At 37.4% G+C, this 137053-nt stretch overlaps 4 protein-coding genes across 6 annotated transcripts in view; all 4 read left to right on the forward strand.

Annotated features, from left to right (window-relative positions):
* Positions 1-7002, forward strand: part of LOC121460913 (UDP-glucuronosyltransferase 2B17-like) — a 19503-nt gene extending 12501 nt beyond the window's left edge. The window contains exons 5-6 of one of the 3 annotated variants that reach the window (XM_041671595.1): positions 368-587; positions 6722-7002. In XM_041671595.1, the coding sequence (XP_041527529.1) occupies positions 368-587; positions 6722-7001 (500 nt within the window). In that variant the 3' untranslated portion in view covers position 7002. The remainder of the gene's footprint in view (positions 1-367; positions 588-6721) is intronic. The other 2 variants (XM_041671596.1, XM_041671597.1) reach the window with 2 other exon arrangements.
* Positions 7003-29321: 22319 nt separating this feature from the next.
* On the forward strand, positions 29322-48705 carry LOC121460722 (UDP-glucuronosyltransferase 2B17-like). The gene is made up of 6 exons (XM_041671206.1): positions 29322-30059; positions 31499-31647; positions 33453-33584; positions 39797-39884; positions 40360-40579; positions 48425-48705. Exons 1-6 carry the CDS (start codon positions 29336-29338, stop codon positions 48702-48704), a joined length of 1593 nt encoding a protein of 530 aa, XP_041527140.1. The 5' UTR covers positions 29322-29335; the 3' UTR covers position 48705.
* A 16460-nt stretch (positions 48706-65165) lies between these two features.
* Positions 65166-86993, forward strand: LOC121460723 (UDP-glucuronosyltransferase 2B17-like). The gene is made up of 6 exons (XM_041671207.1): positions 65166-65898; positions 67371-67519; positions 68872-69003; positions 80424-80511; positions 80983-81202; positions 85201-86993. Exons 1-6 carry the CDS (start codon positions 65175-65177, stop codon positions 85478-85480), a joined length of 1593 nt encoding a protein of 530 aa, XP_041527141.1. The 5' UTR covers positions 65166-65174; the 3' UTR covers positions 85481-86993.
* Positions 86994-100716: 13723 nt separating this feature from the next.
* On the forward strand, positions 100717-109900 carry LOC121460764 (UDP-glucuronosyltransferase 2B7-like). Its single transcript, XM_041671310.1, has 6 exons — positions 100717-101458; positions 102294-102442; positions 103246-103377; positions 105356-105443; positions 107477-107696; positions 109455-109900. Exons 1-6 carry the CDS (start codon positions 100735-100737, stop codon positions 109729-109731), a joined length of 1590 nt encoding a protein of 529 aa, XP_041527244.1. The 5' UTR covers positions 100717-100734; the 3' UTR covers positions 109732-109900.
* The last annotated feature ends 27153 nt before the right edge of the window (positions 109901-137053 follow it).

Here is a 137053-nt window from a genome sequence, read left to right on the forward strand (position 1 = left end):
GGTCTTTTTTAATACTCATTTTCTCTTAACTACCATGCACCACATATGCTCAACTGGGAATCAGAATTTCATAGTTCAACTCTCAAGTCCAAGCAATTCTCCAAAATATCTCTCTGTAAATTTAGTTTCTTCTCACTCTGAGAGAAGAAAACATTTTACCAAGGTTATGAGTTTTAAAATCTTCACATAGGTTTACTTAAGATGAAAAGTGAGGGGAAACAGAAGTTGTGTGGTAAACTAAATTAATAAAGTGAATTAACTAAAATTAATCTTCATGTAGAAAATCTTTCAGTTCCTGATAGTGCACATTTCTCATTTCATGTCTAAGACTGCTAATTAATGTCAACCTGAATTCATGTTATTCTAGGTCATCCAAAAACCAAAGCCTTTGTAACTCATGGTGGAGCCAATGGAATCTATGAGGCGATCCATTTTGGAATCCCTATGATTGGCATTCCTTTGTTTGCAGAGCAGTATGATAATATTGCCTACATGGTAGCCAAAGGAGCAGCTACTTCATTAGATTTCAGAACAATGACAAGGACGGATTTTCTCAATGCACTGGAGGCTGTGATAGATAATCCTTTGTGAGTACAAACTATAAAAAAAAATGTTTTTATTTATTTATCATTAATCATGATTCTTACTGAAGGCCAAAGGTGCAGGAATTATCCTGAAAGCAAAAATATTGGAAAGAAGAGAGACAAATTAGGGAATAATTCAGTGTCATAGGTTTTTCCCTTTTTTGTTATTACTTTTTATTTCCATGTTGTGCCATATATATCTTTCCTATGTAAATCATACTGCTCCTAAATGTGTAATTCTTCTACTTATTCCTCTAAACAGCTTGTCATTTGGCACCAGCTTTGGACAATTTTTATTTTTAATTCTTTTAGTAAAGTAATTGGTCAGAGTTTTAAGGATAGTATAAATCTTTAATAGCCAATAAGTGAAGTGAAATGAAATGTTGGAGCAGAGAGCCATTTATTTGTTCCTTGCTGCCCAGACCCAAAATAATCACACATACACTATATTGATCAAATCACTGCTTGGCTCATTAGGTCTAGCTTCTAATTGTCTAACTCTTAAATATTAATTTTACCCATTTCTGTTAATCTGTATATCACCATATGGCAGTGGCTTACAGGCAAAGTTTCAGCACATCTGTCACCAGCAGCAGCTCCATGGCATCTCTCTGACTCTGACTTCCTCCTCCCATGCTATATGCCAAGCCAGTTCTTTATTCATTAACCAATAAAAGCAACACACAGACAGAGGACCTCCTACACCATTTCCCCTTTTCTGTTTAAACTAAAAGGAAGGCTTTAACATAGTAAATTACATTTAATAAAACAGTTATGAAGCACGAATTACAGCTACAATATTTATATCTTTTATCATAACTAAGTAAAACTATAAGTATACATTCTTCAATTCTATCAAAGACTCTAGAAGGATATGACATTACCTAAGTAAACAGGAGGCATACTGTAAGCAGCTTCTAAAACTGTAGAATTGAAAAAGACATCTCACTGCATGGACAGTCACCCAAAGTTCTTCTGTATTGTAGGGGCATCCATCTTCAGCCTACAGTCCAATAGTATCCAGCAGACTTTTTGATGAAGCAGGAAATCTTAAAGACACTTCTGCATATATTGGCTGTTTTCCAGTCACTTTCTTCTGTGTCCTACAGAATGTCTGGCAGACTCTTTCATTTCCAGGAACCCCCAAAAAAACATTTTGCCTTTAGACAAGTTCAGCAGTCATTTCTCTGTGGGTCCTGCATGTCCAGTTTATGCAGATACGCAAGAGCAGTTTATTGCCCAAATGGCTAACAAACACCAGAAGGAGCCTCTTCAATGCCCATCTTCTTCGTGAAGTAGATTGTGCTGCCAGGTGCAGAAGTGTCTCATTGTCATGAAAAGTCCTATTTTCTTAAAAAATTTAAATGACATATTCTGCAGGTCTCTGAAAGATTTTAAGAATACCTAAATGAAATATCTCTCTATATATCTATAAAACCTAACATGATTACAAGCTTGACTATTATAGATGACTGTCTATTAACCTATATTTCTTAGTTATAAATTACATTTTTAAATGAACTACATAATCACAATACCTTAATCATGACCAGAAAAATACATATAAGATTGACCTTAGATTTGCATCAATTAACCTAGAGCCATACAAATGCAAGTCTCTATAACATATCCCCCTTTAAATATAAAGAGATATTTATAAATAATATTTAGAAATATTGGTGTTGTTTTCTCCAAACTGCTTCTTGCTGTTTATTGGTAAAAGTAATCTTTTGAGGGGTGTTCAAGGCAACCTTTCAGGGGATCTTGGCCTATCAACCAGTCTGGAAGCAATCCACAGGTTCTCAACCTCTGTGGAAACAAGAGAAGAACCCTTTTCCAAAGCAACATATCCTTAGACCGAAATTTGGAAGTCAAGATACCTTTATAATCTACATGCTAGTTTAGCTTAGCAGTCCATACAATAAAATGTCTCCTTGTACTTAGCTCCTTCACAGTCAAAAAATTCAAAGAAATAAATAGTATACATAATCCAAACTCTGTGAATTTTCCATTGTCTTTATGTGGCTTATTTTTCTTTACTTTTTATATTCTATGACTGTCTTACTCTGTCTCTTTAAAGACTTTTTTTTTAAATATTTTTTTATTGAGAAAAGGAGAAAAAAAAAACAAGTTTCCACCTCCTCCCAGCCTCCCATTTCCCTCCCCCTCCTCCCACCCTACACCCCCTCCTCCCACCCTTCTCTCCCTCCCCCCACTCCTTTCCCCCTCCCTCTCCAGTCCAAAGAGCAGTCAGGGTTTTCTGCCCTGTGGTAAGACGTAGGACCTCCCCCCTCCGTCCATATCTAGGAAGGTGAACATCCAAACTGGCTAGGCTCCCACAAAGCCATCACATTACATAGGATCAAACACCCGTGCCATTGTCATTTGCGTCTCATCAGCCCTCATTGTTCGCCATGTTCAGAGAGTCCAGTTTTATCCCATGCTTTTTCAGTCACAGTCCAGCTGGCCTTGGTGAACTCCCAATAGATCAGCTCCACTGTCTCAGTGGGTGGGTGCACCCCTCGTGGTCCCGACTTCTTTGCTCATGTTCTCCCTCCTTCTGCTCCTCATTGGGACCTTGGGAGCTCAGTCCAGTGCTCTAGTGTGGGTCTCTGTCTCTATCTCCATCCATCGCCAGTTGAAGGTTCTATGATGATATGCAAGATATTCGTCAGTATTGCTCTAGGATAGGGTCATTTCAGGTTCCCTATCCTCAACTGCCCAAGGAACTAACTGGGGACCTCGGCCTGGGCACCTGGGAGCCCCTCTAAGGTCATGCTCAACTTCCTTAGCAATCAGGGAAATGCAAATGAAAACAACTTTGAGATATCATCTTACACCTGTCAGAATGGCTAAAGTCAAAAACACCAACGATAACCTTTGCTGGAGAGGCTGTGGAGGAAGGGGTACCCTCATCCATTGCTGGTGGGAGTGCAATCTTGTGCAACCACTATGGAAGTCAGTGTTTCGGTTTCTCAGGAAATTCGGGATCAACTTACCCCTGGACCCAGCAATACCACTCTTGGGAATATACCCAAGAGATGCCCTATCATATGACAAAAGCATTTGTTCAACTATGTTCATAGCAGTATTATTTGTAATAGCCAGAACCTGGAAAGACTTTGTTTTTTATATGATTTACTTATTTTACAACTCTCTATACTCTTTTCTTTCTCTCTCCCAAGGCTATGTACGTTTATCCAACTCTGTGTCTCACTTAGAGATCTTTTATTTCTGAATCTGTCCTATTGTGTATCTGTAATTCTTTACTGTCCAGGAGTGCTTCTTAAAACTTTATCTGTGCCATTTTTATGGTATACATGGTACTATCTGCTTTCTTGGCACAGTCCAACATGGCAGAGCTGTTTGCTGCCTCTGAGAGCCATGCCCAAAGCCTCATTCGCAGGCATACAGCTAGTCAATGCCACCATTAATCAAACTGCAGCAGTCTGTTTACAGACCCCATCCAAATACTTTGTCTCCTGAGAGAGCCAGAGGTGACACTGGCAGCAAGGCCTGAAAGCTGGCATTTCAAAGTGGTCGCAACTGAATCAGAAAAACCTCTCTTTAGGGAGCTGCAGCAAACTGCCAGCAAACAACAAGAAGCTGTGTTAAACTCTGTATTTTTGATTCTAGAATTCCTTTTCAAGCTTTCTCAGCTTTTACGTGGATTTTAGTCTACAATATTGGCAACAATTTGTTGGAAGGGAGAGCCACTTGTTGGTTCCTGGCTGTCCAGACCCAAAATAATCAAACCGAAACTGTATTAATTAAATCACTGCTTGGCCCATTAGCTCTAACTTCTTATTTGCTAATTCTTACATATTAATTAAACCCATTTCTATTTTCTTTATATCATCATATTGCAATGGATTACAAGTAAAGTTTCAGCACATCTGTCTTCAGTGGCAACTCCATGGCATCTCTCTGACTCCCCCTTCCTTCTCCCATCATACAATCTAGCTTTCCCCACCTAATTATGTTCTTCCCTGCCATAGGCTCAATAGATTTATTCATTAAACAATAAAAACAACACATAGACTGAAGGACTTCCCAAGCCATTTCCACCTTTCCCTAGCTAGACGTGATGGGAAATTTGCCGGTAAGCCACTGCCATGTGGTGATATACAGATTATTAGAAATGGGTTAAATTAATATGTAAATGTTTTCCAATGAGAAGCTAGAGCTAATGGGCCAAGCAGTGATTTAATTAATACAGTTTTTTGTGATTATTTCAGGTCTAAGCTAGCTGGGTGGCCAGGAACAAACATGCGGCCCTCCTTGCAAGAATGAAATGTTAGATGTGGTACCAGATATAGTATACCTAGAAGCCATAGGAAAATATTAAAACAGAGAAGTTGAAAGTTATAAAAGAGATAGGTATCATTTATGAAAGTTGTAACTTTCTACATCAAAATAGCATAGATATTAACATAAAAGTAAGGGAATGGTTAGATATTTAAATATGCAACCTATCTTAGGATAAATTTAAAAAATGAAAACCTATTACTGTAAAGCAAATTAACATGTTGATAATTATTTTTCTTTGATTGAAAAACTCCATTTGGAGTTTTCATGTTAGCATGGCTTACTGGTATCATCCTTATTCAAAACTTTTGGAAGAAGCTACTTGTTTGTTTCCAGTCACTCAGCCACAAAATAACAAATCAGAAACTATATTAATTACAACACTAGTTGGCCTATTTGCATATGCATATTTCTTGCTAGCTCTTATATCTTAAATCAACCCATTTGTATTAATCTATGTATCACCACGTGGTTTTGGCCTACCAATAGGTGTCTGTAATTTGTCTCTTCAGGGGGAGGCATGACTTCTCTTCTTTCTCCCAGAAGTCAGTTTAGTTTTCCCTGCCTAGCTCTGTTAAGCCCTGTCTTGGGCCCAAGTCACTTCTTCATATGCCAATCTTATTTACAGAATGCTCTGATAATACTGCTTAATTATTTTTAATATTTACACAAAAAGATCCACAAGAAGATCTTGTTTAGGTACCTATGTTGTTGAGACTTCATGAGTGTAGTTTATCAAAGAAACAACTTTACAGCAGTACCCTCTGGCTTTTAAAGTCTTTTAGTCCTCTCTACTGTTTTATACCACAAAAGCTAGTTTTCGGGTAAAGGGATGTCAAGTCATTTCTAGCTGAAGGATCTCTGAGCTCTGCTTCTGAATTGAATGCTCATTGAGCAGTAGAAACTTACTTTCCACCTTTGGAGAATAAGCAACATCAAAGGCTCAATGTTTAGGGAGTTTCTTTGACAGACCTGGCCAACCTCTTAAAAAATTAGGCTTGAAAGATGGCTCTGTGGATAAGCAAAGGTCTACCCTAACAGAGGATCAAAGTTCTGTTCCCAACACTTACATCAGTTGGTAACTCTAACTCGAGTAGATCTCATAACACACATACACACACACACACACACACACAAACATAACACACAGTTTACATACTTTACACACATACTCTCTCACGCACATATTTAAAAGTAATATCAAAAATTTACTGTGATTATACTTTACAATAAGAATAATGAAAGTAATAATATTCTTCCTATTAATTTTATCAAATATTTGATAACCTTAATTAGAAAAACATAAAACCATTGAGAAAGCAGCTATTACAGCTAATTAATAAAAACCAGGACACATTTGCAATTAAAACCACTAATCATTGATAGCTGTACCATAAAAATGTCATTTCAATCTTTATCAACTTTACACAGATATGCACCACCATGAGGACTTGAGAGCAATTTACCTTCTAATTATAAATGCTGACACTATTACAAATTTTGCACACAAAATTTACTAATAATTGCTTATGGGTAACTGAAGCTTTATATGCTCAAATAATATCTCATTTTGATTTATTTTGTATTTAAGACTTAGCAGTCTTTAAATTCTACTTTAGTAATAACTTGATCTTTATTATTATTGTGACATGCTTAATCTTGTATGCTCAAGGAACTCAGACATGCTCCTGAAGATCTTCCTAGTCATGAACATGAAACAAAATATATTTTCATTCTATAGTGTGATTATCTTTAATGTTTACACAAGAATTTACATATGCATATTTTTCATTTCTTATGTAAGTTGATGTCTGTTTTCCTTCTTTCAGCTATAAAGAGAATGCTATGTGGTTGTCAACCATTCATCATGACCAGCCCATGAAACCCCTGGACAGATCCATCTTCTGGATTGAGTTTGTCATGCGCCACAAAGGGGCCAAGCACCTGAGGCCACTTGCACACAACCTCACCTGGTACCAGTATCACTCTCTGGATGTGATTGGATTCCTACTGGCCTGTGTGGCAGCCATAGCTTTCCTTGTCATAAAATCCTTCTTATTCATTTATCAAATGTTTGTAAAGATGGGAAATAAAATGAAGAGAGAGTAGAGTTCATTGAGAATGCACATGAACTACATTTCAGCATCGTTCTAGTTTATGAACAACCTTCTGAGCATTCATTGATTACTCTATCAAGGCATAACTTCATTAGACCGGAAGGAGAAAATAATGTAATTATATTATAATTTTACAAAATGAATGACATAATAAAAAAGGCTGAGCAAATGATAAGGAATAATCAAGTAAGCAGAGTTCCTCCATGGTATCAGCTTCAGTTCTGCCTCCTGAGTCCTGCCTTGAACTTCTTGTCTATTATCCTTCAGCAATGAAAAGAAAGCTATTGGATTAAATAAACCCTCTTCTGTATCAAACAAAAATGAAAATTTAAATACTAAGGAGAGGCCTTGGCATGATTCAGGGCATGCAGCATTATGATGAGCAAATATGTGGTGGAGAGGTGAGACAGAAAGGGGAGTGGGAGCAGTTTGTTCTCTGTGAAGACAGGTGAGACTGTAGACGTGAAGACAGCAAGGAACGGCCTGATGTGAGAGGCCTGAACTGCTATTGGAGGCCATGGTGTTATCTAAACCTGTGGTTCTGGAGAGGGCCATGACTCTTCTGTAGCATGGTTCTGTGACAACGTCCATGCAATGTGGACCTCCTTGGTCTGGGCTCCCATTTGAAGCCATGACGTTGTCAGAGTATGGTGCTGAGCTGATCCAGCCATCACAGAGTAGCACCAACAGTGATACAAGTGCAAAAGAAGATTGCCCTGTCCCTTGCCTTGGCATTGTGGGGGAGAGAGATGGCCCCAATGGTGTGGGCATGGGAGAACTAAACCCACCAATTGCTGGCCACAGGACTAGGGTGAGCTAGCCCTGCAACTTACCTGAGCAGCTAGGAAGAACTGGCCCTAAACGAAGGTGTGAATGATGATGGCGTCGTTAGTGTGGGAAAGCTGATCCTTACCCCTCATCGTGTTTCTTGCCATTGTCAGACAGTTGGCCCTGGTGACATGGGTGAGGAACAGCTAATCCTGATTGTGTGGATATGGAAAAGCCAACCTCACCCCTCCCCTGGGCATCATGGGGGAGCTAGCATTGGTGACTATCTCAGCTATCACTCAGCCCAGATCCCGGTTTTTGAGTTGGCCTACCCAACACCTACCCCATCTATGAGTTACTGGAGTTCATGGGGCAGGTCCTGCAGAACCAAAGTTGCAGGATCTCATGACACAGTGCAGCCACAGGATAGCCCAGAGGAGTCTCAGAGAGGATCCAGCATCAGTAGTGTAGCAGAGCCCAGAGGTCTTGAACCAGTCCGATGACTCATTGCAGCGAACATTCACAAGTAAAGCTGTTTGTTTAAAGAGTACACCGTGTGACACACCGTGAGACACTGCACATTCTACCATGAGACTATTTTGTAATTTTAATTTTCTATTGTCTTTTGGGGAGAGAAGTAACAAGGGTGGAAGGCCGATCTCAAAGGCCTGAGAAATGAGTGTGGCTGCGGTGTATGATATGAAATTCAAAGAATCAATAAAACATTGTGGGAAAAATTTAAACAAGGAAATAACCCTTACGCTGTTATGAAATAATAGTGTCAAAAATTTTTTAAAAAGCATGAATCTTATCCTCAAAGCCCTTTTTGTATTCATTTGAGTTGTGAATACAGCTGGGTGTTGTGAAATTACATGTGTATGAGGGAGTTAGTTCAACAATTAACTCAGAAAACAATAACTGACAAAATTCATACATCTTATCATAATATCCTACTGATGAATGCTTCAGAACAGGAAAAACAATGTTAAGAAGACTTGAAGAAAAAAAAATGATATTGTATTGTAAATGATGGGAAAATATGTAAATGTAGTCTTTTTGTCTTCTTTTATTTGTTAATTTTACTTTAATATTTTGTTTGCTTTTATTATTATTTTTCATTTATTTTCCATACACACCACAGTTTCCTCCACTCCATTCACCTCCATCCTGTCTTCTATCTGTGCCTCCTCCATTTTGAAAGGGGGAGGTCCCGCATGGGAGTCAGCATAGCATGGCCTATAAAGTTGAGACAGAACCAGGATCCTTCCCCTCCATCAAAGCTGGGCAACAAAGGAACAGGTTCCAAGGAGCTAAATCATGCGTCAGTGATAGGTCCTGGTCCCACTACTAGGAACTCCACAAACAGACCAAACTTTACAACTGTCACCTACATGCAGAGGGCCTAGGTTTGTCCCATGCAGGCTCCATACCTGTTGGTCCAGAGTCATGAGCTCCTACTAGCTCAGGTCTGCCGTTATGTGGGTTCCCCATAATGATCTTGATCCTGCTGTTTCCTATGAAAATGCTGAATGAGACAAAGAAAGTTCTATATTTTATTAATTTGGAAATACACTCTTTGGCAAAAAAATGTTTCTCCTGTTAGCATTTTTTTCAAAGATTAAAGTTTAGGGTTAAGTTTGAATGTTGTTCTCTAAATTGTGCTTTGCTCTGTTGTGGTTTCTGTCCTCCCACCAGGTCCCCTGTAACATGGAGGGGCCAGGCCTGCTTGTTTTTAAGGTTTTTGTCCCGCCCAGTACCCCACAACTGTTTAGCCCCAAAGAAAAATCACACATAGGTCTCCATAAATTATAAGCTGATTGGCCCATTAGCTCTAACCTCTCACTGGCTAACTTTCACATCTTGATTATCCCACTTTTCTGATCTGTTAGCCATGTGGCTCAGTGCCTTTGTTGCGGGAGCTCCTTCCACTCCTTCAGCCAATTGCCACTGAGATACCAGTCCATTGGGGTGTAGTCTCTCTCCCTTTAAAAAAGCGGCCACTTCCCTCTCCTCTCTCTCTGGCTTCCGGCTCCACTTCCAGGGACTAGGCTCCTTACCTGATTGTGCAGAGGGCTGTTGTCTGGGACGGTGATCTGTAAATTTTCCCCTTTAAATAAATAACCATTCTATTAATCATAATTCCAAACTGGTGTGGGATTGTTTGTGACTTATGCCTTCATACCTTTTTTCAGAGGGGCAGATCACATCCTGCTGCTTTGGTGCTTTGGGCAGGGTTGGGAGGAATCAACTTCCTCCTACCCAGAATTCTCCTGTTCTCATTACATCATTTCTACTTCCTGTCTGGTTTTCCCACCTATATTTCCTGCCTGGCCAATCAGTATTTATTTAAAACATGATTGACAGAATACAGACAATTCCCCCTTTTTTTAAAAAAAAAAAAAAAGGAAAATATCCATAGTCCATTTTTTGGGAATGTGGGCATGGTATTTCAGGCTACTTCCAGCTGGTTGGGAGTGCTGATAATCTTATGGGGACCTAAAGAAAATTTAGAGTTCTGATCAAATCCTGACTGAAGTATCCTATGAGTCTTGATCATCTCAGGCAGCAGTCTTGAACCTGTTCTAGATGAAGAACTCAAACATCTGGGCCATTTATTCCTGCCGGAGATTTCTCAAGTGTCTACCTTGATCAAAGATAATATTAACTCTGAATAAATCTAGAGCCTCTAGTTTTCTGTGGAAACAAAAGTAAAATCTCTTCTCCAAAGTAAAATACCTTTTGACTTCAATTTTGAAGTCAAGGTAATTTCAAAATACCTATCTAGGATTAATTTTGCAACATTTATAAGCAAATATCTTTTAACAGCTGTTGCTCCTTGTTCAGCATTCAACAATTTAAAGAGAACATAATAGCATACGGTATCAAGATTCTCTGTGTGTTTTTCATCTTTATATGACTTTATTTTAAATTCTATTTCTTTTATTTTTACTTTAACTTTTGGCTTTTTGAAAGAGATTCTCTGTATATCTTTGTCCTGAATTCCCTCTGTAAACCAGGCTATCCTTGATCTCACAGAGATCCTTCTGTCTCTGCCTCCTAGGCAAACCTACCTGTGTGTGCCACCAAAACTGGCTACTCTCTTTCTTTTTTTTTTTTTACCTCTGAGAACTTTAACCTTTAGTCTGTATATATTTTTAACACACTCTAAACCATTTAGAAGTTTTCTTTCTCTCTGAATCTCTCTTTACTGTATATCTCTCTCTTTCTGACCACATGGGTCTTTAATTTGCTAAGGAATATGGAGAAGTTTTTTGCCACAATTCTATGGCCTTTCAAGGTCCTTGCCAGGAAGCAAGCTACAACAGTGTATCCATCAGGACTGCCTGCTTGAAAGAGTCAGTTTTCCCTGGCAGCAAGGCCCAGAAAGCCAGCATTTTAAAACAGTGCAGCTTTTTTCCTGATATGGCTGAAAACTGAAATGTTTTACTCTAGTCTTTCCCAAGCTTTCTCAGGCTTTCTGTGGATGCAGTTATCCATGTGGGCAACACTCTGTAACATGAAGATGCCTGCTTGTTTGTTGGGGTTTCTGTCTCGCCCCGTACCCCACAACTGTTTAGCCCCAAAGAAAAATCACACATAGGTCTCCATAAATTATAAGCTGATTGGCCCATGAGCTCCAGCCTCTCACTAACTAACTCTCACATCTTGATTAACCCATTTTTCTGATCTATGTTAGCCATGTGGCTCAGTACCTTTTTCAGTGAGGAAGATCACATCCTGCTGCTTTGGTGATCTAGGCAGGAGTTGGAGGAATCAGCTTCCTCCTTCCCAAAATTCTCCTGTTCTCATTGCATCATTTCTACTTCCTGTCTGCTTTCCTGCCTATACTTCCTAGCTGGCCAATCACCGTTTAAATAAAACATGATTATTTTTTATATTATAATATATGTATATGTAATTATTTATATTATAATACAGACAATTCTCCCACACCAATTACCCTTACAAAATATGTATGGCAGGAGTATCTCTGTTCCTTGGAACTACAACATTCTTTGTGTTCACTGACATTGGGTGCCATTCAAACAAATAAGATATCAAAGTTCAGATATCATATTAGCCTTTAAAAGTAGGTCAGATGTGAAACATTCTCTAAATTTCTTGTACAAAACAACATATTCCATTTCTTTTTAATTTAGTATTACTCAAGTTCTCAGAACACAATCAGATTCTTCACAAGAATAGAACATAAAGGCCACTAACACAGACCCTGATAAAATCATTATTATCTACCAAAATTCCATGAACGTAGCCTTGACTCTTTACACTTTGTTTTTTCAATTTCTGGTCTTTTGGACTCCAATCTAAATGTCCTACAGAATTTGCTAACAGAATTCTAGATTCTTCCATTTTCATATGTCCAGATTTTTCAATATTTCTTAAAAAAAATCATTAGACAAAGACCTATGTACCTTAAAGCAAAGCTTTTAAGGTAATGAGCTCATTTATCATCATTAATTTCCTGTATTGGCTACTATTCTCATTATCATAACCAAATAGCCTACAAAAAGTCAACTTCGAAGACGAAGTGTTTACTTGTACAGGCATTTCCAAAGAATATTCACATTTTAGTTTCACAATATAAAAGGAATAACTAGCTGTTAAGGCTCTTATCACTATGAACATTTTTATGGATTTAATGACATGCTGGGCACCAAAAGCTCAAAATATGCTCCAACAAAAACCATTCCTCCTATAACTTCCTTTTTTGTCAGATTAACCTAATGATGACACAAGTAAGTAATGAGTGGATCTTATTTTTAAATAATAGAGACTTCTCAATATTGCCTTTACTGTGTTTAGGTACCTGTATGACCATCATTCTATGGGAGTGTTTTAGAGGTGTCTGCATAGCATATTCAGCTGTGATAAGTATTGACATTGGTGAATGTTTCTCTTTCTCTGTCCTACGATGAATGGGTTGTGCACTTATATTGTAAGCTACTATTCAACTTTCTAACACTACTAGTCTTCTCAAGGCATAATCAGTTCTGGATATGTGAGAATTGTCATTTTCTACAGGTTATATAGCATGGGATCACCATGCTGAGTCCAGGAAGTTTTATTCATGAATGTAATATAATAGATAGGATGCCAAGCTGAAAGCTTATGGGATTGCAGGACCACATCAAGAGCCTGATTTAGAACATATGTCAGTATCCAAGGGCTGCATAGGTACATTCATAGGAGTTGACACTCTCGGGAATGGCAGATATACTGCTTCCAGGAGTGAATGTTATATATATATATATATATATATATATATATATATATATATATATTCATTTAAATATATAGTCATTTAAATATGTATGTATATATATATATATATATATATATATACAATCATTTAAAACTTCTCCATGTCTTTGTGAGACTCTGAGATTCTGATAACAAGCTAATCAATTAGCAAAACATATTAGTTAGATGTATAGAAGAATATACAAGTCAGCTAATTGCCTTTTGAGAGCCTTGGTTGAGAATGACCCAAACACAAGAAAACAAATATTTATGTGGTCAAGAAAGCTACACTTCTTTAAGTTTCCAAAAGGTGCCATTACCAGCTGTCAAAGAATTTACCAGTGAGCCTGCAGGGGGACATTTGCATTCTAAGTATAATGATTTACTGAAACTAGTAATTATCTTATAGTTGAAGAAACTGCAAATTCCTCTAGCTCAATGATAATGAGAATTTTAACACATTCTTAGGTAGTGTCCTGAGGAGACATGTACCATACATAGTATGAAAGTAAATGTATACATTTTGGAAAGAGGATGAAGATAATGTAAACCTAAGATGTAAAGATCTTCAACAATATTCTAACTTAAGCAGGAAACAATTCCTCAGTATTGTGAAGGTTTGGCTTCCATGACATTTACAGAAAAACTCAACATTGCCCTGCTTTCTGTCTATGAGCTAATATGCTCCTCACTTGGTCTCTCAGAGTTTTGTAGCTTAGAGTATAAAAGAGGTAGTTTCCTCTTGACACGAAGGTCTTTCTTTAATTGTTGTCATCACACACACATGTATACTGAAAAATAAATAACACAATGTTCGAGTCTATTGAGTGTGGCTCACATACACACATTTGTGGGGCAGATCTCTTGGAAATGGATAACAAGTTTGGGACTCATCCTTTGAGAAGTCAGATCATGTTTTTTCTGTCTTATGCCAGACTACGGGAGACCACTAATGTTTCATTGGGGAACAGGGGTCAGAGTATCATAGTTGCTTGCCAGAATAACTATAACTATATGTATATAATATTATATACTATATATAATATATGCACATGAAAAACTAATTATTATATTCACTTGCTTATGAAAAACTAGATTTAAATTACCCAATAATTATGCCATAATATCTGTTATGAAATGTACATCACAGTTTTAAGATATTTGTAAAGAGTAAGTTCTCTTTGATGACATATAATATTATATCGAAAGAATTTGTGGGTTTTAAATCACTAACAACTACATAAGAATAAAATATTTTTCATTTGTTTTTAATTTGTGTGATGTATGTGTGTGCATATAAACTACTATGAGTGCATGTGGGGAAAGGGATATCATGGCTTATGTATGAACGTTAGAGCCACATTCTATGAGTCTGTTTTTCCTTGCAGCATGTGGATTACAGGAATCAAATTAAGGTCATCAGGCTTCGTTACAGGAATCCTTCCAACCGAACCATCTCACTGATCCCTGAAATAGTTTAAAATGGCTACCAATACCCAACACTGATTTTGAAAGTTAATCATTTAGACTACACCCAGTGATTTTCCATGATCAGAGGCTGATTCCATACATGTATAGTTTTTACCCATTTTATAGAGTACTTGAAGAATTCCTCAATTTCAGTTAAAAGAAAAGGAAAAAAGGCGATACAAACAATTTGCACCACTGCAATGATCATAATTGGTTATAGCAACTGTTGTTATTATATTTCACAAACCAGAATTTAACCTAAGTTATGTATTACGAAGTTTGTCTTATTCTGTTTTAAAATTCTGAATTTAGTCTGGAAAGGCTGCTCAGTAGGAAAAAGATTAGACTAAAGGCCTATAACTTTAGTTTCATTCATGGTAATAAACACAAATGGTGGAAGGGGAATATTTCTGAAGATTGTTTCTTGTCTTCTGTCCTTTTTATAGTTAATGTTGCATACACACACACACACACACAAACAATAAAAATAAATGTTAAAATTCTCATTCTCATCTTATCAAAGGCTCTTGTGATTTTCTTCATCAAAAAAATCAAAACCTTGTGAAATGAATTAAGTGTCTTAGCAGTATTTGTATATGAATACTACATAGATTTGTATCTTAACTATATATACTAAGTAAAAACCAATCTGTGTATAATCAATATGCATCATAGTTTTTTTTTAATTTTTTTTATTGCGAAAAGAAGAAAAAAAAACATAAACAAAAAAACAAGTTTCCACCTCCTCCCAGCCTCCCATTTCCCTTCCCCTCCTCCCACCCTTCTCCACCTCCTCCCACCCTTCTCCCCCTCCCCCCACTCCTCTCTCCCCCCCTCCTTCTCCAGTCCACAGAGCAGTCCGGGTTCCCTGCCCTGTGGTAAGTCCTAGGTCCTCCCCCCTCCATCCATATCTAGGAAGGTGAACATCCAAACTGGCTAGGCTCCCACAAAGCCAGCACATTAAGTAGGATCAAAACCCCCTGCCATTGTCCTTGGTGTCTCATCAGCCCTCATTGTTCGCCATGTTCAGAGAGTCCGGTTTTATCCCATGCTTTTTCAGTCACAGTCCAGCTGGCCTTGGTGAGCTCCCCGTAGATCAGCTCCACTGTCTCAGTGGGTGGATGCACGCCTCGTGGTCCCGAATTCTTTGCTCATGTTCTCCCTCCTTCTGCTCCTCATTGGGACCTTGGGAGCTCAGTCCAGTGCTCCTGTGTGGGTCTCTGTCTCTATCTCTATCCATCACCAGATGAAGATTCTATGATGATATGCAAGATATTCGTCAGTATTGCTCTAGGATAGGGTCATTTCAGGTTCCCAATCCTCAGCTGCCCAAGGAACTAACTGGGAACCTCATCTTGGGCACTAGGGAGCCCCTCTAGGGTCAGGTCTCTTGCCCACTCTAAACTGGCTCCCTTAACTAAGAATTGTGGTTCCGTGCTCCCCTATCCACCTTTCCTTTATTCCAATTCTCCTGTTTCCCAGGTCCCCCCTCCTTCCCTTCTACCTTTTCTCTCCCCATCTCCCTTTACCCCCATCCCACCCCATCCCCAAGATCCCATTTTCTCCCCGGAAATTTGGTCTACTTCCCTTAGCCAAGAGGACAACTATATGTTTTTCCTTGGGTTCACCTTCTTACTTAGCTTCTTTAGGTTCACCTCTTGTAGACTCCGTGGTCCTTATTTATGGCTAGAAACCAATTATGAGTGAGTACATCACATATTCATCTTTTTGGGTCTGGGACACCTCACTCAGGATAGTGTTTTCTATTTCCATCGATTTGCATGCAAAATTCGAGAAGTCATTGTTTTTTACCGCAGCGTAGTACTCTAGCGTGTATATATTCCATACTTTCTTCATCCATTCTTCCATTGAAGGGCATCTAGGTTGTTTCCAGGTTCTGGCTATTACAAATAATACTGCTATGAACATAGTTGAACAAATGCTTTTGTCATTTGATAAAGCATCTCTTGGGTATATTCCCAAGAGTGGTATTGCTGGGTCCAGGGGTAAGTTGATCCCGAATTTCCTGAGAAACCGAAACACTGACTTCCACAGTGGTTGCACAAGATTGCATTCCCACCAGCAATGGATGAGGGTACCCGTTCCTCCACAGCCTCTCCAGCAAAGGTTATCCTTGGTGTTTTTGAGTTTAGCCATTCTGACAGGTGTAAGATGATATCTCAAAGTTGTTTTGATTTGCATTTCCCTGATTGCTAAGGAAGTTGAACACGACCTTAAGTGTCTTTTGGCCATTTGAACTTCTTCTGTTGAGAATTCTCTGTTCAGTTCAGTGCCCCATTTTTTAATTGGGTTAATTAGCATTTTAAAGTCTAGTTTCTTGAGTTCTCTATATATTTTGGAGATCAGACCTTTGTCTGTTGTGGGGTTGGTGAAAATCTTCTCCCAGTCAGTAGGTTGCCTTTGTGTCTTAGTGACCATGTCCTTTTCTTTACAGAAGCTTCTCAGTTTAAGTAGGTCCCATTTATTCAATGTTGCCCTTAATGTCTGTGCTTCTGGGGTTATACATAGGAAGCGATCTCCTGTGCCCATCTGTTGTAGGGTATTTCCCACTTTCTCTTCTATCAGGTTCAGTGTGTTCGGGCTGATATTGAGGTCTTTAATCCATTTGGACTTGAGTTTTGTGCACGGTGAGAGATATGGGTCTATTTTCATTCTTCTACAGGTTGACATCCAGTTGTGCCAGCACCATTTGTTGAAGATGCTTTCTTTCTTCCATTGTATACTTTTAGCTCCTTTATCGAAAATGAGGTGTTCATAGGTTTGTGGGATAAAATCCGGGTCTTCTATACGATTCCATTCGTTGACTTCTCTGTTTTTATGCCAGTACCACACTGTTTTCATTACTGTAGCTCTGTAATAGAGTTTGAAGTCAGGGATGGTAATGCCTCCAGAAGATCCTTTATTGTATAGGATTGTTTTGGCTATCCTGGGTTTTTGGTTTTTCCATATAAAGTTGATTATTGTCTTCTCCAGATCTGTGAAGAATTTTGATGGGATCTTGAAGGGGATTGCATTGAATCTATAAATTGCCTTAGGTAGAATTGCCATTTTTACTATGTTGATCCTCCCAATCCAAGAGCAAGGGAGGTCCATCCATTTTTTGGTATCCTCTTCAATTTCTTTCTTCAATGCCTTAAAGTTCTTGTCAAATAGATCTTTCACTTCTTTGGTTAGATTTACCCCAAGATATTTTATGCTGTTTGTGGCTATCGTGAATGGTGAAGCTTCTCTGATTTCCCTCTCTGCTTCCCTATCCTTTGTGTATAAGAGGGCGACTGATTTTTTGGAGTTGATCTTGTATCCTGCCACATTACTAAAGCTGTTTATCAGCTGTATAAGTTCTTTGGTGGAGTTTTGGGGGTCGCTTATGTACACTATCATATCATCTGCAAATAACGAAAGTTTAACTTCTTCCTTTCCAATTCAAATCCCCTTGATCCCATTATGTTCTCTTATTGCTATTGCTAGAACTTCAAGCACTATATTGAAGAGGTATGGCGAGAGTGGACAGCCTTGCCATGTTCCTGAGTTAAGTGGGATGGCTTTGAGTTTCTCTCCGTTTAATTTGATGTTAGCTGTCGGCTTGCTGTATATAGCTTTTATTATATTTAGGTATGACCCTTGTATCCCTAATCTCTCCAAGACTTTTAACATAAATGGATGTTGAATTTTGTCAAATGCTTTTTCAGCATCTAATGAAATGATCATATGGTTTTTTTCTTTCTGTTTATTTATATGCTGGATTACATTGATAGATTTTCGTATGTTGAACCAGCCCTGCATCTGAGGAATGAAGCCTACTTGATCATAATGGATAATTTTTCGGATGTGTTCTTGGATTCGATTTGCCAGTATTTTGTTGAGGATTTTTGCGTCGATATTCATGAGTGAGATTGGCCTGTAGTTCTCTTTCCTGGTTGAGTCTTTGAGTGGTTTTGGTATCAGAGTAATTGTGGCTTCATAAAAGGAATTTGGTAATGACCCTTCTGTTTCTATATTGTGGAATACATTAAGGAGTATAGGTATTAGGTCTTCTTGGAAGTTCTGGTAGAATTCTGCATTGAAACCATCTGGTCCTGGGCTTTTTTTGGTAGGGAGGTTTTTGATAACAGCTTCTAATTCTTCGCGACTTACAGGTCTGTTTAGATTGTTCACCTGGTCCTGGTTTAGTTTTGGTAGATGGTATTTGTCTAAAAAAGCGTCCATTTCTTTTACATTTTCCAGTTTTGTGGCATACAGGCTTTTGTAGTAAGATCTAATGACTCTCTGAATTTCCTCTGTGTCTGTGGTTATGTCCCCCTTTTCATTTCTGATCTTATTAATTTGCAAATTCTCTCTCTGTCGTTTGATTAGTTTGGATAGGGGTTTATCAATCTTGTTGATTTTCTCCAGGAACCAGCTTTTTGTTTCATTGATTCTTTGGATTGTTTTCTGTGTTTCTATTTTGTTGATTTCAGCCCTCAATTTGATTATTTCCAGTCTTCTACTCCTCCTAGGTGAGTCTGCTTCTTTTTTTTCTAGAGCTTTCAAGTGGGCTGTTAAGTCTCCAGTATGTGCTTTCTCTGTTTTCTTTAGGTGGGCACTTAGTGCTATGAACTTTCCTCTCAGGACTGCTTTCATAGTGTCCCATAAGTTCGAGTATGTTGTTTCTTTATTTTCATTGAATTCAAGGAAGACTTTAATTTCTTTCTTTATTTCTTCCTTAATCAAGGTATGGTTCAGTAGTTGACTGTTCAGTTTCCATGAGTTTGTAGGCTTTCTGGGGGTAGCATTGTTGTTGAATTCTAACTTTAATCCATGGTGATCTGATAAGACACAGGTGGTTACTAATATTTTTTTGTAACTGTGTAAGTTAGCTTTGTTACCAAGTATATGGTCAATTTTCGAGAAGGTTCCATGAGCTGCAGAGAAGAAGGTATATTCTTTCCTCTTTGGGTGGAATAATCTATAGATGTCTGTTAAGTCCATTTGCTTCATTACCTCCATTAATTCTCTAATTTCTCTGTTAGGTTTCTGTCTGATTGACCTGTCCATTGGTGAGAGAGGAGTGTTGAAGTCTCCTACTATTAGTGTGTGCGGTTTGATGTCTGCCTTGAGTTTTAGTAATGTTTCTTTTACGTACGTGGGTGCTTTTATATTAGGGGCATAGATATTCAGGATTGAGACTTCTTCCTGATGAATTGTTCCTGTTATGAGTATAAAATGTCCCTCTCCATCTCTTCTGATTGATTTAAGTTTGAAGTCAACTTTGTTAGAAATTAGTAAGGCCACACCTGCTTGTTTCTTAGGTCCATTTGCTTGATAAGCCTTTTCCCAGCCCTTTACTCTGAGTAGGTGCCTGTCTTTGTGGTTGAGGTGTGTTTCTTGTAGACAGCAGAATGTTGGATCCTGTTTTCTTATCCAATCTCTTAGCCTGTGCCTTTTTATAGGTGAGTAATCCCATTGATATTAAGTGATATTAATGACCAGTGGTAGTTAACTCCGGTCACTTTTTTAGTAGTAGGGTTTGTGTGTTTTCCTTCTTTGATTTGCGCTGGTGAAGAGTCTCTAGATGTCTGAGTTATTGTGGTCATTGTTGGACTCCTTGGTTAGTGATTTTCCTTCTATTATTTTCTGTAAGGCTGGATTTGTGGCTACGTATTGTTTAAATTTGTTTTTATCCTGGAAAATTTTGTTTTCTCCATTTATAGTGAATGAAAGTTTGGCTGGATATAGTAGTCTGGGCTTGCATCCGTGGTCTCTTAGTTTTTGGAGAACATCTATCCAGGACCTTCTGGCTTTCATGGTTTCCATAGAGAAGTCAGGTGTAAGTCTGATAGGTTTACCTTTATAAGTAACTTGGCCTTTTTACCTTTGCGGCTCTTAATATTCTTTCTTTATTCTGTATATTTTGTGTTTTGATTATTATATGGCGAGGGGATGTTTTCTTTTGATCCAGCCTATTTGGTGTTCTGTATGCTTCTTGAACCTTCATAGGTACATCTGTCTTCAGGTTGGGAAAGTTTTCTTCTATAATTTTATTAAGTATATTTTCTGGACCGTTGAGCTGCACTTCTTCTCCTTCTTCTACTCCAATTATTCTTAGGTTTGGTCTTTTTATTGTGTCCCATATTTCCTGAATGTTTTGTGATGAGAGTTTGTTGGACTTGCTGTTTTCTTTGATCAGAGTGTTTATTTTCTCTATGTTATCCTCAGAATCTGAGATTCTTTCTTCTATCTCTTGTATTCTGCTGGTTATACTTGATTCTGTAGTCTCTATTCGTTTACCTAGATTTTCCATGTCCAGCCGGCCCTCTGTTTGTGTTTTCTTCTTTGCCTCCATTTCAGTTTTCAAGTCATGAACTGTTTCCTTTATCTGCTTGATTGTTTTTCCTTGGTTTCCTAGGGTATCATTCACTGATTTACTCAATTCCTCGAACTTCCTATTATACTTCTCATCCATTTCCATAAGGGCGTTTTTTATATGCTGTTTAAGGGTGTCAATCACTTTCATGAAGTCAGTTTTTTCTACTTCTTCTTGATTAAGGTGTTCATGTCCTCCTGTTGTGGGGTCACTGGCTTCTGGTGGTTTCGTGTTGTTTTTTAGATTGTTGGGAGAATTCCTGCATTGGCGTCTGCCCATCTCTTCCTCCCAATACTCCCTTTTGGATCTTCTTTTACAGGATCAGGTCTTCTTGCCCTCTGATGTACCTTCCCAGTGATGTCACTCCCCAGAGATGTTTCTCCACAATGATGTTTCACTCGGTGCCCAGATCGAAACTCCGTGCTGCTTGGTTAGCTCGCGAACAAAGGGCCCACCCTGCTCGCTGCGGGCAGGCTATGGGAACAAAGGAGCTACCGGCCACCCCTTTGTCCTCCCGGTTCGGTCCCAGCGTCCTAGCAGGCTGGGCAGGGAGGCGCTATGCCCCAAAGGAGGGAGAGAGGGAGGGAGACAGGGGGTGTGGGGATCTGGATGTAAGCTGAATGGGATAGAAATAGAGAGGCGGTTTGGGCAGTATAGCCCCTGTGGGATGGCCTGGAAGTGTGGGTGGGCTGAGGTATGTTCCCAGCTGCCGCAGCACTCACTCACCACAATGATGTTTCACTCGGTGCCCAGATCGAAACTCCGCGCTGCCTGGTTAGCTCGCGAACAAAGGGCCCACCCCGCTTGCTGCAGGCAGGCTATGGGAACAAAGGAGCTACCGGCCACCCCTTTGTCCTCCCGGTTCGGTCCCAGCGTCCTAGCAGGCTGGGCAGGGAGGCGCTATGTCCCAAAGGAGGGAGAGAGGGAGGGAGACAGGGGGTGTGGGGATCTGGATGTAAGCACAATGATGTTTCACTCGGTGCCCAGATCGAAACTCCTCACTGCCTTGTTAGCTCGCGAACAAAGGGCCCACCCCGCTCGCTGCAGGCAGGCTATGGGAACAAAGGAGCTACCGGCCACCCCTATGTCCTCCCAGTTCAGATTCGGTCCCAGCGTCCTAGCAGGCTGGGCAGGGAGGCGCTATGCCCCAAAGGAGGGAGAGAGGGAGGGAGACAGGGGGTGTGGGGATCTGGATGTAAGCTGAATGGGATAGAAATAGGCGGTTTGGGCAGTATAGCCCCTGTGGGATGGCCTGGAAGTGTGAGTGGGCTGAGGTATGTTCCCAGCTGCCGCAGCACTCACTCACCACAATGATGTTTCACTCGGTGCCCAGATTGAAACTCCGCGCTGCCTGGTTAGCTCGCGAACAAAGGGCCCACCCCGCTCGCTGCGGGCAGGCTATGGGAACTGCATCATAGTTTTATAGACAATAAAAATACCCTCTACAATATAACTTCAGAAAATAATTATATAAATTGCTTATTTAAATATTACCTTTTAATTGCCTTACCAGACTAAAACCCTACATCAACAAGAGTGAAAGATTTACCAGGTGACTTATATACTTATATGTCACAGTAATAGATTGTTATATAATACTCTATTTATGTTAAGTGACCAATCATAGGAAGTCTAGATGGAAATGAAGAAATGGGAAAATCCCATTTTCTATAGGTTAAGAAATAAATGTAAATGAGGATTACAACATCCTGATCCTCTCTTCATATGTACATAATTCAATTTAAATTTTTTCAGAACATAATACTTGGAATATGTGTTGCTCAAAGATACGAATATACACAGTGCTGATACCCATGAGTACAAGGTGATTATGACAACAATGATTATCATCTCTGTGCTTGGTCAGTGGTGCTTATCTCTCCAATAATGCTTCATTTTTTTTCTCCTAAATTAGTAGTGATTTGAACAGCATTTTATTTGTTATTGATATTCAATAATAAAACAATTTCTGTATCCACAGGAAAAGGAAGAGTTTACACAGAACTCTGGGGAAGATGGTGTTGTAGTGTTTTCTTTGGGGTCAATGATCAATAACAAAACACAATAAAGGGTCAACACAATTGCATCAGCCTTTGCACACAAGGTAAAATGAGGTCCCCATGGGAGGCAATTATCTACTTATTTTACTAAACTCTGGAAAGGGTGACACTGGAAGGTCCCTTTATGTAAAATCAAGTATTATGATTGCCCTTAGTCAGTTTAGAAATTCTCAGTGGTCACTTAAACTTTTTTTTTTTGAGCCTTATTTGAATCTAGACATTCAGGGAAAAATGAAAGTTTATTTAAAAACTTTGAAAACAGATATTGAAAAAATGTCTGTAGTATAGCATTAATAGATTTCCAGGCCTGCAGTAGCATCAAGACTTCCCACGTTTCCCTCCCCTCTTTATGAGACTGCTGAACTAGGATTGCTTAGTTACCACTCAGAAGACTTCTCAGAGAACGGGAGAAAACAGTTCACCATCTCAGTCCTTTTGCACCATGTTCATTGAGAAAAAAAAAAAAAAAAAAGGAAGAATCGGCCACTCTAGGATCTGCCAAACCTAAAACAGGACAATGTAAACGAGAAGGTGGAATGGTCCCTGTCCTTATGGTGAACCACACACAGTCAAACATTGTCTATGGCACTTTGTCTCTAACCCAGAAGAGTAAAGTGTGTTTCATTTTGGAAGAAAAGGGAACTAAGAGATAATCCAGTAAAAACAGGACTGATATCAGAAAAGGTCCAGTTGACTCTCTTCATAGGGCATATGAAGATAATTTACTACATCTGAACTTTAATCTGGAGTACATAGAAACTATATTTTAGTTTTCTATCCCATGAAATCTCCCTGTAATAATTCATGCTGGTTTTCCCTGAGATCCTGAAGAAAAGTTTAAATTTATTGTGGCAAACAGATATTGAACATGTAGGTGAAGCTCGCATTTACAAGGGTGTTTTAGGATTTCAAAATGAGCACCATTTTGTGTGATCTGCCCGTGGAACTGCTTGGCATTTCACAAAGTGCATTAACCCTGAAGGGCTTTGCCATCTATCATATGGGTCAGATGCAGCACTATTAGGATTTTGAATGAATTCTACAGCTACTGGCACTTATGAGCAGCACAGCAGGTTCCTTTCCTGCATGAAAGGAATATCCCGTCTCAGTGACAATGCTATGATTTGTGTGAAGAATGGTCTGTACTTCTTGTGATTCCTTAGTAAAACCGGTGCTTCAATCAAAGATGAGTAATATTAGAATTAATTTGTATTGGTTAAAATAAATTATGTCAGACACTCCCTGTGGTTGCTATATCCATGGTGGAAGCAACACCTTCTCAACAGGTGAAAGCAAGCCTGGGGAATTTTATGCACAGTGGTAACTCTCTGCCAGGAACTAAGTTACTAGTAGTTAGTGGACAGCATAAACACACACTCAGTGAGATTATGGCTAGGATAGCATAGACAAAAACTCCGTTCTCTGATTATCCAAGGTGGTACCTTTCCCAAAGAACTTGTAAAGGCAAAAAAATTGTAAATATATGGAATATTTGCCAAAAATAAGTAATGAATAACAAAAAAACATGTATCAAAACCTATTAAAAAAACAGGACAAAGGAATATAAGTAGGGAACTATGGTTATTTTAAATTGGCATGAAATTAAGCATGGAAAATATTAAATACACAAGAAGTTTAATCATTCTTCCTTGCAGATTACTTATGAACATATAAAATTTTCTTAAATATATTCATGTTTCATTAACTCGTGTTTGCACATAACTGCACAAAAGAAATCACAATGACATTCGACCTGATTAAATATAAAGAAAGTCATAGGTGGTGTTGCCATACTCTGCCTTATGCTTTGATAGTTCTTATTGTCTAATGTCTCTTTAACTGGTTTCCACACGGGGGATTCAAATGGCATTTATCTATGCACGGTCTAATTTGTACAATACTAGATTTTAAGTTTTGAAATCTGATACAAATTATTGTCTAACCTCTAACAGGTGTTTTAGAGATTTAAGGATATGAAACCAGCTACTTTAGGTCCCAATACCAGGGTCCTCCAAAAGGACCTTCTGGGTAAGACACTGGGAAACTGAAGGATGAGTAACAATCTAAGAGTGATAGGAAGCCAACTATTTCGTTTTAGATAAGTCAAAAATAAAGCCAATTTTTAAATATTTTTTTGCTTGAAGGAGAATGAAATATGAGCTGGCATTGTAATTTTGTATTCCAGGAACAAAGTGTGCATTGTAAAAGTGTCTGCCTATTATGGGAAGCATTGTGTTCTTACCTCGATTTTTAGAGATTCAATTTTATACCTGTTCCCTTTTCTAAAGCAGAAGTTTTTAAAAACCACTAAGAAACATTAATGATCAATGACATATTGTCCATTACAAAAAGTTCACACTGTTTATCATACAACAATACAGCATCTTGTTGTTTTTTCACAACCGGGTTTCTCTGTAACTTTGGAGACAGTCCTGGAAGTAGCTCTTATAGACCAGGCTGGCCCCAAACTCACAAATATCTGCCTGCCTCTGCCTCCCAACTGCTGGAATTATAGGTATGTGCCACCACCTCCCATCAACAATACAGCACTATAATTGTATTCCTGGATCAATACAGCACTCTGATTGTCACGGTTGTCTTAGCACAACACTCTGGTTGTCCTGGTTGTCCTAAATGCCATAAAAAGACTTGTGTCAGACTTAGTACATGTGTTATTTATCATTTTCCTTTGTGAAATACTTCATTTTTGAGGAAACCATATGAAGGCATTATATTTTCATCATTTACAGGCTCCTTTCTTCTTCCTTCACCTCCTGCTTTGCCCTCTACCATATATATCACATTCCCAGTGACTCCAATTTTTGTTGCTTATTAAATACACATGTTTAGGGCTGACAATGGAGGATTGGATAATAGATCAGAAAGGTCTTCCTGGGGAAACCCGGCACTCCCATTGTGATAGCCATTGATTGTTCCCAGTTTTCCCGATAGGAAGAGGACTTTGTAAAATTTTCCCATCTATGATGACAGGACAATGGTGCTGTCATTACACTGGTCTTACTTAGGCAATCATATTGGTGAGATTTCATGGAGGCAAGATCCCTATAAAATATATAAAGCACCATTGTCCATCAAGCATGCTGGTCCCCTGGCTCTTATGCTCTTCTGATATATTTTCCAAAATGTATGCATAGCCTTTGATTTAGAAGTTGTGCTGCTCTAAGTGTACTTATTGGCTTTGGGCATCCAATGATCATTTATTCTCGTTCTTTTGGACAAGCTGTGGATCTTTGCAATATTCTCCACTTGCTGCAATAAAACATTTTGATGAGTTGTGAGAGCTACAGTTACCTGTGATTATAAGCTAGTAAATAATTTAGAAATTATCCTTGTTTTCGAAAACAGCAGTAGGAGGCGCTACTTCTGGGGTCTGTGATTTCTCCAGTCATGGGCAGCTGACTCACTTTACAGTACGACACATGAATTTCTTACCACTCAGTTGGCCTCAAATCCAATTAGACTTAGATTTATCTTGATTACACCTAAGATAAAAGTGTCACAATTTTGCTATTATGGATATCTTACCATGCCAGTCATTGTTATAAGCCATAGGTCTGACAGTTAATAGGAATATTGATTACATTTCTCCCTAGAGATTTTGTGTAAACTCTTCCAATACTATGAAAGTCCTCAGAGAGGAAGATTCCAGATCAATTGGTTCTGAATTGCTCCAGGCCCTAATCTGAAATGTATAATGTCTTCAGACATCTTATCTTCAAGTTCTGGGAAGCAATCAAGAAAAATGATTAGAGTCTATATTGTTTGAGAAGAGTTAATGGCACCACACCCACAGCAAACCAACAACTAAAAGTGAAGTTTTCCATTCCTGCACTTAATATTTTGATAACAGTCTAGGATTCCTGAGGCTAACAACATTACTACATTTGCGAAAACCTCTTCCAACTTACTGGACCCATGAGTATGCATGAGTATGCATGTACTAATAAACAAGCCTATATGACAGTGTTTCTATACTGATTTCTCGAGTGACTTTTGTTCCATTTGTTATTTTGGAAAGAGGGTAATGAATAAAAAGAAGCAAGAAAGAAATGGATGGCACTATCTTTAACTTGATAATTAAAACAAACATATGGTATTCTTAGATATTCAGTTTCTTCCATCCACAATGTACTCTATGTGTTCAATTAAAAACCCCTTCTCATTGTTCCAACGTCATCACATGCCACATCTGTCATTCATCCACCACTCAAATAATTCTCCTGTAAATCCTAGCATCACCTTTAAATGAAAACAGAAGGTGCAGCTCTCTCAGTTACACTACTTTGGTCTTGGATGATTATTCCTGGGAGGCTTTAAAACAATTTAAATAATTCAATTTAATATTTAATATTAAAAATACCCTGATGCTTTGATCACTTGATTACAGATTTGTACCTATATTTAAAATCTCTAATTAGTATGTTTTCTGTTGTTCTTCTGATCCTAGGTCATCCAAAAACTAAAATCACATGTCAGTTTCCAGAATCTGCATGTGCAATCTTACAGCTATTGATGACCTCAGGAATTGTGGTCATACTGCATCCTTGAAAGGAAGGAATGTAGATGCACGTACTTATCTACTTTTTAGAGCCTTTGTGGACTAGATTCTGATAACAAGCTATTCAACTACTTCTGTGGCTTATGAAAGGCCTGTGGACAATTAAGATGAACCAACTGACTGCCTTAGCAGATAATATCACTCAGCTTACTCTGTCAATTCTGAGTCTAACAACTCAATTGCTAGTCTTCTATTTTCCTAGGGACATGTGTAGGAGGAGGCTCTTGTCTATCTGTTTCCCAGGGCTCTGGTCAGTAGAGTTTGTTAGGTGCACTACCAAGCTATTTAAAAAATTAAATGCATGTGAATATGTTTATCAACATTCTTTAAAATTTTTCCTTAAATCATATCAAAAAATATTTATAAGCTGTCCAAGTACTTATATTGGCTTCTTTGTTGTGAAGAAAATTCTGACTAACCTCTCGCTAACCAATGTTCTTTTTTTTTATTGAGAAAAGGAAAAAAAAAAACAAGTTTCCACATCCTCCCAGCCTCCCATTTCCCTCCCCCTCCTCCCACCCTACTCCCCCTCCCCCTCCCCCTACTCCTCTCCCCATCCCTTTCCAGTCCAAAGAGCAGTCAGGGTCCCCTACCCTGTGGAAAGTCCAAGGTCCTCCCCCCTCCGTCCATATCTAGGAAGGTGAACATCCAAACTGGCTAGGCTCCCACAAAGCCAGCACATTAAGTAGGATCAAAACCCCGTGCCATTGTCCTTGGCTTCTCAGCAGCCCTCATTGTTCGCCATGTTCAGACAGTCCGGTTTTATCCCATGCTTTTTCAGTCACAGTCCAGCTGGCCTTGGTGAGCTCCCAATAGATCAGCCCCACTGTCTCAGTGGGTGGGTGCACCCCTCGTGGTCCCGACTTCGTTGCTCATGTTCTCCCTCCTTCTGCTCCTCATTGGGACCTTGGGAGCTCAGTCTGGTGCTCCAGTGTGGGTCTCTGTCTCTATCTCCATCCATCACCAGATGAAGGTTCCATGGTGATATGCAAGATATTCGTCAGTATTGCTATAGGATAGGGTCGTTTCAGGTTCCCTATCCTCAGCTGTCCAAGGAACTAACTGGGGACATCGCCTTGGGCTCCTGGGAGCCACACTAGGGTCAAGTCTCTTGCCAACCCTAAGGTGGCTCCCTTAACTAAGAATTGTGTTTCCGTGCTCCCCTATCCAACCTTCCTTTATCCCAATCATCCTTTTTCCCCAAGTCCCCCCAATCCTCTCCTTCTCCCTTTTCTATCCCCATCTCCCCTTACTCCCATTCCAACCCACCCCCAAGTTCCCAATTTTCTTCCCGGCAATTTTGTCTACTTCCCATAGCCAAGAGAATAACTATATGTTTTTCCTTGGGTTCACCTTCTTACTTAGCCTCTTTAGGTTCACCAATTGTAGACTCCGTGATCCTTATTTATGGCTAGAAAGCAATTATGAGTGAGTACATCCCATGTTCATCTTTTTGGGTCTGGCTTACCTCACTCAGGATAGTGTTTTCTATTTCCATCCATTTGCATGCAAAATTTGAAAAGTCATTGTTTTTTACCGCAGTACTTTCAAATATCTTAGAAACAGAACAGTTATGCAAACAGGTCATGGACTCTTGAGTTTGCTTTATTACAAAACATTTGTCATTAAACATTGACATGCAAATAAGAATATTTAATATTTGCTTTTACTATCTCTATTAGATCAGAAGTTCAGAGTGGTCATTTAGTGCATCTGCCTTGATCAACTCCGGTTATATTTTAACTCTAGGCCTTTTCTTGTTAGATATAAGGATAAGCGATGACACGGGACACCCTGTGAACAGAAGACGTTGATGTCCCAAGATGACTGTGAAGTGGATGTCTGTTCTGCTGCTCCTGCAGATGAGTTGCTACTTAAGATCTGGGAGCTGTGGAAAGGTGTTGGTATGGCCAATGGAATACAGTCACTGGATGAATCTGAAAACAATACTGGATGAACTTGTACAGAGGGGTCATGAAGTAACAGTTCTGAGACCTTCAGCTTCCATCTTTCTTGATCCCCAAAAATCACCTGGTCTGAAGTTTGAGAGTTTTTCTACATCTATCAGTAAAGATGATCTGGACAAGGTTTTCACAATGCTTGTGGATGTGTGGACTTATGAGATACCAAGAGATTTGTGTTTATCCTTCTCTCCTCTGGTACAAAATGTGCTTAATGAATACTCTGATAGCTATCTGAGTCTTTGCAGAGACACCGTTTCAAACAAACAACTTATGACAAAACTACAGGGATCCAAGTTTGATGTCCTTTTCTCGGATGCCATTGCTCCCTGTGGGGAGTTGATAGCTGAACTTCTCCAGATCCCTTTTCTGTACAGTCTTCGCTTCTCTCCTGGCTATACAATGGAAAAGTACAGTGGGAAATTTCTAGTCCCTCCCTCTTATGTACCTATAATTATGTCGGGACTAGGTGGTCAAATGACATTCATGGAGAGGGTAAAAAATATGATGTGTGTGTTTTATTTTGACTTTTGGTTTGAGACATTTAACGAGAAGAAATGGAGTCAGTTTTACAGTGAAACATTGGGTAAGTTATGTTTCTTCTCAGTAGCTCAATAACCTTAATTTCACAAGTATTTAAACCTATAGTCATGTACAAGAACTGCAAAATGCAGCTGCATTTTATAGGTGATCAAATGTAATATGATATTAGCTAACAAACTCACTATAAAGGCTCATATTATTGATGAAAGAGAAGCAGATACCAGACCTGATAGAGGATATTCTGCTGAGATACAGAGCCACAAAGAGAAGCAAGTCAACTTTTTAAAGTGGTTCTTTACTCATTTTGCTGTAATTTTTAATCTATTCTAATAAGTCACTAGATAGTTAACCAAATCATAATTAATGTATATTAAGAAATGAAATGTTTTACAGTTTCAATATGTATAGAACATTGAAGAAATTATTTTCTCTTGCATAGGCAACTATCTTTATTTAAAACGAAACTTTGGGGTCTGAAAACAAAACCAAAAGGTTAAGGGATTGTTTTCTGTTCATTTTGAGTATCTGAGTTCTACTCCTAGCACCCAACCAGGTCCAGTGTTTCAAAACTGCCTGTATGTTCCACTTCAGAGGAACTGCTGCCCTTTTATGGTATCTGCCGATTACTGAATAAATTTAGTATATATTCAATAAAAAATATAAATTTTAAAATATTTTCCTGTATTTCCTAAAGAATTTCTTTACTCTTGAAAGATACTATGTTAGTTCACAGGCTTAAAAGTGGAACTGGGGTTTCTACCAACACCATACATTTTTATTGTGTACTTTCCCAACATCCATGTTTAAACACTATGGAAGCAAGAATACTCACAGATAAGGTCTGTATTTTTTGAAGTCCTGTTTCTTATTCCTCTTAAAAAATATTTCATAGGTAAAATTGGCCAAAATTTCTGTTCTCATAATTTCTGAAAATATTGTGATAGTTTTTGTAACATAAGTATTATTAAATGTCTTAATATGAAACAACAGTAGAAGCACTAACCAGAAATTCAACCATTCATAAACTTAAAGCCTCTTTAGCAAAACAAGGAAGAAGGACTAGCTACAAACTGCAAGGTCCCAGGGGATGCCTGGCTATGGTACATGGAGTGATGTGACTTTTAGACCTAGAATGTGTGTTTATATTTGCACTGTTCCTTTTAAAGATGTAGAGAGGAGTAAAATGTGTGCTCTTTAAATAGTGGCCAAGTGGGTATTACAATAACTATTTCAAGTTAATGTAGAAACATTAGTTAATTTTTTCAGTAGCTTAAAAAAAAACCCAATCTGGCATTTATGTGTATTATATGATAAACAAATCATTACACTGAAAATTATGTTACATATCAATAAACACTGATTTTTAATTGCACATGTTCCATATCAAGCATATATTCTTCCATCATTTAAGGAAATATATTTTATATTCAAATGACAATCATTCAACTATTCTCCTTTTCACTTGCTCATTTCTCCTTCTAGGAAGGCCCACAACCTTAACTAAGACAATAGGCAAAGCAGAAATGTGGCTCATTAGATCCTACTGGGACTTGGAGTTTCCTCGGCCAACCTTACCAAATGTTGACTATGTAGGAGGTCTCCATTGCAAACCTGCTAAACCATTGCCGAAGGTAAACACATTCTTTTTTATCTGATTTTTTTATTTTTATATCTATTCTTTTTTATTTGATTTTCTTTCTGGTGAACATGATTCTACAGCTTTCATCAGATTTTTCTACCAGGGATAGAGATATAGGAAGTTGACTTAAGCATCCTGCTAAGTAGGAGGTCAGTAAACTTAAGATAGAATGTGATAGACCTGGGAAATATTCTTATCAGTGAATTAAATTATGTCAGTTAATGTACTTAGGTGGTTAGCAATTGGGTAAAGTCCTCACCAAGCAATTATGAGGATATATGTTTGAATCACAACACGCAGGTAAAAAGCTGGTTGTCCCAGCACAGTACAATGGCATTAGCACTGAGGTTGTAGAAACAGGTTGATACTGGGAGCTTGCAGGCCAGTAGTCTGCTAAAAAAAAAAAAATGGTAGGATTTGTGTTCCATGTGAGACAGTCTCAAAACCTATATTGAAGACTGGTGGAAGAAGACATCAAAATTTAATTTTTGGCATCTATGTGCTGAACAGAGGCCAGGAATCTCCCCAGGAACCTGACACACACACATACCTATCCACACATATAAACACACACACGGGCAGAGATACATAAGTACACATAAATATATACGGAAACACACACACATATACACACACACATACATGTATAAAGAAGTATGTACAATCAAACATATGCAAACAAGCACACACACATATAAACACATGACAAAAGACAGAGAAATTAAGTTATTTAAATTCATCAATCATAAACTGCTCATGACCAAAAGTTATGAATAACATATATCCTAAGGAATTGTTTGATATCTGAACAAACAGAACAGACATAGTTTCTCTCCAACCAGTAAATTTTGGATGGTAACTTTGAAGATACCCTATTCATACACAATATCAGAAAATTATTATATACTATATGTTTATCATGATGGAGGAAGATCATTTGCCTATGTGTTACTTTCATTGGTTAATAAAGAAACTGCCTTGGCTTTTGATAGGACAGCAGCTTAGATAGGCAGAGTAGACAGAACACAATGCTGTGAGAAAGAAGTCAGTGATGCAGCCACCATGGAGCCAGCTGCCAGGTCAGACATGCTGAATCTTTCCCGTTAAGCCACTACCTCGTTGTGCTACACAGATTATTAGAAATGGGTTAATCAAGATGTGAGAATTAGCCAATAAGAGGCTGAAACTAATGGGCCAGGCAGTGTTTAAAAGAATAAAGTCTCCGTGTAAATATTCTGGGGATATACTAGCCGTGCCGGAGTCGGGAGAGACAAAAAGCAGGAATACCCGAAACACCTTCTACATTATCAAGCAGTTATGATTGTTTTACAAAGAATCAAAACATTTTATTGATCATAGTAAGAAGTTTGTGAAAAATACCTCAATGTACATACTATAACATAAATATTATTTCATCAAACACTAGTTAATAATATTAAATCAGCCATTATAGGAGAAAAAGAAAATAGCAAGGGAAAAAATAACAACCATTTCTGTAAGCAGAAACTATGTAAATGTAGCAAAAATTTTTGAATGCTTATAGAATATGCTTACTCTCCTGAGTTTTAGTTTTACCAGGGGAAAATATTTAGAATATCTGTTGGACAGTGTGTGAGTATAGTTTGGGTGGATGACTGTGAAGTTCAAAATCTTTGATACTGTCATGTTGGTCTTCTGTATGTTTTAACACCACTATACTAAATATTCCTAGAAACACTTCAATTTTTATTCTCTTAGTTCTTTCATAAGTGATTATTCTACAACTGTATTTTGTCATGAAGTAAATTCTCTTCACAGGAAATGGAAGACTTTGTCCAGTCCTCTGGAGAGCATGGTGTTGTGGTGTTTTCTCTGGGGTCAATGGTCAGCAACATGTCAGAAGACAAAGCCAATGCAATCGCATGGGCCCTTGCCCAGATTCCACAAAAGGTGAGGGAAAGCAGTTCATGGGAGGTGACTATATACTAACTCTGTGAACGTCCTTGAAAGGTATGATTATAGAAATGATGGCATGGAAGGTAAAGTTTTAAGAAAGCTTTAATTTCCCTTAGCCAAACAGATATTCACAACAGATGCTTCAATGTTGCGGAAGGTGTTTTTGACTGAGAGTGACTTGGATATAAACACAGTGATCAATGTGGGAACATTCTGAAATGCTGGCATGATGATTTCATTGCTTTCAGGTCTATGTAGACATAGCCAAATTCTTCAGAGTCACTTGTTCTATTTGTTGATTACTTAAAGTCCCTGCATACATTAGATTTTCAGGGGTGAGTTAATTTGTATTTAGTATTTCTATCAGAATAATAGTAAGCAAGTGTTGAAAAAGCTTGAAATGCAGCATGACTCTGCATCCTAATTTTGAAGTAGGCCTCTTCAGTTCTCAGTTGAAAGGGCCATTTAAAGGAGGGGAGCCTGGGCTCACCAACTGTCAATCAAAGTACATGTTTGGCTAATTGAAAGAAAATGCAATAAAAGAAAAAAAATTATTTTTGGGTTGGCCTACCAGTATTTTTCGGAGAAATCTCTAAGGAAAACGTAGAGACAGGTGCTTCCCTCACAGTGATGTCTGCATCATAAAAGATGCTCTCCACTCTGCTCTTAATCAGTCAGAATGAAAGTCCTAACACACACAAGGAAGAAGTAGGGAGCTTGTGTCTATGACACTACACAATATACAAATGACTATTTTAATTTAAAATCAAATATTATAATTCTTCCGTTACCATTCAGGGCATGTTAACCAGGAGGGTCCCACAGGTACGGACTGAAGATGAAGGGAAAACCAGGCAGCCAGGTCAACTTTGCCATATTAAATAAGCATCTTAGCAATTTGTCCAAAGTTTGAACCTAACAAATCTAAGCCCACCCAAGTGAAGGCCTTCCTCACAGGGTCTAAATCATTTGCTGCATAGTATTAACACATAATAGGGGATTTTGTCATGTCTTGGGTTAATGCAATCCATTAATATCAAAACTGAGATCATTTATGATTGAATGAAGAAACGGAAAACAAAATGTATCTTATTGTGGGGATGAATAAGTATAGTAAAAACTATTTTTTACAAATAAAAAACTAGTGAAGGCCAACAATAGCTGTCTTTAGTTAAACCATGCTGTAAAGCTCCCATTGGCCACATGGTGGCATTAATATTTCAAAAATCAATCAACCATCTTCATTTAGCATATTATTTTTAAATACAAAACCAGGAGAATTCCAGGGAGAAATGGGGGACTCTATGTGCCTTTTTTCACTGCTCTCTTATGATCTTGTGAAGATCCTGTATCTTTTCCTAGTGATTTTTATATAATTTTGACTCCTATGAAATACTAAGTCATACTTATGACACATTATACTTGGGAATATGGGCCCATTAATCTCAGGCATCTGTTTTCCTAGTCTTTTTCATTTTTGACAACCCAAACTTTCATTAGAATTTTGATTGTGGAGAACGGGTATCATTAGTTGTGTGAATAGAGAGCTCTGCATGAGTCTGTTGGAGAAAGCCTCTTTACCAAAATTAATCAGAATACGAGTAACACAGTGCTGGAGTATTTCCATTATGTCTTGTAATTTTGTAGCATTCTGTTTAGTCTTTTAGAACTCATAGTTCCCAACCCTATTAGGGTTGAATTTACCCCCCATAACAAGCCATCCAGGTGGCCATTATTCTATGGTTATAATAGAAATATCAGTCTCATCAGTCTCATCATAAGTAAATAATACTGTAAACATTTTTCCCTTTACTTTTAAGTCTAATGATGGCTTATCATTTTCCTTTAGTAAGGTTCTTAAATCTACATAGTCTTACTTGTCCTGAGTCCTTGCTCACATAGCATGTTCCTTTGTGAAAGACTATATAGAAAACAGTAATAATTGCAATTTTCCTTCTGCTTAAACGACCAATTAGTAGGCACTGTATTCGTGACTGCAGTTTCCCCTGTTAAATCTTCATCAGTGATTTCTGTGTGAACTATGATTGCATTATGGATAAACTACTGCAACCCAATAGAAGTCTAACTCTTTGAGGAAGTATAAGTCCCCAATATTCTGTGTGTTACCTTAAAGGACGTTGAAGAAAGGAAACGGCACTACTTAATGGCAAGGACTACCAATAGCAGCAATTTCTTGAATGACATCTTGAAATGAAAGACTAGTTTGATTATAATCTGAAGTCTGGCATCAATGTTGTCATTTTTCCTTAAAAGCCTCTAATTTTGTGGGTCCCATAGGGGACCTCTAAACATATTTTCCTACTATTAGCTGGTATTGTTTTGTTTCCAGGCAATGTATTCCCATCATTATCAAATTTGGTTCAACATTTCTTAACCCAATGTTTTCCTTACTTGCATATAACCTGGAACTCATTGAATCTGAACATACAAATTTAGGGGAAATTTACTTTGCTTCTTCAAGTGGCCACTTTACTAACATCTATTTTTTTAATGCATAGAATTTTATACCAGCTAATTTTGCTCTTTGTTTGTAGATCCCTACATTCTGAAGTTAATTAACTTCGGAAAATCCAGAACATTTTCTATTTTTCTTTGAGGCATGATTAATCCTTGGCAATCTTTATCAACATTTTCAAAAGCTAAGTGTTTTAATAATAATGTCTTTTTCTTGATTTTCCAAAGCATCTTTAAGTTTCTCTATGAAATCAGCCATAAGGCACAGAGGGACTTTGTATTTTTACTACTTTCCTAGACCTGAAGTCATATTCCATATCAGCTAAATCCAGGAAGCCATAGCTACATCTCTTATGTGGGAGAGTGCCGATATCTCAGTGGGGACCTCGAATTCCGTGCACCGAGCCCCTGTGTCTGCGATCTGTGCGCTATTACCCACTTTGCAAGCTTCGGGCAAGGAAGCTGGAGGTTAAAATACACAAACCCACACAGACAGAGAGACAGAGACATGGGTCATCCTTGAATTCCCCAAGAATGCCCTCTTTATCGTGTTCAGGGGTAGATTATATAGAGATAGCCCTGCCTCAGCCAAACCCACCAGAAACCATTCTCCTCCCATCAGGAACTCCTGAAGGCCTCGTGCTCAGGGCAGCTGCCGGCACTCAGATCAGAAATTCAGGATCTGAGGTCTCACTACTCCCAAAAGGAGAGAGCTGTCAAAAGCATATTAAGCAGTTGATACCAATCTACCACTCTCTGTCAGCATTTCATATGTGATATTTGGGATTACCCCAGTCCTAGCACTATAATAATTTAGGGGCTTTCTCTGCAAACCACACTTGCTACTGAAGAAGTTTGAAAGGGCTAAAAACCATTTTAGCAAATATATAAAAGTCATACAGCAACCATTGTGCATTATTTTTCCAACCAAAAGATTCATAACTACATGGAGCAGTAGATCCAGAGAAAGCACAAGCCTTCTTAAAATATTCCATTTTATCCATGTCTAACCCATGCTAAACACTTCTATTTTGTTGAAATTCCAGTGAAACACAAAACTGAGCTCATGAGGCCAGGGAGGAATTGTTAAATTAATTCCTTTTTCTTTCATGCCCTACCTTGTCTAGCTTTTTTATGAGCTCTCTGAAATCCTAGTCAATAATTAAAAAGAATGCAAGATTATGTTGATTATCAGATTCCTTACCTTGTGCTTCAGGGGTGCCTTTAGGCACTACAGGAAACATTTTTTAAGGAAACTCCAAAAATTGAGCTGAGGGAGCCATCACCTGCATAATTAACAGTGGTGCTGTATTTCCTTTGATTTTACCTACACTGGGAAATTTTCCTAGATTTTCTTTCTTTCCTAATTTTAAGTTATTGTCATCCAGTTTATATTCATGCTTGGAATTAGTCATTTCTTTCTCATGATGAATAACCTCCTTATCTTCATTTAGTATTTTATAATAGTTTAAATCAATTCCTAGGCGACTCAAATTAAATGGGGATTTATTCCCCTTACTTATATGCCTTTCCAATATTCATTCAAACTCTGCCAGATACTTATTCATCCAAAGCACTTTCTCCTGGAAACTTGGGGTAATAATCATAAGCAACAGTTAACTCTAATCAGAGAATCAGACAATGTACAGTCTGAGGGTTAAAAGGGTCATATGAGCAAAATCACATGAGATGAAGTTATTTACGGTCAGTACTACAAGCCATGTGTGACAAAAAAAAAAAAAGTTTTTCCAAAGAGTCTTACTTAGGTTTTCATTGCTCTGAAGAGACATCATGATCATGACATCTGTAATAAAAAATACACTTAAATATTGTAGGTCATTTAACCATTATCATCATGAAAGGAATTATGGTTACCATGCAGGCAAATACGATGCTGGAGCTGAACATGCTACATCTTGCAAAAAAAAAGAAAGTCCAAGGTTTGATTTTAACAAACAGAAGCCTGAGGAGAGCCTCCCTCACAGGCTCTAAAACCTTTTCTGCATTGAATAGACACATAATAGGGAATTATGTCATGCTTTGAAATGAATAAATTACAGATATCAGAGTTAAGCTTCTTATGATTGAATGAAGGCAGAGGAAAACCAAAATGTACCTATTATCAGAATGTATATGTATAGTATAAAAGCAATCTTTTAAATGCAAATCTATTAAAGGGCAATCTTTAACATTATCTATCTCTAGATAAATCAGACTGTAAAGCTCCCATTGGCCACATGGTGGCAATTACATTTCACAAGTCATTCAATCATATCTATTTGCCTGATTATTTTTTAATTATAAAACCAGGAGAATTTCAGGGAGAAAACGAGGTCTCTATGTGCCTATTCTTCACTGTTCTCTGTCAACCTTGTGAAGAGCCCATATCTTTTCTTCAGAAACAGACCAGACAGGGTCACTAGATTTTATATAATTTTGACTCTTATGAAAAACCCAACTCATGTTTATATTCTTGTCCACATGGGAATACAGGTTCCATAATGCCTTATAACTCTCCCTAGTCCTTTCATTTTCAAAACTCAAAATTTGTTATTTGCAATTCTGATTGTAAATTTGACTGAAAGTCACACTGAGTTAAGCGTGGGGCAAAGAAACCTCAATGCCCATCCCACAGTGACATACTTTCTCCAGCAAGGCCACACCTCCTGATATTGCCACTCTCTTAGGGGGCCGTTTTCTATCAAAAAACAACAGAAATGCACAAAGGGCAGTTTAAACTTTATCTGGATGACAATAGCAAGCGGTAGTGGTTAACCTGAAATAGACCCACTCATATCTGTTATACCTGGAAGGAGGGTGAAACACACTTATCAAAACAATCTAGCATTTTGAAGAAACAGATGTCTTGTTTTCTTAGAGTTCTTCTTAAGCACTCAGAATTCTGCGCATGTGACTTCATTCCTGGATCATGTTCCAAAACTACACTATGCGAAATTATTCCCTGGATGGGCCAGATGATTCCATATTTCTATTGGTCAACACAATGGCATTGTTTTGAAGAACTTCAGACAAGAGAGAATTTTTGATCAGGAATATTTGTCACGAATAAGTAATAAAAGATTAAAAACTTGACATTCAATGAAAATAACATAGAATGGGTGAATAAAAGTAAACCCCCAAAAGCATTTAAAATATAATAGTGTTAAGAGTAGACTATTAGAACTGTTAAAATGTATTCATATAAATAATGAGTTACTAATAATGTACCACACTTCTCTGAAATTGAATTATATCACTGTAGGAGGATAGTAAATATTTTGTGCATCACTAGCTATCTCATTTGTCTAAACATCTCTGATTAGAAAAATGATGATTATGTTCATCTTGCCTGAATGTAAAAAAAGCACAGACTCTGCTGGCACAATCTTCTCAGTATGTCTAGAGGTCTCAAAATTTACCCTTTCTGATGTCTTCATCCCTCTTAAGCGAGGTATTTACCTATGTTATATTTAAACATATAAAGATCTATTTTTAACAGTTTCTATTTTTGAAATTATAATACATTTACATCATTTCTCCCTTTTTGTTATTCCTCTAAACCCTCTCATATCCATTCTCCAAGCTCTCTTTCAAATTCATAATATCATTTTTTGAATGCTGTTACATACACACATGCACATTATATATATTTATATTCCTAAATATAATTTATCTAGTCTTTATATTGCTAAATTTGGTTCCAGCAATAAAGATGATCTAATCTTTAACAGGTTCTTTGGAGATTTGAGGGCAAAACACCAGACACCTTAGGATCCAATACCAGAGTTTACAAATGGCTCCCCCAGAATGACCTTCTAGGTAAGACTCTCAGAACAAAACTCTCCTGGTTGACTTCAAAATCCTTCATATTATACTTGGTGAATGTATTATTTATTCAAGATAACAAGTTCTGGTATGCAGTTAGTTGTTTTTAATACTCAATTTCTCTTAACTACCATATACCTCATGTGTTCAACTGGAAATTAGAACTTCATATTTCAACTCTCAAGTCCAAAGCAATTCTGCAAAATATCTCTCTGGAAATTTAGTTTCTTTTCACTCTGAGAGAAAAAAACATTTCACCAAGGTTATGAGTATTAGAATCTTCACATAGGTATTCATGGGATGAGAAGTGAGGGGAAACAGACGTGATGTGATAAACTAAATTAATAAAGTGAATTAAGTAAAATTAATTTTTATGTAGAAAATCTCCATTCAGTTCCTGATAGTGCACATTCCTCATTTCATGTCTAAGACTGCTAATTAATGTCAACCTGAATTCATGTTATTCTAGGTCATCCAAAAACCAAAGCCTTTGTAACTCATGGTGGAGCCAATGGAATCTATGAGGCGATCCATTTTGGAATCCCTATGATTGGCATTCCTTTGTTTGGAGAGCAGCATGATAACATTGCCTACATAGTAGCCAAAGGAGCAGCTGTTTCATTAGATTTCAGAACAATGACAAGGTCAGATATACTCAGTGCCCTGGAGGCCGTCATAGATAATCCTTTGTGAGTATAATCTTTTAAAATATATATGTTGTTATTTGTTTATCATTAATTATGATTCTTACTGAAGGCCAAAAAATAATGGTAAAATTATTATCCTAATAATTTTGAAATAAAATATTAAATTAAATAAATTATCCTAAAGGCAAAAATAATGGAAGGTACAAATTAGGGTCTGATTTAGTGTCATAAGTTTTTTTCCTCTTTTTGTTATTACTCTTTATTTCCATGTTGTGCTTTATATTTCTTTTCTATGTAAATCATACTTTTCCTAAATGTGTAATTCTTCAACTTAATCCTCCAAACAGCTTGTTCCACAGACATATGCTACCTGCTTTGGACGATTTTTATTTTCAATTCTTTTAGTAAAGTAATTGGTCAGAGTTTAAGGATAGTATAAAACTTAAATAGCCAATAAGTGAAGTGAAAGGGAATGTTGGATAGAATAGCCATTTATTTGTTCTTTACCACCCAGACCAGAAATAATCACACAGAAACTATATTAATTAAATCACTTCTTGGCCCATTGTCTCTAGCATTTTATTGGCTAACTCTAACATCTTAATTTAACCCATTTCTATTAATCTGTGTATCACAACTCAGTAGTGGCTTACAGGCAAAGTTTTAGCACATCTGTCTCCAGAGTCAACTCCATGCCATTTCTCTGACTCTGCCTTCTTCCTCCCATGCTATAGGCCAAGCCAGTTCTTTAGTCATTAACCAATAAAAGCAACACACAGACATAAGGACCTCCAACACCATTTTCCATTTTCTGTTTAAACAAAAAGGAAAGTCTTAACATAGTAAATTACATTTAATACACTAGTTATCAAGAAAAAATTATAGTGGTGTAGGAGGTCCTTGTGTTTCTGTGTTGCTTTCATTGGTTAATCAATAAAGAAACTTCTTGGGCTAATAGGGCAGATCTTAGGTAGGCAGAGAAGACAACTGAATGTTGGGAAGAAGGGCAAAGTGGCAGATGTCATGATTTCCTGCCTGAGATGAATGCTGGTTAGAATCTTCCTAGTAAGCCACAGTCACGTGGAAACACACAGATTAATAGAAATGGGTTAAATTAAGATGTATGAATTAGCCAATTAGAAATTAGAGCTAATGGGCCAATCATTAATTTGATGAATACAGTGTCCCTGTGATTATTTCAGGTGTAAGCTAGCTGGGTGACCGAGACAGAAAAAAGTGACCCCGTCTCTAAATATTTCCCCTTTTCTGTTTAAAAAAAAAAAGGGAAGGCTTTAACATAGTAAAATTACATTCAATAAAACAGTTCTCAAGTAAGAATTATAGTTACAATTTTTATATCTACTTTATCTTTTATCATAACTAAGGAAAACTATAAGGATAAATTCTTCAGCTCCATCAAAGACTCCAGAAGGATATGACATTATATAAGTAATCAGGAGGCGCTATGTAAGCAATTTCTAAAACTGTAGAATTGAAAGGGACATCTCATTGCCTGGATAGTCACCCAAGGTTCTTCTGTATTGTTGGGGCATCTTCGGCCTACAGGCCCATAATATCCAGCAGACTTTTTCATGAAGCAGGAAATCTTAAACATACTCCTGCCTATATTGTCAGTTTGCCAGTAACGTTCTTCTGTGTCCTGTAGAATGTCTAAGAGACTCTTTCATGAAGCAGGAACGTTGAAGAACCATCTCACGTTTAGTCAAGGTCATCAGTCATTTCTCTGCAGGTCCTATATGTCTGTTTATATGGCCATGAAGAGCAGTTTCTTGCCCAAATGACTGACACACTTCATAAGGAACCTCTTTGATGCCCATGTTCCTCTTGAAGTAGTGTGTGCTGCCAGGTGTAGATGTGTCTCATTGTCATGAAAAGTCCTTATTTTTTAAAAACATTTAAATGCCATATTATACATGTCTCTGAAAGATTTGAAGAATACCTAAATGAAATTATATATATATATATATATACATATATATATATATATAAACCTAACATGACTATAAACTTGACTATTATAGATGACTATCAAGTAACTTATATTTCTTACTCATACATTACATTTTTTAATGAACAACAATCACAATGCCTTAATCAAGAGCAGAAATATACACATAATGCAATTGACCTTAGCTTTGAATCAATAAAACAAGATCCATACCAATGCAAATCTCTATTAATTATCCCCCTTTAAATATAGAGAGACATTTATAGATAATATTTAGAAATTTGAGTGTAGTTTTTTCCCAAACTGCTTCCTACTGTTTATTGGACTAAATAATTTTTGACGGGTGTTCAAGGAAACCTTTTATGGGGTCTTGGTCCATCAACCACACTAGTCTGGAAGTAATCCACAGGTTATCAGCCTCTGTGGAAACAAGAGAAGAACCCCTTTTCCAAAGCAACACATCCTTAAACGCAAATTTGGAAGTCATGGTACCTTTATAATATACATAGCAGCTTATACAATGAAATGTCTCTCTGTACTTAGCTCTTTATAGTAAAAAAAAAATTCAAAGAAAACACAATAATATACATAATCCAGACTCTGTGAATTTTCCATTATCATTACGTGTCTTATTTTTTCTTTACTCCTTTTATTCTATGATTGTCTATACTCTGTCTCTTTAAAGACTTTGTTTTTTTATATGATTTCCTTATTTTACAACTTTCTATAATCTTTTCTTTTTCTCTCCCAAGGCTACATGCATTTATTGAACACTGTGACCCATTTCGATATCTTTTATTTCTGAATCTGTCCTTTTTTTGTATCTATAATTCTTTACTGTCCAGGAGTGCTTCTTAAATTGCTAAGCACTTCTTATAACTTAAATTGTGCAATTACTATGGTATATATGGTAATACCTACTTCTATGTCCAGGCTAAAACTCAAGCTGCACAATTACTATGATGTATATGGAACTTCCTATTTGCTTGGCACAGTCCAGCATGGCAGAGCTTTTTTGCTGCTTCTAAGAGCCAAACCCACAGACCCATTGTCAGGCATACAGCCAGTCCATGCTGACATTAAGCAAGTTGCAGCAGTCTTTTCACAAACACCATCCAAATGTTCTATCTCCCAAAAGAGCCAGACGTCGTACTGGAAGTAAGGCCAGAAAGCTGGCATTTCAAAATGTTCGCAAATGAATCAGAAAAACCTCTCTTAAGGGAGCTGCAGCACACTGTCAGCAAACAGCATCAAGCTGTGTTAAACTCTGCATTTTTGTGTCTAGAATTCCTTTTCAAGCTTTCTCACATTTTACCTAGATTTTAGTCCACCGCATTGACACCAATTTGCTGAAAAGGAGAGCTTTTTGTTGGTTCCCAGCCATTTATACCAGAAATAATCACACAAAAAGTGTATTAATTAAATCACTTCTTGGCCCATTAACTCTAGCTTCTTATTGATCACTCTTAGTTATTAATTTAACCCATTTCTCTTGACCTATATATTACCACGAGGTCGTGGCCTACCAACAAAGTTTCAGCATGTCTATTTCCAGGGGTTCATGGCATCTCTCTGACTCTGCCTTCCTTCTCCCATCATATAGCCTACCTTTCCCTACCTCATTATTTTTTCCCTGCTATAGGCACAAAAGATTTATACATTAACCAATAAATGCAACACATAGACAGAAGGAACTCCCACACAATTTCCCCTTTTCCAGATATAGACATGCTGGAACATTGCTGGTAAGCCTCTGCCACGTGGTGATATAAAGATTAATAGAAATAGGTTAAATTAATATGTAAGAGTTATCCAATAAGAAGCTAGAGATAATGGGCCCAGCAGTGATTTAATTAATGCAGTTTCTATATGATAATTTCAGGTCTAAGCTAGCTGGGTGACAAGGTAACAACAAGCAGCCCTCCTTGCAACACTGAAATGCTAGAGGTGGTACCAGATATCATACACCTAGAAGCCATAGGAAAATATTACAAAAGAGAATTTGAATGTTATAAAAGAGATAGGTAACTTTTATAAAAGTTGTAACTTCACAGTGTCTGTGCTTACTGAAGAGTGGAGGGTATTTATCAGATACTCTTACTTTCTGCAGAGACCAGCAGAAGATGTGGATTAACTGATGTTATGGTATTTTTGAAAACAGATTGTCAAATTGAGTGTCTCAGGATGGCTTACTGAGGAATGTTTGTGTACAAACACACACACAGAGACACACAGAGACAGAGAGAGAGAAAGAGAGACAGAGAGAAAGAGAGACAGACAGAGAGAGAGACAGAGAGAAACTCCAGGGACAGTAGAAATAACTGGCACACATTTGCAATTCAGGCTTGAGGTTTTTCGTCAACTGAAGAAAATTAAGAGAAAATAAAAGGCTTATTCAGAGTTCTTTCCCTAGAAAGAATCTTCCCTTTTGCTGAATAGAACAACCATTTTCCTTCAAATACAATGTGCATGGTTTCATTTCTTTTAAAAATACTTATTTATGTTTATTTCATGTTTACAGGTGCTTGCCTACACTATGTATTCAGATCAAACATGTACACATTGTTCCCAACAAGAACACAGAGGGTCTCAGATGCCCTGGAACTTGACTTACATATGGCTGTTAACCACCATATGGGTGCTGGGTATAAAACCTGGGTCCTCTGCAAGAGCAGCAAGTGCTCTTAGTCCCTGAGCCCTCTCTCCAGCACTTACATGATTTTCTTGATGACTATATCATACAGTTTTAGTAATTTACACTATTCCCACTTCCTAAACAAGACACGAAACAAAAATCAAGGAAGTTTAAGGATGCTTCTATGGTAGGATATACATTGCTGAAGAGACACTTCATACTTATAAGTATGTTTGACTTTGTTATTCCTATTTCTAGAAAAATTTCAAGGCAAAGGAAAAAGAACAAGAATATAGATAAAATCAGATCTCTAATTCTTAAAACACAAAGTCAAATTATTTTTACCATTACATTTTCTAGTTCTTTTGATAAAAATCATGGTGTCTAAAGTCATTTTAAATGTCAGTAATGTATATAAAATAGTCGCACATTGTTGGTGTTAATGAATCTATAACTTCATATCTACCAAATAAATACTTTTTGAAAAAAATACTTCAAAAAGCAAAAAAAAAAGGTTGTAACTTTCTACATTGAAATAGCATAGATATTGACATAAAAGTAAGTGTATGGTTAGATATTAAAATATGAAACCTGTCTTTGGATAAATTTAAATAATGAAAACTTATTATTATGAAGCAAATTAACATGCTGATAATTATTTTTCTTTGATTAAAAAATTCATTTGGAAACTCTCTCCAAAAAGAGATTTTTGGAAGAATATTTCTTTCCAACTTTCAGCATTACTTCAGTACCTATAAAAAATTTGTGTGGAGATAGGACCAGAGCGAAATCTACCTCTTTTCATGTTAGCATGGCTACTGGTGTCATCCTTATTCAGATTTTTTGGAAGAAGCTGCTTGTTTGTTCCCAGTCACTCAGACTCAAAATAACCAATCAGAAACTATATTAATTACAACACTTCTTTCTCTATTAGCTTATGCATATTTTTTGTTATTCTTGTAACTTAAATTAACACATTTCTGTTAATCTGTGTATTGCCATGTGGTTATTGCCTACCAGTAAACGCTTGCTAACTATCTCCTCCAGGGGCTGCATAACTTCTCTCTTACTCCACCTTCTTTCTCCCAGAATTCAGCTTAGTTTTACCTGCCTGGCTCTGTTCAGTCCTGTCTTGGACACAAGTCACTTCTTTATTAAGCGATCTTATTCACACAAATTACTGTGATAATACTATGTAATTATATTTAATGTTTACACAAAAAGATCCACATAAAATACTTCTTTGGGGACTTATTTGGTTGAGAACAACTATAGATGTTCTACTTATTCTGATTTTGTTAGAGTAATATGTTTTTGAGAATGACTATAGATGTCATACTTATTCAGATTTTGTTAGGGACCTATGTTTTTGAGAATGAGTTTAGGTTTCATACTTATTCTGATTTTGTTAGGGACCTATGTTTTTGAGAATGAGTTTAGGTTTCATACTTATTCTGATTTTGTTACGGACGTATGTTGTTAAAGATGATTATAGGTGTCATCATTATTCAGATCTTGTTTAGGTACTCATGGTGTTGAGACTTCATGAGTGTAGTTTCAAAGAAACAACTTCACAGCAGTTCCCTCTGGCTTTTAAAATCTTTCAATCCTCTCTACTGTTTTATACCACAAAAGCTAGTTTTCGGGTAGAGGGATGTCAAGTCAGCTACAGCAGAGAGGTCTCTGGGCTCTGCTTCCGAATTGAATGCTCATTCAGCAATAGAAACTTACCTTCCACCTTTGCAACATCAATAGGCTCTATGTTTAGGGAGTTTCTTTGAAAGACTTGGCCAACCTCTTAAAAAGGATTTTTGTGTTTGGCATTGAGGTTAGTGTAAGGGGCTCTTTGACTCTTCGATTGAGCACCATCAGTCCAGAAGAGGAAAAGATCATTAAAATTATATATGTATATTTATACATTAAATTGTATGTGTTATGGGAGATTTGATTAAATTATTAATAGTAAAATTCTTCATGGCTTTTTCTAAAAATTTTATTGCTATTTATTACTGTCAGCCCTTCTTTTGCATTAACCTTTCTCACCCTTTTCTCAAGAGCTTCCACTGTTCACATTTCATAACCAGATAAGTTACAAATTAAATTTTAAATAAATATAACATGCATACTACGAAATGATGATTATTTAATGAGAATAAATACATAATTCTCTCATTTTGCTTTATAAATAAAAAGACAGTAAGTTACCATTATTACAATTGCTACTTTTTTAAACTGACATCAGAGTTATGACTTGTCTTTATAACCCTTCTCCTTTATATGCTCATCAATAATTATTTCAGCATTATAATCGAGTACACCTTGTGTTCGATCTTCAGTGTGAAATTTTTACAACTCATACTTCTAAAATTACAATGCTAACAGAAAATGAATATCAATAATAAGAGCAAATATTAGGCTTGAAATACGGCTCTATAGATAAGCAAAGGTCTACCCTAGCAGAGGACCAGAGTTCTGTTCCCAACACTTACATCAATTGGTTACAAACAACTGTAACTCTAACTCCAGCAGATCTCATAGCACACAAACACACACACACACACAAACATATACACACACAGTTTACACACTTTACACACATACTCCCTCACACACATATTTAAAAGTAATAGCAAAAATTTATTGTGATTATACTTTACAATAAAAATTATAAAAGTAATAAAAAAATTCAATAGAGTAACAGAGAAGAAAATTATTTTTCATATTAATTTTATGAAATATTTGATGACCTTAATTAGAAAAATGTAAAAACAATGAGAAGAAGCTATTAGAGTTAATTAATAAGAACAAGGACACATTAGTTATTAAAACCACTAATCATTGATATATGTACCATAAAAATCTCTTTTCAATCTTTATCAAATTTACGTAGATATGCACCACTATGAGGACTCAAGTGATTTGCCTTCTACTTATACATCCTGACATTAGTAAACATTTTGCACACAAAATTTGCTAATAATTGCTTATCGGTAACTGAAGCTTTATATACTCAAATAATATCTCATTTTGATTTATTTTGTATTTAATACTTAGCTATCTCTAAACTCTACTTTAGGAATATTTGATCTTTATTATTTTTTTAAATGCTTAATCTGGCATGCTCAAGGAACTCAGACATGTCCCTGAAGCTCTTCCTTGTCATGCACATGAAACAAAATATATTTTCATTCTGTATGGTGTGACTAACTTTAATGTTTACACAAAAGTTTACACATGTGCATTTTTTATTTCTGTAAGTTAATGTCTGTTTTCCTTCTGCCAGCTATAAAAAGAATGCAATGTGGTTATCAACCATTCATCATGACCAGCCCATGAAACCGCTGGACAGAGTCATCTTCTGGATTGAGTTTGTCATGCGCCACAAAGGGGCCAAGCACCTGAGGCCACTTGCACACAACCTCACCTGGTTCCAGTACCACTCTCTGGATGTGATTGGATTCCTACTGGCCTGTGTGGCAGCCATAGCTTTCCTTGCCATAAAATCCTTCTTATTCATTTATCGAAAGTTTGTAACAACGGGAAATAAAATGAAGAGAGAGTAGAGCTCATTGAGAAGGCACATGAACTCCATTTCAGCATTGTTCTAGATTATGAACGGCCTTCTGAACATTCACTGATCACTCTATCAAGGCATATCTTCATTAGAGGGGAAGGGAGAAATAATGCAATTATATTATAATCTCACAAAATAAAAGACATAATGAAAAAAAGCTGAGCAAATGATAAGGAACAACCTAGTAAGCATATTTCCTCTATAGTATCTGTTTCAGTCCTGCATCCTGAGTTTTTCCTTGAACCTCTGACCTATATTTCCTCAAGAATGGACAGGGAGCTATGGCATGAAATAAACCCTCTTCTTTATCAAACAAAAGCAAACAAAAATGAAAATTTAAAAACTAAGGGGTGGCCTCGCCATTATTCAGGGCATGCAGCATTATGATAAGCATATATGTGGTGGAGAGCTGAGACAGAAAGGGAAGTGGGAGCAGTTTGTTTTCTGTGAAGAGAGGTGGGACTGTAGACATGTAGACATTTCTGAACTTAGAAGCCTTAGAAAAGATATCAGTAGTAGCATATGAACCTAAGCTAGGATGTCATGAGAGGCTATTGCATAAAGTTATTAAGGTGAAGCCTTAGTTGGAATGCAGATACCAGGCAATTGGAGATGCCAAGACCATGGAACATTCTCTGCTAATATCTACATGTAAAGAGTATAGTACAGACAGCATAAAGGTCCTTATGTACTTTGTACCTAATCTCTCCACCCTTCCAGGCCATGCATGTTGTGACAGAATCTAACTCTGGAAGTTTACCAGATCTTCTCTCAATGCACCACCTATATAACCCAAGTTCTCCATCCAGTGCCCTGAACTTGTCTAGACAGCACTGTTTACCATACTCTCAGTCTCCAGGCTTTACCCAAGACCCACATCATCTTTCTTCCACACACAATTGCCACATCCAATCCTCTAGCCCCATCTGGGTCTGCACATCCTGTTTTGGGGTACAGCTTGGTGAGTCTGTCTGACCCTTCCCTCCAAGTTCCCTCTTAAACCATCAGACCTATCTCTAAACTCCAAATATTGATCACAAGACAGAAAATACACAGCACCCATCCTTCCATGTCCACTGGACTTCATTCCATGTAAGCTATACCCAATGCTCATGCCCACTCCACAATGTACATACTGTAGACTGTCTCAGACTCTGTGGCCACATTAGACATAGAACTCACAAAAGAAGTCCCTAGGCAACAAACCTGCCACTCCTTCAGAAATATAAAAATGTTCTCCAGTGAGAATTACATAAATAGCATACAGAATTTAAAATAACCATCTTAAAATTCATCCAATAATTCAAGGAGTGGAACAGAGACCAAAGAAACATCTGAATGAATGTAAAGAAAATGAAATTAAATAGAAGAAACATCTGATTATAACTAAGAAATCACAAACATAAAACTGATAGAAATGATGAAGATAACCACGAATTTGAAAGCATAATTAAAGAAAGAGATAGAAAAATTAAAAGGAACCCAAGCTGAAACGAAGAAGAAACTGAAAATCTCAAGAAGCCAACTAGAAAATTCAAAGGAAAAAAATCTGACAAGTATAATGAGTCAGGCAACAACAGATGAAATATCTGGACTTAAATATAAATTAGAGGTCTTAGGCAGAGAACAGTAAAGTTTGAAATCAAAGAAAAGGAACGTGAAAGTTAAGTGGCAAACCAGGAAAAGACAAATCTTTTGAATTATGGGAATAATTGAGGAAGAAGAATCCCAAATCAATGGCATAGATCATATCTTCAACAAGAAAATTTCCCCTCAGAAAAGGTGCACCCATATAGACAGAAGAAGCACATACAACACAAAACATATAATATCAAGAAAAAACCTCCCACAGCATTATCACAATAAAACACGAAGTATGTAAGTATACAAAAGAAACAAAGGGTATTAAAAGCTGCAAGAAGAAAACACACACACACACAAGTCATTCTAATAAAAAGAACAATTAACAAAGGAAACATTACTATCTTAGACACACATTCACCAAATTCTGGTGCCAATTTCATTAAAAATATACACTGGATTTAATGAAATAGATTAACATCAAGACATTAATAATAGCTGATTTAAGTCATCAGCTTTCTCCAAAAGACTGGTTATCTGTACCAAAATTAAGCAGAAGAAACATCAGAAGAAACTGACATCATACATTATTTGGGATTCAGAGACATCTGAAGAATACTCCCGAAACACAAAAAAATTCAAATGAGCATCCCATGGAAACTACTCTAAGAAAGACAACACACTTAAACACAAAATAAATATTCATTAATTCAGAAAGATTAAAATAACTCTTTGTATCTTTTCTGAGGGTGAGAGAGAGAAAGAAAGAGAGAGAAATGGAGAGAGTAAAATAATAGTAAGGATGTGTTTACCTAAAGATACACATAGTACATATAAGTCTGCATATGCATATACATGTACATTTTTATGTAATTTTCCTACCTAGATTTCAAAAATTCCTGCAAGAACCCTAGACTGGGGAAAAAAAACTGTCATAAATTGCATGAGAAGTCACATTTGGAGTTGTTGCTTAGGGTTGTCAAAAGACTCTCAAAACATTAAAGATTGTTGCTATTGATTTTGGTTGCTCCCCAGAGGTGGAAAATAAGTTCTTATTGCAGAAGACACCTTGCACTTAAGACAAAGGATCCATAGCAGCTGAGCTCAATCTGACCTGAAAGACTTCCCTTAAGACTAGCTTTCCTGCTAGCAGTAGATACCTTGCAAGGTATAGAGAAGACACCATTGGTCCTACCCAGCTATGATGACTGTGAATTATAACAATAGCCAGCCTGGCATAATAGACCTAAGAGTATGACTGTGGCTCCCTATTCTGGTGGTAACAAAAAGCTTGATAATTGAATTTAAGACCCACTTAACTGGAGGAAAATTATGCCCAGTACTGAAAATCTGGCTAACTTATCTGGAGCTGGTGATATTATTGATCTTCCAGGAAAACTTACAATGAACTTTGCTAAACCAGCATAATTTCCAGCTATATTATAAATATTAATTCTTATACCTACAGATAAGAGCAGTGTTCACCATCATAAAAAGGAAACTGAATCTCTATGTACAACAGATGGAGCCTATATAGAAAATGACAACCAATCAAATACAGAGCACACATTATTGTCTGGTGCCCTTCTCCAACTTACATATCTATAACACAGCACCTATTATTAAGGCAAAGGAACAACATAGAAAGGGGTAGAAAAATTTTAAGAGTCAGAGAAACAGGAAGTCTTGTGCGAGATTCTCTCTTCCAGAAATGTCAGTGAAGTCACATGCATGAAGTCTCATCAACATGGCTGCCTAAACATGACCTGAATATGAAATAGACTAATAGACATACTAACACAAAAGGGAGAAAGTGAATATGGTCCTAATCCTAGACAAAAAACTGGAGACAACTAAGAAATACTCTAGAGTAGGAGAAATAGTTTTTCCTAAGGAACAGTCCCCATATTGTTTATCAAATTCCAGGTGGGATGGACTGAAATAAAATACATACAACAAACATTGTATGGAATTAGTAGGTTGTATTTATATATTTAGGTAAATATATATATATACACATATATAATGTCTTTGTTTCTTTTTGTGTATTGTGTGCGTGTTTCTGCTTGCATGTGTGCATGTGCGTGTGTATGTGTATGTGTGTGTGTGTGTGTGTGTGTGTGTGTGTGTGTGTGAGAGAGAGAGAGAGAGAGAGAGAGAGAGAGAGAGAGAGAGCAAGGAAAGGCTACAGAGAAGAAGTTGAAGGGAAGAAAAAGAGGAAAGCATTTTCATTTCAAAACTTTAAAATTAGAAGGTAGCAGTGCTATTGCACATGGTTTATATGTTGCAGATGACCAAATAAAAGTGAAGAGACTACCCAATCTCTTTGAAGCCCATATGATTACATCACAAGCCAAATTGCAAGACATGGTACCACAGAAGATGGTGTTTTCCTTGCTAAGTGGAAATCCTGCTCAGGCCCAATAATTTCATGCTGTACTCCAAGTTCTATGCTTGAATTGGAAGTATTTATCATGAGGCATTGATTGACAGAATTTTGTAACCTGGCTTTGATTTTATACAAGCTTACAGAAAAAAATGATCACTTTTAGTATAAGACATTTTGAACTTTGGTCTTTTAAACATGGTGCGACTGTTAACTGTGGCAAATTTTCAAAGTCTGAATGAATGCATTTTAGTTGATGACCCAATGGCATCAAAGAGGAAACTCTTTTCTTGGAAATGACATGCTAGAGTTTCAAGGTAGTGGGAAAAAGATTCACATACAATAGAAAATATTGACTGTCATTTGACAGGATCTAAAATAGCTTAGTAGTCAAGCTTACAAACACTTTCTAGATTAGGATAATTGAGGTAGGAATACTGTTGCTTTGGCTTTGTTGTTTGTTAAAAGTCATTTTCTTCTTTCTGTTCACCAGATAAATCTTGCACTGGCTTACTGCAGGCAGTTGCAGCTGCTGAGAGGTAATGATTACATAGGCTGAGTTAGGGCCAGAGGCAATTTTAAAGCCTTCCTCCCTAGGTATATGGTCACAGTATTTGGATTTTCTCTTCTATGATATTACTTCAACCACAGAAATGGTTGGATAAATCCACTGTCTTGAGCTGAACATTCAGGTGCCACTTATTCTCAGCATGTTGAACACACATGCTTCATTTACAGTTGTTCATTGCAAAGAGGTCCTTCTCTGATTAAGGCTGACAGCAACATTTGTCCATATATCTAAACACTGAGTCCAGAAATCTGTCAGTGTTTTCTATGAGAAATAGAATATGAGGAAGGGTAAAATTTTTCTTCTCTGTAGAACATGATATATGCTAAAAGAAAAAATGGGCTTCAGAACATAAAGTAGGACCAAAACCCAGTGCCATTGTCCTTGGCTTCTCAGCAGCCCTCACTGTCCACCATATTCAGAGAGTCCGTTTTTATCCCATGCTTTTTCAGTCACAGTCCAGCTGGCCTTGGTGAGCTCCCAATGGCTTTGTGGGAGCCTAGCCAGTTTGGATGTTCACCTTCCTAGACCAGGATGGAGGGGGGAGGACTTTGGACTTTCCACAGGGCAGGGAACCCTGACTGCTCTTCAGACTGGAAAGGGAGGGGGAGAGGAGTGGGGGAACAGGGAGAGGAGTGGGAGGAAGGGGAGTGTAATGGGAGGCTGGGAGGAGGCAGAAATTTTTTTCAATAAAAAAAAATGGGCTTCATTCCTTTGTAGTAAGATCTTTAGTAGACTGTCAGATTACAAAATATATTCACAAATTAAGGTATACAATATATATCAAAGAAATAATACTAATGTCAATTGTTTATTATCTGACTGAATTTCTGTATGTGTGCATAATCCTAGCTTCATTTTCTGACCTAAAGGGTTGATACGAGCTGCCACACAGGATAGATGGGTTCTCTTATACACTATTTCAAGAAGCTCAATTAGGTCTTGAAGATTATTATGGAGGGATCGGGAAAACAGAAATTCAAGAGAAGGTCCAAAGTTGAATAATCTTCAGCAAGAGCTTTAAAACTGGCAGACAGTTGAGTATCAGAAAACAATTGGGGCTCTTCAGTGAGATGATTCAGTCCCACCAGGCAAAGGGATGTATCTACTCCTCAATGTTTATGAGAAGGAGTTTTTGTGCTAATAGATTTATTAATATGTGACCTGTACAGTATGGAAGAGTCAGAGGAGAGGGACACTTAACAGAGGCTACGTGGCACAGTTTGCTCTTTGGGTAGTACATTGGGAATGGTTATAATGAGGCCTATAGAACATAAATATAATGAGGCTTCTATGGAAACTCCTTCAACCAATGGATTTGGCTATTTTATTTTAATCTGCAATGCAGGTTGTCTTGGATCTGAGCAATGAGGAGAACAATGTGGATCACTATCCTGTTTTAATCCTTCTTGGTTTAGGTCTTCATGTGATTATGTACCCTCACATGTCCGTTTCAAATGACACTCTAATTCAGAGTAAAGAAACAATTTAAACTTTAACTGACTGCAATAGGGTCTCTCAACAATATTAAGAATTCCTTTTAATGCAGGGCAGTGGTCGTGCATGACTTAAATGTCAGCAATCGGGAGGCAGAGGTAATCAGATCTCTGTACATTCGCAGCCAGCTTGGTCTACAGAACAAGTTCCAGGCCAGACTCCAAAGATACTCAGGAAACACTTGCCTCAAAAAAAAAAGGACATAGTTCATCTTTTCCACTTTTCATATCAAGTAAAATTTCTACTATACAGCATATTCCAAGTTATTTGCAACGCTTCATTCATCATTTTGTGACTTTAGAAGCAAAAAATAGAACTGAAAGTAGTTTCCTTTTCAAATTAGCCCAGTACATAGTTGATATAGTCAAGAAAAACAGAATTTTAAAGTCAGATGTCTACATAGCTAGAGGAACTGGAGAAGATGGGTTGAAGAGAAGTTTCAAAGATGAACCATCCTTCAGGCAAAAAACTTTATTAACAATGCCCGATAGACCTCAGACCCAGCAGGGTCCTCAATAAGATGATTCAGTTTCATCACGGAAGACAAATGCTTACACTTAAAGTTTATAAGGTTTATAAGGTTAGCTCGGATGGGGTACATGGGATACTGTCTCAAAGGGAGAGGTACAGGAGAGGAGAAAGAGGAAGAAAAGGAAGATGAGGTGCATTATCAGTTTGAATAGAGTTTGCTAGTTGCCTTGCCACAAGCACAGCCTGGATGCCGAGAATGGTGGGGGTGCTGGGATTGAGACAAGAAGGCTCCTTTCAGGTGGTAGAACAGCAGCTTTATTTTGACTCAGCTAAAGCCTTTTATACCTCTACTGCTTCTGTAGAAAACTACTGGCCAGAAACATAAACATCCTTGTCAATTACAGACTACAAGGAAGTTCTGTTGTCTGATAGGGGGAGTGGGAACAGCTAGATCACAAGAGCTAGTCCAAACGTGAAAATAATTTTAGTGAAGAACAATTTAAATAACTCTATTATTTTCTCAGTGGCTATAGGGATGAGCTTGAGAACATGTCTCTGAATACTAATAAAATTTAAAATAACTCCTTGTTTTAAATGAGTAATTTATTTGCCACTCAAATGGAATTTAACTTCAAATATTTTATATCAGTTTGTGTATTCTAGTCTCATCCTGTAACTCTTTATTATCACATATCTTTGAAAACAGGCATAATCCTTTGAACAGTCGATCCTTTGTGGCTTTTTCTAATAGGCCCGTATTAGATATGTTAATATATCCATATATTAATATGTCCCCTATGTAAGTATTTTAATACTTTTGTCAAGATTTTACTATGCTAGAACATTTTTGTGGTTGTTCTGTTTCAACTACAAGTTAAAGTCCCTATCATCAGTCTCATGTAATCTTGAAAACGAGAGCTCACTGCACAAATAGAAGGCAGCTTGACAGGTTAGAAAATGTCTCTACAAAGCTGCTCAGTTGTCCTGAAACTCTTCCAGACAGCTTGGATTGTTCTTCCTCCTTCAGGTTATTCATTTTGTAAGAGAGGATATCATAACAATTGTTACAGCTTATAAGATGTTATAGAGGGTCAAGTGAATCTACTTGGTCTCAGAGAGTTCCTGAAATTTTTTGAGTAGTTAAGTTTCCAGACTCAAGAAGCTGTCTTACAGGATAGTATGTTTTAGTATTCCTCGGAACATCCTGAGTCTTAGAGAGCTTTCCTGTAGGATGGAATATTTTTTCTCTCTCAAGATATTCTGAATCTTAAGGAACTTCCCTAAAAGTTGAAAGATTTTATCTCAGAGAAAATTGCCACACGAAGGCATCACAATTATCCCTCTTTAAAACCTAATAAAAAGTGAAAGGTTGGGAGGGTCAATGGTCATGGGAAAAAAGCAGGAAGATGAGCCTTATATAGGCCCATCTTTGGAAGTCTGTTTTCTCCTGTTAAGTCACACATGTCTTTTATCATAAATTCACTACATTCTCAAAGAGCATCCATAGGTCTCCATAACCCAAACAAGGAGCAGTGTGTCAAAAACAGACTGCCAAAGAAAAATTTTATAGCATTGTCTCTCAAATTTCACAAATAAAATTTGTAGGATGAAAATAAATAAGCATTCTAATACAAGTTACACCTTGTTATCTTGGTTTTATGTAGGGGACTACCCTAACAAAAACCACTTCTTTCCAGGGTAGACGTGAGGGAAAAGGGAAGACAAAACTCACATGACAGCACCAGGAGGGAATTTAGTGATTATTCAGATCCAGAAATCACCTGCGTTTATTTTCCCAACAGCTTTTATATGAAGGTAAAGCAGGGGAGCAGGTATTACTTCGTTAAAAATCTGTTGCCTAGGTAGCTAGGTGACTTAAGTCATGTTTTACTCAAGTCCACTTGGTAAAGAGGTGGAATAAAACCTCTTTCCTGGGTGTCCTCATAGTTAAAATGGAAGGAGCAGAATCGTATTAGCATATCAGACCACAGAGTTACCCAACTTCAAAAGAGGCCAGGTGACAACATCCTGTGTCTGGAGGTGCAGATTGCCAGTTAGTCTCTCAGATTTGCTGACTGCCAGACAATGTAGGAAATGATCCTGCATTTCTCAGCCCCCATAGTCTTAAACATTTATTATCTGCCTGAATAAGTATTGATTGGAGCTTTATACTGATAACACATGATGGGCCTTGTATATTGTCAGCTAGCAATATAGGGTGATGGTTTATTGCCCATGAGTGAAGTCACACCTTTGGGCCCAGAGTGCTTCCAGTCAGAATACAAGGTCTGTAACAGTTTTTTGAAGGTGGATACATTCTCATCAGTGAGTAGTCCTTCTGCTTCCTGGAGATGTAAATTTATGGACACTAACACTTTATTTCTCATGTTATTAGGAAGTGTTTCTGATTATGAACTATTCAACCTCTTTGGGGTCCAAATGAGTAAAACTAGCTGAGTGCTTCATAGGAATGTAAGAGTTTCAACAGAGGTCAAAACAATCAGGCTAGCATTTGTGACAGCAACCTAGGAAAAATAATGGGTAGATGGGACTACCTTATGCTCCTTTGGACTTTTTTAAGAAAAGACCCTCATGCCAGGATTCCTGACAGTTTTATTGCTGTTGACTCTATCGTATTTCTTCATCAGTCTGCATATAAGTATGCAGAAACTTAAAATTGACCAGTGGGAAAAAAAAGTCATACTCATTTATTTCCTGAAGGATCGCTACAGTTTGAGCCAATTGGGTTACAAAGTTTTACTTCCAATGGCAGTCTGGAGGTGGCAGAGCACATTGGCTTATTGTAAGATTGAATGAAGTAAGCTGCTGATATAGTTAGCCAACTACTTCACAGGAACCTTCCTAGGCAGAGTTCCAAGATGATTGTAGTAATAAGGGCAGCGTGGCTGCGTCCCCAGCACCCCAACCGCCCGCATGGCTAGCTTATGCCCCAAAATAACAACACACAAACTGTATTCACTTAAACACTGCTTGGCCCTTTAGCTCTAGCCCTTACTGGCTAATTCTGATATCCTGATCAACCCATCTCTAATAATCTGTGAGAACCAGTCTTACCGGGAAGATTCTAGCCTTGTCCATCCTGGGTCGGAGCTTCATGGCGTGTGTCTGCCCGGGAGCGGGGCATGGCGTCTCTCTCAGGCGTCTGCTCCCAAGAAGAGAGCTGTGGAGTCTGAGCTCATTTCCTCTTCCTCCCAGCATTCTGTTCTGTTTACTCCACCCACCTAAGGGTAGGCCTATCAAATGGGCCTAGCAGTTTCTTATTGCTTAACCAAAGAAATCAACAGATTGATATATGACACTCCCACATCACTTCCCCTTTTTCGGTTTAAACAAACAAAAAAAAAGCTTTAACTTTAACATAGCAAAATTACATATAACAAAACAGTTATCAAGGTAAAGTTACAATAATCTTTATCATAACTAAGGAAAACTATAACTGTAACTAACTATTCTTAACTCCATCAAAGACTCCAGAAAGATATAATACTACCTAAGCAAACAGGAAAAAAGCAACTTTTAAAACTCTAGAAATGACAGAGACACCTTGCTGCCTGGACAGTCACCCAAAGTTCCTATGTGCCATTGGGGCATCCATCTTCAGCCTTCAGGCCCATGGTATCCTGCAGACATTTCCATAAAGCAGGAAAATTCAAATTCATTTCAGTCACTATCTGTTGTGTCCTGCAGAATGTCTCGCAGACTCTTTCGTGAATCAGGAACCCCGAAAGATCATCTCACCTTAGGCAAGTTCAGTAGTCCTCTCTCTGTGGCTTCTCTGTGTCCTGTTTATGCAATAGTCCAGGCAAGAGCAGTTTCTTGCCCAAATGGCTATCAAACTCCATAACGAGCCTCTTCGATGCCCATCTTCCTCTTGAAGTAGATTGGTGCTGCCAGGAACAGAGTCCCTCATTGTCATGAAAAGTACTAAGTTATTAAAACATTTAAAATGCCATATTCTATAATCTTTGAAAAATATGAAGAATGCCTATCTAAAATATATCTACGCACATCTAGAAAATAAATTGTCCTTAAATCTCTATCAATATAGCAAAATCTATACTAATGCAAATTATTCATACCTATATCATATCCCCCTTTAAATGTAAAAGAACGTTTATAAACCATATTTGGGAACATGGGCGCAGTTTTTTCTTTCCAAACTGCTTCCTGCTGAATGGGGGTGTCGTTAATTAGGTCTTTCATGGTATAACCTGTGTGCTAGTTTCATCTCAGTTGGCAGTTGAGCTAAGCAATTTTCTGAAGATGTTCACATCAACCCTTCAGGAGGGCGTGATCCATCATACCAAATCAGAACAGAAGAAATGAACAGGGTCTCATCCTCTGTGAAAACAAAATAAGAAACTCCTTGCAATGGCACGGGGTTTTGATCCTACTTAATGTGCTGGCTTTGTGGGAGCCTAGCCAGTTTGGATGTTCACCTTCCTAGATATGGGCGGAGGGGGGAGGACCTAGGACTTACCACAGGGCAGGGAACCTGGACTGCTCTGTGGACTGGAGAGGGAGGGGGAGAGGAGTGGGAGGAGGGGGAGAAGGGTGGGAGGAGGGGGAGGGAAATGGGAGGTTGGGAGGAGGTGGAAACTTGTTTTTTGTTTATGTTTTTTTCTTCTTTTCTCAATAAATATATATATATATATATATAAATAAAAAAAGAAAAAAAAGAAACTCCTTTCCAAAGCATCATGTCCTTAGATCCAAATTTCAAAGTCAAGGCATCAAAATATCTATGTTTGATTAGTTCAGCAGCATTTATAAATAAATATCTTTTAGCGGCTGTTGCTCCTTCCTCAGCATTCAAACAATTCAAAAAGAGCATAATAGCATACAGTATCAAGATTCTCTGTTTATTTTCCATCTTTGTACACCTTTGTTTTAACCTCTATTTCATTTCTTTTTACTTCTATTTTATATTCTCTGTATATCTTTGACCTGGAATAACTCTGTGGACCAGGCTGTCCTCGAACTCTCAGAGATTCGCCTGCCTCTACCTCCCAGGCATTGGGATTAAAGGTGTAAGCTACTACACCTTGAACTCACAGAGATCTGTTTGCCTCTGCCTTCTAGGCACTGGGATTAAAGGCGTGTGCTACCACACACAACAACTCTCTTCCTTTTTTTTACTTTAAGAACTTCAACTTTTAGTCTGCATATATTTTAACACACTTTAAACCATTCAGAAATTTTCTCTGTCTTTGAATCTCTCTTTACTGTATATCTCTCTTTTTCTGACCACACAAGCCTTTAAATTACTGAGCAATATGGGTAGGATTAAAGGTGTGGCTTTGCCAGCTAGAACCAGTCCATTCCTTAGCTTTCCAGCCTCATGGCTGAGGTACCGGCTGTAGGCATGTTTACTGCCACAACTCTATGGCATTTCAAGGTCCCTGCCAGCAAGTGAGCTTCAGCAGCCTGTGCTTGCAAACCGCATGAACCACCTGCGTGAAAGAGTCAGAGTTTACCCTGGCAGGACAGCCCAGAAATCTGGCATTTTTAAACAGCACAGCTTTTTTCCTGCTACGGCTAAAAACCGAAAAGCATGCATTCAGCTTTTCCTCAACACCATTTAAGTGTTTCGTAGCAGGACCTCTTAATGAGCTGCAGGCTTTGCAGCTAAAGCTGAGTCAGGAAGCCTCTCTCAGATGAGGCGCAAGCAGAGTAGATCCGAGAAATTGTCACCATCAAGAAAACATGCCCTACTCTTTCCCAAGCCCTTTCAGGCTTTCCGTGGATTCAGTTGTCCATTCAGTTGTTCAAGTGGGCGCCATTTGTAGCAATAAGGGCGGCGTGGCTGCATCCCCAGCACCCCAGCCGCCCGCACAGCTAGCTTATGCCCCAAAATAACAACACACAAACTGTATTCATTTAAACACTGCTTGGCCCTTTAGCTCTAGCCCTTACTGGCTAATTCTGATATCTTGATCAACCCATCTCTAATAATCTGTGAGAACCGGTCTTACCGGGAAGATTCTAGCCTTGTCCATCCTGGGTCGGAGCTTCATGGCGTGTGTCTGCCCGGGAGCGGGGCATGGCGTCTCTCTCAGGCGTCTGCTCCCAAGAAGAGAGCTGTGGAGTCTGAGCTCACTCCTCTTCCTCCCAGTGTTCTGTTCTGTTTACTCCACCCACCTAAGGGTGGGCCTATCAAATGGGCCTAGCAGTTTCTTTATTGCTTAACCAATGAAATCAACAGATTGATATATGACACTCCCACATCAGATGATGATATTGAACAGGAACTCAATGAGAATATGCAGTTGAGTGGATTTACAAAGGCAAATCTTTAATGTGATAAGCTAATAACTCCTAAAAATGGGTTCAGAATCCGTCTTAACCTATTGTTATTTCTATTGTTGTGAGGAGACACCGTGACCACGGCAACTCTTATAAAGAAGAACAGTCATTTTCAGTTTAGTGGTTCAGTTCATCAACATAACGGTGTGACAAGTTGGCATGCAGTCAAACATGCTAGAGAAGTAACTGAGAGTCCTGCATCTTGCAGTCAACAGAACTACTGCACATACATAAAACAAGAATTATATCATATTAACCTAGATATGTGGTTATTTTAAATTGGCATGAAATTAAGAATGGAAAATTAGAAGTATTATATTAAATACACACGAAGTGTAATCATTCTTCCTTGCAGATGACTTATGAACATATAAACTTTTCTTTAATATATTCATGTTTCATTAACTCTCTCATGTATGCACATAACTGCACATAATTAATCACAATGACATTTGACCTGATTAAATATAAAGAAAGTCATAGGTGGTGTTGCCATACTCTGCCTTATGTTTTGATAGTTCTTATGGTCTAATGTCTCTTTACCTGGTTTCCACACTGGGAAATCAAATGGCATTTAGCTATGCATTGTCTAATTTGTACAATACTAGATTTTAAGTTTTGAAATCTGATACAAATTATTGTCTAACCTCTAACATGTGTTTTGGAGATTTAAGGATATGAAACCAGATACTTTAGGTCCCAATACCAGGGTCCCCCAAAAGGACCTTCTGGGTAAGACTCTGGGAAACTGTAGCATGAGTAACAAGCTAAAAAGTGATAGGAAGCCAACTGTTTTGTTTTAGAAAAGTCAAAAATAAAACCAATTTTTAAATATTTTTTGCTTGAAAGAGAATAAAATGTATTTTTGTATACCAGGAACAAGATGTTCATTGTAAAAATAACTGCCTATTATAGGGAGCATTGTGTACTTCCCTTCTCTTTTACACATTGAATTTTATAACTGTTTTCTTTCTGAAGCAGGATTTTTTTCAAAAATCACAAAGAAACATTAATGATCAATGACATATTGCCCATCACAAAAAGTTCACACTGTTTATAATGTAACAATACAGGACACTGTTGTTGATTTATCATGACCTGGTTTCTCTGTAGCTTTGAAGCCAGTCCTGGAAGTAGCTCTTATAGACCAGGCTGACCCCAAACTCATAAAGATCCGCCTGCCTCTGCCTCCCAACTGATGGATTTAAGGTATGTGCCACCACCTCCCATCTACAATACAGCATTCTGATTGTCATGGTTGTCCTGGCACAACACTCTGGTTGTCCTCCTTGACCTGAATACCATAAAAAGACTTTGTCAGACTTAGGAAGTGTGTTGGTTATCATTTTCCTTTGTGTAATACTTCATTTTTTAGAAAATCATACATAGGTACTATATTTTCATCATTTACAGGCTCCTTTCTTCTTCCTTCACCTCCTGTTTTGTCCTCTACCATATCACCATCCGATTGAGCCCAATTTTGATGTTTATTATATACACATGTGTAGGGCTGAAAATGGAGTCTTGGATAATAGATCAGAGCGGTCATACTGGAGAAACATGGCCCTCCTTATCGTGACAGCCATTGTTTGTTCACAGTTTTCCCTATAGGAATAGGACTTTGTGAAATTTTCCCATCTATGATGACAGGTCAACTGATGCTGTTATTACGCAGGTCTTATTTAGGCAATCACACTGGTAAAATTTCATGGATGCAATATCCCTATAATAAATATAAAGCACCATCTTCTATCAGGCATCCTGGTCCCCTGGCTCTTACGTTCTTCTGTTACCTTTTCCAAAATATTTCCATAGCCTTTGATTTAGAAGCTGTGTTATTCTAAGTGTACTTATTGGCCTTGGGCATCCAATGATCATTTATTCTCATCCTTTTCCACCAACTGTGGATCTCTGCAATATTCTCCACTTGCTGCAATAAAAGATTTTTGATGAGTTGTGAGAGCTACAGTTACCTGTGATTATAAGGATAAAGCTAGTAATATAGTTAGAAATTTTACTTGTTTTGAAAAACAGCAGTAGGAGGCGCTACTTCTGGGGTCTGTGATTTCTCCAATCATGGACAGCTGACTCACTTTACAGTACCACGAATGAAAGTGAAGTTTTCCTGCACTGGATATTTTGATAACAGTCTATGATTCCTGAGACTAACAACATCACTACATTTGCGAAATCCTCTTCCAACCCCCTGGACCCATGCATATGCATGAGTATGCATGTACTAATAAGCAAGCCTATATAACAGTGTTTCCATACTGATTCCTCGAGTGACTTTGGTTCCATTTGCTATTTTGGAAAGAGGGTAATGGGAAAAAAAGAAGCAAGAAAGAAATAAATGGCACTAACATATGAACTCTTTAAGTTGATAAGTTAAAACAAACGTATGGTATTCTTAGACATTCAATTTCTTCCATCCACAATGTACTCTAATGTATTCAATTGAAAACCTCTTCTCATTGTTCTTGCATCGTCACAGGACACATCTGTCAATCATCCATCACTCAACTAATTCTTCTGTAAATCCTTTCATTACCTTTAAAAGAAAACAAAAGGAACAGCTCTCTCAGTTACACTACTTTGATCTTGGATGATTCTTGCTGTGAAGCTTTAAAACAATTTAAATAATTCAATTTAATATTTAATATTAAAAATACCCTGATGCTTTGATCACTTGATTACATATTTTTATCTATATTTAAGATCTCTAATTAGTATATTTTCTGTGTTTTTCTGATCCTAGGTCATCCAATAAATAAAGTCACATGTTAGTTTCCAGAATCTGCATGTGCAATCTTACAGACATTGATGACCTCAGGAATGGTGGTCATAGTGTTTCCTTAAAAGGAGGGAATGTAGATGCATGCACTCACATACTTTTTAGAGCCTTTGTGGACTAGATTCTGATAACAAGCTATTCAACTACTTCTTTGGCTTATGAAAGGCCTGTGGACAAGTAAGATGAACCAACTGACTGCCTTAGCAGATAATATCACTCAGCTTACTCTGTCAACTATGAGTCTAACAACTCAATTGCTAGTCTTCTATTTCCCTAGGGACATGTGTAGGAGGAGGCTCTTGTTTATCTGCTTCCCAGGGCTTCTGTCAGTAGAGTTCGTTAGGTGCACTAACAAGCTATTTAAGAAAAAATATGCATGTGAATACATTTATCACCATTCTTATAATAATATCTTAAAATGATAACAATAAAATACTTATAATCTATGCAAGTATTCATATTGGCTTCTTTCTTGAGAAGAAATTTCTGACTAACCTGTCACTAACCAATGTTCTTGCTCCCATTCAAATATTTAAGAAACAGCACAGTTATTCAAATAGGTCATGGAATCTTTTTTTCACCTTTTTTTTTTTTTGGTCATGGACTCTTGAATTTGCTTCATTACAAAACATCTGTCATTAAACACTGAGGTGCAAATATGAATAAATAATATTTGCTTTTACTATCTCCATTAGACAGAAGTTCAATGTGGTCATTTACTGCATTTGTTTTGATCGACTCCAGTTATATTTTAACTCAAGGCTTTTTCTTTTTAGATATAAGGGTAAGAGATGACACAGGACACACTGTGAACAGAAGACTTTGATGTCCCAAGATGACTGTGAAGTGGCTGTCTGTTCTGCTGCTCCTGCAGATAAGTTGCTATTTCAGATCTGTGAACTGTGGGAAGGTGTTGGTATGGCCATTGGAATATAGTCACTGGATGAATATGAAGACAATACTGGATGAACTTGTACAGAGGGGTCATGAAGTGACAGTTCTGAGACCTTCAGCTTCCATCTTTCTCGATCCCCAAAAATCACCTGGTCTGAAGTTTGAGAGTTTTTCTACGTCTATCAGTAAAGATGATCTGGACAAGGTTTTCACAATGCTTGTGGATGTGTGGACTTATGAGATACCAAGAGATTTGTGTTTATCATTCTCTCCTTTGCTACAAAACATGGTTAATGAATTCTCTGATAGCTATCTAAGGCTTTGCATGGACACAGTTTCAAACAAACAACTTATGACAAAACTACAGGGATCCAAGTTTGATGTCCTTTTCTCGGATGCCATTGCTCCCTGTGGAGAGTTGATAGCTGAACTTCTCCAGATCCCTTTTCTGTACAGTCTTCGCTTCTCTCCTGGCTATACAATGGAAAAGTACAGTGGGAAATTTTCATTCCCTCCCTCTTATGTACCTATAATTATGTCGGGACTAGGTGGTCAAATGACATTCATGGAGAGGGTAAAAAATATGATGTGCATGCTATATTTTGACTTTTGGTTCGAGACATATAATGAGAGGAAATGGAGTCAGTTTTACAGTGAAACGTTGGGTAAGTTATGATTCTTATCAGTAGCTCAGAGACCTAAGTTTCACAATTATTTAAAATCTATTGTCATGCCCATAAAATGCAAAGTAAACTTGCCTTTTATAGGTGATCAAATGTAATATGACATTAGCTAACAACTTCACTGTAAAGTCTCATACATCAAAGAGAAGCAGGTATCAGACCTGATACAGGACATTCTGGTGAGATACAGAGCTGCAAAGAGAAGCAAGTAGACTTTTCTTAAGTGGTTCTTACTTGTTTTGCTATAATTTTTAATCTGTTTTAATAAGTAACTAGCTAGTTAGCCAAATCATAATTAATGTATATTAAGGAATGAAATATTTTACAGTTTCAATATGTATAGAACATTAGAACAATATGTATAGAAATTATTTTCTCTTGCATAGGCAACTATCTTTACTTAAGACTAAACTTTGGGGTCTGAAAATATGACTAAAATTTTAAGAGTGTTTTTTTTTTCTGTTCATTTTGAGTATTTGAGTTCTTCACCTAGCACCAACCCAGGACCAGTGACTCAAAATTGCCTGTAACTTCTGCGTTTGAGGACCTGCTGCCCTTTTATGGTCTCTTCTAATTCCTGAATAAACTTAGTATATATTTACACAGACACACATATACATAAATAAAAATTTAAACTATAAAATATTTTCTCTGTAGTTCCTAAAGAATTCCTTTACTCTTAAAATATACTATGTTAGTTCACAGTTAGTTAAAAGTGAAACTGGGTTTCTACCAGTATCATATTCCTTTATTGTGTACTTTGCTAACATCTATTGTTTAAACATTATGGAAGCATGGATACACACGTACCTGGTCTGTATTTTTTGAAGTCTTCTTTTCCTTTTTTTAAAAATATTTCATAGGTAAGACTGGCCAAAATTTCTATTCTCATAATTTCTGAAAATACTGTAATTTTTTGTAAGAGAAGTACTATTAAATTTCTTTATATGAAACAAAGGTAGAAGCACTAACTAGAAATTCAGCCATTCATAAACTATACAGCCTGTTTAACAAAACAAGGATGAAGGACAAGCTACAAACTACAATGACCCTGAGGAACACTGGTCATGGTACACAGTGTGATATGACTTTTGGACCTGGAATGTGTGTTTATATTTGTTCTGTTCCTTTTAAAGATGTAGAGAGGAGTAAAATGTGTACTCATTAAATAGTGGCTTAGTGGGTTATTTAAATAAATGTTTGTTATTTCAAATTACTGTGGAAACATTAAGTAATTCCTACAGTTTGCTTTAAAAATAAACCCAACACTGACATTTATGTATATTATGTAAATCAATTACACTGTAAATTATGTTACATATGAAGAAACATTGGTTTTTAAAAGCACATGTTCCAAACATATATTCTTTTATCATTTTAAGGAAACATATTTTATATTCAAATGACAATCTTGTCAACTTTTCTCCTTCTCACTTGCTCATTTCTCCTTCTAGGAAGGCCCACTACCTTAACTGAGACAATAGGCAAAGCAGAAATGTGGCTCATTAGATCCTACTGGGATTTGGAGTTTCCTCGCCCAACCTTACCAAATGTTGACTATGTAGGAGGTCTCCACTGCAAACCTGCTAAACACTTGCCTAAGGTAAATACATTCTTTAGATCTCTTTTTCATTTGATTTCCTTTCTGGTGAACATGTTCTACAACTTTAATTATATTTTTCTCCCAGGGATGAAGATATATAAGAAGTGGACTTAAGCATCCTGCTAAAAAAGAGGTCAATTAACAAAGGAAAAATATGATAGACCTAGGAAATATTTATATCAGTGAATTAAATTAGGTTACCTAGGGTACTTAAGTGGTTAGCCATTGTGTAAAGTCCTTACCTAGCAACTATGAGGATGTAACTTTGAATCCTAACACCCAGAGAAAAATTTTTGTGTCCCAGCACAGTACAATGACATTGCACTGTGGTGGCAGAAACAGGTTGATACTGGGAGCTTGCTGACCACTAGTCTGTTTTAAAAAATGGTAAGATTTGTGCTTAGTGTGAGACAATCTCAAAACCAACGTTGAAGATTGGTAGAAGAAGACTTTAGATTTTAACTTTTAGCATCTGTGTGCTAAACAAAAGCAAGTAACCTCCCAGCACACCCAAAACACACACACACATAAGCATACACACGGGCACAGACACATAAGCACACAAGAACATACATGTTCACACACATATACACAAACACAAATGTGCACATAAGCAAACACACATATAAACACATGCACAAAAGACAGAGAAATTAAGTCAGTTAAACTCATCAATCATAAATTTCTCATCACCAAAAGCTATGATTAAATTATATTCAATATAAGTTATATAACAACTTATATTGTTGATATCCAAACAAACAGCATAGACATAGTTTCTCTCCAACCAGTAAATTTTGGATATCAGCTCTAAAAATACCCTATTCATACACAATATCAGAAAATTATTATATAGTATATATTTATCCTAAGTTATGATTATCCAAAACATTTTATTGATCATAGTAGGAAGTTTGTAAAAACTACCACATATGTACATACTATAACATAAATATTATTTCATCAAACACTAGTTAATAATATTAAATCAGCCATTAAGGAGAAAAATAAAATAGCAAGGGTAAAATACTACCCTTTCTGTAGGGAGAAAGCTTATAAATGAAGCGACAATTTTTGAATGCTTCATAGACACGCTTGCACTCCTGAGTTTTAATTTTGCCAGAGGAAAATATTTTGAATGTCTGTTGGACAATGTGTGAGTATAGTTTGTGTGGATGCCAGTGAAGTTCAAATTCTTTGATATTGCCATTCTTGTCTTCTGTATGTTTAAACACCACTATACTAATTATTCCTATAAACATTTCAATTTTTATCTCCTAGTTTTTTCACCATGGTTTCATAAGTGATTATTATACAACTATAATTTGTTATGAAATAAATTCTCTTCACAGGAAATGGAAGATTTTGTCCAGACCTCTGGAGAGCATGGTGTCGTGGTGTTTTCTCTGGGGTCAATGGTCAGGAACGTGTCAGAAGACAAAGCAAAGGAAATTGCATGGGCCCTTGCCCAGATTCCACAAAAGGTGAGGGAAAGCATTTCATGGGAGGTGACTATATACTAAGTTTGTGAACGTCCTTGAAAGATCTGATTATAGAAATGATTGTGTGAAAGGTAAAGTTTTAAGGAAGATCTAATTTCCCTTATTCAAATTTAGAAAATTATATTCACAGTAGATGCTTCAATACTGCAGAAGGTGTTTTGACTGAGAGTGACTTATATATAAACACTGTGATCACTGTGGGCACATTCTGAAATGCTGGCATGATGATGATTGCTTTATTACTATCAAGTGTATGTAGACATAGCCAAATTCTTCAGAGTCACTTGTTCTATTTGTTCATTACTTAAAGTCACTGCATACATTAGATTTTCAGGGCTGAGTTAATTTGTATTTAGTAGTTATATCAGAATAACAGTAAGCAGGTGTTGAAAAAGTTTGAAATGCAGCATGACTCATCATTCTAATTTTGGAGTAGGCTTGTTCAGTGTGCAGTTGAGAGGGCCAATTAAAGGAAGGAAGTCTGAGGCTCACCAACTGTCAATCAAAGTACATTTTTGGTTAATTGAGAGAAAAAGCAATAAAAGAAAAAAGTCTATTTTCTGGTTGGCTGTAGTATGAGAAGTAGCGGGCTGTGTCCCGGCTGCCGGGCTAGCTTATTCCCCAAAATAACCACACAGAAAATTGTATTAATTAAATTGCTGCCTCACCCATTAGCTTTAGCCTCTTTTTGGTTAACTCTCACATTTTACTTAACCCATTTCTATTAACCTATGTGTTACCACGAGGTTGTGGTTTACCAGCATGAGTCTAACCAACATCTGTCTTGGGCAGAAGCATGGCGTCTCTCCCTGCCTGCCTTCTTCTCCCAGAATTCTGTCCTGTCTACTCCACCCACCGAAGGGCTGCCCTATCAAAAGTCCAAGGCAGCTTCTTTATTCAACCAATGAAAGAAACACAAATAGAAAAGAACCTCCTACAACATTTCCCCTTTTTCTTTTTAATCAAAAAAAGGCTTTCACTTTAACATAGTAAAATCCCATATAACAAAACAGTTATTAAGCAAGAATTACAGTCACAATATTTATATGTATTTTTTCTTTAATCATAACTAAGAGAAACTCTACCTATCTATCTGTTCTTCAACTCTATCAAAGACTTCAGAAGGATATAATATAACCTATGTAAACTGGAAGTAAGCAACTTCCAAAACTCTAGAATTGACAGAGACATCCCGCTGCCTATACAGTCACCCAAAATTCTTCTGTACTGTTGGGGCATCCTCTTCAGCCTTCATGCCCATAGTATCCAGCAGACATTTTCATGAAGCAGGAAATTTCAAAGACAGTTCAGTCACTTTCTTTTGTATCTTGCAGAATGTCTCATAGACTCTTTCATGAAACGAAACCCTAAAGGATCATCTCACCTTTAGTCAAGTTCAGCAGTCCTCTCTGTGTGGGTTTTTGTGTCCAGTTTATGCAACAGTCCAGGCAAGAAACTGTTCTTGCCCACATGGCTAGCAAACTCCATAAGGAGCCTCTTCGATGCCCATCTTACTCTTGAAGTAGCTGGTGCTGCCAGGAGCAGATGTGTCTCATTGTTATGGAAAGTCCTAAGTTATTAAAACATTAAATGCCATATTCTTTAGTCTTTGAAAGATATGAAAAATGCCTATCTAACTGAAATATATCTCTATATATCTAGAAAATCTAACATGATTACAAGCTTGACTATTATTGATGATTATCTATTAACAACCTATATTTCCTAATTATACATTGCATTTTTAAATGATCTACACAATCACAATACCTTTATCAAGAGCAGGAATATACATATAACAAGATTGACCTTAAATTTATACCACTAAATCAAAATCCATAACAATGCAAATTATTCATCTCTCTATCATATCCCCCTATATATGTAAAAGAACATTTATAAACTATATGTGGGAATATAGATGTAGTTTTCTCTCTCTAAACTGTTTCGTGTTGTATGGGGGCACTGTTATTCAGGTCTTTCGTAGTATAGCCTGTGTGCTATGTTCATCTCAGTCGGCAGTTGAGTGAAGTAATTTTTTGAAAGTGTTCACAATGAACACCTTTCAGGAAGGCATCATACCATATTGGTCTAGTATCAATCCACAGTGTCTCATCTTCTGTGAAAACAAAAGAAGAACCTCTTTTCCAAAGCATCATATCCTTAGACCCAAATTCTGAAGTCATGATACCTTTAGAGCATATATGCTGGTTTAGCTTAGTCCATACAATGAAGAGTTTCTCTGTACTTAGCTCCTTTACAGTCAAAAGATTCAAAGAAAACACAATAATATACAGAATCCAGGCTCTCTGTGAATTTTCCATTTTTACATGGCTTACTTTTCTTTACTTCTTTTAATCTATGACTATCTGTACTCTGTCTCTTTAAAGACTTTACCTTTTTTATTTATTTATTTATTTATTAAAGATATCTGTCTCTTCCCCGCCACCGCCTCCCATTTCCCTCCCCCTCCCCCAACCAAGTCCCCCTCCCTCATCAGCCCAAAGAGCAATCAGGGTTCCCCGCCCTGTGGGAAGTCCAAGGACCACCCACCTCCATCCAGGTCTAGTAAGGTGCCATCCAAACTGCCTAGGCTCCCACAAAGCCAGTACATGCAGTAGGATCAAAACCCAGTGCCATTGTTTTTGAGTTCTCAGTAGTCCTCACTGTCTGCTATGTTCAGTGGGTCCAGTTTTATCCCAGGCTTTTTCAGACCCAGGCCAGATGGCCTTGGTGAGTTGCCAATAGAACATCCCCATTGTCTCAGTGTGTGGGTGCACCCCTCACGGTCCTGAGTTCCTTGCTCGTGCTCTCTCTCCTTCTGCTCCTGCTTTGGACCTTGAGATTTCTGTCCGGTGCTCCAATGTGGGTCTCTGTCACTGTCTCCTTTCATCGCCTGATGAAGGTTAATAATAATTGTGAATTTTGCATGCAAATGGATGGAAATAGAAAACACCATCCTGAGTGAGGTAAGCCAGACCCAAAAAGAGGAACATGGGATGTACTCACTCATATTTGGTTTCTAGCCATAAACAAAGGACACTGAGCCTATAATCAGTGATCCTAGAGAAGCTAAATAAGGAGAACCGAAAGAAAAACATATAGGCATCCTCCTGAAGACTTTACCCTTTTTTAGCATTAACTTTACTTTATGACTTTTTAATACTCTTTTTCTTCTCTTTCCCAAGCCTATGTATGTCTATCTAACACTATGACTCATTTAAAGGTCATTTATGTCTGAATCTGTCCTATTGTGAACCTGTAATTCTTTACTATGCAGGAGCACTTCTTAAAATGCTAAGCACCTTTTAAGAACTTAAGTTGCGCCATGTAGGGGTAATGCAGTACCAACAGTTTACTACACAGTCTAAACCTTAACTGTGCTGTTATTATCATAATTATGATAGTTCCTGCCTGAGATCAGCACAGTTCAGCATGTGCTTCTGAGCCATGTAGCCATTCTGCTAGCATGGTGGAGCTGTTTGTACCTCTGAGCCACATAGTGCCTCCCTTTCAGGCCAGTTGCCATCAAGCAAGCCGTAGTACTTTACTCACAAACCCCACTGAAAAGCTCTGTCTACTGCAGGAGCCAGACAGTAATCGTGATGATGGCACAACCCAGAAACTGGTATTTCAAAACCACCACTTTCTAGTAGACCTGATCCTGCTGCCTACCCAAGCAGGAAGATCTGAGCCACAGGCATGGTCTCAGCTACTTTGTTCCCAACCCCGAGTGGGTACACAAACATCCAAGCCCATGATGCCCCATAGCTGGAGTTTGCACTGGCAGCAGGGCCCAGGAAGCCTTGATTTAAAATGGCAGAGCTTTTTTTTTTTCCCCGCTACAGCCAAATCATGAAAATTTCTCTTAAAGGAGTTGTGATACTCAGCCAGCAAACAGCAAAAAGCTATGTTAAACTCTCTCTGTGTCCTTTTTAAGCCCTCTCAGGTTTTTAAGTGGATTTAGTCCATCGCATTCGAGTGCCAATCTGTAGTATGAGAAGCAGCGGGCTGTGTCCCGGCCGCTTGGCTAGCTTACTCCCCGAAATAACCATATGGAAAATTGTGTTAATTAAATTGCTGCCTGGCCCACTAGCTCTAGCCTCTTCTTGGATAACTCTCACAGTTGGCCTGCCAGTATTTGTAGGAGAAATATCTAAGGGAAAGTTAAAGACGGGTGCTTCCCTCACAGTGATGTCTGAATCATAAAAGATGAAACTCACAACTCTGTTCTTAACCAGTCAGAATAAAAGTCCTACCAGTCAAGGAAGATATAGGAAAATAAGAAAGGAACCAAAGGAACATAAGGTAAAAAATAAAGTTACAGATCAGTCACTTCATAAAGTATACTGCAAAGTAATTTTCTATGGATTAAATTTGAATGTTTATGAATGTTTTTAAGTTTTGTAGTGGAACAGCCTCTCTTTAATTACCTACATTTATTTGTTGATGTCATCCTGTAGTTGATTTTATCAGCCACATAGCAAATTCATGTTAACTGTGAGGCTAATGCTTGATTTTATGAGATCTGTCTGAGAATTTCAACATTAGCACCTATGGTAGGCTTCAGTTTGAGACTGGTTTTTCTGTCACAGAGCATCCATGAATATTTGGAGTTCTTGAGGGATCCTTTTCAGAGGCACTGAGTAGAAATGATAAGAAAGGGCTAATTTAGAGAAGACTGATGTAGGGGGATGAATATGACAACAGGATACTATATGACCTCTCAAAGAAGTGAAGACAAAAAGAGATGTCAGTTTCACTTTCTGTGGTCATAGTCATCATTTAGGTGGCAGGTGGACTCCCAGTGTGCAGGCATGTTCTTAGCCTATTGGTCTGCATAAATAACTTTACAAAGAACAAAAGTTTTTTTTTTTTGGTGGGGGGGAGAATGTGATACAGCTGGTGGAATGTTTTATTTTAAAACCTAAACTGTCCCTGCTCCAGGAGTACTGAGACCTGGGAGAATGGGACTGAAAATGAAGTAGAATAAAGTCTCAGGCTGTAGTCAACTTTATTCAGAGAATCAGACAACTTATGTGCTGAAGGTTAAGAAAGGTCTTACGAGCAAAACATACGTCAATTAAAGCTGTATACAATCATAATGAGGAGCCTGTGCGGCAAAAACATGTTTTTCCACAGAGACACACAAAGAGCAGGCTATTCATTATCTGAATAACAGCAGCAAGCAGTAATGGTTACCCTGAAGTAGATCCACTCCTTTCTACCACATCTGGGAGAAGGGCAAATACACAGTCCAAGAAATAATAAGGTATGAAGTTAAATGTAAAACAGTTTTCTATCCTTACATAGTAATGTATAAAAAATATTGAAAACCCATACCTTTCTGTAACTCTCTTTAAAACTGATTGTTAGTCAGATGTAATATAGTACAACAAGGATAAATGTCATATGATTGTTTACATTGATTTACTGATTGAGCAAGAAAAGGAAGGTAAGCAGTTAGTATTTATTTTTATGGCCCTTATGGTATAAATAAATCAATTCTAAAGGTTTATCCTTTTGTGCTGTACTACCTCTAGGAGACAATTGAGTAGTGAAAATAAGTTTAAAGGCAACAAAGAATCCACACTGTGGGGGTCCCACAGAAGTGGTTCCACTCCACATTGAGCAAAGGCCAGAGAATTCAAACCATTCCTGTTCCTTTAAGGATAAGATAGGTTTGCCCCAGGGAGTGGCTGCCTATAGGATACTTGGTCTAAAGTCTAGTCACTGTATGTCTTCCCTAAAACATCAGAAAGCTTAACTCAGGAAATTGTGAGCTGATGTCTCAAGTACTGAAGCAAGTAAATGTTCTATTTGTTCTTTGTGTCATATTAAATCAGTCTTTTGCCTTCTTCCCCCCTTTTTGGATTGGGGTATATAGCATATGGAAAACAAACACATTCACTCTTCGGTATTCACTGGATAATCCTCCTGCTTCTATCCTTATGTCTGTCTTTCATATCTCTGTTCCTCCTACCTGAGTTTTTTAATACACATGCTGCTACCCTGGAACTTGCAAAACCTGTCAAGGCTGAACCCTGACAGATGTCACCCCAAAAGATGTCACTCCAACTTGTGGCTATGAGACTACACAATATACAATGCCTCTTTTAATTTAAAATCAAATAATTATAATTCTCTCGTTACCACTCAAGATAAAGTTAAGAACTATGAAATGTTTTCTCTCCTTTCTGAGTTTTAGATAAATTGGTTATTTCATAATTAGGCATTCATAAAATGGTATACAGGAAATTAACATACCCTAATGGTTTATGAAAAGCATTTAATGTTTTTAAATTGTCGAATGGACATTTGTAGGGGAAATCCACACTTAGCAGTTGTTCTAGTAACTAGTTACCCCAGATACTACACAGTTGTTTCATTGCTGTACTTTTCTAGGCATAACAATAAGCCCATATTTATATAGTACATCCCGAGTCATGTCCTATATGGATTGTAGCTCTTTCTCTTTGGGGAAGACTAACTGGACAATCATCCATGTAATTAATAATATTGAATAAAAAAGAAATAAAAAGATAAGGAAAGGATGTAACTTCTTATGTATGCTGGAGAAGATGGTTTATTATAGATATGTGAGAGAGCATAGCCAGAGGCAGGGACAGTGACATCTCGAAGAGTGCAGAGAGGTCATGACCAGACAGAGCTGGGCCATGTGAGGAGAGGGGAGAGGGGAGAGGGGAAGGAAGAGGGTAGAGAAGAATCAGGTGAAGCAGCCTAGAGAACAAAAGCATGATAAAGAGCAGGTTGTCATAATGCTTGGGTTATGTAGGGAAGAACAGCCCGGCCCCTTGAGCTGTAGAATTCAAGATAGGGGGCAGGGTATGTCAGCCAGGAAGGTCCCACAGGTAGAAACTGAGGAATGGAGGAAAAACCAGGGAGCCAGGTAAACTTTGCAATATTAAATAAGCACTTTAGAAATTTGTCCAAGATTTGAACCTAACAAATCTAAGGCCACGCAAGGGAAGGCTTCCCCCACAGGCTCTAAATAATTTACTGCATAGTATTGACGCATGATAGGGGATTTTGTCATGTCTTGGTTTAATACAGTCCATTAATATCAGAACTGAGATCCTTTATGGTTGAATGAAGGAACAGAAAAGCCAGAATGTACCTTGTTATAAGGATGAATATGTATAGTAAAAACCATTTTTTACAAATGCAAAACTGTTGAATGCCAACAGTAGCTGTCTTTAGGTAAACGAGGCTGTAAAGCTCCCATTGACCAAATGGTGGCATTAACATTTCACAAGTCAATTAACCATCTTCATTTACCAGATTAGTTTTTACTTACAAAACCAGGAAGATTCCTAGGAGAAAAGGGTGACTCTCTGTGCCTGTTTTTCACTGTTCTCTGACGACCTTATGAAGAGCCCATATCTTCTCCTTAGAAACAAGCCATTGAGATGTCCAGACAGGGTCACTTGATTTTTATATAATTTTTCACTCCTATGAAAAACTATGCTGTACTTATGTCCTTATCTACTTGGGAATGTAGGCCCCATAATCTCTTGCATCTGTTTTCCTAGTCTTTTTCATTTTTGACAAGCCAACCTTTCATTAGAATTCTGATTTGGAATATAGGTATCATTAGATGTGGGAATAGAGATCTCTGCATGAGTCTGTTGTAGAAAGTCTCTTTACACAAATCAATCAGAATATGAGTAACACAAGGCTGGTGGATTTCCATCATGTCTTCTGGGCCAATACCTTGTAATTTTGTAGCATTATGTTTAATCTTTTAGAATTCATTGTTACCAACTTTATTAGGATTGAATTTACCCCCCATAACAAGCCATCCAGGTGCCCATTATTCCATGGTTGTAATGGAAACATTACTCCCATTATAATTAATTAATACTGTAAACATTTTTCCCTTTACTTTAAGTCCAATGACGTTTTAACATATTCCTTTAGTAAGGTCCTTAAATCTACATAGTCTTACTTGTACTGAGTCCTTGCTCAAAAAGCATGTTTCTTTGTGAAGGGCTATATAGACAATAGTAATAACTGCAATTTTTTTCTGCCTTAAGTGAACAATTAGTGGGCACTGTATTCGTGACTGCAATTTGCCCTGTTAAATCTTCATTAATGATTCCTGTATGAACTATGATTGCATTCATGGATAATCTACTGCAACCCAATAAAAGTCCAACTCTTTGAAGCAGTATAAGTCCCCAATATTCTGTGTGTAACCTTAAAGGACTTGGAAGAGAGGAAATGGCCAGGAGGCCATAGTTACATCCTTAATGTGTGAGAGAGCTGTCAGTAGCATATTATGCAGCTGATAATCTCTTGATACAAATATATCACACCCTGTCAGAATTTCATATGTGCTATTTAGGATTACCCCTCATTCCTAGCTGTACAAATTTTCATGGGCTTTATCTGCAAACCACTCTTGCCACTAAAGAAGTTTTAAAGGACTAAGAACCATTTTAACAATTATATGAAAATCACACAGCAACCATTGTGCATTATTGTTCCAGCCAAAAAGTTCCATAACTATGTGGAGCAGTGTATCCACAGAAAGCACAAACCTTCTAAAATCTTTCACTTTATTAATGTTTAACCCACGATAAACACCTTGATTTTGTTGAAAGTTCACTGAAACACAAAGCTGAGCCCATGAGGCCAGTGAGTAATTGGTAAATTAATTCCTTTTCTGTGTCATGCCCTAGCTTGTCTAGATTGTAAAGTTAGCATTTTCATAAGATCTCTGAAATCTTCATTAAAAAGTATAAAGAATGAAAGATTAGGTTGATTATCAGATTCCTTGCCACATGCTTCAGGAGTGCCGTAGGCAAGACAGGAAACATTTTTAAAGGAGACTCCAAAAAAGTGGGCTGAGGGAGCCATCATAGTTGACAGTGGCACTGTATTTACTTTCTCTACTAATTTTAAGATGTTATCGTCCAGTTTATAGTCATGCAAGGACTTAGTCATCTCTTCCTAATGATTAATAACCTCCTTATCTTCCTTTAGTATTGTAATAATAGTTTAAATCAGTGCCTAAGTGACCCAAATTCCTCATATTTGTATGCCTTTCAAGCATTCATTCAGACTTTGTCAGATACTTCTTCATCTAAAGCACCTTCTTCTGAAAACTTGGGGTCATAATCATAAGCAAAAGTGAACTCTATTCGGAGAATCATACAATATATATTCTGAGGGTTAAGAAAGGTCATATGAGTAAAGATCACATGATTTGAAGTTGTATACGATCACTATGACAAGGCATGTGTGACAAAAAAAAGTTTTTCCATATCCTCTTATTTAGGTTTTTATTGCTTTGAAGAGACATCATGACCATGGCATCTGCAATAAAAGATACATTTAAATATGTTACCTCATTTAAGCACTATCATATGAAGGGATATATGACATGATGCAGAGAAGCATGGTTCTGGAGCTGAGTATCAGGGAACATGAAGAACATAAGCCTGAGGGAAGGCCTCCCTCATGAGCTCTAAAACCTTTCCTGCATAGAATAGACACATAATAGGGAATTATGTCATGCCTTCAAAGTAATAAAACCCATTGATATCACAGCTAAGCTTTTTTATGATTGAATGAAGGAAGACTAAAGCCAAAATGTACCTTATTATCAGAAAGAATATGTAGAGTATAAAAGCAATCTTTTAAATGCAAAACTATTAAAGGCCAATCTTTAACAATAACTGTCCTTTCATTTTCAATAACTCAATATTTTCATTAGGAATTCTGATTGTGAAATCGACTGAAAGTCACACTGATGTAAGTTTGAGGCAAAGAGATCTCAAAGCCCACCCCACAGTGACATACTTTGTCCAGCAAGGCCACATCTCCTGATATTGCCACTCCCTTACGGGGCCATTTTCTATCAAGCCACAACAGAAATGCACGAAGGGCAGTGTAAACTTTATCTGGATATCAATAGCAAGCGGTAGTGGTTAACCTGAAACAGATCCAGTCATATCTGCTTACCAAAAAAAAAAAAAAAAAAAGGTAGCATTTTGAAGAAATTGAGGTCACAAGATTCATGTCTTGTTTTCTTAGAGTGCTCTCTCAAGCACTCAGAATTCTGCTCATATGACTCCATTTCTGGATTATGTTCCAAAACTACACTATGCAAAATTACTCTCTGGATGGGCCAGATGACTCCATATTTCTTTTTTATTTATTTATTTATTTATTAAGGATTTCTGCGTCGTCCCCGCAACGGCTTCCCATTTCCCTCCCCCTCCCCCAATCAAATCCCCCTCCCTCATCTGCTCGAAGAGCAATCAGGGTTCCCTGACCTGTGGGAAGCCCAAGGACTGCCCACCTCTATCCAGGTCTAGTAAGGTGAGCATTCAAACTGCCTAGGCTCCCACAAAGCCAGTATGTGCAGTAGGATCAAAAACCCACTGCGAATGTTCTTGAATTCTCAGTATTCCTCATTGTCTGCTATGTTCAGCTAGTCCGGATATATCCCATGCTTTTTCAGACCTAGGCCAGCTGGCCTTGGTGAGTTCCCAATAGAACATCCCCATTGTCTTAGTGTGTGGGTGCACCCTTCGTGGTCCTGAGTTCCTTGCTCGTGCTCCGTCTCCTTCTGCTCCTGATTTGGACCTTGAGATTTCTGTCCGGTGCTCCCATGTGGGTCTCTGTCTCTGTATGATCCACAATTTTCTCTTGTCTGAAGTTCCTTGAAACAATGCCATTGTGTTGGCCAATAGAAATATGGAGTCATAAATATATGTATGTCATGAATAAATAATCAAAGATTAAAAACTTGAAATTTAATGAAAATAACATAGAACAGGTAAAAGTAAACCCCCAGAAGCATATAAAATATAATGGTGTTAAAAGTAGAATTTTAGAACAGTCAAAATATGTTAATATAAAATATGAGTTATTAATAATGTGCCACTCTTCTCTGAGATTGAATTATATCACCATGGAGTGTATTAAATATTTTCATGCATCATTAGCTATCTCATTTGTCCAAACATCTCTGCTTAGAAAAATGATGATTATGTTCAACCTGCCTAAATGTAAAAATAAGTACAGACTCTGCTAAGCACAATCTTCTTCTCAGTCTCTCTAGAGTTCTCAATATTTACCCTTTCTGATGTCTTCATCCATTTTTATAGGAGGTATTTACCTATGTTATACTTAAACACAAAAAGATTTATTTTTACAATTTCTGTTTTGAAATTACAATTGCATTATTTCTCCTTTTTTGTTATTCTTCCAAACCCTCTCATATCCATTCTCCTAGCTCTCTTTCAAATTCATAGCATCATCTTTATGAATGTGCTTACATACATATATTTATATTCCTAATATAACTTATTTAATCTATGTAATACTAAGTTTAACTCCAACAATAAAGATTATCTAATCTTTAACAGGTTCTTTGGAGATTTGAGGGCAAGACACCAGACTCCTTAGGATCCAATACCAGAGTTTACAAATGGCTCCCCCAGAATGACCTTCTAGGTAAGACTCTAGGAACAAACCTATCCTAGTTGACTTCAAAATCCTTTATATGGCACTTGGTGAATGTATTATTTATTTAAGATAACAAGTTCTGGTATGCAGTTGGTCTTTTTTAATACTCATTTTCTCTTAACTACCATGCACCCCATATGCTCAACTGGGAATCAGAATTTCATAGTTCAACTCTCAAGTCCAAGCAATTCTCCAAAATATCTCTCTGTAAATTTAGTTTCTTCTCACTCTGAGAGAAGAAAACATTTTACCAAGGTTATGCATATTAGACTCTTCACATAGGTTTTCTTGAGATGAGAAGTGAGGGGAAACAGAAGTTGTGGGGTAAACTAAATTAATAAAGTGAATTAAGTAAAATTAATCTTCATGTAGAAAATCTTTCAGTTCCTGATAGTGCACATTTCTCATTTCATGTCTAAGACTACTAATTAATGTCAACCTAAATTCATGTTATTCTAGGTCATCCAAAAACCAAAGCCTTTGTAACTCATGGTGGAGCCAATGGAATCTATGAGGCGATCCATTTTGGAATCCCTATGATTGGCATTCCTTTGTTTGGAGAGCAGCATGATAACATTGCCTACATAGTAGCCAAAGGAGCAGCTGTTTCATTAGATTACAGAACAATGACAAGGTCAGATTTACTCCGTGCCCTGGAGGCCGTCATAGATAATCCTTTGTGAGTAAAACCTTTTGAAATGTATACATGCTGGTATTTCTTTATCATTAATTGTGATTCTTACTGAAGGCCAAAGGAGCAAGAATTATCCTGAAGATAAAAATAATGGAAGGTACAGAGACAAATTAGGGCATGATTTAGTGTCATAGGGTTTTCACTCTTGTTATTACTTTTTATTTCCATGTTTTGCTTTGTATTTTTTTCCTATGTAAATCAAACTGGTTCTAATTGTGTAATTCTTCAACTTAATCCTCCAAACAGCTGTCTAACATGCATATGCCACCAGCTCTGGACAAGTTTTATTTTCAATTCCTTTAGTAAAGTAATTGGTCAGAGTTTTAAGGATAGTACAAAACTTCAATAGCCAATAAGTGAAGTGAAACTAAATGTTGGAGTGAGAGTCACTTGCTTGTTCCTTGCCACCCAGGCCTGAAACAATCACACAGAAACTATATTAATTAAATCACTGGTTGGCCTATTAACTCTATCTTTTTAATGGCTAACTCTGAAATATTAATTTAATACATTTCTATTAATTTGTATATCACTACATGGCAGTGGCTTACAGGCAAAGTTTCAGCACATCTGTCTCCAGCAGCAGCTCCATGGCATTTTTCTGATGCTGCCTTCCTCCTCCCATGCTGTAGGCCAAGCCAGTTCTTTATTCATTAACCAATAAATGAAACACACAGACAGAAGGACCTCCCGTACCATTTTCCCTTTTCTTTCTAAACAGAAAGGAAGTCTTTAACACAGTAAAATTGCATTTAATAAAACAGTTATCAAGAATTATAGTGACAATATTTATATCTACTTAACCTTTATCATAACTAAGTAAAACTATAAGTATAAATTTTTTAACTCTATCAAACACTCCAGAAGGATATGACATTGCCTAAGTAAAAGGAGGTGCTTGTAAGCAACTTCGAAAACTGTAGAATTGAAAGAGACATGTTGCTGCCTGGATTGTCACCTAAAGTTCTTTTGTATTGTTGGGGCATCTTCAGGCTACAGGCCCATAGTATCCAGAAGACTTTTTAATAAAACAGGAAGTCTTAAAAATACTTCGGCCTATATACTGGAAGTTTGCCAGTCACTTTCTTCTGTGTCCTGCAGAACATCTGGCAGATTCTTTCATGTAGCAGGAACCCCAAAGAACCATCTCACCTTTAGGCAAGTTCAGCAGTCATTTCTCAGCAAGTCCTGCACTTCAATTTATGTGGCCACACAAGAGCAGTTTCTTGCCCAAATGATTAATGAACTATATTAGAAGACTCTTTGATGCCCATTGTCTTCTTGGAGTAGCTTGTGCTGCCAGATAGAGATATTCTCATTGTCATGAAAAGTTCTAATATCTTAAAACATTTGAATGTCATATTCTGAAGGTCTCTGAATGATTTGAAAAATACCTAAATGAAATATCTCTCTATATATCTAGAAAATCTAAAATGACTACAAGCTTGCTTATTATAGATGACTATCTATTAACCTATATTTTTAATTATACATTATATTTTTAAATGAACAACACAATCACAATACCTTAATCAAGAGTATTAATATACGTCTAATAAGATTGACCTTGGATTTGCATCAATAAACCAAGATCCATACAAATGCAAATCTCTATAGTATATCCCCCTTTAAATATAAAGAGATATTCATAAATAATATTTAGGAATATGGGCATAGTTTTTCTCCAAACACTTCCTGCTTTTTACTGGACAATGTAATTTTTTGAGGGGTGTTCAAGGCAACCTTTCAGGGGTCTTGGTCCATCAGCCACACTTGTCTGGAAGCAATCCACAGGTTGTCAACCTCTGTGGAAACAAGAGAAGAACCTCTTTTCCAAAGCAACACATCCTTAAACCTAAATATGGAAGTCATGATACCTTTATAATATACATGCTGATTTAGTTTAGTAGCTGATACAATAAAATGTCTCTTTGTAAGTAGCTCCTTCACAATCAAAACACTCAAAGAAAGCACAATGATATACATATTCCAGATTTCTATGAATTTTCCATTATCTTTATGTGGCTCATTTCTCTACTCCATTTATTCTATGACTGTCTATACTCTGTCTCTTTAAAGACTTTGTTTTTTCATATATTTTCTTATTTTACAACTCTTAATGCTCTTGTCTTTCTCTCTCCCAAGGCTACATACATTTATCCAACTCTGTGACCCATTTAGAGGTCTTTTATTTCTGAATCTGTCCAATTGTGTGCCTATAATTCTTTACTGTCCTGGAGTGCTTCTTAAAATGCTAAGTGCTTCTTAAAACTTAAACTGCACCATTACTATTGTCTATGTGGTACTTCCTGCTTGCCTGTCCATTCTAAAACTCAAGTTGTGCAATTACTATGATATAGCTGGAATTTCCTGCTTGCTCGGCACAGTTCAGCATGGCAGAGCTGTTTGTTGCCTCTGAGAGCCATGCCCACAGCCCCATGTCAGGTACATAGCCAGTCTATGCCACCATTAAGCAAGTTGCAGCAGTCTGTTCACAAACCCCTCCAAATATCCGTCTCCCAAAAGAGCCAGAGGTCACACTGGCAGCAAGGCCAGAAAGCTGGCATTTCAAAATGGTCGCAACTGAATCAGAAAATCCTTTCTTAAGGGAGCTGCAGCACGCTGCCAGCAAACACCAAGAAGCTGTGTTAATCTCTGTATTTTTGTGTCTAGAATTCCTTTTCAAGCTTTCTCAGGTTTTATATAGATTTTAGTCAATCACATTGACACCAATTTTTGGAGGGGAGGGCCACTTGTTAGTTCAGATAAGTTACAAATTAAATTTTAAATAAATGTAACATGCATACCAAGAAATAATGATCAAGAAATGAGAATAAATACATAATTCTCTCATTTTGCTTTGTAAATAAAAAAGACAGTAAGTTACCATAATTACAATTGCTAGTTCTGCTGCATCAAACTGACATCAGAGTTGATGACTTGTCTTTATACCCCTTCTTCTTTATATGCTCATCAATAATTATTTCAGCATCAGAATCGAGTACACCTTGTATTTGATATCCAGTGTGAAATTTTTACAACTCATGCTTCTAAAATTACAACAATAAGAGTAAAAATTAGGCTTGAAAGACGGCTCTGTGGATAAGGGAAGGTCTACCCTGGAAGCGGACAGGAGTTCTGTTCTCAACACTTGCATCAGTTGGTTACAAACATCTTTTACTCTATCTCCAACAGATCTCATAACAAACATACACACACACACACACATACATGTTTACACACTTTGCACACATACTCTCTCACATACATATTTAAAAGTAATAGCAAAAATTTATTGTGATTATACTTTATAATAAGAATAATAAAAGTAATAAAAAATTCAGTACAGGAACAGAGAAGAAAATTATTTTTATATTTTTCTATTAATTTTATCAAGTATTTCATACATTAATTAGAAAAATATATTTTCTATTAATTTTATCAAATATTTGATACCTTAATTAGAAAAATATAAAAGCAATGGGAAGAAGCTATTAGAGCTAATTAATAAGAACCAGGACACATTTGCATTTAAAACCACTAATCACTGATAGATGTAACATAAAAATCTCTTTTCAATCTTTATCAACTTTACATAGATATGCACCACCATGAGGACTTAAGAATTATTTGACTTCTACATCCTGACACTAGTACACATTTTGTACACAAAATTTACTAATAATTGGTTATGGGTAAATGAAGCTTTATATACTCAAATAATATCTCATTCATTTTATTTTGCATTTAAGACTTAGCTATCCCTAAACTCTAGGGATATTTGATCTTTATTTTTCTTTTTACATGCTTAATCTTGCATACTCAAAAAAATCAGACATGCCTCTGAAGATCTTCCTTGTCATGAACATGAAACAAATATATATTTTCTGTATTGTGGGATTATCTTTAATATTTATACAAAAATTTGCACATGTGCATTTTTCATTTCTAATGTAAGTTAATATCTGTTTTCCTTCTGCCAGCTATAAAAAGAATGCAATGTGGTTATCAACCATTCACCATGACCAGCCCATGAAACCGCTGGACAGAGTCATCTTCTGGATTGAGTTTGTCATGCGCCACAAAGGGGCCAAGCACCTGAGGCCACTTGCACACAACCTCGCCTGGTACCAGTACCACTCTCTGGATGTGATTGGATTCCTACTGGCCTGTGTGGCAGCCATAGCTTTCCTTGCGATAAAATCCTTCTTATTCATTTATCGAAAGTTTGTAAAGACGGGAAAGAAAACAAAGAGAGAGTAGAGCTCATTGAGAATGCACATGAACTCCATTTCAGCATTGTTCTAGATTATGAACGGCCTTCTGAACATTCACTGATCACTCTATCAAGGCATATCTTCATTAGAGGGGAAGGGAGAAATAATGCAATTATAATCTCACAAAATAAAAGACATAATGAAAAGAAAAAAAAGCGGAAAAAATGATAAGGAACAAGCTAGTAAGCAGAGTTCCTCCATGGTATCTTCTTCAGTTCTGCCTCCTGAGTCCTGCCCTTGAACCCCTGGCCTACTTTTCCTCAGCAATGGACAGGGAGCTATGAGATGAAATAAACCCTCTTCTTCTTCAAACAAAAATGAAAATTTAAAAACCAAGAAGAGGCCTCGGCATTATTCAGGGTATGCAGCATTATGATAAATAAATATGTGGTGGAGAGGTGAGACAGAAAGGGAAGTGGGAGCACTTTGTTCTCTGTGAAGACAGGTGAGCCTGTAGACGTGAAGACAGCAAGGAACGGCCTGATGTGAGAGGCCTGAACTGCTATTGGAGGCCATGGTGTTATCTAAACCTGTGCTGCTGCAGAGGGGCATGGCCCTTTTGTAACAGGAGTCTGTGACAATGTCCATGCAATGTGGACTTCTTTGGTCTGGGCCAGGATGTTGTCTGAGTATGGTGCTGAGCTGGTCCAGCCCCTCAACAGCCACCACACCGGAGCATAAGCACTGATACAAGTGTAGATAAGATGGTCCTGTCCCTTGCCTGGGCAGTGTGGGAGAGCTGACCCCAATGGTGTTGGCATGGGAGAGCTAAACCCACCAATTTTTGGCCACAGGACTAGGGTGAGCTAGCCCTACAACTTGCCTGAGCAGTTAGGAAGAACTGGCCCTGAATGAAAGTGTGGATGAGGATGGCCTCATTAGTGTTGGAAAGCTTATTTTTACTCCTCATTGTGTATCTTGTCATTGTCAGATAGTTGGCCCTGGTGGCATGGGCGAGGATCAGCTATCCCTGATTGTGTGGATACAGAAAAGTCAACCTCACCCCTTGCCTGGGCATTATGGGAGAGCTAGTGTTGGTAACCAACTCAGCTAACACTCAGGCCTGGATCCAAGATTTTGAGCTGGCCCACCCAACACCTACCCCATCTATGAGTTACTGGAGTTCATGGGGCAGGTCCTGCAGAACCAAAGTTGCAGGATCTCATGACACAGTGCAGCCACAGGATAGCCCAGAGGAGTCTCAGAGAGGATCCAGCATCGGTAGTGTCACGGATCCCAGAGGCCTTGAACCAGTCCAATGACTCATTGCAGTGAACATTCACAAGTAAAGCTGTTTGTTTAAAGAGTACACCGTGTGACACACCGTGAGACACTACACATTCTACCAGGAGACTATTTTTTAATTTTTATTTTCTATTGTCTTTTGGGGAGGGAAGTTACAAGGCAGGAAGGCAAATATGGAAGGACTGGAAAATGAGTGGATTGGGGTATATAATGTGAAATTCACAAACAATCAATAAAAAAATTGTGGAAAAATTCAAACAAAGAAGCAACCTTTATTCTTTTATTAGTGTGAAAAAATTTACAGAAGTAATGATCTCATCCTGATATCCCTTCTTATATTCATACAAGTTGTGTTTGCAGCTAGGTGTTTTGTAATTAAATATATATGAGGAAGTTAGTTCAATAATTAATTTAAAACAATTACTGACAAAATTCATACATCTTATCATAATAGGTACTGATGATTGCCTCAGAGCAGGAAAGACAGACAATGTTAAGAGAAGTTGAAGAAAAGAAGGAGATTGTGTAGTAAACGATGGTAAAAGATGTTTTTCTTTTTGTTTTGTTTTGCCTGTAAATTTTAATTTTTGTTTGTTTTTCTTATTTTTTTTCTGTTATTTTCCCTACAAACAGCAGTTTCCCATTTCTACTATCCTCCCATCCTCTGCATTCACTTTCTGACCAACCTTCATCTATGCCTCCTCCATTAAAGGGGCAGGTCCCCTATGGGAGTCATCATGGCATGGCCTATCAAGTTGTGACAGGACCAAGACCCTCCCCCTCTATCAAAGCAGAGCAAGGCATCCCAACGTACGGAATAGGATCCAAGGTGTTAGCTCATACAACTGAGCTGAAAATTTAACACTAATGAGGATTATTTTCAGAAGTACTTCTTGCACCTTTCTTCCTCTCTCTCTATTTCTTTAGCTCTCTTTCATTCTCTCTCTCTCTCTGTCTCTCTCTCTGTCTCTCTCTCTGTCTCTCTCTCTGTCATTGAAGACATCCACAAATCCAAAAGTAGATTTCAGTGGCTTCTTTTCTATAAGCTCTTGTATGTTAAGTATTGACTATTCAATATTCATGAAGACCCTGTTTCCGGTTAGTGACTTCTAATAAGATCTTGACATTCTGTATCACCTTAAAGGTAAATTTAAGCTAGCTGCATGCCAAGGGCTTATTTGTGGTCCCATTCTAGTATTATTAAATGTCCTCACCTGCTTACTTGTCTGATGTTTTAGGATTTAGTTTCCAACTTCCTGACCTATGCCAGAACTTGTGGATGTAGACTGCTCATTCATTTCCTGGTTGTGCATATCCGAAATAATCACACAGAAACTCTATTAATTGCAATACTGTGACCAATAGCTTAAGTGTATTTCTAGCTAGCTCTTACATATTAAACTAACCATTTTCTATTATTTTATATTTCACCATGAGGCTCATGGGTTACTAATAAAAGTCTTGGTGTTTATCTCCTTTTGGTGGCTACATGACTTCTCTGACTCTGCCTTATTTTCTCTTCTATCTCTACTTGGAATTTGTGCCTTGCTCTATTCTGCCATGTCACAGACCCAAGAAGCTTCTTTATTCATTAACCAATAAAAACAACACATACACAGAAGAACTTCCCACAGCAAGAACTAGATTCTTTTTATTGATGTAAGATTATGTACATGTAGTTTTATGGATTCTGTGAGTTTATATTGTGCCATTTCTATTACTACTCTAAACAAATGGTCAAGCGTGCTTTCCACATTTAAATTCAGAGTTAATCTTACATATGTCAACTACCATTTATTCATTATCAAAATAAGAAATTTAATTTTAAAAGGGTTTCTCTTTTTTCTTGAGTATATATAATGTCTTTTTTATATGGCTTTCTGTATATCTTTCATTATTTACAACAAATAAAACTGGACCTAAAATTTCTATTCTAGTCCTTTACCTCTATTGGGGTAAAGATGCCTCTATTGGGGCATCTTTTGAGTCTAGCACTTGATCCATTTGGACAGATGTACCATAAAAATTATAGACACTGGAGATGATTTATTTTATGCAATTTATATACAAAATCAGTTCACCAAAATTAGAGGAATGTTCACAGAAGATTGATAGGTAATAAAGAAGTATCTAATATGTAGGACTTCTCATAGTCTTCCATATCAGATGGTCATATTCTCATTACTTGGGATATGAATTAAGAGTACAGTGTCAACCCCTATACTCATGGCTATGAAAAACTTGCTAATTCAATTTAAGAGCCACTCAATGAGAGAGAAATTATGCGAGGTACTGGAAATCTAGCTAACTACCTGGAGCTGATAACATCATAGATATCCGAGGAGAACTTACAATAAAGTTTACTAAACCAGCAAACACAGATAAGAGCAGTGTTCACCCATCATAAAAAAAAAACTAAATCACTATTTGCAAGAAATGGAGACCATACAGAAAACCATAACCAATCAAAATACATGATTGTCTGGTGCCCAGCTCCAAATGACATATCTACAACATTGCACCTACTCCTAAGGCTCAGGGAACATCAATGGAAAGGGGGTAAAAAAATTGTAAGAGTCAGAGAAACAGGAAGTCCTTTGTGAGATTTCCTCTTCCAGATGTCAAGGAAGCTACATGTATGAAGTCTCATCAACATGGCTGCCTATACATGACCTGAACAAGAAGTAGACCACTATATATACAACACTAAAGGGAGAAATTGCATATGGCCCCAACCTTAAACAAAGAACTGAAGACAACTAAGAAATACTCAGAGTAGGAGGAATAGTTCTCTAAGGAACAGTTCCCATACTGGTTATCAAATTCCAAGTGTATGGCCTGAAACAATCTACATAAAAAATAACATTATATGGAATTAGTGGGTTGTATTTATATATTTAGGTAAATATATATAATATCTCTCTTTCTCTGTATGTATGGTATGGTGTTGTGTGTACATGCATTGCTTGGGTGTGGGTGTGTGGGTGTGTGTGTGTGTGTGTGTGTGTGTGAGAGAGAGAGAGAGAGAGAGAGAGAGAGGAGAGAGAGAGAGAGAGAAGAGACAGAGAGAGAATGGCAAGGGTACAGAGAAGTTGAAGGAAGGAAAAGAAAGGGGAAAACATTTTAATTTCAAAATTTAAAATTAGAATGTAGTAGTGCTATTGCAGTAAGTTTATATGTTGCTGATGGCCAAAGAGGAGTAGAGAGATTACCCAGTCTCTGTGAAGCCAGTATTATATCACAAGCCAAATTGCAAGACACAGTACTTGTACTGTAGAAGTTTTCCTTGCTAAGTGAAAACCTTGCTTGGGCCTGATCATTGCATCCTGTGCTCCCAGATTTACCCTTTGAATTGGAAGTGTTTATCACGTGGCATTATTTGGGGGGATTTTGTAACCTGGCTTTGATTTTATACAAGATTATGGTAAAATATTCACTTGGAGTATCAGAAAATCTTTTAGACTTTGGTCTTTTAAACATTGCTGGGACTGTTAACTGTGGCAGATTTACAAAGTCTCAATGAATGCATTTCAGTTTATGACACTATGACATCAAAAAGTAAACTCTTTTCTTGGAAATGACTTGGAAGAGTTCTAAGTTAGTGGGAAAAAGATGCACATACAATAGAAAATATTGACTGTCTATTTGACAGGATCTAAAACACCTTAGTAGTCAAGCTTCCAAACACTTTGTAGATTAAGAAGATAATTAAGGTAGGAAAACTGTTGCTTTGGCTTTGTTGCTTATTAAAAGATTTTATTTATTTTTTTATTTTTGTATTCACAGGATAAATCTTGCACAGGACTACGGCAGGAAGTTGTAGCTGGTGCAAGGTAATGACTACATAGGTTCAGTTAAGGCCAAAAGCAATTTATAGCTTTCCTTCTTATGTATAGGGTCACAACTGAGTTTCCACTTCTATAATGTTACTTCAGCCATAGATAGGGTTATATAAATCCCCTATCTTGAGATGACCATTCAAATGCCAATCATTCTCAGCATATTGAGCAGACATGCTTCATTTATAGTTGTTCATTGTAAATAGGGGCTTCTCTGATTAAGGATGAGAGTAACATTTTCCCATGTATCGAGGGCAGTAAGCAGTCATTGTTTGCTAGAAGGAACAGAGTATAAAAAAGGGTAAAATTTTTCTTCTCTTTGGACCATGATATTTGCTAAGTTAAAAATTTGGGCTTCATTCATTTGTAGTAAGATTTTTTGGAGGCTGATAGACTCAACTAATGACAGAGAAAGCTTAGGCTTGTCTCAACTAGCTCATAACTTAAATCAATCCTTTTATATTAATCTATGTTCTGTCACAGGGCATTATCTCTCTTTCAAGTTGCACCTTTTGTTTCCTCTCCATCTCTCCTGATGTCTCTCCTGCACCTTGTTTATCTCCTCCTACTTCCTCTTTCTACCTGGAAGTCCCACCTATACCTCCTGCCTAGCTATTGTCTATTCAGCACTTTATTAAATAAGTCATAGCAATATATCTTCACCCAATGTATAAATACCACACAAAATTGCCTACAAGCATCAGCAATATGTGAAAGATAGGAAATACATCATATGTGTACTTGTACTTTTCAACAAGTTATTTCTCATACTTTGGGGGTTTGCGTGGTAGAAGAAATTAGGGTATATGTTTTATATATACACACCAAAGAAATAATACTAATGTCAAGGGCTTATTATCTGACTCAATTTCTGTATGTACTACTTAATCCTAGCTTCAGTTTCTAACTTAAAGGGTTGATACAAGCTGCCACACAGGCTGGATGGGTTCTCTTACACACAATTCCAAGAGGACTCAAAATATGTATTGAAGATTATTAGGGAGGGATAGGAAAAGAGGAGTTCAAGAGAAGGTTGAAAGTTGAATTATCCTTAAGCCAGAGTTTTAATACTGGTAGACAGTCGAGTACCAGAAAACAATTGAGTCTCTTCAGTGAGATGATTCAGCCCCAACAGGCAAAGGGATATATCTACTCTTCAATGTTTATAAGACAGAGTTTCTGCACTAACAACTGTTAGTATGTGACCTGAGCAATGCGGAAGACCCAGAGTAGAGTGTGGCACACTTAACAGAGGCTATGGGGCATGCCTTGCTCTTTGGGTAGGGCATTTGGAATGGTTATAGTGTGGCCTGTAAGGCACAAAAATAATAAGGCTTGTGTGGAAACTCCTTCAGCTGATAGATTTGACTATTTTATTTTCATTTGCAACACAAGTTGTCTTTGTATCTGGGCAATGAGAACAGTGTGGATTACTGCCTTGTTTTGAGTCTTCTTGGTTTTGTTCTTGAAGGGGCTATATACCCTCACAATGTCCATTTAAGGATGACACTTTAATTTAGAGCAAAGGAAAATCTTAAACTTTATCTGACTGCAACTACGTCTCTAAGAATATTAAAGATTCCTTTACAGTGCAGGGCAGTGGTGGTGCATGTCTTAATCCCATCACCCAGAAGGCAGAGGTATGGGACCTCTGTGCATTAGAGGCCAGCCTGATGTACAAGGTGAGTTCAAGGCCAGGCTCCAAAGATACATAGAGAAACCTTGTTTCAAAAAAAAAAATTCCTTTTTAAGACATAGTTCCCCTTTTCACTTTTTATAAGAGTTATGGATTCTACTACACATGCATATTCCAAGTTATTTCCTAGTTTGCCTTCACCATTTTGTGACTTTAAAAGCAAAAGATGAAGGTGAAAGTATTGCCTATTCAAATTAGCCCATCACATTCTTGGTATAAGCAGGAAATTAAAAATTTTAAAGTCAGAATGCCTACATAGACAGAGGAACTGGAGAAGATGGGTTCAAGACAAGGTTCAACATTTTATCATCCTTTAGGCAAAAAAAAAACAACAACAACAACTTAATTAACACTGGCTGTTGGATAACAGAGTACACTAGGGTCCTGAGTAAGATGATTCGGTTTCATGAAGAGAGATGCCTTACCCTAAAGTCTACAAGGGTTATAAGGTTAGCTTGGATGGTTTACATGGGGCATTGTTTCAAAAGAAGGAAGAGGTGCAGGAAAGAAGAAGAAGGAAGCAGAGGAAGAGGAGACCCATTATCAGTTTGAATAGAGTTTGTTAGTCCAAACATGAGAATAATATTTTCTCAGTTACTGTAGGGAATGTCTCTGATAAGCTTGAGAACATGTCTCTGAATACTAATAAAATTTAAAATAACTCTTCGTTGTAAATATTTGAGTAGTTTATTTGCCACTCTTAAATAACAGTTACCTTCTAATATTTTATATCTTTTTATGTATTCTGTTCTCATCCTCTAACTCTTCATTATCACAAGACTGATATCAGATATAATCCTTTAAACCATCGATCGTTTGTGGCTCTTTCTAATAGGCCACTATTAGGTATATTTGTGTATCCATATATTAATATGTATCTTTATGTAGGTGTTTTAATACTGTGGTCAACAAATTTTTCTATACTAACAATTCTGTGGTTGTTCTGTTTCAATTAAAAGTTAGAGTCCATATTATCAGGCTCATGGAATCTTGAAAACTAGAGCTCACTGCACAACTTGAAGGCAGCTTGACAGGTTGGAAAATGTCTCTACAAAGCAGCTCCGTTGTCCTAAAACTCTTCCAGACAGCTTGGATGGTCTCTTTCACTTCTGGGTTATTCATCTTGTAAGAGAGTATATTGTAGCAGTTCTTACTGCTTATATACATTATAGAGGGTCAAGAGAAACTAGTTGGTCTCAGGGTGCTACTCAAATGTTTTGAGTTGTTTACTTTCTAGAAGCTGTCTTACAGGATAGGTTGTTCCAGTATCACTCAGAGCATCCCAGTTCTTAGAGAGTTTTCCTGTAGGAAGGAATAGTTTTCCTCTCTTAAGACATTATGGATCTCAAGGAACTTCACTAAAAGAGTAAATGTTTTAACTCCGAGAAAATTGCCACACAAAAGCATCACAATTATCCCTCATTTAAACAGGATGACAAGTGAAAGGGGGCACAAATGATCAAGAGGAAAACGCAGGACGATGAGCCTGACAGATGCCCATCCCTGGAAGTCTGTTTTCTTCTGATAAATAACACATGTCTATTATCATAAATTCATTTTATTCTGAAAGAGCTTCCATATGTCTGCATAACCTAAAGCAGGGAGCAGTGTGTCAAAAACAGACTTGCTAAAGCAAAAATTTATAGCATTTCCTCTCACGAATTTCACAAATTTGTGAATATTGAAAATAAAAGAACATTCTAATGCAAATTATACTCTTTTTGCTTGATTTTTAAACATTCATTATTTGTCTGAATGACTACTGTTTGGAGCTTTGTACTGAAACAATTTGCTACTCCTTGTAGACTGTCAGCTAGCAAGATAGGATGATGGTTTATTGCACAGGAATGAAGTCACAACTTTGGAACCAGAGTGCTTCTGGTCAGAATCCAAGGTCTGTAACATTTATTTGAAGGTGAATTCATTCTTATCAATGAGTAGTCCAACTGCTCTCTAGGGGATAAATGAATTTTTGAAAATACAAACATTTTGTTTTTTATGTTATTAGGCAGTGTTTCTGAGAATGAACTGCTCAACCTGAGGCTCTTTTATGACAGTGAGACTCATCTGCTTCTGGCAGCACCAATCTACTTCAAGAGGAGGATGGGCATTGAAGATGCTCCTTATGGAGTTGGTCTTGCCACTTGGGCAAGAAACTGCTCTTGCCTGGACTGCTTGATGTTATGCTGTACATGCAGGACCCACAGAGAAATGACTGCTGAAGTTGCCTAAATAAGGTGAGACAGTCCTTCCTGGTTCCTGCTTCATCAAAGAGTCTGCCAGACATTCTGCAGAAAACATAAGTGACTAACAAACCCCCAATATGGGTGGAACTGTCTTTGAAATTTCCTGCATTGTGGAAAAGTCTGCAGGATACTATGGACCTGTAGGATGAAGATGGATGCTCCAATGATACAGAAAAACTCTGGGTGACTGTCAGACAGCGAGAGGTCTGTCAATTCTAGAGTTTTAGAAGTTGCTTACAATGCACTTCCTGTTAACTTAGGTAATATGATTTCCTTCTGGAGTGTTTGATGGAGTTGAAGAATACATAGTTTTCATTTTAGTTTTCCTTAGTTATGATGAAAGATAAAGTAAATATAAATATTGTAACTGTAATTCTTGCTTAATACCTGTTATACGTAATTTTACTATGTTAAAGTTAAAACCTTCTTTTTTATTTAAACAAAAAAGGAGAAATGGTCCTTCTGTATATATGTTGCTTTTATTGGTTAATGAATAATGCGGCTGTTTTTGGACAATGACTTAACAAAATATAGCCAGGCTGGGAGAGATATATAGAGGAAGAAGGCAGGGACAGAGAGAAGCCATGTAACCTCTGCAGGGAACAGATACACCAGGACCTTGCCAGTAAGCCACAGCCTTGTGGCAATGGCAATACACAGATTAATAGAAATGGGTTAATCAAAGATATAAGAGCTAGGTAGCAATACGCTTAAGTTGTTGGCCAAGCAGTGATTTAAATAATATAGTTTCTGAGTTATTATTTTGGAAGTCTGGGTGGCCAGCTGAAAAACAAACAAGCAGCCTCCTACAACAAAACTCTTTTGGGGTCCAAATGAATAAGGCTACCTTAGTGCTTCATGAGAGTGTAAGAGTTTCAACAGAGGCCAAACAAAACAGGCTAGCAGTTGTGACAGCTACCTAGGATAAGCAATGGGTGGATGGGAGTACTTTTCTGCTTCTTAGGACCTCTCTAGGCAAATCCTCACACTAGACTTCCTGACAATTTTTTTTTTGTTTGTGGTTGATGATATAGTATTGTTTCATCAGTCTGCAGAAAAGTAAGCAGAAACTTAAAATTGATACCAGGGCAACAGTGGGATGAAAAGGCATACTGGTTTATTCCTGAAGGCTCTTTACAGATTGAGCCAATTGGGATACAAAGTGTTACTTACTGTGGAAATCTGGAGGTGGCAGATTCAATTGGCTTGTAGTAAGACTGAATAAACAAAGTTGCTAATGCAGTTCCCCAACTACTTCTCAGGAACCCTTCAAGGCAGAGTCCCAAGATGGTGATATAGAACAGGAACTGCATGGGAATATAGCTGAGTGGATTTTCCAAGGCAAATCTTCAATGTGATAACCTAATGATTCCTAAAAATGGGTTCAGAATCAGTCTTATCCTATTGCTATTTCTATTGCTGTGAAGAGACACCATGAGTATGGCAACTCTTATAAAGAAAAATACTCATTTATTGTTCAGTGGTTCAGTCCATCATCATCATGGTGGGACAGGTGGTGTTCAGGCAGACATGCTGAGAAGTAGTTGAGAGACTACATCTTGTAGTCAATAGGACCACTTTGATATATGCCCCAAGGATTATATCATATTGCATTTATTATACAAGTCAACTTAATAAAGGAATGTAGCCATCATGTTATCCTCCTTATAAAATCAACACAGTTGACTTGCTCTGTGGACAAATCACAACATGGTGATACAAACCTTCTGAAACATTAAGACAATATATAACTTGAAATGAAAAACAAACATTTAATAAACTAAAATGGCACGTTTCCTTATAAATAAATAATAGTATTGAAATTAGAAATTGAATTCATCATATCAGCAAAGAAAGTCAACAAAAGCAATATTGGGATTAAACTATTATCATAACCCAACTGACGTAACCAATATTGATAACAGATTTCATACCATAGTTGTAGGATATATATTCTATCATCAGAACATGGCACATACTCCAGAATCTATCAGTCATAAATTAGGCTCGCAAAACAATCCTCAGCAAGTTCTGAGAAACCTACACATTCAGTCTCTCACTATGTGAAATCTTTTGCAATTTCAACAAAATGGCCACTCTTGGTGGTTTGACCGCCAGAAGAAACGTGATAGATGAAACCAGAACCTTGTGAGATTAAAAGTATTCTGTGTGGCCTCCACAGATCCCATACAGACTGTATAGCTTCTCAAGCAAACAGCAGAAGTTTGGAGCTCAGGTCTTCTGAATGCTAATCTCTGTTGCAGGTAGAAGTTTCCGGTGTTCCAAAACATTGTATTTCCTTTGGTAACAACCTAAGTTATAAATAGGTCTCCATGTAAAATTCTTTTCCATCCTCACTTACTTCCTCCAGTATGATATATTATATGGGTATGTGTTTGACATTAGTCTGCCACATAATATTCAGAGAAGTACCTTACACAGACCATCCTTTAATGATCACTGTAACTAACTAAAACTTCACATTATAGAGACTTGGTACCTTCCTTTCTCCTTTTAATTGTGACTTCTATTTCCTCATCTATATAATCTTACAATGCTGCTCTACTGGTTGGAGAGATACACTGGTAAGGTGACCATAGCACCAACAATGGATAATTTATGATTGTCTATGTCTCATATGCCTTAAAACATCACTGTAGCTTTTAAATAAAATTCTATTTCTATTCTTCTTTTAATGCCAAATCTTGAAGTGCACTGGACTTCAATCTCTGACTACTCTAGACCCATTAGAATGAAGACTGTTTTAACTGCCACAAATTGTAACATCTGAAAAACATTTAACGCTAATTGTCTAGGTGACAAAAGTTCTCAGAAAAAAATGCATAAATAATAACCCCCACAAAATAAGTATGGTAGTAGTGTCTCTATTCCTTGGAAATGCCACATTCTTTGTGTTCACAGACATTGGTGCCATTGAAATGAAAAAGTATATTTCAGAGTTCAGATTCCATATTTGCATTTATATGTAGGTCAGATGTGAAGCAGTCTCTAAATTTCTTCCACCAGACAACATATTCCATTACTTTTTAATTTAGTGTTACTCAATTTATCAGAACATAAATAAAACACAATCATATTCTTCACAAGAATAGAACATAAAGGCCACTAACAGACCTTCATGAAATCCTTACTATCTCCCAAAACTCCATGAAGCCAGCCTACACTTTTCACACTGTTTTTTTCAATTTCTGATCTTCTAGGCACTAATCTAAATGGCACACAGAATTTGCATTCAGAATTCTAGAGTCTTGCATTCTCACATGCCCATATTTTTCCATATTTCTTTGAAAAAATCATTAGAAAAACATTTATGTACAATAAAGCTAGGTTATCATGGTAATGACCCCATTATCATCATTAATTCCCTGTATTGGCTACTTTTCTCATTATCATAACTAAACAACCTACAAAAAAGTCAACTTAGAAGAGGAATGGTTTACTTGTACAGACATTTCCAAAGAATATTCACCTTTTAGTTACACAATATAAAAGGAATAGCCATTAAGTCTCTCACCAACATGAAATTTCTTATGGATTCAATGACATGGTGGACAACAATTTCTCAGAATATCGGCCAACAGAAATCATTCCTCATATAACTTGCTTTTTTGTCAGGCCTGAACGTGCAGTAGAAATAAATCCTGGTGCCACTGATAGTGGCATCTCAGTCTGTCGCAGCCATGTAACTGTCAACAACATTCAGAAGGACTAGTTTGGTACTGTGCATGTTCCTTCCCAATCTGGCTGGAGTCGGTGAGCTCCCATTAGTTCAGGTAAACTGTTCCTGTGGGTGTGTCCATTATGGTCTAGACCTCTTTGCTCATATTCTCATTCTTCCCACTCTTCAACTGAACTTAAAAGCTCAGTACGAAGCTTCTCATTGTTTGTTTGAGACACTGTGATTCTGAGAACAAGCTAAACATGTTAGATGTACAGAAGAATAAACATGTCAGCCAATTGTTTTGTAAGAGCCTTGGTAGAGAAAATGACTTAGGATGTTCTATTTACCTGCTTTGGTGGGATCGTGAATGGGTACAATTGCTTGCCTATCTTATTCTTAGGGTTTTCTTTCAAGCAATCCGTTAAGCATGAAGCCAAGCACTTTTGTAGAGGCAAACATGCAGAAAAAGACTATAGAGGATACTATAATGGTAACAGAAGAGTGAGCTTATTTAGAAGTCATTTTACAAGGGGTTCTACTGAGTAAAACACACAGAATAGATTTCCCACATGCTTCTCATGTTTAGGCTGTATGCAGAGCAAGGCAATAGGATTTTAGAGCAGGGAGATCTAAGATACAGGGCCTATGGGCAAGGGGGCCAGCTATGTCACAAGACATCTACAGATGATCTATGCAAGAGGATATAGTGATAGAGGGAATATATGAACAGGGTTGTTTTATTCTGGTAAGAATGCAATCATGTGCTATGAAGTTCACCAAGTCAGATGCAGAGATTCTAAGAAGCAGGTTGATGTGGGAGTGTCATATATCAATCTGCTGATTTCATTGGTTAAGCAATAAAGAAATTGCTTGGCCCTCATAGGTTAAAACATAGGTGGGAGGAGTAAACAGAACAGAATGCTGGGAAGAAGAGAAAGTGAGCCCAGACTCCACAGCTCTGCTCTCTGGAGCAGAGACGCCATGCTCGCCTCTCCTGGGCGGACACGGGGATAACTCTCCTCTCTGAGGCACATGCGATGAAGATCTGACCCAGGATGGATGTAGGCTAGAGTCTCCCTGGTAAGCGCACCTATCGGTGCTATGCAGATGATTAGAAATGGGCTAAATTAATATGTGAGAATTAGCCTAGAAGAGGCTAGATAGAAATGGGCCAAGCAGTGTTTAAATGAATACAGTTTGTGTGTTGTTATTTCGGGCATAAGCTAGCAGGTGGCCGGGGTGCTGGGGATGCAGCCCCACTGCTCTTATTACTACAGCAGGTCATCTCCCATCCAGCATGACAAGAAGCTTCTAGGACCCTCCTGCTGACTTTCTCCCTGCCACGTGAAGTTCTCTATGGTTCAGAGTTGTTTTCTGAGCCAAGACTATAGGTATCTGTGCTCAGTTTCCTTTTATAAGACCATTATTTCATTCTTGAGAGTATGAGGCATGTATGTAACATTTATTGATCAAACACCAGCTCTCCCCTCCTATTCATTTTCCCCACTATTCTATCCTGTTTTTCACTCCTAACTTCAGAAACTCGTTTTTGAAAGCACTTGAGTTCACTTACACATATTGCCATTATGTGGAGGGTATAAATCCATCTGCTAGGATGTGCCTACCCCTCTCAAGTCTGGAACTATGACTCTTCCTCCCCAGGAGCCATCATCTACCAATACCTCCTCAGGTAGGCATGGGACTTCACGTGCCCCCTTATCCATTCTTGGATTATGGATTGGTTAAACTTGTGTATATCTTCTGAATCCAGCCACACCCACTGTGATTCATATGTGCAATGGTTCTGGATGTCCAGAGAATATTGTTCTGCACCAGCCATCTACTATTTCTGCCCCTTACGCTTATGTTGTACAATCTCGCCATGTCCTTCCACACTTTGGTCCTTTCTGGAACATGCCAGTGGAATGGCTGGTTTCACTTTGCCAGGTTTTTGGCTTTCCCAAAATAGAACCAAATAAGCTTACTACTTCTCATGAAACTCTTCCAAACTGGTGGTCAAAGTGTTTATGCCTTATTGCAAATATACTATAAAAATTTGGCACAGACTTTAAGTTGGTGAATTTTATGCACATCAGAACATCAACATTATTACAAAAATCTTTGATATCTATTATGGGAGAAATAATGATCAGCTATGTAAATTAATACGCTTTCCATTCTGTTGAGAAAAAACTCAGAGAACAGCCACATAATGTCTCTCACTAAAATGTTTTGTGAAATATTTTAGACTATTCTAGAATCGATGAGCATAGATAATTGAACACACAGTCATCACCTCCTGGCTTACTGAAAACACTTCATCATAAAAGAGGCTTTAAACATACTCATGTAAAAAGATAGCAATTAAATTAGCCTTCCCTCTTTTGTCCTTCTACATATTGATGGTGGTTCAATAACAGGTTGAGCAATGCAAGTTATATTTTAACTTCTTGGTTAATTCCTTCTTAGTTAAAAGCACACATAGTGACAGAAAGGGGCACACTGTGAACAGAAGGACTTTGATTCTCCAGAATGCCTGTGAAGTGGATGTCTGCTCTGCTGCTCCTGCAGATGACTTGCTACTTCAGATCTGGGAGCTGTGGGAAGGTGTTGGTGTGGCCATTGGAATACAGTCACTGGATGAATCTGAAGATAATTCTGGATGAACTTGTACAACGAGGACATGAAGTGACAGTTCTGAGACCTTCATCTTCTGTCTTTCTTGATCCCAAAAAAGCATCTGGTCTTAAATATGAGACATTTCCTACAACCACCAATAATGACAAAGTAGAAAAGTTTTTTACTGAATGGGTCAATAGGTGGATATATGATGTTCCAAAAGATTCATGTTGGAGATATTACCCATCGTTTAACATACTATTTGGGCAATTTTCTGATTTTATTTTAAACCTTTGTAGAAAAGTAGTCTCAAACAAAAAAGTTATGGCAAAACTACAGGAATCAAAGTTTGATGTTGTTTTTTCAGATGCTATTGGTCCCTGTGGTGAGCTGATAGCTGAGGTACTCCAAGTACCCTTTATGTATAGTCTTCGCTTTGATAATGGCTACGGATTAGAAAAGTTTAGTGCAGGACTTTCATTCCCTCCTTCTTATGTCCCTATAATTACGTCAAAGTTAAGTGGTCAAATGTCCTTCATGGAGAGAGTAGAAAATATGATATGTTTGTTTTATTTTGACTTTTTCTTTGAGTCATTTCCTGCTAAGGATTGGGATCCATTTTTCAGTGAAATTTTAGGTAAGTTGTATTTTTCATCACAAGGTAGAGGGCCTAAATAGCATTGCTATGAAAAGTATTCTTAGATACAAATATGTCTTTCTTGCTGAAATTGTTAAATGAAATATTAATATTGTGTAACAATCTCACTACAGCATCATTTCCAAACCTTCATTTTAAAGACTACTGAAGTTTGCATCCAAACACGTTTGTTTTGTATTGTTGCCAGTCATGGTCTCCGGTTTAAATAAGTTAAGTCCCAATGAAGCAAGAGCAAAAATTCCTATTCTCAAACTTTCTGAGAACATTCCAGATAGTATTTGTAAATATTTTACAAAGAAATACATCTTATTGCACTGCTAATACAAACAAAAAGTAGAGACATATACAAGAAATTCTTCCAGGCATAACCCACATAATTCTCTTAGAAAACCAAGAATCAAGGAATACCCTGATTGTTGTAGCAATTAACATGATTCCTGCAAAACTTGTGTCCATAATTATGCTGGAATAGCTTGACCCTAGATATAAAGTGTTCTTTCATTTTTGCATGTGTTTTCTGAAGCTTCAAAGAACAAGGTGCATAGCAGTACATAGGGACATTATGGCTTCTATAATGAATAGAACTAGCATTTCATCTCAGCTCACCTTTAACATACATATATTTTATAAGCCGTGGATAAATTACACTTCAATTGCATTTATGAAAAATTTAATGTATTTGTTTCATGAATGTTTACTTTGCTTCTTTGAGTAAAATTATTCCAATATTTTCAGACAATATTATTTTATTCACATGACAACACTTTCACGATCATTGTACTCTTCCACCCAAACCTTTCATTTCTCCTTTTAGGAAGACCTACTACTATGGTTGACACAATGAAGAAAGCAGAAATGTGGCTCATTCGCTCCTACTGGGATTTAGAGTTTCCTCGCCCAACATTACCAAACATTGAGTTTGTTGGAGGACTGCATTGCAAACCTGCCAAACCCTTGCCTGAGGTAAATGAATCCTTTTAGTTTAGTTTTGTTTGATTTTACTTCATTTCAGTTAAAAATGGTTCTACATCATTTTTTTTTTTTTGGATTTTTGAGACAAGGTTTCTCCGTGGTTTTTTTGGTTCCTATCCTGGAACTAGCTCTTGTAGACCAGGCTGGCCTCGAACTCACAGAGATCTGCCTGCCTCTGCCTCCCGAGTACTGAGATTAACGGCATGCGCCACCACCGCCCGGCTCTACATCATTTTTTTTTTAGTTTTATTCCAGTGAATAAAAAGTGAGGAAAAGAAAATCTTGCCAAAAGATGTTCAAGGTTAAAACAGTAACAAACCTATGCATTTGTTTCATTTATAGACTGACCTGAGAACCTTGGGGAAACATCATTATTCAATGCTATAATAAGGGATGCTTACTCATGCAAAATTTGTTAGTGACTAACACACATCTGTTTTTTTTTTGTTTTTAGTTTTATATATATATATATATATATATTGCATTGTGTATATATACATGTAAAAATATATGTAGTAAAATTTGTAAGTATACAATTTGTAAGTACATGATGCAGCTTAAAATTTTTCATAGGATAATACTTGGTATATTTGCTGCTCAAAGATATGAATATACATAGTGCAGATTCCCATGAGTACAGGGTGATATAGACAACAATGATTGTCTTATGTGTGCTTCATCAGTGGCACTTATCTTTCCTATAATGCTTCATTTCTCTTCTCTTTTAGTAGCAATTTGAACAGCATTTCATCTGCTATTGATTTTCAATAATAAAATTATTTCTGTATCCACAGGAAATGGAAGAGTTTGCACAGAGCTCTGGAGAACATGGTGTTGTGGTGTTTTCTCTGGGATCAATGATCAAAAACACAACACAAGAAAGGGCTAACACAATTGCATCCGCTCTTGCACAGATTCCACAAAAGGTAAAATGAGGTCCCCATGGAAGGCAATTATCTACTTAGTTTACTAAAGTCTGGAAAGGGGTGACACTGAAAAATCCCTTTATATAAAACCAAGTATTATGATTGCCTTTAGTCAGGTTAGAAACAAAGATAAAGATAGCAGATTCTACAGAATGTGTTTTGATGACAATAACAGTGACATAAACATCGTGATCGCAGGGAAGCGTGGTGAGTGAGTGCAAATCTAACTTCTCTAGTCTGATGATACTGGGAGCAAAACTACACAAGAATAACTAAATTCCCAGTGGTCATTTAATCTTTTTTCTTGAGCCTTGTTTGCATCTAGACATTCAGGGAAAAATGAAGTTTTATTTAAAAACTTTATTGACAGATATTGAAAAATGTTTGCATTATAGCATTAGTAGACTTCTAGACGTGCTGTAGCCATCTTGACTTCCCAGGTTTCCCTTCTCTCTTTTTGAGAATGCTGGACTAGGTTTCATTAGTTACCACTCAGGAGACTTTTCAAAAAAAGGGAAAAAACAGTTCACCATCTCAGGGCTTTTGTACCATGTTCATTGAGAAAAAAGAAAGGAAGGATCGGCCATTCTTGAATCTGCTAAACCTAAAACAGGACGATGTAAAGTGTCTCTAACCCAGAAGAGTAAATTGTGTCTCATTTAGGAAGAAATGGGAACTAAGAGATAATCCAGTAGAAACAGGACTGATGCCAGAAAAGGTCCAGCTGACTCTCTTCATAGGGTATATGAAGATAATTTACCACATCTGAACTTTAATCTGGAGTATGTAGGAACTATATTTTAGCTTCCCATCCCGTGAAGTCTCCCTGTAAAAACTTGTGCTGGTTTTCCCTGAGATCCTGAAGAAAAGTTTAAATTTATTGTGGCAAACAGATATTGAACATGTAGCTGAAGCTCACATTTAGAAGGGTGTTTTGCGATTTCTAACAGCAGCACCATTTGTGTGGTCTTGCTGTGGAACTGCTTGGCATTTATCAAAGTGCATTAACCCTGAAGTGTTTTGCCATCTGTCATATGGGTCAGATGCAGCACCATTAGGATTTTGAATGATTTCTACAGCTACTAGCCCTTATGAGCAACACAGCAGATTCCTTTCCCACATGAAGGAATATCCAGTCTCAGCGACAGTGATATGACTCGTGTGATAAAGTGCTCTGCACTTCCTGTGATTTCTAAGTAAAGTCGGTGCCTTAATCCAAAATGAGCAATATGAGACTTAATATTTTACTCATTCAAGAAATTATGTCAGTTGCTCCCTGCGGTTGCTACTTCTGTGGTGGAAGCAGCACCTCCTCAACACGCAGAAAGGTGCAATCAACCATGGGAGGGAGCTTTATGCTAGTAACCAAGTCACTGGTAGTTAGTGAACAACCTAAACACATACACTCTGTGAGATTATGGCCAGGATGGAATTGACTGAGAACTCCATTCTCTGATTATCTGTAGTGGTACCTTTTCCAAAAAACTAGTAAACAGAGAAAATTGTAATATGGAATATTTACCGAAAATAATTAATAAATAACAAAAATAAGTGTCAAACTCTATTAAAATAACATAGGACAAATGAATATAAGTAAAATCTGTGGTTGTTTTAAACTGGCATAAAACTAAGAATGGAAAATTAGAAGAATTATAGTAAATACACATAAAGTTTAATTATTCTTCCTTGAAGCTGATTTATAAACAAAAAAACTTTTCTTAATATATTCATGTTTCATTAACTCTCTCATGTGTGCACATCGAAAATCATGATGCCATTAGACCTGACTAAATGTAAAGAGAAACATAGATGCTGCTCCATACTCTGACTTATGTTTTGATAGTTCTTATTGTCTAATGTCTCTTTACCTTTTTTCCACACCAGAGATAAGAATGGCATTTAGCTAATCACTGCCTAATTTCTAAAATATTATATTTTCAGTTTTAAAATTTAATAAATTATGTCTAATCTCTAACAGGTGTTTTGGAGATATGATGGTATGAAACCAGATACCTTAGGTCCCAATACCAGGATTTTCAAGTGGATCCCCCAGAATGACCTACTAGGTGAGACTCTGGGAAGCAAGCACTGAAATGAGTCACACGCTGAAATGCGATAGAAAGCAAACTGATTCGTTTTAGAAAAATCAAAAATAAAACCAATTTTTAAATATGTTTTGCTTGAAAGAGATTGAAATGTGAGCTGGCATTTGTATTCCAGGAACAAAATATGCATTGTAAAGAAACTGCCTCTCACAGGAAGCATTCTGTTCTTACCTTGTCTTTTACATATTCAATTTTATACCTGTTACCTTTTCTAAAGCAGGAATTTTTCAAAAATGATAAGAAACATTAATGATTAATGAGATATTACCCATCACAAAAAGTTCACATGTTTATCATGCAACAATACCACAATCTGTTTTTATTTTTTCGAGACCGTGTTTCTCCGTAACTTTGGAGCCAGTCCTGGAAGTAGCTCTTGTAGACCAGGCTGTCACAGGGATCCTCCTGCCTCTGGCTCCTGGGTGCTAGGATTAAAGATGTGCATCACCACTGCATAGCTACAATATAGCACTGTGATTGCCATGGTTGTCCTGGCACAATATAATAATCAGGTTGTCATGGTTGTGCTGAATGCCCTATAAACCTTGTGTTAGACTTAGTACATGTGTTAGTTATGATTTCCCTTGTGAAATACATAATTTTTGAGAAAATCATATGTAAGTACTATATTATCACCATTTTCAGCCTTCTTTCTCCTTTTTGCTCTACCATCTTATCATCCCACTACGTCCAACTTTTGTTGCTTGTTATTTACACATGTTTAGGGCTGACAATGGAATATTGGATAATAGATCAGGGATGTCATACTGGAGAAACCTAGCACTCTCCATCTTGACAGCCATTGATTGTCTACAGTTTTCCCTATAAGATTAGGACTTTGTGAAATTTTCTCCATCTATGTTGGCAGGTCAACAGGAGATTTCATGATGCAGGTCTTATTTAGGCAATCACACTGGTGAGATTTCTTGGATGCTCCCTTCGCTACCTCTCCCCTTCACTCTTCAACCCTCCCCCAAAGTCCACATGCTCCCAATTTACTCAGGAGATCTTATTGTTTATTTATACTTTCTATTTTCCATGTAAATTAAATCTATGTAAGTCTCTCTTAGTGTCTTCTGATGGAGGAAGGTCATTGGTTAAAAAAATAAAGAAACTGCTTGGCTGGCCCTCATTGGTTAAAACATAGGTGGGAGGAGTAAACAGAACAGAATGCTGGGAGGAAGAGGAAGTGAGCTAAGACTGACAGCTCAGCTCTCTGGAGCAGAGACGCCATGCTCCCCTCTCCAGGGCAGACGCATAGCTCTGCTCTCTGAGGCACACGTGATGAAGTTCAGACCCAGGATGGACGTAGGCTAGAATCTTCCCGGTCAGCGCACCTCGGTGCTACACATTATTAGAAATGGGCTAGTCCAGGTGCGAGAGTTAGCTGAGAAGAGGCTAGATATAATGGGCCAAGCAGTGTTTAAATGAATACAGTTTGTGTGTTGTTATTTCGGGCATAAGCTAGCAGGCGGCCGGAGTGCTGGGAATGCAGCCCCACCGCTCCAATTACTACAAAAGTCCTCATTGTTGCCTAAGTTCTCTTGGATTGTGGTTTGTAGGATGGTTTTCTTGCTTTATGTTTAAAAATCACCTATGAGTGAGTACATGTGATAATTGTTTTTCTGTGTCTGGGTTACCTCACTCAAAATAATGTTTTCTAGTTCTGTCCATTTTCCAGCAAAATTCAAGCTGTCGTTATTTATTTCTGCTGTGTAGTACTTCTTTCTATAAATATACCATATTTTCCTCATCAATTCTTCATTCAAGGGGTATTTAGGTCGTTTCCAGTTTCTGGCTATGACAAACAAAGCTGCTATTAACATATTGAGCACATGTCCTTGAGGCACGATTGAGCATCCTTTGGATATATACGCAAAAGTTGTATTATTCAATGTTAAAAATACACGGACCCTTTGATCACTTGATTACAGGTTTTTACTTATATCTAAGAGCTCTAATTAGTATATTTTCTGTTGTTCTTCTGATCCTAGGTCATCCAAAAACTAGAGTTTTTGTAACTCATGGTGGAGCCAATGGCATTTATGAGTCAATTCACCATGGGGTCCCCATGGTTGGCATCCCTATGTTTGCAGAACAATATGATAACATTGCTCACATGGTGGCCAAAGGAGCAGCTGCTTCAGTAGATTTTCATACAATGACAAGTTCAGATTTGCTTAATGCCCTGAAGGAAGTCATTAACAATCCGTCGTGAGTATAAACATATATTTTAATTTGTGTTGTATTGGAACAAAGAATTTTAAACATGCATGCTGAGCAACTAATCTAACAGCGAGCTTTGTCACTAGCCTATTTATTATGAATTATTTCACTAGAAGTTCCAGAGAGCAGCAAATAACCTAGACAAAGAAATAATGATAAGTTCAATCATCTGCATTAGTGAGGGAATATCAATGTGTTTCCTCATTATTTTTGTTTTAGACAATGTCTGAGTTTAACTTGACATCCTCCTCTTTCATCATACAAATCTGTAGAATAGAAAGCATGTGCCAACAGCCAAGACCAAAGTACGTTGGAGCTGTTTTAGTAAAACAAAAATTATCAGTGGTTTAATTTTAGAGTAAATACAGTTTTGTTCAAATAACTACTGAGGGTTGAAGTTGAGTGAAGCAAATGAGCATGCCCACCATTTTTCTTTTACTTTAAAAATCACCTCAAAATGGCTTTCTGTAAACCAGTAAGATAAAAATTACTCTCTACTTCCAATTATATTTAATCTTACAAATTTGTGTTTGACAATAATTTGATTCATAGGAGATTTTGAAGGCTTATGACACACACAGAATTAGTCTTCAGTAAAATGTACAACTTCATAATTACAGGTCTCATCTCCTGCATAACAACTATATTACTATTTCTGCCTTTGTCTGAAAAGCTCTTACTTTCTCTGCATTTTTGGCTGCTATTCTCCAGTAAATTATAAATAATAAGAAGGGAAGTTGCCTCTATCGCCATTGGTACTCTATTATGATTCAGCATGCTAAACTGTACACTTGATGAGCAATGTCCATAAGCTAGATTCCTATCCCATATATTCTTGTCTGTAACCATTTTACCACTAGAATCAAATATATCTTCAATGTTTCAGCATAAAATATTGATTTGTCTCAACATTAAAAAAAACATAAAAGAAAAACATGAAGAGCAATTGCAAGAATTTACTCTAATTCTTGCTTACAGTAAGAATAATTCACAGTATTCCAAACGTCAAAAGAATCATACATAGACCTAATCTACATGGTAAGTAGAAAAAGACAAGATCTCCTTAGTAAAATGGGAACATGGGGAACTTTGGGGAGAGTTAAAGGGGAGGGAAGAGGCAGGAAGCAAAGCAGAGAAAAATGTAGAGCTCAATACAAATCAATAAAAAATATTTTCACCTGAATAGAGACATTTCAATTTTATTATTTCCATTTAACGGTTTAAAAGGTAGAAGGAGAAATTTATTAAAAGATCAAGAATCCACTAAATGAACAATAACTGCACACCTACATTTATAACCCATAAGCACTAATAAGTGGTCAATACAAATTCCTCATTAAACCCAACTCCGTAACAGCTTTGCCCAGATATGGACCACAGTGAAAATGACGCATCATTGTGCATTTCCAAATTGTTCTACTGTTCTGTACCAGCTACACTAGAAACTGCTTTCTCACTTACTTGTGTTTCAAGGCTTCAAAGGCTAGTTCATTTTGACTTTATTTTGCTTTGGGGTGCTAATTGATTCTGATCTCTTACTCATGAATATTTGTCTTTCCTAGCATTTTTATATATTTAAATCCTGTGTGTTGAAGTTCTAGATGATACATTATTTAAGAAGACCTTTACTGTAATAAGCACACAATTTTCTTTATATTTTCATATAATCATCGTTATGATACACATAAATTTATACACATATGTTTCTTCTTTCTGTAAATTAATACCCATCGTATTTTCCTTTAGCTATAAAAAGAATGTGATGTGGTTATCAACCATTCACCATGACCAGCCCATGAAGCCCCTGGACAGAGCCGTCTTCTGGGTTGAGTATGTCATGCGCCACAAAGGGGCCAAGCACCTGAAGCCTCTTGCCTTTAACCTCACCTGGTACCAGTACTACTCTCTAGATGTGATTGGATTCCTCCTGGCCTGTGTGGCAGCTATGATTTTCCTCACTTTAAAATGTTGCTTGTTTGTTTACCAATTCTTTGTAAAGAAGCCAAAGAATAAAAAGGAATAGGACTCTTTAAGAGAGAAGACAAGACTACTTCATTCAATTCTAGCCCTATATATACCTAAATTTCTTAAGCACTCCCAGATGAACTGGGAAAGTACAGTAGAGGCTTCTAGAACTATATGTTGATCTTTCCAGTGTGACCACATCAAATAAAGTTTTTTTTCTCCTCTCACCATTACTGTTCTCTTTCGTTGGATTATATAGGACAGGTAGTTAAGTTTATATTTTTAAGACAGAAGGAATCCAGGCTTTGTCCCTAACCACTTTTGCAGAAACTCAATGAAATTAAAAAGTGTTGCAGTTGAAATCATAGAAAAATATACTTTCAATACTTAATGGGTTTTATAGAAACTTGAGGATAAGAAACTAGACAAATTAAGACATAGTAATTGAATATATAAATGGATGCTCCAGAAAGAAAGATACAGAAGAACAAATGATGATAAGTTTGATAAGACTCAGTGGGTATTATATATATAAATGCATTAAACCACAATAATTATAAAAAAAGAGATTATGAATCCCAGATGGATTGAGAGTAAGGAAAAAAGTTTGGAGTAGGAAGAGGAAGAGCTGGAGATGATCCCACACACTATGTACATAAAGAAAGTTTCAATAAAATTACCTGAAAACAAATAGAAAAAATTAATTGAAGAATTTTGATTCAAGAATTTGTTATATTTTATTGCATTTTTAAAATAATGTGTAATTACATATTTTCTGTTACTCTCCTCCCACAAAGTCCTTCTATAGAACCCTCCATTCTCTTCTTCAAATTCATGGCCTCTTTATCACTAAGTGTGTGTGTGTCTGTGTGTGTGTTTGTGCATGCGTGTGTGTGTGTGTGTGTGTATACATATTCTTAAATATAACCAGCTCAGTCCATAAAATGCTGTTTGTATCTGTGTTTTCAGGATTACCCATCTGGCACTGGGCAACCAATTGGTATGCTCTTCCTTGGAAATACCACCCTCTCCAACTCTCAGTTTTCTTGACTCCCCTATACTTCTTTATGATGAATGTCGACTTTTCTCTACCCACTGTGGCATTTCTATGGGTATCCTTGTTCAGCTCACATTTGAGAAGTCATGTCGGTCAAACTTTATGGGAATATCTTCTGATATTTCTAGTTGACAAAATCTCATAGCAAACTCCCTTCCCCACATGTAATACTGTTTAGGCCTTAAGGGATAGAGTGTTAAAATCTTACAATTTTGCCATATCTTCAAATACCTGAAGCTATTACTTCATAACTGAGAATACTTTACAAAATAAATGGAGTACAATAAAACTAAATAAAAAGAACCTCTTCTGTATGAAGAGGTACATTTTAATAACTCAAGAAAGATTCAAGTATCACTCTTTACAAATCAAAAGAACATTCAGGTAAGCAAATAATATTTAAAAAATAATTGATGCTAGAATTCATAACAATAATACCATGGAAAAAGCAATGTTGACTTATTTATATTATGTACTGATAAATACATATACATACATACATAGGATCTTAATTGCCTTGAATTTCCCATGCCATCATCTTTTATGATCTAAGGTAAAGTGTAGCTGTGATTTTATGTTATGTACTATTACATGGTCTGACCTAAAGTATATATATGTGTCATGACAGTAAATGCTGGAAACCACAAATAGGTTGAAAGAAACCAAATAAAGCAAACATCCACCATAAATGCTAGAGTGAAGTATTCAGATAATACTCAACAGTGTTTACATGTTATATGGGGTCAGTTGGAGAAAGAAGACACATAGACACACACACACACACACACACACACACACACAATGTCCAACTATGGAGACAGATTCACAAGAGAACATTCAGATAGTCACAGTATTTCATGACATATGATGAAGCAATTCTTACATTTATTAGAATTTTGAAGTCTTTAAACAGAAAGCAATATATATAAAGCAATGTGTATATAAATATATATCTGTATGTCTGGATTATGTATACTATCATGTATTCTATTAATTTTTTGACTTCACTGAAACATTTGAATCTGGGGACTGCTAAGATATATATATAAAAGGTCTCCTGACTTCAAAATTTGAGTCTACAGTTATATTGCTTTGGAAAAGAGGTTCTGTTTTTGTTTCCACAGGGAATAAGAACCTGTGTATTGTTTCCTGACTTATTTGGTTTAACGGACCAAGACCACCAAAACAGTCTCCATGAACTCCCAAAAATACTTTGCCCAAGAAAAAGAGATAGTAGTTAGGAAATAACTATGCCAAAATTCCCAAATATTGTTCAGAAATATTTTTTTATCTAAACAGGAATATGCTATAGAGATGACACCTTTGCATTGGTATAGGTCTTCATTTATTGATACAAATTTAATGTCAATTTTTGTATTATAGATTTCTATTCTTGCTTATGGTATGTATAAACAGCTCATTTAAAACTTTAATGTTAAATTAAATTAAAAATTGCAGATTAATAGTGACCTATAATAGTCATTCGTAGTCATGTTAGTTAGATTTTCTAGATGTATAGACATATTTTTCAGATTCTTCAGGTATTCTTCAAACCGTTCAAAGACTAACAGAATATGGCATTGAAAATTTATAAGAACTTAGGACTTTTCATGACAATGAGACACATGTGGTCCTAGCAGCACCAATTACTTCAGGGGGATGATGGGCATTGAAAAGGCTCCTTATGGAGTTTGTTAGCCATTTGGGCAAGAAACTGCTCTTTCCTGGACTGCTTGATTGTATGCTGTATAAACTGGACATGTAGAACCCACAGAAAAATGACTGCTAAACTTGCCTAAAGGTGAGACCTTCAGGGTTCCTGCTTCGTGAAAGAACTGCCAGATGTTTTACAAAAGACATAAGAAAGCTACTGATGAACTTTGCCATTACAATTTGAAACAGATCTTCAAACTTCCTGCTTCATGAAAATGTCTGCCAGATACTATAAGCCTGTAGGCTGAATATGGATGCCCCAATGTTACAGAACTTTTGGTGACTATCCAGGCAACAAAATTTCTCTGCCTAATCTAGAGTTTTAGAAGTTGCTTACAGTGCACTTCTTGTTAACTTAGGTAATATTATATCCTTCTGGGGTCTTTGATGGAGTTGAAGAATAGTTATAGTTTTCCTTAGCTATACTAAAAGATGAATTAGATATGAAACTTTAGATTCAAACAATATTGTATTTGTAATTCTTGCCTGATACCTGCTTTGCTGTATGTAATTTTACTATGTTAAAGTTAAAACCTTCCCTTTTGTCTAGATGGAAAGGGGGAGATGATGTAGGATTCCCCTCTGTATGTTATGAATGTGTATTATTAGCACTGGTTATTAAAGAAGCTGTTTCAGCCAATTGCTAAGTAGAGTAAAACCAGGAGGGAAATCTGAACACATACATAGAGAAAAAGTAGATGGTGTCTGAGAGATGCCATGTAGCTGCGAAAGGAGAAAGATACCAGCAGCCAGGCAAAACCTTAGCATTAGGCCACAACCTCATGTTGTTACTACCAGTAGTTACTACCTTTTTGGTCTATATCTCTACTGTTAGAAGCATAAGCAATCTTGCAAGCTACAAAGAAACTTTTCTAACCCTGTACACTTACAGGTAGAACAGTGTACCTAGTTGTCAGCATATGTGATTATTGTCTCATGCAGGGTGAGAGACAGTTGTCTCTTCTGGTTAATATTTTCATCTGGTAGAGTCTGGGTTCTCATGATCAACTCACCAGTCAAACCTGGATCAATCTTTTCTACACTTTGTACTAGTCTATCTCCTTTGGGGTCATACCAGGGTTTTTCATTGATCGTGTAGGTAGAAAGTTACACTTAATAGTTGGTACTGTGTGTCCCTTGTTGTATCTCCATAACTTCTTGGGATATTGGCATAGGTAACCGTAAATAATTTTTGTGGTTCTGCTTCATTCCCTGTTCCTTGAATGTTCCCATTAACTCTTAATATAATCTATTTAAGAACATTTTTCAAAAACTGTTGTGGTTAAAAGTATCCTTTCCAGTATATTCCAGCAAATATACCTTCATGACCTACTGTGACTCTTTCAGAGGAAATCACCTGGTGCACATGTTTCCAGGGTCATAACTGGTGTAGGAGGTCCTTCTGTCTATGAGTTGCTTTATTGTTAATGAATAAGGAACTGATTTGAGCCCATGGCAGGGAAGAACAGAACTAGGTGGGAAAAGCTAGGCTGTATGCTGTGAGGAAGAAGGATGAAGTCAGAGAGAAGCCATGTTTCTGCTGGAGATTGACATGCTGAAACTTTGCTGGTAGGCCACAACCTCGTGATGATGCACAGATTACTTGAAATGGGTTAAATTAAGATGTAAGAGTTAGCCAATAAAAAGGTAGAGCTAATGGGCCAAATAATGTTTTTAATTAATACAGTTTGTATGATTATTTAGGGTCCAAGTTAGCTGGGCAGCTTGAAGAACAAGAACCCTCCTCCTACACATGCCCAAAATCATGCAGCAAGCTGTCCAGAGCTCTTGCCAACTGGGTCAGGGCCTCCAGAGTCTTAGCACAAAGAGACCCATTCATGCTAATCTCAGGCCTTGTTCCACAAGAAGTCAAATGTCTCCTGACAATCTTGAGTTCATTTTTTTTGAGACTGTTCAGATTTATTAGCAAAAGGGATAACCCCACACATACATTCACAAGTATATTTAGGAAACTTAGAACTGACAATACTTATACCTCCCAATACCCACTTCTCTAGGAACCACCCAGATGACGCATGAAGCTGAGACATCAATGTGAGGGTATACAACTCTTAAGTAAGAGCTTCATGCAATAAGTTATAGATTGAATGTAATATGAGTTTAAGAATGGATAATACAAATGTCCTAAATGGGGGGCTGCTTCCTAATACTCTTTAAGCATAAAATCTATCATTAAGCATATCTAAATTGCTTGTCTGATTTTGGTGTAAGTTTGCTGAGTACCTATCAAAAAATTACCATTTATTTAAAATTTTCCAATTTGGTAAAGTCATAGGGCTTTTTGTTTAATTGCTTGGTTTGTATTTTTTTTTGGAAGGTTGGAGGGGGTGGCATGTATTTATTTTTGCATTTATTTATTTATTTTCTTCTCATACAGTACATCTCTAGCACAGTTTCTCTTCCCACCACACCTTCCAGTTGGTTTTTAAAGTATATTCTTATGATTCTCTGCATTTTCTCAGTGTCTGTTATATTATTGAAAGTTTTGATAGATATAACAGTCTGGGATGCCAGCTTTGATCTCTTAGATCTGCAGTACATGATTTCAGGCCTTTCTGGCTTTTAGACTATAATCATTGTTATTAATTAATCATTCTCAGATTTCACCTTATGAGACCAAGAATTTGCAGTTAATGATTACCCTTTTATCAACCGCTAAAAGACGTCACTTCTCTGAGTGTGATGATGAATAGTGTCATCCTGACTCAGCAGTTTGAGAAAAGCCAAGGTTATTCTAACTTCACCAAAGGAGATTCAACAGAAAAATCTCACAGAATGTGAGTGCAGAATGTAAACAAAGTATATGAAGGTATCATACATTTAGGGTGATGATTATTCAGATTATTAAGTAATGATTTTCACTTAAATCTCTAAAATATTTTTTCAAGTCTTATATTTAGAAAAATAGGTACTATAGCAGAGGCAGCTAATATTTGGCCACCAAAGTAATGGCTTGTGAGTGTACACAGAGAATCACTTTGTCCTTCATTGCTACTGTCTACAAGAAGCCAAAATTCTCTTATGCTTTGTTCTTTCTGGTCATTGTTAAAAGCAGAAAATCACAGTACAGTATGAATAAATACATTTATACCTCTACCCTTAAAGTCCATCGATCATTTGGATTCTAAGAAAACCCACTTTTTAATAATACAATCACAGAATATCCTAGCATGCTAAGAACCAGTAGATATTATCTGTTCTTTATAGAGTTGACTGAGTATCTTGTTCATTGTTGATTTCCTCTGAGGATATGTATGTATTTGCAGAAGTGGGAAAGGGTGGCAGCCATATTGGTCATCTCACTCACTACACCAATGAGGCTGCAAAATATGTGTTTAGAATAAGTGATAATCCCTATATTTTTTCTCATCAATCTCTTGATTTTACTTCCCTGCAGATTTATATCATGTAAGCATGTTAAGATTTACCAAGGTTTCTTCTACAATATTTCCAAAGGATAATTAAGCAAAATATATCATGTGCCCCTGAAATTATGCATGTACTCCATACATTCCTCTGTATCTTTAACAGACAAATTGTGCTCCTTGGCTGTCATGTACTTAAGTCATACTACCCACTTTTGCCTAAATGGCATAAAATTCCAGCTATTTTCTGCTTTCATTTTAATCAACATCTCATGGAATTTATATGCAATTAGAATTATGATGTAGGTGGGTCGTCTATCTATTTGTTGATTCATTTGGTTAATTAATAAAGAAAACTGCTTAGCCTGATAGGTCAGAACATAGGTAGGTGGGGAAGACAGAACAGAATTCTGGGAGAAAGAAAGCTGAGTCAAGCACATGCTATACCTCTCCTCTCCAAGATGGATGCAGGTTAAGATCCTTCCCAATAAGCCACCACCTCGTGGTGCTACACTCATTAATAGAAATGGGTTAATCAAGATGTGAAAATTAGCCAGTATGAGGCTAGAGCTAATGGGCCAAACAGTGTTTAGAAGAATACAGTTTCCTTGTAATTATTCTGGGTCTAAGCTAGTCGTGCGGGAGCTGGGTGGGAGCACAGCCCACTGCTCATATCACTACAGAATTACAGCCATATCAATCTTTTTTAAAAATATTTATCTATTTATTATGTATACAATATTCTGTCTGTGTGTATGTCTGCATGCCAGAAGAGGGCACCAGACCTCGTTACAGATGGTTGTGAGCCACCATGTGGTTGCCGGGAATTGAACTCAGGACCTTTGGAAGAGCAGGCAATGCTCTTAACCACTGAGCTATCTCTTCAGCCCCAGCCATATCAATCTTATTATTGCACTGAGATATGAAAAGATTTGTTTTCATTAATTAGTTTTCTATTTCAACACAGCTTTTTAAAATATTCCTCAGTTCATTTTATACATTTGGAGACTGCATCTCAGTCTGTAACTCAGTCTACAGACACAAGCATCAAAGACCTATTGATTCACACAACCACAAGTCATATAAAAATACAAATCTGAAAATTATAATGTGCAAAGGAAGTGGTTCAGATCTGTATTGGCCCTGTGCTTGCTGCTTCACTCTCTGAGAATTGATATCATCCTTGCTCAGTTGATTCATAGGGCCTTGCTCTCCTGGTGTCCTCCATTCTTTCTGACTCTTATGCTCTTTCCTCCTCCTCTTCCTTCGAGTTCCCTGAGCTCTAAGGGGAAGCATGTATTGGAGGCATCCTATTTAGAACTGTCTGTTTTAAGGACTTTATCTCTATTTCCCCCTCTCTCTGTCTCTCTCTGTCTCTGTCTCTCTCTCTCCCATCTCTCTCCATTCCATACCCCATCTCTCTGCATAATGTCTGGCTGTGGATCTGTTCCTATCTGCTGCAGAAAGAAGCATCTCTGACGATGACTAAATATGCACTGACCTATGAGTACAGCAGAATATTACTGAGAGTCATTGTGTTTCTCTAGATAGTGCTATTGGGTTTTACCCTAGCTCTCTGGGCTATCAAGTCTCTGGTTCTTGGTCACCAAAGAGTGTTGGGTATGATTTCTGTCTTGGGGAATGGACCTTTGTAGTGGCATTTCAATTACATTTTAGTAAATAAAGACTGCCTGAAGATCTGAGAATAAAAAAGTCCCACTGATCAGCCTTATAGACTAGGTTATGATAGCACCTTTAATCCCATTAGCCTCAATGACATGCATCTTTAATCCCAGTAGACACAATGACATGCTTCTTTAATTCCAGTAGTCACAATGGCACTCACTTTTAACCAGTAGCCACACTAGTTACTATACAAATTGGGGGGTGCATGCCTTTAATCCCAGTGGTGAACACCTTTAATACCAGCCCTATAGAGTAATATAAGACATGGGGAGACAGTTCTCAGACACAGTCTTATTCTGAGATTCCTGAATGCAGGATCGCTATTTCAGGCTGATTTCAGGCTGAGGTCACAGTAAAAGCCAGTGGCTGGCTGTTTTGCTTTTTGGATCTTTAGGTTGAACCCCAATTTCTGACACTGAACTTTTATTAATAGTACTTCAGACCTTAAGTTAAATAAAACATTGGTTGGCTGCTCCCACAGGTTATGTGCCACCATTGCCCTGGCATATCATGCAGGAAGGACAGATAGTAGGTCAAATGTTTTGTGGCTATGTTAGTATTTATATTTCTCTTTTGTCATCACGCATAGTATTTTCCCATACCAAAGCCATTACAATGTAGGGATGAACGCTCCATGTAAGCACTATCTTGAATACTCCAGTTTAATGAGTTGTGTGGGTGTTGTCCTCAGCTATGGAAACAGGTAGTGAGTTTGCAGAGAACAGAACATTGTCTAAGCAATCAATGGTCTGGGTTATTTTGGTATTTCCATGGGACCCCTCCCTGCTTCCAACAACTCAATTTGATGCAACCCAGTTCAGATACTTTAAGCTTCTTTTGATGACAAGAGATGGCCAGGTTTGACTATGTCACACTCATTATTAGGAGACCGCATTAGGAGCACCTTCATATAAGAAGTTTGGGGGTGGAGTAGGACTTGTAGCTTGCAAAGCTTGATCAATGGAGTGATCAATGGAGCAGCCTACCTCTTGGTCCTCTCTGTGAATCTGCAGCCTGTGTTTTAGAGTTCTGCTGCAGTGAAGGAGAATATGAGGGTTTGGTGGCAGAGTGGGATTTGTATCTTACAGGACCTGATTGATGGGATGGATTATTGGAACAGCCTAGCTGCAAAAAAAAAAAATGCCTGCTGGATGGCTAGAGGAGCTGATGCAGATGAGGGAAGAGCCCAGGATTTTGCCACAGTATGGAGGACCTCACCTCTTCGTCTTCTCTGTGTATTTGCAGCCTGTCCAGCATTTACTTCTTCAAAGCAAGGAAAAAATATTATTACCAGGAAACATCATTAAAGGCTAAATCACTACCCCTATGATGCCTAATGGGTAATAAATCAAACTCAGTTTTATATTGTACTTTGTTTCACAATCAGCATAGGTAGAATGGTATTGGTAATTCCAAGAATCCATCTCTTCTAGCTACTCCTGTGGGCTAATGCCCTTGTACACTGTAAATATTTATCACTCATATTGGTTTAATAAAACACTGATTGGGCAGTATTCAGGCAGGAAGTATAGGTGAGCCAACCAGACTAGGAGAATTCTGGAAAGAGGAGAGGCTGAGATGTAATCATCAGTCAGATGCAGAGGAAACAAGATGAGAATGCATTACTGGGAAAAGGTACCAAGCCACATGACTAAATGGAGATAAGAATGATGGCTAACTTAAGTTGTAAGAAGTAGTTAGTAATAAGCCTGAACAATAGACCAAACAGTTTATAATTATTATAAGTCTCTGTAGGTTTATTTGGGACTGAACAGCTGTGAGACAGAAACTTCCATCTACAAGCTCCCTACGAAGGACTATGTCCACCAAAAAATAGGCTGCTATCAGGCATAGGGTTACACATTTTATTAAAAATTATGTAATCAACCTCTATGTTTCAATTACCTTCAAATTGGGTTTCAAATTAACCTTAGGAAATTGCCATTATGAACCGAATAGGGTAAATTCTAAATTTCAATATAAGATTTTTATTAGGTTATAATAATTAAGATTAGAGAAGCAAATATTTTACATTGGTTTCTGACTACAAGGAAAAGAGAAAAGGATTGAGACACCCTGAGTCTCTTACTTCAGTGGCTATATATATAAGCCTTTTACTTTTTTTATTTTGAGGTTAGGCAGGTGGTGGTGTATTCCTTTAAAAACAGCAATGGGAGGCAGAGGTAGCTTCTCAGTGAGTCTGAGGACAATCTGGCCTAAATAGTGAGTTGCAGGCCAACCAAAGGTGGAAAGAGGGACCCTGTTGATTAGCCAGTCATCTTTTAAGTTTATGAGGCAGTCTTTTCTTTTTCAGTAGCTACACTGACCTCTTGTGGACAGTTTGTGCTAATGTCCCAGGTCAGAGAAAAAACTGAGTTACCTTGCAATACTAGATGTGACTCAGAGAAACTGACAAACTAAGGAACTGAATCAATCAATGACATAAAAAGGTAATAATTAACTAGCAATTCTAGGTATAAACAGCAAAATTTATAAGTCAAAAGCCAATCGTAACTACATGCAGTGTGCAAAAGTAATGATATGATATCAAAATGGACATAAACATGGTAAATCACAATATTTTTAAAAAACAAGATGGGTGATTGTAACTAGAAAATCATCAGAAACAAAGCTGTTAGAGTATAAATTGTGGATAAAGACGGGCCTAAAATAAGTTGGTATCAATCCTTTGCTTCCGTTTACTGACAACTCGTGGCCACTTAGCTGACTATTGGGAGCTGTGGAAGTTGAAGATCAGCGAGGTAGAGAATTAGTATTTCCAACTATGGTCTTCATTCTTTTCCTTTAAGATTTATTTTATTTTAAATTATGCGTTTGGGTTTGTAAGTGCATTTGAATGCAGGCATCCAGAGAGGCCAGAGGCATCAGGTTCCCTGAAGCCAGAGTTACAGGCAGTTATAAACAGCTCAGTGTGGGTATGGGAGTCAAACTTGGTCCATGCAAAGAGTGCAAGCTCTTAATTACTAAGATATCTTTCAGGCCTTGTTTATTATGTTTTATTATTCTCTCTCTTACTTTTAAATTCATATTATTAGTTATATTTCCTGCAATTAGTGATTGCACTCCTATAGTAATTTCTTTTACCAGTTATTTAAAAAATGAAACTAGGGGATAGAAATTAAAGATAAAACCTGAGATAACTGTGAGACCGCAACTCGCCACCTCCATCTACTTCTCAGCACAAAAAGCTGTGAACACCCAAGGCCCTGCCTTTTTCTCTTCTAAGGGTCTTTCTTTCCCTTGTCCAGTATCTGCCAGGGAATTACATATTAAATTTTGGCCATGTGAGTATGAACCCCACATCTCAAACCAATGCTCTACTCCAATTGGACACCAGACCTCAACATAGACAAAATTCCCATAACATTTCCCCCTTTCTGTCTAAGGAAAAAGGCATAGTTATAACATAGAAAACTATATAGAATAAGGACGATTATCAGGTAAAGTTTAAATAGAAAGAAGGGCTATTAATCTTAACAAAAATGAAACTACATACAACAAGAACAATTATCAAGTAAGAAATGTATTGAAAATGTCCAGTCCATTTTTAATTGGCAAATTGAAGAAATTACTCCATTAGTTGTCCTCTCCTAAAGAATAAAAAGTTTCTGACCTAAATACTTTCAGATATTATTAAGAAAAACTGTAACTGTAGCAATCCAGCTTTCAGCCTCATCAAAGACCTGAGAAGGATAGAGTATTACCTGAGTAAGCAGGAACTGCAGAGCAAGCAACTTCCAACAATGCAAGAAATAACAGAAAGAACTGGCTGCCTGGACAGTTATCCAAGTTTCCTTTGCAAAGTCGGGGCTTCCAGCATTGACCTAAAAGCCTAGAATATCTGACAGACTTTTCTAAAAACCAGGAAATTTTAAAGACTGTCCTAGCAGTCACTTTTTTGTGTGTCCGACTTTGCCAGTTTGGACACCATATTATCAGCAGTGGAGGCAAGGACAGTTTCTTGCACAAATGGCTAGATTTTGCCACAAAGAAACTAACTTCAATATGGAGGTTCCTTGATGCCCGTCATATTCTCTGATGTAGATCAGTCCTGCCAAGAACAGATGTATCTCATTGTCATGAAAATCCTTAGGCTATTAAAGCATCTGTAGCTCTCTGAAGTGTTGGATGATCACCTACCAATCTAAAATATATCTCTGTATGATCTTGAAAACATACCTAATATGACTATAAATTTGATAGTTAAGAGTTATTAAATATTAACGTATATTTATTTAGTATCCTAAATTCCTTTCAAGGACTAAAACTTTAAATTACATTTTAAATGAGCTGCATAGGTACAATAATTTAAACAAAAATAGAAATATATGTACAGTATAACAAAAATAATCTTAAGTTTATATCAGTATACAAAAATATATCAAACAAAAGCAGAAATAGATATACAGTTAACAAAGATAACTTTAAACTTGTATCAATATACAAAAATCCATACCAATGTAGATTTTTTTGAGATTAATAGTTATGTTGGGAATTAAATTAGATTCAATAATCTGCATGTTTTTTCCCACCGTTCCTATTCTCCTTTTTTCTTTTGGAAAGAGATCCCTGAGTCTAACCTCCTTTGAATAGTATTTTCTTGACCATGACCAGTAACAACTTGCAACCAACCCCTCTAAACAATGACAAACATTAATAATCCATTGAGTTACCAAAACTCATCCACCACACCTTTTGGATATGTGAGTGTCATGTTTTCTAAACTGTTTCCTGCTGGCATGGGGTACTGGCATCTTTAGGAGACCCTGAGAAAAATTGAGATAATTGTCAATGTTGCACAAGGAGGGTGACCTTTTGTACTGGCAGCCCAGCTAGCTTACACCCAAAATAAAAACACAGCTTGGCCATTAGCTCTAATTTCTCATTGGCTAACTCTTACATGTTAATTTAAACCATTTCTAGTAATCTGTGTATCGCCACATGACTGTGAACCTGCCTCTGTCTCAGACAGGAGATCCATGGCATCTCGCACTCTGCCCTTCTTCCCAGCATTCAGTTCTCTCTACAACTTTTATACACATACAGTCAGCAATTCTTTGGCAACAGAAAGGTTGCAAGGCAATTTTCTCATGTTCACAAAACATTTGTAGGAGATGGATAAGAGCCAAGGCAGCAACTTGTCAGTTACTTTTATGGCTCAGGAATGCATCTGTGGCTGTGGGTTATCTCTTAGAGAAAAGAGGTCATAAAAAGAAAAAATTAACCAAGGAAAAAGCTAACGATGAAAAGAGAATTTAGTATACTAGTCTATATTTAAACAGAGTGGCTAAATAAATAAACTAAAAGTCTCTGATTAATAAAACGCGAATAAAGCAAGACACAGGAGCTCCTTTTGGCTCCCAGTACCTCTGTGGAGCCCTGCAAAACAGTGAGTAACCATAGCAACCAGAGGACGGTGGGGGAAACATACAGTGCTGATTCGTATCAACACATTCCCCAAACGTAAACTGGCAATAAAACCGTTTTAAGTCTAAAGATGTGTCTTCTACCCTATGTGGTAAGATCAAAGAAAATCCCCTGTAATTATTTGTAGAAAATGTGGGTCCGGACACCTCTTAGCCACTCTGGCCCCTGGTATTTGAGAAAGCCATGCCAGCTCAGGGAGATGTTAAATCAGTTAATAACCGCTATCTGTTAGTTACACAAATCTTGGGGCTAATGCATAAACAGTCTCCTAAACTAAGATCTAATATCATTAAACTGAGGTGAACGTATGTAGGAGTTGGTACTAGCCTTCCAGGTCGGAGCAGCAGAGTGCAGTCTCCCACAAGGACAGGCAGGATAAGTTCAGGGCACTTCTTGGACACTTTAATCTCAGGAAGGCTTTGATACAACAAATCCAGAAGCGCTGCAATTTTGTCCTTGTGTATTATCTGTGAAAGTCCCGCTAGTCTATCTATACAAAGGCACCTCATCTGCCCAAATCATCCTGTCAGTGAGTTAATTGTAGCAAACAGGCTTTGAAGTATTTTTATTGCAGTGTGGGACAAAAGGTTTGACTGTCTTATTTTATTCACCAGAATTACACAGTTTGGGTTTAAGTCTTCCTACTATCAGTTCACAGGAATAATTTTGCCCGACATATATGGAACACACGGCTAAGGCTGAGGAAAAGTCCCAAAATTGTCCAGAAGGGACACACAAGAGAATTGCAGTTAGAAATCTGAATGTTAAGCTCATCAATCAGAAACTGTTAATCACCAAAAGCCATGATGAATATGTACCCAAGGTAAAGGATATCTGGACAAACAACAGAGACATAGTTTCTCTCCAACAAGTAAATTGTGGATGTCAGCTCTGAAAATACCCTATTCATACACAATATCATAAAATTATTAAATGATATATATTTATCATGATGTTATGATTATGTCACAAAGAACCAAAACATTTTATTAATCATAGTAGGAAGTTTGTGTAAATACCACATATGTACATACTACAACATAAATATTACTTCATCAAACACTAGTTAATAATATCAGAAGAGCCATTATAGGAGAAAATAAAATAACAAGGGAAAAAATTACACTTTCTATAAGATGAAAGCCTGTAAATGAATCTATAATTTTATGACTATTTCATAGGATGTGCTTTCACTCTTGATTTTTAATTTTTCTGGAGGAAAAATATTTAGAATGTCTGTTAGACAATGTGTGAATACAGTTAGTATGGATGTCTGTGAAGTTCACTCTCTGATATTGCCATTTTTGTCTTCTGTATGTTTTAAGACCACCATTCTACATAGTCCTAGAGACAATTCAATTTAAATTCTCATAGTTTTTTCATAGAGGTATCAGAAGTGATTATTCTACAGCTATATTTTGTCATGGAGCAAATTCTTTTCACAGGAAATGGAAGACTTTGTCCAGACCTCTGGAGAGCATGGTGTCGTGGGGTTTTCTCTGGGGTCAATGGTCAGCAACATGTCAGAAGACAAAGCCAATGCAATCGCATGGGCCCTTGCCCAGATTCCACAAAAGGTGAGGGAAAGCATTCCATGAGAGGTGACTATATACTAACTCTATGAACGTCCTTGGAAGGTCTGATTATAGAAATGTTGGCATGAAAGGTAAAGTTTTAAGGAAGATCTAACTTTCCTTAGTCAAACAGATATTAAAAATTTATATTCACAACAAATGCTTCAATGCTACAGAAGGTGTTTTTTCGCTAGAGTGACTTGGAGATATATATATATATATATATATATATATATATATATATATATATATATATATGTGTATAGATACATATACAAACATACATATATACAATGTGACCACCGTGGGCACATTCTGAAATGCTAGCATGATGATGACATTGCTATCAAGAGTATGTAGACATAACCAAATTCTTCAGAGTCACTTGTTCTATTTGTTGATTACTTAAAGTCACTGCATACATTAGATTTTCAGGGGTGAGTTAATTTGTATTTAGTATTTCTATCAGAATAACAGTAAGCAGTTTTTGAAGAGTTTGAAATGCAGCATGACTCTGAATCCTACTTTTGGAATAGACTGGTTCAGTGTGCTGTTGAGAGGGCCAATAAAAGGAAGGGAGTCCGAGACCCATCAACTCTCAATAAAAATATACTTTGGGCTGATGGAGAGAAAAAGCATTAAAAGAAAAACCTGTTTTCTTGGAGTCATTCGTCACCTCTGGCTCTTACTGTGGCTGTAAGTTAATTGTGCTAACTCCATTTTGGTATCTAGGATAAATTTTGCCTTGCTGAGAAAAGTGCCAGTAAAAATAAACTTAAGAAAAACAGATCCAGGAAGGAAAAAATCAACAACTCAAGGATCTAGGCTCTTGACAAAGATAGGCCTGACGTATGTTTTCTAATTGCATATAGCTTTTGCAACTATCTAGTTAGCTTGTTGTGGTGAGGAAAGAATCCTGGGACTCTCCAGCCAGGATGTGGTTTTCTCGCTTATTTATAGGCCCTGAGAAAGGCACTGGTCTACACTTGGGCCCCTGATACTCAGATGCAGTCATTTCAATTGGCTCTACAAAAAAAAAAAAAACCTATGCTCTTGACTGGCCTGCCAGTATTTGTTGGAGAAACATCCAAGAGACAGGTAGAGATGGGTGTTTCCCTCACAGTGATGTCTGCATCATAAAAGATGAAACTCACAATTCTGCTCTTAATTAGTCAGAGTGATAGTCCTATTATTCAAGAAAGAAAAAGCAGAAAAAGAAAGAGTCCAAAGGAATATAAGGTAAAAAAATAAAGTTTCAGATGACTCACTTTATAAAACATTCTACAAAGTTATTTTCTACGGTTCAAATTTGAATGTTTATGAGCATTTTAAATTTGTAGGTGAGCAGCCACCCTTTATTCATCTACATTAATTTTTGATGCCATCCTGTAGTTGACTTTATCAGTCAAGTAGCAAATCTATGTTAACCGTGAGGCTAATGCTCCATTTTATGAGATTTGTCTGAGAATTTCAACATTAGCACTTATTGTAGGCCTCAAGTAGGGACTGATTTTTCTGTCAAAGAACATTCTAACCTCTCGAGTAAAATCTTTGTTCATCATAAGGATTGCATACCTACGAGTATGCACAAGTCATTAGGACCTAAATCAGTGTCATTAGAATTGGGAATATTTATTAATAATAGCACTTGTGAATAGCAAATTATGTAGAAGAGACTGCTAAGAATCTTTACAAAGATTAATATGGTCAGTAATACCCAAATTCATTCTAATTCAAGCTCCCAAAAATGTCATAATTTTAGAACTCCTCGACATACCTCATAAAATGGAGCCTTTACTGCTTGTTTAACATCTATTTTCTACATTCAATAAATTTCTGAGGAAGAGAAGTGACTCAGTATGTTAAATCTTTTCAGTGCATAGTGATCAATTCAGTCTGAATCCCCCAAACCCACATCAAGTCAGGCACAGTATTTTATGTGTTTGTAATGACAACACTCCTATCAAAGACAGAAGGCAGAAACAGAAGAATTCCTGTGGGCCAGCAGCAGAAAAAAGTCAAATAAGAGATTCTGTCATCAACAGGAGAGAAACCAGAAGGAATATATGAAGAAATCTTTATTCCACATTTACCTTGGTGTTGAATGAGATTTTTGTTCCACCAGGTCCCACATTTGTTTAGTACTTGGTCTGGGGCTTCTGTTCTGCCTGCTTCCTTATCCAGCAAGGCAGTCATATCTTATTTCCTCTGTATCTGGGTCACAACTGCAGACTGAAATGTTCCTCTTCCCAGAATTCTCACTGTCCCGCCTCTGCTTCCTGCCTGGTTGCCATTGTTCTGCCTATACTTCCTGCCTGGCTACTGTCCAATCAGCATTTTATTAAAATTAATACAAGTAACAGGATAAAAGACGATTGTTCAACAGTACGCTCCCCCTTTAAAAAAAAACAAACAAGTATTCTGAATCTAATATCCTTTGTTTAGCTTTTCTCCTGACCATTATCCATCAAAACTTGTAAGCAACATTCTAAACAAAGAAAAACATACACAGTCCATTTTTTTTTGAGAATGTGTGTATAGTTTTCCTGGCTATTTCCTGCTAATTGGAGGTGTTGATAATATTATGACTGGAGTATACTGTAAAGTTTGACTATCCTCAGCCAGCAGTCTTGAATGTGTTCTGAGTGTAGAACTCAGATATCTGGGCCATCTGCTCCTATCGGAGATTTCTCTGGGGGTCTTCCTTGTTCAAACCTGATTTTTCTAAATCCAGAATGAATTCATAACCTCTCATTTCCTGTGGAAACATAAGCAAAACCTGGTCTCCAAAGTAACATTTTTTAACTTCAATTTTGAAGTCAAGGTATTTTCAAAATATCTATCTTGGTTTATTTCAACAATATTTATAAACAAATACCTTTTAGCAGCTGTTGCTACTTCCTTAGCATTCAAATAATTCAAAAAACAGAGTGACATAAAGAACACCCAGGGAGGAAAAGAGAGAATGAGATATAGACAGGAAAAAAATTCCAATCTCAGTGACAATATTGATTCATGTTCAGAACTCTACATGCAATTTTTCCTGCCATTAGTGTTTGTTTACACTGAGGTTCTTAGAGTCCTAAAGTAAAATTGACTTATCCTTAAAAGACAATGATTGCATAGATTTGAACTCATGTAAATCAAAACCAAGAACAATAACTGAACAACAAAAAACAGACCAAACCTGAGCATGCAGAGGGAAGGTGGGTAGATTACCCTACACAAAACCATGGAACTACGGACAATTATTAGCTTGTGAGAGAGGAAGAGTATAGGCCTTGGTAAGTCAACCTTTCTCTACCAGAAGAACATATTCAAGAATATTTGTAGCCCCTCCCTCCCTTCTTTGGCAGCATAGCGCCTCCCTGCTCAGCCTGCTAGGGCGCTGGGACCGAACCCGAACCGGGAGGACAAAGGGGTGGCCGGTAGCTCCTTTGTTCCCATAGCCTGCCGCAGAGCAGCGAGCAGGGTGGGCCCTTTGTTCGCGAGCTAACCAAGCAGCACAGAGTTTCGATCTGGGCACCGAGTGAAACATCATTGTGGTGAGTGAGTGCTGCGGCAGCTGGGAACATACCTCAGCCCGCCCACACTTCCTGGCCATCCTACAGGGGCTATACTGCCCATACCTCCTCTCTCTTCCTATCCCATCCAGCTTACATCCAGATCTCCCCACCCCCTGTCTCCCTCCCTCCCTCCCTTCTTTGGTGGCATAGCGCCTCCCTGCTCAGCCTGCTAGGGCACTGGGACCGAACCCGAACCAGGAGGACAAAGGGGTGGCCGGTAGCTCCTTTGTTCCCATAGCCTGCCGCAGCAAGCAGGGTGGGACCTTTGTTCGTGAGCTAACCAAGCAGCACAGAGTTTCGATCTGGGCCCCAAGTGAAACATCATTGTGGAGAAACATCTCTGGGGAGTGACATCACTGGGAAGGTACATCAGTGGGCAAGAAGACCTGATCCTGTAAAAGAAGATCCAAAGGGGAGTATTGGGAGGAAGAGATGGGCAGACGCCAATGCAGGAATTCTCCCAACAATCTGAAAAACAACACGAAACCACCAGAAGCCAGTGACCTCACAACAGGAGGACATGAACAGCTTAATCAAGAAGAAGTAGAAAAAACTGACTTCATGAAAGTGATTGACACCCTTAAACAGCATATAAAAAACGCCCTGTTAGAAATGGATGAGAAGTATAACAGAAAGTTCGAGGAATTGAGTAAATCAGTGAATGATACCCTAGGAAACCAAGGAAAAACAATCAAGCAGATAATGGAAACAGTTCATGACATGAAAACTGAAATGGAGGCAAAGAAGAAAACACAAACAGAGGGCCGGCTGGACATGGAAAATCTAGGTAAATGAATAGAGACTACAGAATCAAGCATAACCAGCAGAATACAAGAGATAGAAGAAAGAATCTCAGATTCTGAGGATAACATAGAGAAAATAAACACTCTGATCAAAGAAAACAGCAAGTCCAACAAACTCTCATCACAATACATTCAGGAAATATGGGACACAATAAAAAGACCAAACCTAAGAATAATTGGAGTAGAAGAAGGAGAAGAAGTGCAGCTCAACGGTCCAGAAAATATACTTAATAAAATTATAGAAGAAAACTTTCCCAACCTGAAGACAGATGTACCTATGAAGGTTCAAGAAGCATACAGAACACCAAATAGGCTGGATCAAAAGAAAACATGCCCTCGCCATATAATAATCAAAACACAAAATATACAGAATAAAGAAAGAATATTAAGAGCCGCAAAGGAAAAAGGCCAAGTTACTTATAAAGGTAAACCTATCAGACTTACACCTGACTTCTCTATGGAAACCATGAAAGCCAGAAGGTCCTGGATAGATGTACTCCAAAAACTAAGAGACCACGGATGCAAGCCCAGACTACTATATCCAGCCAAACTTTCGTTCACTATAAATGGAGAAAACAAAATTTTCCAGGATAAAAACAAATTTAAACAATACATAGCCACAAATCCAGCCTTACAGAAAATAAAGGAAGGAAAATCACTAACCAAGGAGTCCAACAATGACCACAATAACTCAGACATCTAGAGACCCTTCACCAGCGCAACTCAAAGAAGGAAAACACACAAACCCTACTACTAAAAAAGTGACCAGAGTTAACAACCACTGGTCATTAATATCACTTAATATCAATGGGCTCAACTCACCTATAAAAAGGCACAGGCTAAGAGATTGGATAAGAAAACAGGATCCAACATTCTGCTGTTTACAAGAAGCACACCTCAACCACAAAGACAGGCACCTACTCAGAGTAAAGGGCTGTGAAAAGGCTTATCAAGCAAATGGACCTAAGAAACAAGCAGGTGTGGCCATACTAATTTCTAACAAAGTTGACTTCAAACTTAAATCAATCAGAAGAGATGGAGAGGGAAATTTTATATGCATAACAGGAAAAATTCATCAGGAAGAAGTCTCAATCCTGAATATCTATGCCCCTAATATAAAAGCACCCACGTACGTAAATGAAACATTACTAAAACTCAAGGCAGCCATCAAACCGCACACACTAATAGTAGGAGACTTCAACACTCCTCTCTCACCAATGGACAGGTCAATCAGACAGAAACCTAACAGAGAAATTAGAGAATTAATGGAGGTAATGAAGCAAATGGACTTAACAGACATCTATAGAACATTCCACCCAAAGAGGAAAGAATATACCTTCTTCTCTGCAGCTCATGGAACCTTCTCAAAAATCGACCACATACTCAGTAACAAAGCTAACTTACACAGTTACAAAAAAATATTAGTAACCACCTGTGTCTTATCAGATCACCATGGATTAAAGTTAGAATTCAACAACAATGCTACCCCCAGAAAGCCTACAAACCCATGGAAACTGAACAGTCAACTACTGAACCATACCTGGATTAAGGAAGAAATGAAGAAAGAAATTAAAGTCTTCCTTGAATTCAATGAAAATAAAGAAACAACATACTCGAACTTATGGGACATATGAAAACACTCCTGAGAGGAAAGTTCATAGCACTAAGTGCCCACCTAAAGAAAACAGAGAAAGCACATATTGGAGACTTGACAGCCCACTTGAAAGCTCTAGAAAAAAAAAGAAGCAGACTCACCTAGGAGGAGTAGAAGACTGGAAATAATCAAATTGAGGGCTGAAATCTACAAAATAGAAACACAGAAAACAATCCAAAGAATAAATGAAACAAAAAGCTGGTTCCTGGAGAAAATCAACAAGATTGATAAACCCCTATCCAAACTAATCAAACGACAGAGAGAGAACACGCAAATTAATAAGATCAGAAATGAAAAGAGGGACATAACCACAGACACAGAGGAAATTCATAGAGTCATTAGATCTTACTACAAAAGCCTGTATGCCACAAAACTGGAAAATGTAAAAGAAATGGACACTTTTTTAGATAAATACCATTTACCAAAACTAAACCAGGACCAGGTGAACAATCTAAACAGACCTGTCAGTCGCGAAGAATTAGAAGCCATTATCAAAAACGTCCCTACCAAAAAAAGCCCAGGACCAGATGGTTTCAATGCAGAATTCTACCAGAACTTCCAAGAAGACCTAATACCTATACTCCTTAATGTATTCCACAATATAGAAACAGAAGGGTCATTACCAAATTCCTTTTATGAAACCACAATTACTCTGATACCAAAACCACTCAAAGACTCAACCAGGAAAGAGAACTACAGGCCAATCTCACTCATGAATATCGACGCAAAAATCCTCAACAAAATACTGGCAAATCGAATCCAAGAACACATCCGAAAAATAATCCATTATGATCAAGTAGGCTTCATTCCTGAGATGCAGGGCTGGTTCAACATACGAAAATCTATCAATGTAATCCAGCATATAAATAAACTGAAAGAAAAAACCATATGATCATTTCATTAGATGCTGAAAAAGCATTTGACAAAATTCAACATCCATTTATGTTAAAAGTCTTGGAGAGATTAGGGATACAAGGGTCATAACTAAATATAATAAAAGCTATATTCAACAAGCTGACAGCTAACATCAAATTAAACGGAGAGAAACTCAAAGCCATCCCACTTAACTCAGGAACACAACAAGGCTGTCCACTCTCACCATACCTCTTCAATATAGTGCTTGAAGTTCTAGCAATAGCAATAAGACAACATAATGGGGTCAGGGGGATTCGAATTGGAAAGGAAGAAGTTAAACTTTCGTTATTTGCAGATGATATGATAGTCCACATAAGCGACCCCCAAAACTCCACCAAAGAACTTTTACAGCTGATAAACAGCTTTAGTAATGTAGCAGGATACAAGATCAACTCCAAAAAATCAGTCGCCCTCTTATACACAAAGGATATGGAAGCAGAGAGGGAAATCAGAGAAGCTTCACCATTCACGATAGCCACAAACAGCATAAAATATCTTGGGGTAAATCTAACCAAGAAAGTGAAAGATCTATTTGACAAGAACTTTAAGGCATTGAAGAAAGAAATTGAAGAGGATACCAAAAAATGGATGGACCTCCCTTGCTCTTGGATTGGGAGGATCAACATAGTAAAAATGGCAATTCTACCAAAGGCAATTTATAGATTCAATGCAATCCCCATCAAGATCCCATCAAAATTCTTCACAGATCTGGAGAGGACAATAATCAACTTTATATGGAAAAACAAAAAAACCCAGGATAGCCAAAACAATCCTATACAATAAAGGATCTTCTGGAGGCATTACCATCCCTGACTTCAAACTCTATTACAGAGCTACAATGATGAAAACAGTGTGGTACTGGCATAAAAACAGAGAAGTCGACCAATGGAATCGTATAGAAGACCCGGATTTTATCCCACAAACCTATGAACACCTCATTTTCGATAAAGGAGCTAAAAGCATACAATGGAAGAAAGAAAGCATCTTCAACAAATGGTGCTGGCACAACTGGATGTCAACCTGTAGAAGAATGAAAATAGACCCATATCTATCACCGTGCACAAAACTCAAGTCCAAATGGATTAAAGACCTCAATATCAGCCCGAACACACTGAACCTGATAGAAGAGAAAGTGGGAAATACCCTACAACAGATGGGCACAGGAGATCGCTTCCTATGTATAACCCCAGAAGCACAGACATTAAGGGCAACATTGAATAAATGGGACCTACTTAAACTGAGAAGCTTCTGTAAAGAAAAGGACATTGTCACTAAGACACAAAGGCAACCTGCTGACTGGGAGAAGATCTTCACCAACCCCGCAACAGACAAAGGTCTGATGTCCAAAATATATAGAGAACTCAAAAAACTAGACTTTAAAATGCTAATTAACCCAATTAAAAAATGGGGCACTGAACTGAACAGAGAATTCTCAACAGAAGAAGTTCAAATGGCCAAAAGACACTTAAGGTCGTGCTCAACTTCCTTAGCAATCAGGGAAATGCAAATTAAAACAACTTTGAGATATCATCTTACACCTGTCAGAATGGCTAAAGTCAAAAACACCAGGGATAACCTTTGCTGGAGAGGCTGTGGAGGAACGGGTACCCTCATCCATTGCTGGTGGGAATGCAATCTTGTGCAACCACTGTGGAAGTCAGTGTTTCAGTTTCTCAGGAAATTCGGGATCAACTTACCCTTGGACCCAGCAATACCACTCCTGGGAATATACCCAAGAGATGCTCTATCATATGACAAAAGCATTTGTTCAACTATGTTCATAGCAGTATTATTTATAATAGCCAGAACCTGGAAACAACCTAGATGCCCTTCAATGGAAGAATGGATGAAGAAAGTATGGAATATATACACGCTAGAGTACTACGCTGCGGTAAAAAACAATGACTTCTCAAATTTTGGATGCAAATGGATGGAAATAGAAAACACTATCCTGAGTGAGGTGTCCCAGACCCAAAAAGATGAACATGGGATGTACTCGCTCATAATTGGTTTCTAGCCATAAATAAGGGCCATGAAGTCTACAATAGGTGAACCTAAAGAAGCTAAGTAAGAAGGTGAACCCAAGGAAAAACATATAGTTATCCTCTTGGCTAAGGGAAGTAGTCCAATTTGCCGGGGAGAAAATTGGGATCTTGGGGGTGAGGTGGGATGGGGGTAAGGGGAGATGGGGAGAGAAAAGGTAGAAGGGAAGAAGGGGGGGACTTGGGGAAACAGGAGAATTGGGATAAAGGAGGGGTGGATAGGGGAGCACAGAACCACAATTCTTAGTTAAGGGAGCCACTTTAGGGTGGGCAAGAGACTTGACCCTAGAGGGGCTCCCAAGTGCCCAAGATGAGGTCCCCAGTTAGTTCCTTTGGCAGCTGAAGATTGGGAACCTGAAATGACCCTATCCTAGAGCAATACTGACGAATATCTTGCATATCATCATAGAACCGTCATCTGGTGATGGATAGAGATAGAGACGGAGACCCACACAGGAGCACTGGACTGAGCTCCCAAGGTCCCAATGAGGAGCAGAAGGAGGGAGAACATGAGCAAAGAAGTCGGGACCACGAGGCGTGCACCCACCCACTGAGACAGTGGAGCTGATCTACTGGGAGCTCACCAAGGCCAGCTGGACTGTGACCAAAAAAGCATGGGATAAAACCGGACTCTCTGAACATGGCGAACAATGAGGGCTGATGAGACGCCAAGGACAATGGCACGGGGTTTTGATCCTACTTAATGTGCTGGCTTTGTGGGAGCCTAGCTAGTTTGGATGTTCACCTTCCTAGATATGGACGGAGGGGGGAGGACCTAGGACTTACTACAGGGCAGGGAACCCGGACTGCTCTGTGGACTGGAGAGGGAGGGGGAGAGGAGTGGGGGGAGGGGGAAAAGGGTGGGAGGAGGGGGAGAAGGGTGGGAGGAGGGGGAGGGAAATGGGAGGCTGGGAGGAGGTGGAAACTTGTTTTTTGTTTATGTTTTTTTTCTTCTTTTCTCAATAAAAAAAAATTTAAAATAAAAAAAAAGAAAAGGTCGAGGAGATGAAAAAAAAGAATATTTGTAGAGCACAAATTGGTCTTGAAAGATTCTTTTTTTAAGGACACTGATTAGAGTGAATAGAGAAGGGGGTGCTTTAGGTAAGATTGGGTATGGGAATGAATATTACAAAATTATATTATATGACCTCCCAAAGAAATAAAGGAAAAAATGTCTGTTTCACATGATGTGGTCATAGTCATTATTTGGACAAGAGATGGAGTTCCAATGTGTAAATATTGCAGGCATATTCTGAGCCACTTAGTCTACTACAATAGCTCTACAAGAACATAAGTTTTTTGGTGAGTTGATACAGCAGGGTTGAATATTTTATCTTAAAACCTATACTGTCTCTGCTTCAAATGCAGTGATACTTGAGAGAACGGGCCAGAAAATGAGGCAAAATAAAGGATCATGCAATAGCCAACTTTATTCAGAGAATCAGACAACATCTACTGTGAAGGTTGGGAAAGGACATATGAACAAATATCACAGTAGTTGAAGCTATGTACAATCATAACAAGAAGTCCTGTGGGGCAAAAACATGTTTTCCCACAGAATATCATAAAAGACAGTTTAAACATTCTTTGGATAACAACAACAAGCAGTAGTAGTCACTCTGAAGTAGATCCACTCCTATTTACTACATCTTGAAGAAGGGCAAAAACACATTCCAAGATACAATAGGATATTAAAATAAATGTAAAGCAGTTTTCTATCCTCCATAGTAATGTATGAATAAAATTTGAAAACCCATACAGTTGTGTAACTCTCTTTAAACCTGACTGTTAGTCAGACGGAATATAGTACAGCAAGAATCAAAGTCATATGATTGTTGACATTGGTCCCTCCCCTGATTTACTGATTGATCAAGAAAAGGAAGGTAAGCAGTTAGTATTTTATGGCCCTTATGGTGTAAACAAATCCATTCTAAAGGTTTTCCTTTGTGCTACACTACCTCTAGGACACAATTAAGTGGTGAAAATAAGTTTAAAGGTAGCAAATGGGGCCCACTGTGGGGGCCCACTGAAGTGGTTCCACTCTACCTTGAGTAGAATCCAAGAATTGAAGCCTATTTCTGCTGCTCCAAGGATAAGAAAGGAGTTTTGACCCAGGGAGTGCCTGCTTACAGGTACTTTGTCTAGGGTATAGTCACTGCATGTCCTGCCTAAAACATCAGAATGCTTAACTCAGGAAATGGTGACTTGACATCTGAAGTATTGAGGCAAGTAATTGTTCTATTTCTTCTTTGTGTCACGTTAAATACGTCTTTTGCCTTCTTCCCCCTTTTGGATTAATGTATATAAACATATGGAAAATAAACATAGACATATTCTGTATTCACTGAATAATCTTCCTGCTTCTATCCTCCATCTCCGTACTTCTTTCATAACTCTGCTCCTCCTACCTAATTTTTCTAATCCATATGCTACTCTCTACCCTGGAACAAGCAAGTACCATCAAGGCTGAACCCCAAAGATACCACCCAAACAGATGTCACCCGAAATTGTGGCTATGACAGTACACAATATACAAATGCATCTTTAAATTTAAAATAAATAGCTATAATTCTTCCTTAAAACTTAAGATAAAATTAAGAACTATATAATGTTGTCTCTCCTTTCAGAGTTTTAGATAGATTGGTTAGGTCATAATTAGGCATTCATAAAGTGGTATAATAATTTGTGAAAGGCAATGAATGCTTTTAAATTGTCTAATGGACATTTGATAGGGAGGTGGGATGTTGCTTAGCAGTTGTTCTAGTAACTAGTTGCCCCAGATATTACACAGTGTCTCATTGCTGTACTTTTTCAGGTATATTAATAAGCCCATATTTATGTAGTATATCCTGAGTAATGTCACTAAGATTTTTATAATTTTTGAATCTTATTTAAAACCTAATTCGTACTTATGTACTTTTCCACATGGGAATATAGGTCTTATACTCCCTTGCATCTCTTTTTCTAGTCCTTTTTCTTTTTGATAACCCAACCTTTCTATTATAATTTTCATTCTGTAGAATGGATATCATCAGATGTGGGAATACAGATCTCTGCATGAGTCCATTGTACAAGTCTCTCTATCAAAATTAATCACAACATGAGTAACATAAGTCTGGATGATTTCCGTTATGACTTCTGGGCCTATACATTGTAATTTTGTAGCATTCGTTTAATCTTTTAGAACTCATAGTTTCCAACCCCATCAGGGTTGAATTTACCCCCCCCATAATAAACAATTTAGGTGGCCATTATTCCATGGTTATAAAAGAAACATCAGTCCCATCATGACTAATTAATACTGTAAACATTTTCCTTTTATTCTTAAATCTAATAATGGTTTATCATTTTTCTTTTGTAGGGTGCTTAACTCTATATACTATTACTTGTATTGAATCCTTACTCACAAAGCATGACTCTTTGTGAATGGCTATATAGACAATACTAATAACTGCAATTTTTCTTCTGTCTTAAATGACCAATTTGTAGGCACTGCAATGTCCCCTGTTTAATCTCCATCAATAACTCCTGCATGA

The sequence above is a fragment of the Microtus oregoni genome, unplaced genomic scaffold (assembly GCF_018167655.1).
Source record: "Microtus oregoni isolate MIOR12 unplaced genomic scaffold, Mior012 000021F_ref0000039, whole genome shotgun sequence".
In the NCBI taxonomy this organism is placed as follows: Eukaryota; Metazoa; Chordata; class Mammalia; order Rodentia; family Cricetidae; genus Microtus; species Microtus oregoni.

What these genes read in the sequence shown, in the direction of transcription:
- LOC121460764 (XM_041671310.1), top strand. Translation starts at nt 100,735, where the DNA reads ATGCCTGTGAAGTGGATGTCTGCTCTGCTGCTCCTGCAGATGACTTGC. An exon ending in CCCCCAGAATGACCTACTAG is followed by an intron (nt 105,444 to 107,476) that starts GTGAGACTCTGG and finishes TTCTGATCCTAG; the next exon opens with GTCATCCAAAAACTAGAGTT. An exon ending in GAAGTCATTAACAATCCGTC is followed by an intron (nt 107,697 to 109,454) that starts GTGAGTATAAAC and finishes ATTTTCCTTTAG; the next exon opens with CTATAAAAAGAATGTGATGT.
- LOC121460722 (XM_041671206.1), top strand. Translation starts at nt 29,336, where the DNA reads ATGACTGTGAAGTGGATGTCTGTTCTGCTGCTCCTGCAGATGAGTTGC. An exon ending in CTGCTAAACCATTGCCGAAG is followed by an intron (nt 31,648 to 33,452) that starts GTAAACACATTC and finishes TTCTCTTCACAG; the next exon opens with GAAATGGAAGACTTTGTCCA. An exon ending in TTGCCCAGATTCCACAAAAG is followed by an intron (nt 33,585 to 39,796) that starts GTGAGGGAAAGC and finishes AATCTTTAACAG; the next exon opens with GTTCTTTGGAGATTTGAGGG.
- LOC121460723 (XM_041671207.1), top strand. Translation starts at nt 65,175, where the DNA reads ATGACTGTGAAGTGGCTGTCTGTTCTGCTGCTCCTGCAGATAAGTTGC. An exon ending in CTGCTAAACACTTGCCTAAG is followed by an intron (nt 67,520 to 68,871) that starts GTAAATACATTC and finishes TTCTCTTCACAG; the next exon opens with GAAATGGAAGATTTTGTCCA. An exon ending in CCCCCAGAATGACCTTCTAG is followed by an intron (nt 80,512 to 80,982) that starts GTAAGACTCTAG and finishes ATGTTATTCTAG; the next exon opens with GTCATCCAAAAACCAAAGCC.